This window comes from Vicia villosa, linkage group LG2 (genome assembly GCF_029867415.1).
Source record: "Vicia villosa cultivar HV-30 ecotype Madison, WI linkage group LG2, Vvil1.0, whole genome shotgun sequence".
Taxonomy (NCBI): Eukaryota; Viridiplantae; Streptophyta; class Magnoliopsida; order Fabales; family Fabaceae; genus Vicia; species Vicia villosa.
In genome coordinates this window covers 131,190,009-131,334,187 of record NC_081181.1, presented here as the reverse complement: position 1 = coordinate 131,334,187, position 144,179 = coordinate 131,190,009, and the positions used below count along the sequence as shown (strand labels likewise).

Sequence of the window (144,179 nt, the reverse complement as noted above, 5' to 3'; positions counted from 1 at the left end):
TAATAATGATTATGGCTAGAATAAGTGGAAACGTCAAGTCTAGAGGCAAAAGTGCTGCGAAGGATGTTCAGGTTCTACATGTTGCATTTAATAAAAGCACTGTAGGAAATCTAAAGATATATCTTGACAAGAAATTGAAAGATTTGCTAACTCAACAATGGCAAATATGATAAAGATAAAAGGGAGTCAAGCGTACAAATATTATATGTCTACAGTGGCCTCGATTACAAAATAAAGGTGCAATAAGTAACAAGATCGAAAACATTTAGTTGAAATCCTCAGGGAGATCCTTTTTGATCTTCAAATATTGAGTCTCCCATGAAGACATGCGAAGTTCAATTAGTGCCCGGTGTTTCTTCAATTTTTCGATTTCTGGCACTAACTTTTGTGCAGCCTCGAAATGTTTCATTCATGACTGCACCACTTCGAGCAAGTCTTGTTGATTAGACTTTTGTAGGACTGCTTGACAATTTTCAGCCTCCTTTATCTTGCCCTCGAGTACCTTGATTTCTTGTTTCCAAGAGCTGATTTTCTTCTCATAATCATCAATGGCCTTCTGATTTTCTGAATGTTTGAGCCTGAGGGCCTCACCTTGTTTCGTTGCGTCCATAGCAAAATTCCATGAAGAGTCATGAGAGGCCTTTTTCTCAGATAACTCTTTTTCGACATTTTGCCTTCGAAGGATGTTAGCTTGGAGTTGCTCGAGTAAAGAGCCCAGCAGAACAATTACCTCTGAAACTTCTGTGGAAACTTGAAGCAAATCTACTTTCTTTAGAAGTTAATTTAAGTTGTGGCTCTTAATAGGGTCCCGGTTGAGAACATCTACAAGATTGACCCCAAAGAATCTTTCTTTTATTTGTCCAAGAAGACTGGGGATATCTTCCTTGTCACTAGAGTCTGCAGTAACAGCTGTTGAGACATTAAGCTCCGGAGGCGAAGGAGTATTCACATTCATAATGGCCTTTAAGAAACTGAGAGGATCAGTTTGCTTAAGTTGTTCAAGCTCTGAAGGAGTAAGCTTTGCAGGGGCAGGCGTCGAAGTTGTCTCATGAATGGTTTTGGCGTCAAGAGTTGAAGTTCCATGAGAAACTGGTTTTTCAGGCTGAGAAATTTCTTCCATAGCATCTTTCTCCGACGCGGAATCTTCGTTGCCATGTGATTGCTGATTCACATTATCGCTGCCTGAGAATGGATGATCCTCTTCCAAATTTTTGCCTTGATGGGTAGGTGGGGATTCGTCAGTAGAGTGGCTTTCTTCGACTGGTTCATTAGGCAATATGGTAGCAATTGGCCTAACGTCTTCGAAGACTGGTGAAAGAACACGAGTTTGATTTTGAGAGGTACCTATGTTAAACAAGAGCAAAGTTATTCAAAAATAAATAAACTTTCGAAGAGTTTAGTTAACGAAAGTTAAAGTTTGACAACTACCATAAAGTTTGTCAACATCAATGGTGAGGCCAGGGTCTTTAAAACCGGAAGTAGCAGTGCCAGCATCATCCTGCAATAACAAGGTAAAGTGTCAGTACGATTATTCAGTTAAAATCACAAGATAATATGTGGGACAAACCCAAAGTACCTTGGGTGGAATATTGTCTGGACTTGAATTATGGCTTTCCACAACGAAAGCATTACTAGCAGCTTTCAAAGGAGACTCTTCAGAGGACGCTTTATCACCAGGAGAAGCAGCTTTGGAAGGACTTGCCTTTTTCCCTTTTCTCGAAGGGGTAACAGCTTTATATTTTTTCTTCTGTCCTTGTCTAGTTTGAGGAGGGGATTTATCTTCGCCATCCGAACCAGTGGTCGAAGAAGCTTTACGCTTCGAACCCGTTGGGGGTTTCGAACTCTGGCAAGTCGAAAATGAGAAAGATGAGTACTAATCACGTATTGTACAAGATTGAGAGTATGAGATAAGTATGTACCGTGGGCTTCTTATCAGTGACGAGGGAGTCACTCCCACTTGGTTTATTGCTTTTAGACGTCCCAGAGTCTTTTGGGGCAGAAGCTTCCTTAATCTTCCTCCTTCGTGCAACAGCTGTAGTTGAGACTGAAATCAGTATATCAATAAAGAAAAGATAAGTCAGTCGAAAAGATTGCCTTAATCCAAACCTTCAGGTATTGGAGTCAGGACACGAACGTGTTTAAGATCTATATGAAGATGTCCTTTGAAAGTATCCAAGGTATGCTTAGTCGGAACCACTCGTTCAGCGCGTTTTTTGGTACTCTCTTGAAGAATTTTGAGAGCATTCCCACACACGAACCAGTCTGGGAAAGGAGGACTTAGAGCCACACCAAAATCAGCACTTGGTAGTGGGGGGAATTTTGGAGGATTGAGTTTGAAAGCCACTTCATAACGTAGTTCTGGTCGAACATACGAGGGCAATTTCAACTTATTTAGTTTGGCGGAAAACTTTTCGCGCAAAGTAACTGCAGCCTCACGAACAGTCCGACTAAGATCATCAGGCCTATAGATAGTTTCAAAGAATTTTTGAAAAGCTTGGATTTCTTTAATATGAGTGGAAGTACCTTTTTGGAAGTTCTCCTGCACATCATTGAAAGCTGCAGTTAGTTCCTGAGCAAGGTTATCAGCATCAAAAATTTGAGAGCTATAATACTCTGTCCACCATTGATGAAAATCTGGTGTAGAGTAAAAAGAAGGTTCAAAAGGAATAGGAGAAAGATTGGTGACGTCAACATATTTGTCGATTTTTTGTTCACATTCCTCTTCAGTCAAATACAAAGTGTGGAAACACATATGGTTTCTTTTCTCATATAAGCACTTGGGTGTTATTTGAGTTAACCCAAATTGTCTTGAGACCAAATTCGGTTGATAGCACATGAGGATACATTGACCCTTTGATGGTCGAAGACGGTGGGAAAACAATCTTGGGGTCAGAAAGGCTTCCCAAATTTCCATAGATTCAGTTTGTTGATCCTGAGATGTTGGTGGAAATTTTCGAGTAAACCATTCAGGACCTATTGTTCTGTGTACAAATGGGGCCATAGAAGGATCGAACTGGTCACGTCGAGCAAACATCATCGAATACGCCAGGAAATGTTCATGAAGCTTTCCCATTTCTTCTTTTGGAGTTAGGTAAGCTAACCTGGTCCCCTCTATAGTTCGATTTTTGATTATGCTGTCCTCCTCATTGACATCTCCTCGAAAGGGAAGATGAGTTTCGAATGTAGCATTAAGCCACAATTGCAATAGCCAGAAAGGACCAGCGTAAAGTAAACTACCAGATTTGAAATTCTTGGTAAGGTTTGCAGCTTCACTAAGGTTTTCATAAAGAGACCCTAGAAGTAGTTGGCTGAGGTTGAGTTTTTTCCCAGCATGCAATTGATTAGCCATGCAAAGGTACCTTTTCGCAACTTGGATAGACCTTGAACAAAAGGCACATCGTGAAAGCCATAATGCTAGAAAAGCAATATGCTCTTCATCAGATACTGTCGCTTCAGTGGTAATATGATGCTTCTGGATGAATGCCGTATAAGTGACTTGCGAATCGTTAAAACCAATAGTGTCATCATCCATTTCATTGGGGTCGAAGGTTTCACCAGTTGGTCGAAGTCCTGTAATAGCGGCCACGTCGAAAAGCGTGGGGGTAACCATTCCACATGGGAGATGGTGAGAAGCATCCCAAAAATGAACCGCTGCTACTAGCATGGGTTGGTTGTATTCTAAACCCGTTCTTGACAGTTGAATCAAATCATATATTCCTAATGCTTTCCAGAAGGATCCTTTTTGTTTCTCTACCCTTTCTAGCCAGGCATAGTACAAGTCAGGATCTTTGGCTAAAGGGATTGACCTAAACACTTTTACAGAATTGGTCATATAGTTTAACCTAATTTTGTTTAAAGCTACAGGGACTGCGGTTGAAGTTTCCTCAATATTAGCAGATTTGCCTAAAGGAGAGCGACCGTCTTCATCTATCTTAACTTTGCTAACTAATGGTCTAGTCTTGTAGTAAGCAGGAAAAAACTTATTCATAGATTGGATATTTTCACTCGGTAACGGACCCATAAAGGCAAGAGTTTTTCCAGAGAGTTCAAAGGGAATGATTACCTGGGAAGCGTAAATAGCGCGTATCTCTTCAGTGTTAGGGTTTGGAACGAACTCTCGTTCCCCAGAACGTGTCGTTGATTGGAGCTTCAAAGCGGGTTGAAGAACATTTGAAGATGAAGCCATGAAGAAATTTTTTGATTAAAAGAACAAGATTCTGAAAAGAGTGAAGATGTTTAAATTTTTTGGTGAAGAAGATGAATGAAAGGCGGTATAGAGACACAAGATCAAGTATTTAAAGGTTTAACGGAAACCTTTTTAAATCTTTTGGGTAAAACCCGAGAGACACGTGGCGGCTGGTGATTTAATCCAACGGCGGTCGAATGAGTTAGCTTCACTCCTAGTATGTAGGAGTAATGATCAGGAAGTAAGGTTAAAACGTGGGAATGTAGGTTATGAGAAGACATCTTTGAAAATGACAAGACGTCTCGGAAACAGTGTTATCAGTGATTATGACGCTAGTCAGCAGTCTTGGAACTTTCAAGGATCATAAAAACGAAATCTTATAATGGCAAGAAACGCCTATTTCTGTTGATTCTCGAAACAGGCATTTATTGGGGGCAATTTGTTAGCTGAAGATTTCGTTTTATGTTGTTTATCCTTCGAAGGAGTTGAGAATCGAAGGAAAGATGGTTACTGATGGCCATCCCTTAAAAAATGGCTACTGATGGTCATGCTTCGGAAAAATAAAGACTTCTAAGTTCGATGAAGATAAGTGAACGCTGAAAGATTAATGAAAGCATATGTCTTCGGGACTTAGACAAAATTCATAGAATATGTATTCAAGTATTACTACTTAGCGTGTTTTTTAGTAGTGTTTGTTTAATACACTGCCACGCGTCGAAGATGGACTCAGGCGGGAAGATTTGAAATTCGAAGACGGTTTCGTAACCGTTCAACAACAGATGGCTTCGCTGGAAGTTCTGATGAGAAACGTGGCAGCAGATTAGTGTAGGACCGTTAAGGTCGAAACTAGTATAAATAGGAGTCTTAGTGTTAGGATTCTGTGTGTTCATTTTGTACAAATCACTCACATATTTACTCAAGTATCAAGCGTTAAGAGAAAGAGTTCGCTGAGAAAATGTACGTATGACACCACCATTTTAATACATGTGTATTATCTTTTTGTTTTTATCTTTCAGAATTACTGCATTTCGTTTATTTCTTGCCATTTAAGTTTCTGCATCTTTACTTTAACGTCATTTACTTTCGAATTACTTTCACGCTATTTACTTTCAAAGTCTTTTATATTTCTGCAGTTTAAGATTCTTTACGTTTCAATTGTCCTTTTAATTTTTATGTCATGTCACTTCGATGAAGTCATATTTATATATAACAAAGTGATTGTCGATACTATTTGTTCTGTTAATCGAACAACGCTTATTGAAGAAGACAAATAATGAATATGGTCAGAACAAACATTGATAACAATCTTCTTGACTATGTGTCCTAGGATCAATCTAGTCGATCCTGCAAGTAACCAAATCATATTTATTATAGTTTGGAAGACTAGCGGTTGTTTACCGGAAATCACCGTAAACAGGATGACACCGTAATTATTGGAGAACCTACATGTGATAATCTTTGGAGCATGAAAGTTTTGTTGAGAGGCTTTAAACTTGTTTCCGGTTTGAAAATCAACTTCCACAAAAGCAACATTTTTTGTGTTCATATTGGTGAGTGGCTTTCTATCCCGACAACTTCTTTCCTATCTTGCAAAAAAGGGTCTTTCCATTTAAATTCCTTGGTATTTGGGTTGGTGAAGGTGCTAGCAAGAAGAGAGTGTGGAAGGATGTGATTACTAATATCAAATAAATATTATCAATGTGGAAGGTTATAAATATTTCCATAGGAGGAAGGGTGACTCTTATTGGTTCGGTGTTTAATGCTATTCCAATCTTTACTCTTTCCTTCTTTAAAGCTCCGAGAAAAATTATCCAAGAGGTTAGAGGTATTCTTAGTAACTTCTTGTGGAATGGGAATATGAACAAAAGATACATTCATTGGGTGAAGTGGGAGAATGTTTGCAAACCTAAGGAGAAAGGTGGGTTAGGTATTAGAGATGTTGGTAAAATGAATAGATCTCTCCTTCTTAAATGGAAGTGGAGAATTTTGAAGGAGGATAAAGCCATTTGGAGTAGATTTCTACTCTTAAGATATCAAAATCCGAAAATTAAAGTGTTAGCCTCTTGCGGGGAAGATTTAAACCGGGACAATTCTAGTTGGTGAAGAGACATCATCCTTAATGACTTTAAAGAGGAGGATTCCATTGAAGGCTTCAAAGATTGGGTCAATTGTGATCTTAAAAAAGGCAATACTATTCTTTTTTGGCATAGTTGTTGGTTGGGCGATCAAAATCTCCGCGTTTCCTTTCAGCATTTGTTCGATCTCTCAACCAATAAAATTTGCAAGGTTAGTGATGTCATATCTTGGAACAATGGCGCTTATTCTTGGAATATTTACGTTCTCTTAGGTATTGATGGCTTGGTTCCTTTGGGTCCGAATTTCTTCTAATCTGCCTCAAACGGTATACCTTCGGTTCTTGATCTTCATTTGAGGGATTTAAAAGTGTTATTGGATGGCATTGTCCCGAACAACTTGGACCATGATGATTTCCATTGGAAACTAACTTCTAACGGTGTGTTCTCGGTTGCAAGTGTGTCTAACTTGGTGTCTAACGCTAAAGACATAGCTTGACCAATCAATATCATAAAATTGTTGGAAGTTATTTGGAAGGCTAAGATTCCGACAAAGGTCAAAATTTTCTCTTGGAGATTATTTATTAATAGAATTCCTCTAAAAGACCTTTTGGCCAATAGAGGTGTGTCTAATTTCAATTCTCTTGATTGTTTATTTTGTTCCAACCATCCGGAATCTTCGGAACACCTCTTCTTTCAATGTCAAGTGATCAATGCATTTTGATGCATATTCGTCTACGTTTATACTTATGCATTTCCATACTTTACCTTGGTTATTTTTCTATTTTAATGTGTTTTTATAAATCAGTTTATTTTTGCACTTATTTGATTTTCGTACTCTATTTTCAGCATTAGCAGTTTGCACTAAAATGATCATAACTGGAGCTCCTGGAATTGGATCGACGTGTTCTAATAATTGGCGGAAAGCTAAGAGAAAGAGCTACATCTTTGATGTTGGAGTCAAAGGCAAATTAGAAATGCATAGTTTCCACAATTTCGTTGAAGTTTCGGTCATTAGAATAATTTGTTTTTGGGTCATTACTTTATGGGTTTGGGTTATGTTTTTGACCCATTTTGAGTTAGTAGAGAAGAAAACCTTATTTTGTTTTATAAGGGTTAGCAGCCGCTAGAATACTTTAGACCTTTTTTTTGCCACAAATTTTACTTTTGCTTTAATGATTAGAATGAAGAACTAATTCCCGAAGGCAAATCCTACTGCTTATGGGTTCCATTGCTTTGAGGTTATTCTAATACTAATTTAATTTCGATTTCTGTTCAATTCTTTTCTATGAAATCATTTTCTTAATTTGATTACAATTGTTTGCTTAATTCGATTGTTGTTCATAGGATAGAATTGATTAAATTCAATTGTATGCATGTTCCTAAATTTAATTGTGTGTTATCGTTTGCTTAATTCGTTAACTCGTCATATTCTTAACAGTTTACTTAATTTGGTAAACAAGAACATAATTCGTATGATTTTGATAAGCGCTTGTCTGATTAATCTCATAATCGAATAGGATCGAAGCCGTTTAGGGATTGGTGTTATTATAACCGATGATAAGTCGGAACCCGAATCAGTAGGATTAGTCGTTTAGCTTATTTTGATAATCACTTAATTTACTTTGTTTTATAAACTGATTCTAAAACCATAAACCCCCAATTTGATTTTTAATTAGTTAATAATAATACAAGAATCCTTGCGATACGATACTCGAGTCACTTGTCGCTATCTACGGTCTTTTCATAATAACTCGTTTTTTATCCGCGCGCGACAGCGGATCATCAAGTTACGAAATCGGTTTGGGATAGAATCTACACTTGGTTGGGAAATGACTTGGAGTTTACTTTGGAAGAGTTCAAAAGATTTGGTTGCATTCAAGAAAAGGTGAAAAGCCAATACTAGAGTTAAACTAAATTCAATTTGGTTAGCTCTAATTTGGTGCATTTGGCTAATGAGAAATGCCATTATCTTTTATAATGCTTGTTTTAGCTTTGAAGCGGTTATTTCCAATATTTTGTTCTTTTCTTGGAGATGGTTGTGTAATAGCGATTCCACTTCTAGGACCAATATTTATGATTGGTACAAGCTACCATTAAACTGTTTCAACTCTATTTAAAGTTCTTGTTGTAAGGGTTGCACCCCTAGTGCGATATCTTATATCATTGCTTATTAAAAAAAACATGTTAGATAATCCAAAGTATGAAAAGTGAACCTAATCCATATTTTACTGTTTGATAAATATATGAATATAATTATTCTATATAAGTTCTCAAAATAAAATTTTAAATTTTTGGAAATATTATGTAAATTAGCCATGATTTAACCATGAAAAATTAATTAGAGATTTTATTTAAATATCTTTTAATAGTGACAAAGATTTTATGAAGCTCTATTAACATGGACGGATCCATACATTATATATTGACGTGGCTAAATATGAATGAAATTATAAATTGAATTAGATTGAAAATAAGAAATAATATTTTTTAAGGCAATGCATTTATAATAAAAATTGTCTATCAAATATGAGGGATTAACAAATATAAAAAAGGGAGAGAGAGAGAAACTTGAGATGTGGTGACAATGTTCCAAAAACTAGACTGGATTCAGTCGAACTAAGAATCGGAATGGTCATTGGTCTGATTTGATTGCTAAATAGAATAAGTTATTAAACCCGTGAGAGCTAGTCAAAATCGACCAAATGCTGGTAAAAATTGGCGAATCGACAATTTTGAAAAACCGACGGATTAAATGTTTGTTTTTTTCCGCAGTCAAAATGACGGCATTTTGATAATTTTTAAAAAAATTAAAATTAAAATGTAAGTAGACTTCATTCAAAACTTATTTGTAACAATTTTTCCTCTTTAGAATTAAATTTATTAGACATTGCACTTATATTTTATTTAGTTTATGTTGCGATTAGACTTTGTTCAAAATTTATTTTGATTTGTATTTTATACTATTTTGTTTGAGTGATTATTATGTTTAGAATTTGAATTTAATTTGGTCCAAAAAAAACATTGAATTTAAATTCGGTAGATATCATATTTTTTTAGAGATCGAGTCTTATAAATTGACCGGTTTAATAACCATATAGATTTATAGAAACTGGTTTATTTAATTGAGTTATATTAATTATTCAACTGAATTAATTGATTTAATCTGATTTAGTCATGTAATTCGACTGATAATCTAATAAGTTGATCAATTAACTAGTGACCTATTTTTTTAATAGGTTTGTCCATGTCTTTTTAATTATGATAAATTTTAAATTCTACGCGGTAGTCTGTCTTATATGTTTTCAAGGACGATCATATGTTACGATAACTTTTTTATATAATTTTTTTAATGGAAGGAATTTAAACATATTCATTGTAAGAATATTAGTTTTTTATTGAATAAATAGTTCTTCTGCAAATTTAATTGTGAATCAAGCAAGATGTGACACATGTGAGTTGATTTTTTTTCGTAATTACGTCTTCCATCTTATAGTAAGTGTCAATTTTATAATATTTTGTTTTATAAATTATTTATTTCTTTAAATATCCATTGTTTATTGTTTTTTTTAAATGAAACTCAAAATGACACCGGGGGAGAAGATTTGAAATTTTTTGAGCATATCCATGATATAGTTTCGGTGTGGTTATTCTTGTGAATGACAAATCATTGAATATATTCTTGATTCAGTCCAAATATATGGTGGTTACATAATTTACTTCATTTGACATATAAGTTATTGATAATATTGCCACCTATTTCATTAATATTTAGTATAGAATTAATAGTTTTTTAGATGAATTTTTTATTTGGAATTTGATTTATCATATTAATGGATGGATTTATAATTTAAGATGTATGAAATTTAATTAGATGATTCAGGACACTGACAATCTCATGATGTATATATCCACATTTTCTCATAAAATACATGTAATATTTTTAAATGAATTCCCTATGTTCTGAACAAATACATTTATCATCCAAAAATTAGAATAGATATTACTCCATCTCTTTTCATAAAGAATGATATATTTCATCATTTTATATTAAGAAAATTGATAAATGAAAAGTGGAAAATTATAGTTTTAAAAAAATATATTATCAAGTATTTTTTTTTGGGTAAAAAAATATATATATGAAAATTAAATTAATTGAATACTCAATATATTTAATCTTATAGTATATTAATGTAAATAATTTACACTCATCTATCTTAATTAGCACATATCAATTGAATTATTTAATATAAAATAAGTTTCAATATGTAATTAGTCATTTCAAGTATGTCACTTTTGATTTCAGTCCTCTAAATTTTTTGTTTTTGTTTTGATCCTTGTTTAAAAAAATATATTTTTTTTATCATCCCTCGTTTATTTTTATATTCAAAATTGATTTATGCAATATGTAAATATTTTATTTAATCATGATGTCATTAATACTGAAGTAACTAATATCAACTATTCTACATACTACAAGAGTCAAATTTAAATTTTGCAAGGACTAACAAAGACTAAAATCAAAATAATATACTTACAAGAACCAAAAGCCAAAAAAAAAAAAAATTAGAAACCAAAACCAATAACCATTGTTTCAATTCAAGGTATCAAACAAACAAGTTTAACTCATGGGAGAGCGAGGGAGAGAACTCGAGGGGGAAAGCAGCTGGACCGTCGTGAGGAATAAGCGAATGAGAGCAAGGGGACTGAAGCGCAGAAGGACTGATTTTCAAAAATTCTCAACAAAGAAAATAACGACATGCTACGTGAACAACCTTCCGGAAGACATCAAAGAGGCAGAAATAGCAAAATCGTTCGAAAGATGGGGGAAGATTATCGATGTATACATTGCAAAAAAGAGAAACAAACTAGGAAAAACCTTCGCTTTCGTGAGGTTCGAGGACATCAAAGATGAAGGGTGGCTCACAAACCAAATGAAGGATATATGGTTTGGATCATACAAAATATGGGTCAACATATCTAAATTCTCCAGACCTGGGAGTTACCCGAAAGACTCAGCTCGAGGCACATTATACGGAAGATTTGGAGCAAGGGATCAAAGCAGGATAGAACATATTCAGAAGAAAAATATCACTTCAAACACAAACCCGAGAATAGGGCAAAACTTGAGGCAGGCGGGAAGGACGTATGCCGCGGCAACCAAAAATCAAGAAGCTTCATTGGACCAGATTCATAGAGAGCATAAGCAGCATGGAGGTAAGCGGGTTGGACTGTGCATAAATATAAAGGAAGAAGACATGGAATGGGCCAAGAAAGGGTTCATTGGTTGTCTTAGGAATGAGGAGGATGTGAGTTCCATTAACCAAAAACTGATTAATGAAGGAATCGTCACTTTAAAAGCAATTCCAATGGGGGGAGAAAAAGTATTCATCAAAATCGACGAAGATGAAGATTTTTGTACTTTGAAGAAAGATTATGAGTCTGTTCTTAGTCAAATGTTTTCAGTGATCAGAAAATGGGAAACGAGAGATGTAGGAGGGGCAAGGTATATATGGTGTAGAATAATTGGACTCCCAATTCATGCTTGGAGAAGGAACGTTTTTTCCCTTTTGTCAAATTCATTTGGCAGATTCATAAAACCAGATCCAATGACAGAAGACCTGCGGAGACTGAACGTGGCGAGGGTCTATGTTAGGACGCCATATACAGAGCTTATAAACAAAATGGTAAATATCCAGATCAATAACGAACAATTCAGTATCAGAATAACGGAGAAGATCTGTGATTGCTCGCATAAGGAAAAGGAAAGGAACAACCCGGAATGGAACAATCAAGGTACTGAGGAGGAAGATGACGATTCCGATTACTCATTCATCCCACCGTCGTGGATGGCCTCGGAAGATGTCGAAGAAAGAGAAAGAATGGCGAACATTGATGGAGATGTCTTGAGACACACAAAAATGATTGAGGATGAGAGGCTCGAGAATAGACCAATCTCGAAAAGGTGCGAAGAGATGATACAGGCAGTAAATAATAATGAAGAGGGAGAAGAGGAAGACATAGGCGGCAATCATGAGGAAGTAGCGCAAGAACCAAACGGCAATAGCAATAAATGTCATGTATCAAGACAAAAGTCTTTTAATATGTTGGAAATGGTAAAAGAAACCATGGGACCCACTATTAATGGAGAGGCTGAGAATATGTCGTCAGATTTACAAAGGACCATGAGTAATAATCAAGCCAAAGGCCCAATTCAAGACCCTAACCCGAATGTCACAGAGACCCAGAAGGAAGATCCGGCCCAATCTTCGGACCTGAGTAAGGAATCAACAGAGAATTCTGTGGAGGCTCCGAAATCGAAGATGAACGGCGATTTTCACGAAGCAGAATCCTCAAAAAGAGGCGAGGAGAGGTTTTACCTGGTCAGGGAGCAATCAAAAGTCAATCTAGATCAAAAGGAATCAATCACAAGTAAAGACAGAAGAAGAATAAGGAGGGAGATTCTCAGAGAAAAGAAAAAGTATGGATTAAGAGGAAAAAGGAGAAGAATCGGAGCTGTTCGTGTAAGCTAAAGAAAGGAAAGCAAAATCGGGCTCGAAGGGATGATGAATTGAATTTAGTTGGAGATGAGGCAGATTTAGTTAACTGGAGATTAATTCATGGGGATGCAAGAGAAATTGCAAAGGACGTATGGGATTTAGGCAAAGACTTTGGGCTGATCCATAAGGGAGAAGAAGGAGAGTTAATCCAAGAACTGGTAGCTGGGGTTAGTAGGGGGGCGGAGGCCAACAAAGGATGACAACGTCCATACCCAAGTTAGGTGCCAAAACAAAACTTTTCTTTATGAATATCAGAATAATTAGTTACAACATCAGAGGTTTTGGGGGGATGGCAAAGAAGAAAGAAGTGCAAGCTCTAATCAGCAGGCAGAAACCTAATATCATATGCATCCAAGAAACTAAAATGGAAAGTATCAACAGAAACTTATGTTTCTCGATATGGGGTTCAAATGATTTCGATTTCACATTCAAAGCATCAGACGGAAGATCTGGGGGAATTATGGTCATTTGGAATAAGAACAAACTCTCGATCAAGAACACTCAAATTCTGGATCATGCCTTATGGTTGGAAGGAGAATGGGGGGATGATAAGATTTCGATCAACATTGGTGCGGTGTACGCTCCATGTGATAGGAGAAAAAAACTCGCTCTATGGAATGAATTAGTGTCCAAAATAAAGAGCAAGAGGGACGAGAGAACATGTTTGATGGGGGATTTCAATGCAATAAGAGATGCTACCGAAAGGAAAGGAGGAAACACAGCTGGATGTATGAACGAAATAGCAGAATTCGATAATTTCATAACGGAAGCAGAACTGATAGACATACCTATACAAGGCAGAAGGTTCACTTGGCAGAGGCCTGGAGGTATAGTTATGAGTCGATTAGACCGATTTTTATTCACAGAAAATTGGAACAGAACTTGGCCGAACTGTGCACAATGGTGCTTAGACAAAGGATTATTCGACCACTGCCCGATATTACTTTGTGATTATTCGCTTGATTGGGGGCCAAAACCGTTTCGTATGTTAAAGTGCTGGAAAGAAATGCGAGGATACCACGACTTCGTCATCAAAAGCTGGAGGGATATCAAGGTGCAAGGGTGGGGTATGTTTGTGCTAAAGGAGAAACTAAAAAGGATTAAGGAGTGTCTTAAGGAATGGCATAAGAATCACTGTCAAAATCTGGAAGATAGGATTAAAGAGGAAAAAGAAAAACTCAACAGATTGGAAATCAGAGGAGAAAGTTTTGGCTTGACTGAAGAAGAATTAAGCTCTAGGAGTGAGATCTCATCAAAACTCCATAACCTATCCAAGCTCAACTGTAGTATACAATGGCAAAGGTCTAGATCGAAATGGCTGAAGGAAGGGGACGCGAATTCTAAATATTTCCACAGTTACATTAACAAAAGAAGAAAAGATAACGAGATTCTATGCCTCGATATAAATGGAAGAAAGATCACAAAGGTGAAGGAAATCAAGGAGGCTTTATGCGATCACTTCAGTCGTCAATTTGCGGGCAGAGAGACTAGAATCATGCCGGAAAATCTACATTTCAACCATATTGAAGATGCTCATAATGAAGAATTGATAGGCGTCTTTACGGAAGAAGAAATTAGAAGGGCAGTGTGGGAATGCGATAGTGATAAAAGCCCAGGTCCGGACGGCGTCAATTTTGGTTTTGTGAAAGAATTTTGGGAGGAAATAAAACAAGACTTCGTAAGGGTGCTGACGGAGTTTCATGAACATGGCAGAATGGTTAAAGGCGCAAACAGCTCCTTTTTGGTGTTGATACCTAAGAAGAGTAATCCATCAAAAATCTCAGACTATAGGCCAATTTCGTTAATCGGGTGCATTTACAAAGTGATTTCCAAAGTCCTTGCTAATAGACTAAAGAAAGTGATTGGAGTGATCATATCAGAGTCTCAGTCAGCTTTCGTATCAAACAGACAGATTCTCGACGGCATTTTAATTGCGAATGAGATAGTGGATGAGGCTAGAAGAAAGAAGAAGGAATTAATCATGTTCAAAGTCGATTTTGAGAAGGCGTATGATTCGGTGGACTGGAATTTTCTAGATTATGTGATGACTAGAATGGGATTTCACGAAAAATGGAGGAATTGGATAGCAGAATGTATGAAAACAGTGGCGATATCCATTCTAGTAAATGGCAGCCCGACTAAGGAGTTTAGGATGCAAAGAGGACTTCGGCAAGGCGATCCCCTATCACCATTTTTATTTCTCATTGCCGCTGAAGGGTTCAGCATGTTAATGAAAAAGGCAGCGGTTAGTGACAGGTTCATTGGATATAAATTTGAGAAGGGGGAAGACAGATTCACACATTTACAATATGCTGACGATACGTTAATCGTTGGGGAAAAGGGATGGTTAAATATCCGGACGATCAAAGCGAATCTCCTGTTGTTCGAAGCAATGTCAAGATTAAAAGTAAATTTTAGCAAGAGCACGATTGTGGGGCTGAACATTCCGGATATATGGATTGAAGAGGCGGCAAGGATTTTAAATTGTAAAAGAGGTAGGTTTCGGTTCAAATATCTGGGCCTTCCTATTGGCGCGAATCCGAACAGAATTGAAACTTGGAAACCAGTCATAGAAGCAGTTAGAGGGAGGCTGTCACACTGGAGGAACAGGTACATTTCCTTTGGTGGTCGCATAGTGCTTATAAAATCAGTCCTTCACGCGCTTCCGGTTTACTTCCTCTCATTCTTCAAAGCTCCGACAGGTATCATTTCCAAATTAGAATCGATATTTAAACAGTTTTTGTGGGGAGGGTGTGAGAACACTAGAAAAATAAATTGGGTAAAGTGGGAAAAGGTCTGTCAATCTCAGGAGGAGGGGGGTTTGGGTATAAAAAATCTGAGTAAATTCAATGTGGCATTATTAGGAAAGTGGAAATGGAAAGTCAAAATGGAAAGTAACGGGTTATGGTTAAAAGCACTGAAAAATAGATACGGGGTGTTAGAAGTATTGAGAGGTGAAGCCGAAAGTAAAGCCTCGAATTGGTGGAAAATGATTTGTGAGATAGACTTAGGAGAGTGGGAAAGTTCAAACGTCTTCTCTGTTAAAAACATGTATAAAGGTCTGAGCGCTGAGGAACCGAACCAGTATTCGTTCGATTGGTCTAAGGTATGGCACAAAGCGATACCACCAAACGTCGCGTGTTTTGGTTGGAAACTATTCCATAACAGCCTAGCGACTAAGTACAACCTCTTTAGAAGACAAGTCATTGGACAAGAACCACCAACTGTATTGGGGAGTGCGGAGCGAACGAAACTATAACTCACTTGTTTTTTGAGTGTAAATATTTTTCAGGTGTTTGGCAACGGATAGGCAAGTGGCTCGGGATATCTACTGCCCTCCACAACGAAAGTAGGCTGAATTTTGCGCAATTTGAAGGACTGTCTGGAGGAGACAAGGAATTTAAGTCGAATGCCAGAGTTGTTTGGTTTGCGATAGTATGGAGCATTTGGAAAGCTAGGAACGCCAAGATTTTTTGTAACATTGAGGCTGAACCTGAAAAGGTGTTCGACGATGCTATTGATTGCTCTTGGAGATGGTTGTTGTCGAGCAATTCGGATATCCGTCTCAATTATGCACAATGGCGGTCAAATCCCAGGACATTTCTCGGCATAGGAATCCATAGGTGAGGCTGGCGCAGTCCAAGTCGCCGTAGCAGAGGGGTCTATCGTAGCAATGATGCAGTGGTTTGGGTCCGGTGGTGTTAGATCATAGCATAAGCAGAAGCAATGACTGTGAGTCAAGAGCTGGGCACAGGGCAAGACCGCGTCTCTGTGCGATGCTTCATGGGTATTGTTATTTGAATTTTCACAGGATATAGGTCTTATGAGGTGTTAGGAAGGGTGTGGATTCTGATGTTGGCTGGTTTAATATGTAAAAGGTTGGGGTTGGCTGCCAGTGAAAGTTGTTAGTTAGGATCTCTTAGCTACAAAACTGCTAGCAGGCCATCATAACTTCTGTAAATGGCATGGCTCATGCCTCATGTTTTCTATTGTTTATTAAAGGTTTTTTGCTGTTTCAAAAAAAAAAAATTAATATATGGGATCGCCTTTGAGGGCATGTAACACGGGCTACCGCACATGACTCAATTTTTTAACGATTTAATTGTTATTAAATAAGGTCTCCAAAAATATTGTTATGGTTAAATCGTACCTTGATAAGGTCTTTATAATTTTGTCATAGTTAAATCGCAACTAACTATTAGAGAAGAGAAAACTCATCTTGAATTTATCATTGAATTATGTTCGTTGAGTTAATCACAATGGAGCTTGCATGATGACTTTATATAGGAATCATGCAAGTGTGAAAGTTTGTTACACACTAGAGAAGTTAGTTAGAGATTCGAACTAACTCTCACCCTTTGCTATAGATAGAATATATCACATACACCACTACCTTATTCCTCAAGCTACATACATTATATATTTATCTTATCACAACTCCAGTATCTCACCACAAGATCATGGTTGGTAAATTGGAACCACCTTGAGCTTGCTTTTGAACACCTAAAGACCGCATGAGTGAGAGGTTTAGTGAGTGCATCTTCAATTTGAGTCGTGTCAGGAGCATGTTGGATTCTACTGCAACTCTTTCTCTAACAAGATAAATATTAAATTCAATATGTTTGATCCTTGCATGTAAAACTGGATTGTGAGCCACCATTACTGCATTGATATTGTCACATAGAAGAGTTGGCACTTGATATTGCACATGTAGTTAAGTTAATAACGACTCAAGCATAAAATCCAAGATGTGGTATGTGCTAAAGCTCGAGATTCAGTTTTTGCACTCGAGCGTGCAACAAGAGATTGTTTATTTGAACTCTATGAGATGGGGTTAGGATCAAGGTAATCATAAGAGCATGGAGTTGACCTATCATCGAGGTCAGTTGCCCAATTAGAATCACTGTATGCTCTAAATGACATGTTAGATGTAGGATCAGTTGGTTGTAAGCGAAGGCCATGATGAGTTGTACCACAGAGGTATCTTAGTATACACTTGAGAACATTCCAATATGAGTCCAGAGGATTGGCCATAAACCGACACAATTTATTAACACTAAATACAATATCTAATTGTGTCAAGGTCATGTATTATAGTGCTCCAGCTGTTGACCCATAAAGATGAGGATCAACCATGACATTTTTACCATGTTTACTTAGTTTGCATTAACTAAACATGCGAATGTTAACACCATTAGAATTTTCCATACTGACTTTAGCAAGGAGGTCTCTAATTTACTTCTATACCATGAAAGTATTTTTGGCATGCCAAGGGCCTCAAAAACTTGAGACGACTTTGATAATATATAATCAATTACATATTCAAATCAATTGATTATATAGTTCAATTAAGAATGTATATTACATTAAAATTAAAATTAACATATTTTATATACAAATGTGACACTCTTTATAACAGAATAATAAAGACGTCAGTGAGCTGGTAGACGGAGGCAGAGAAGACTCCTTATCCCCCCTCCTCCAAAATCTTCTTCGTTCACTATTATCTATCATGTGGATATTCTCTCTCTCATGCATATCCTCTCGTATATTTATCATAATTTATATAATTTTAGGGGGAAATAGTAAGAATAAGAATAATTTGATATATTGTACTGTTTTAAATTATGTTGATTTTTTAATAGAAAATAAATAACTAAAACATATTTTTATTTAAAAAAATATATTTAGTAATATTCTCTAAGAATGTGGATCTCACATACTGAGAACACGCTCCTTGTCCCTACCTCCAACTATTGTTTAGAGAAATTTTGTTAAACGAATTATAAATAATTACAATTGGGTAGGGAAGAACAACATAAGTAGAAGAGACGTTAATCTTTCAATAAAACAAAAACTATAATTGTTCTATAGTTGAAGACATAGACACGTTGGGTCAAATTTCGTTATAGTTTGTAAAAAAAATTGTTTTGATAATTGGTAGCAAATGACTCTTAATCATGGTAAGAAATTTTAATTGGGAAGGTTTGACAAAACAATAAACTTCATATTATAGAAAAGGAGGGTTAAGTCGTTGTTGGCGCAACAAAGTATTTAAAATGTGTTGCATAAGACAGAATCATTAGACATGGAGAAAATTAAATAGGTGGAGATGAAGGAGAAGAACACAAGAGCTATACACCTTATATTTCATATGTGGTGGTGTATAAAATCTTGAATCTAAAGCCTCAATAGGAAGTTTCAGAAAAATTTGATAGTTAATATATGCCCAAGATCTTAACAAATAAGTTGTTTTTCAAAACAACGTCTATACGAGTCAAAATTGCAAGAAGGACCTAATTTGCAACAACATCGCAATACCTTTGACAAACTAATCTTTATCCGGTAAGGCATGAGCTGAAGATCATTGTAAAAGGAAGTATAGCTATTCTCAGGGCCAACCCAAACAATTTGGAGGCCCTGTGCCAAATTTAAAATTTTAAAATTTAGACTTCTAATAAATAGAAGTAAATATTTTAAAGAAAAATATATCTAATAAATAAATAAAGATGTATGATAAAAAATATAAATACATTGTGCTTTTTATATTTGACATATATTCGATTGCTTTTCCAATTCTTTGATGTGGATTATTTAACAGTAACTTGAATCTACCAATGTTTATATTTTCTAATATGATGTAGCTTGCTCTTAATTTTATGTAATGGATATGTATGTAATATTAATGAAATCAAGGGTAAGATCATAATATTCTTATTCACCACAATTTTTTACATATCAAATTTTATTTGCGTATATTTGTTGCTCAAAACAATTTAACTTCAACAAAAATAAAAGTGGTTTACATTTTTTACATATTAACTAGAACACCAAAATTAAAATTTGTAAGAAAGACAATAATTTTTTTATCCAAATTTTTTTGATATAAGATAGTTTTGAAAATACTTAATCTAGAATTTTTTAAAATGTTACTTGATTAAGTTTAATTTAATAAAATTTAAATCTTAAATCCCAAAACATTGTCAAGTAAAAAAAGAAGAATTAATTATGTAAGCAAATAATTAATCTTTATTCTCAAATCACATTATGTAAACTAAATGCATATCATTTAGAAAAATACAATCTTAGGTATAAATATTTCTTAAGAGGCTCGTGAAATAGAGAACTTAGTTACTGGTTAAATATTTAGATATTGAATTAAGACAATATGTTGTTATTAGCATTTGAAATTGAGTGTGGTGTGTGACATTTATGAATATAGCTTGTACTAGTATGTACCACTTATCATTTATCAGTATAGTCTATAGATCCATATTATGTCTCACATTGGAAATTGGAAAACATTATATAAATAAACTTGTTTATAAATTTGTAGTGTAAATTAGTTGTAAGTGTAGGTAGCAATACTAGCAAAGCTTAAAACCCAAATGCAATGGTTGATATTAACTATGTATAGCCGCATAAAGTTTATTAATAATAAATAGAATAGCATAGAATAACAAATAGGATGGCATATATAATATTTTAGTTCAAGGTTTTGTGAGGCCCCTCAAAAACTGAGGCCCTGTGTTGTGACACTATTTGCACAAGCACAGGGCCGAACCTGGCTATTCTATTGTGCTTGTTATTAGTTTTACCTATGGGTGAGAATATATCATCTGGAATGATATCTCTATTGCAATTCGGTCTACCAGCCTGTTAAAGGACACAAAATGTAGAGGAAGAGTATCAGAACAAAGGTATGTAAGTAAAGGGATGACTATATCGTGGAAGGAACAAAGGTAATTCTGATTCTAAAAAGTGCACAAAAGTGTGAATTCTTAACTTTGGATGTCCTTACCACATGACGTCATAGCATAAGTGGTTCACCACATTTAAGTTAGGTAGTTTTAGAATTTTTTACTTAGGCGATGATAAAACATATGTTATAATTGGAATAAGAGAAATTGAAATTGTTGATCTCATAAAAAATTTCCTTAAGTGTTGGTGGTGATGGTGAAATCTTGTATGTTAGTCCTTGAAATATTCTTGGTGATGTGCATTGTACCTCTAAACTCTCTAATGATCAAATCAGTTATGATCATAAGTAGGGGTGGAAATAGGCTAGGCTAGGCTAGGCTTTATAAGGCCTAGGCCTGGCCTACAATAAACTTGAAAGGCCTGAGCCTGGCCTGTGGCCTATAATAGGCTCTCTTTTTTGGCCTGGCCTGGCCTTTTTAAAAGCCTGGCCTGGCCTGAAAGCCTATATAAAAGCCTATTTTTCATTATGGTTTTCAATTAATCCATATTATTTAAGAAACCTTATAAGCAGTCTTATATATGCATATTTAGGTCGGTCTATTTAGCCTTTTTTATAATATATATATATATATATATATATATATATATATATATATATATATATATATATATATATATATATATATATATATAGATATAGGCTTGCTTTTTTAGTCTTTTTTTCTAATATACATGCAAATATAGGCCTCTATTCAGCCTATTTTTAATATACATGAAAATATAGGCGGTCTATAAGGCTTCATAGGCTTTTTTAATAGCCTAAGCCTGGCCTATTTTATTAAATAGGCTTTTAAAAAAGCCTAAGCCTGGCCTTTTTGTTAAAAAAGCCTGGCCTGGCCCGACCTTATATAGGCTAGGCCATAGGCCCCTGTAGGCCGGCCTGGCCTATTCCCACCCCTAATCATAAGTATGAGGTTTAGGGTTTTATAATTACGTGTATTTGAGTCTAAGCCCTTCTTTAGACTTTATAAATATGGTTTACGGCCTGGAATCCCCAAAACCTTCTTTGAAACAACAATTTTATATGAAAAGTGTTTTGATATCCTATGGCCTTTCCATCCAACAATTGGCAGATAGTCGTCCATATATGATCCCTTGTTCTTTTAAGGTGTGTGTAACATCCCGATTTTTATTAATATTTTTATTAATTATATTATTTGGTGTTTTTAATAATTACTTATTTATTTAGTTATTATGTGATATAATAATTATTTAAGTATTTAATTATGTGAGTGTTTGTGTTGTTTGACTTAATTGAGTTATCAGAGAGATATAATTAAATGGGCCTAAGTGATAGAAACATAATGGATGGATTGATGGGTTAAGCCCAATTGACATAAGAGAGATAGTAAGAGTAGAAAGTTAGGGTTTTAGAGTTGGAGTCTCATAACTCCTTTTGGGTGAGAAATAAGAGAGAAGAGAAAGAAGGGAGGAGCACTTGAGAGAAGAAGAAAATTTATGGAGGAAGCCTCAATTTTCGCAGCAAATTTCAGCATAGAGTCACCTTGGCAAAACGGGCGTATCTCTCAATCCAACCGTTGGATCGTTGGGGTACTTGGACACAACATTCCTGACTCATAGAGGTAAGTTTTGACCGGAGCGATTTTCATTTTGAAGGTTTTAAGTTCGTCTAATAAGCCAATTTTCGAACTAGTTTTTAGGTGTGTTTCCAAATGATGTTAGAAAGAATTTTTCTTGGAGAAAAGCTTAGAGCTATGGTGAAAGAGTCCAAATTTACCAAGGTAAGGGTGGGTTTCTTTAATGATAAAGGGTTGTATGATAGTATGTTATGGTGGGTAGATTCTATACTTGATATCCATGTTCTTCTATGTGCAATTTTGGGTATTTAGTGGTTTGGTGGAATGTGATGATATAGATGTGATAAGTTGTGTGCAATTGATAATCTATGTGTATTAGATTGTTGTGTTTGTTGTGGGTAAACCATTAATAATGAGATAATGGGTTTTGTTGTAGAATTAGAAATGTTATGGTTTATGTTAGATTTTCATGAAATTGAACTCTAATCATGTTTTGATATGAATTGATGATGATAAATGACATGTACAATAGATGCTAGGAATTGGAAAATAATGGAATAGAAATATAATTGAATTGAAATTAAAATAGTATGATTATTAATTGGTTTATTGATTAATAGTTGAATTAATTTCAATAAGTCTATTTGATTGGAAAATACTTGGACTTAGATAAATTGTTCGGTTTATCGGTAAATAACGGTATCTTGAGAACTTGACTGTAATTGTGTTTTGGTTGACTATTTATGTTGAGAATGATATATTGTTATGCCAATGATTTTGTGTTGATAATTGAATTAGATGCTAATTGGAACTTGAATTGGTTTACTTGGTAAGTTGGCATATTGTGATTATTTTGTGAATTGACCGAAAATGGTAATTTTGGTTTGGATGCCTTTGTTGCAAATAATATTGTGATTGCCAATATGATTATTATTGTGCATTGTTATGTGATTAGCCTTATGGCATGAATCCCAGTGAATTATCGTTAGTTTAGTTGATTATGATGAATTGTATGTGGGATTGGGTTTGTATAATCGCCTCTATTTGTGGTTGTGTAAAATTGTTGCGGTGTGTGGTTGTTTCTGAAATTGCTGAAATTGTTCTACTGTCAATGAATCTATTGTTGAAAATTGTTCTATGTTGATGTTGGTATAGTTGCTATGTTGTTGTAATAATACGTTGTTGATATTGTGATGTTGGTGATGTGATTATGATTATGTTGTTGATACGATGATGATGTTGTAGGCCTATGGCCAGTGTTGTAGTGACGATATAGGCTTATGCCTTTTGTGATGATGATTACCTCTAATAATTGGTAATAACAGTGATATATGTGTATGCCTCGTGATGAGATTTTTGTTATGTTGTATGTGATTGTTGTGGCAAACACGACGGCCTGAAAACGGTAAATGTTTAAGTTGGCATGAAAATGGCAAAAGTGACGATGGCCTGAATGGCAAATGTTTAAGTTGGGAGTTTTACTCCAAATGGTATCACATGCATAGGCATAGTTTGAGTCGCATACCGAGTTGCATTCGATTCATTGTTATGATGTGTGGATGCATAGTTTGTGAAGTTGAATTTATTTGATATGGATTGTTGATGTGTTGTAGATATGATGAGAATGTGAATATATATGTATTAATGATATATGTGTATAAGTTGGAATATATGAACCATGTTGTTGTCGTGATGCAAATTGCTTATATTGAGAAGTGGTGAATTGTGTATGATCTTATTTTGCTATATCTATTATCATACTTTCCTTTATACTGTTTGATATCTCACCCCTTCTGATGATGTTTCCCCTACCATGGGAAATGGGCAGGTACTCAAGTATAGCTGTGGAAGTTTGTTGCTTCATCGAGTCCTGTTGGTATGTCGCTCTGATACGTAGCACTTGGGGGGTTGTTTATATTGTTGTTTCTATATTGTTAATGTTTTAGTTGTTGTTACTATAACCGTTGAAATCCAAGTTGAATAATATGAAGTACTTGTTATACTTCCAAGTTGTTTGAGTTGAATAAAGCTGATAGTTGACTGTTATTTGAAATGCTATGTATCATTGTTGAATGAAATACAAGTTGAAGTTTTAAGTTGATATGTGATACTCCAATTTGTTGTTTGGAATTCTAAATACTCTGATATTTCTTGCATTATATTTTCGGGTAGCATTGGGGTGTTACAGTGTGTATATCTCCTAGTCTGCTTTATCTCCTCAAACTTGGGATGACCTGATTTCTTGTGGGTTGTACCTTGTCCTACACTATAATAAATGCTATGAAAATGGTGCATGTGAATGATTAATGTTGAATGATGCCAATTATATTTTAAAATTAAGAATAATATGATATTCTTGGATACTCTACATGCAAATAGTTTTTCCTACAAGATTCATGAAGATAAGAATATTTTAAAGTTTAACAAGGGTTCCTTTACAATAGTAAGTGAAAAAGGGAATGGATGTAACATCTAAAATTATTGAGGAATATTGTTGCACATAATGACACATGGCTTTATGCCATCTAAGTTAGCATGAGATGTTTGAACTTTATAAAAAGGATTAGGTTGAAGGGTTTGTGCAAGTATTGTGTACTTCAAAAATAGCGTTGTGTTTGTTTTAGACTCGAGAAGTATAAAAGAAATGGAGTCCTACTTTATGGACATTATGATCCATTGGGAGCCACTAGAGAGGCCTCTATAGGTGGTTCCAATCATTTTGTGAATTTTACTAATGATTTTCACACATAATTTGGGTGTATTTCCTAAAATATAAATATAATTTTTTGCCAAGTTATAGAAATCATATGTAAATAATCAGATGGAAAAAATCAAATATTTACAGACAATTAATGAGACATACATTGATTCAGGTTTTTAAAAATTTTGTGTAGATTACAATATTTATATACATTTTTCAATTTGAAAGACACTAGAAATAATGGTGTTATGGAAAGAATGAATATGTTTTTAAATGAAGGGAAGAAGCCTCCATTTAAATACTAGGATTTTTAGGCAGAGACAATTAACATGTTATACTATTTCATCAAAAAGCCAGCATGGCATCATTGAAGAGGAAAGTTGCATAAGTGGTATTGACAAGTAACTTCATTGGTATTGACACTTTAATTTTTATTTTTGGTGTCCATTTTATGTACATATATGCATTGAAAGTCAATCTAAACTTGACCCTAAGTCAAAGATGTGGCACTTGTGTGTTATTTAGGGGATTTAAATCTCTCTCTCATAGAATGGAGGATTGAAAAACTCCCATAGTAACATATCTTCATACACAGACAATCTATTACAAGTATTAGTTTAAGAGGCTTGTTAGACTTAAATTATATTACTAGAAAGGTTGTTAGAGTTAGTTATAAGTTGTTGAGTCAGTTAGAGTTTTTTAGACTTAAATTATATTACTAGAAAGGTTGTTAGAGTTTTTTAGAACTTAACCAAATTATATATATATATATATATATATATATATATATATATATATATATATATATATATATATATATATATATATATATATATATATAGAGGGCATATCTTATGAGAATGACTTTTTTATATGAGAATGTGAGAATGAATCTGAACCATTGGATTTTAAAATAAATGGTGGAGATTATGTGTGAATTTTTTTTTTATCTCTCTTCAATCTTTTATTTTAATGATGGAGGAGAGAGAAAAAAAGATTCACACATAATCTCCACCATTTATTTTAAAATTCAATGGTTCAGATTCATTCTCACATTCTCATATAAAAAAGGCATTCTCATATGATATGCCCTCTATATATATATATATATATATATATATATAGGGGACGACTCAAGTGAGAACACTTGGATATTATGAGAAATGAGAACAATGAATTACGACCATTAAATTTTGATTTTGCTGATTTTAATCGACTGGATTGGTTTCTCTTTCTATGTTGATTTAAAATAAATATTAAGGATCCTATAAAGAGAAACCAATCTAGTCCATTAAAATCAACAAAATCAAAATTTAATGGTCGTGATTCATTGTTCTCATTTCTCATAATAACCAAGTGTTCTCACTTGAGTCGTCCCCTATATATATATATATATATATATATATATATATATATATATATATATATATATATATATATATATATATATATATATATATATATATATATATATATATATATATATATATATATATATATATCCCATTATTGTGTACCAAGTTAAACTTTGAATGAATGAAGAATGAAAATGAATCGGAGAATCAACTCATAAAAGTTAGCTAACACATTTAACATGGTATCACTCGCATTTGATCATTCTTTCCGCTAATCTATTTGCTACTTCTCATTCATCTCTTCTTGCATATTGAAGCTCCTCAATGGAAAAAATTTATGAATCGTTACCACTGTCCAAGAATCAAACCTCTTCACAGGATGTAGCTTCACTTTTTGGAAGCTTTTCTTCTTCTCCATCGTTTGGTCCCAAACTTTGTATCAAGTAGCAAGATGACAACTATCGGTTGTGGAATCAACATGTGGTAGGTGTGATCTCTAACACCCGAGGTCAAAGAGGGAGAGGAGTGGTCGCCAAATTCACATCAAAATGATAGGAATCCTGAGGTTGTGCAAGGATGGGATTACATGGTTGAAGGAAGACTTATAAGGATTGATTAGTACTATATATACCAACAAGTTGCATCTTCTTTTTGGCAACCTAAAACATAAAAAATCCATAGTTAAGCATACTTGACTTGGAGTAGTATTTGGAAGGAAAAACTTCTGGGAATTTTCCTAGAAAGTATCTGAGTGAGGACAAAGCATGTTGAAAAGACTCGTGTTGGTTTATGGGGTCAGTCGGTATTTTTGAAAGCAGTCTGGGCATTACAAATGGTATCAGAGCATGGTTCTCTCAGAAGCTGTCGAGGCCGAAGAGGGCGAGGAGTGTTCTCCGAATTCATATCGAAATGAAAGGGGTCCTAAGGCTATGCAGGGATGGGACTGCATGGCTGAAGGAAAGATTATAAGGATTGATTGGTACTACCTATACCAACAAGATGCATCTTGTTTTAGGTAGCTTAACAAATAAGAACTCCATAGTTAAACATGCCTAATAGATAAGAACTCCATAGTTAAACGTGTTTGACTTGGAGTAGTATTTGAGTGAGTGACCTTTTGGGAAGTTTTCTGGAAAGCATGTGAGTGAGAATAAATTATGCTGAAAAGACTCGTATTAGTTTGTGAGGTCTTTCAGTAATCCCGAAAATAGTCTTGGATAGTGCAAGATCAAGCTTTGGTCACATGATTGTTGTCAACAATCTCTAAAATGGTATTGCCACGCTTTTTCTCTTGTAAATGATCTTATGAGGTGTGGAATAAGGTTCAAAAGCACTTTACAAATATTATGAAAGCAAGAGTGAGACAATTGCACATTAAACTCAAAATAACCAAAACAAACCAATCACTCAAAGCAATTGCACATTCCTTGTTGCATATAGGTGATTCCATACGTGAAAAAGATCATATTGATGTTATCATATTGTTTATGATGCAAGTGTACTGTTGTCTGTAGCCTTATACAATATATGATGTTGAAGCATTGTTATATATTCAACTAGCTTAACTTGATAAGTTCATGCAATAAATTTTTGTCTCAAATGTTTTGGAAAATTTAGCTCAACATTGACCTTCTCCTAGTCATGGAAATCAAGCATGCATGGTCAATGAAGAAACTTTCATTTTAGGGGTTGTAGTCCCTGCAAAGGAAGTAGACCAAACAATGAGCCAACATACCAGCTTTGTGAAAATGATGGACATGTTGTGCTTGAACTTTGGCACATGTATGATGTATATTTTTTCTTTGCAGCAAACACACGTGGTGTTCGTAAAAATGTGCATGAAAATGACAGTCAAACCAAGGTTGAGTTGTATAATGTATTAGGTAGCTCCAACACTCCAACTGCCATGATGGTTAAAACATATCCACATGTATTGATGAATATTTCATGCCACAAGATTTGATGTCTCAAGCATGGTTATTTAGGTGCCTCACATCACCTTACTTGCTTTGATTCCATCATCAATATAAGTCTACTTATTTAGGTAATGATAGAGTTCAGATAGGCAATGGAAAAATCATCTCTATTAAGTTTATTGGTTCGTCTTGTTTTGGTTCTCATTCTACACCTAACACTAAGTTAACTAGTGGGATACCCGTGCATCCGCACGGGTACTGGTGTTGTGCGCGCATTTGTTTTTCACAACGAAATAAAAAATATATTTAACTGTAAAAAAATGCCGTGTTTAATTCCAATGAAAATTAGGTGGAAAAGCATTTTATATATATTAAATTACAATTACGTAAACATGATCGCAACTTAGGTATTGAGAACTTAGGTGTAATTTTTTGAATAAAGGGCAATTGAGTCTTTTCCAGGTACATTTCTTTTCTTATTTGATAGATGCATAGGGGCTATAAATGTCATCGGAAAAAGACAAATTTTCAAATCAACTTTTTTCTCAATATCTTTTTTTATTAGTGTTTTTCGGCTAGCATTTTGAAAGATAAGTTTGAACCACTTAGCATATTGCATCTCTTTACGATAACTATTTGAAATTGCATTTTGATTAAGGACAACTTTAGAACGTTCATTTTTTTTCATCTAATAAGATATACTGTTAGATATGCTTAGAGAGAAATGAATTCAAATAAAACTTTACGGGTTATAAAGGTTCAAAATAATCTTTCCATTAAAGGATAGTCTTTTACGGCTGTCGCACGCTCGCGAAAAATGAACAGAGTCGCCACCAATATATTTATCCCATAAGGGAAAGGAATATCAGAAAACCTGACAAAGGATGGAACAGGGTCTTGCGACCAGAGAATCAAGGTACGGGAGTCGGTTACGCAAGGGGAAGGTATTAGCACCCCTCGCGCCCATCGTACTCGATGGTATCCACCTATGTTTGTTTCTATCTAAAGGGTGTGTACTATGTCTATGTCTATATGCGAATGAATGCAAAAGAAATACGGGGAAAAGAAGGAATTATTTACAAGTGTGCTCGTTCAAGCCCCGCGACTTGATGCCTACGTATCCTTTTCAGGAATCAGAGCGCCGTAGTTCGGCTCCATAGTTTTGTTTGTTTTTGTGTTTTTAGTTGGGCGGAGTTAACGCTCGCGCTCTTGCATAAGGGGACAGCCTAGGATGCAATGGAGCGGAGATAACAGTGCCCTTAAGAGAAAGAGATGAGAGAGAGACTTTGAGCGTTTCGAGAAAATCCCTAAAGCAAGGGAAACTCGAGTTACTCTATGGTTTGTGTTTTTTAGAAGTTGGGAACTTACGCCCGAACGGAACCCTAAAGCAAGGGAGGTCCAAGCTCTCGAACGTTCCCTAAAGCAAGGGACGTTCAAGTTTCCATTCCCTTTTTATTAGTCAAAGTATTTATTAGTCATTTTTTATGAGTTTTCTTGGTGTCTTTTAAAGGGATTAAATCCAAGTATTTTTAGATGTTTTATGGTTGTAAAAAGAAAAAGAAACTAGCCTAAGTATGAAGGGAATTTCTACCTAATGTTATCATGGTTTCTACCTAAGGTTAGGATTTAAGGAAGCATGAAAATTAAAGCAAAAAGTAGAATATTGAAAATAGCATAAAAGCATGAAAAAGAACAAGTAGAAAATATAGCACAAAAGTGAATTAAAAGTACTATTATTTATATGATTTTTATGAAAGTTTTTGTGCCAAAAATTACCCAAAAAATCTAACAAAAAGGATGATTTTTATTACAATTTTATTACCTAAAAATCTAACCAAATTTTAATGGATTTTATTGTTTACCATGCTTTTATTAACTAAAATGTTAGAAAACAAACTAGTTATTAACTAAGCCTAAGGTCTAAAACCAAGCACACAGGGGGTGAAAATGGAATGGAAGTGATGAGTAGCAAGGGCGCAGGGCCCAGTCTGAGTTCAGCCCAATAGTTATTTTTGTTTCAGCTTTAGTGTAAACAGATGGGGGTGCATGGGCTTAGTGGGGTGAGCAATAGCAATTTCGTGTACATGGCCCGAGGAATTATTCAACATATTTTTCTTGTGATGCAGATTTGTTCAAGTATTCTTAATAGTAAAAATTAAAAAAAGAAATGTAGAAAGGGTTAGGGTAAAGGCTTACATGAACATTGAACTCAAGCGAATCCACCCTCTCCTCCACGAACAAATAGACGACGGCGCAGTGAATCGAGTCCTTCTCCGATCGGAGCTTCTCCGTCTTGAGCCCTCCGTCTCCGGTTCCACTTCTCTTATCTTTGCTCGCCTCGCACCTCGTTCTCACGATCTCCAATCAACTCAACACTTGCCGCAACTACCTGAGAACTCAACCTCCTCTGACGAAGACCCTGTCTACTTCTTCATACTTCTGACTCCTGATCTGATGCGCTATGGATTGCGAATCGTAATGTTGAATGATGCAGTCATGGTGTCAAAGACGTGCGTTGAAGACTCGTTGCAGTGGCGCAACGATGTTCGTTGATGTTTGCGCGTATGTTGAGGTTCGTTGAGGATGATGAAAAAGATGAAGAAGATTCAAGATCGAGAAAAGTTTGTCACGAGTTGAGTCTCTGTTATGTGATTTCTCTGATGAACGATGGAGGACTTGAAGCTTGAGGTGTGATTTTCTTGTGGTGATTGAAGGATGAAGAACTCTGGATCGATGAAGATGAAGATGAAGATGAAGATTGGAGCCAAAGTTTGTTACGCTTTGATTATCGGTGAGTTCTCTCTCCAATTTCTGTTACGCCTCTTTTGTTTCCTTCTCTTATGATCTGTGGCTTCTGAATTCGTTTTTTGTGTTCTGTTCTGGAGATTGTGGAGATGATGAAGATTGAGAGAGTGGTTGAAGACGGTGATGAGTGAAGGTTTCTGTTGAGAGGTTGGAGTGGTGATGATGATGAATGAAAGTGCAGAGAGAATTGGTGAGAGGTTGAAGAAGAGTGGATTGGAGAGAGTGTGAAATGGCGTGTGGGAGATGTATGTGGAATGTGATGATGGAGGAAGTGGCGTGGAAAGTTTTTGAATGAGATGGTGAAGAGTAGTTTATATAAGGAGAGCTGAAGATGAATTCAGTTAGAGGAGGTTGAATCGGTTAGAGGAGAGTGATTAGTAGCCCTAGGATGAGAGTTTTCTGTTATGGATTGGAGGGCTGAGATTGAATCAGTTAGATAGTTTTAATTCTGTTTTTCTGTTGGTGATGGTTAGAGATTGGGATGAAGTTTAGGTTAGATGTCATTTTTGAAATTGGAAAATGAGAGGGAAGGTTAGTTATGGCAGTTGGATTGGTTACAAATTGGTTAGGGCAGTTACAAGTTGGTTTGACCAATTAGATGCTAGTAAGAGGGAAATGTCAGTCAACAATTGATTAGTAGAAAATGTTAGGTGTTATTACTGCTATATAAAAGCTGTTAATAGATTATTAGAACAATTAGTGCTGCTATGTAGGTGGCTATGATTGATAGAAATAGTTAGTTATAAAACTGTCACTGATATTAGGTGTGGTTATGTTCTGCAGGTTATTTTGATTCAAGTGAGCATGGAGCATTCATTTTGATATCAAACCTCGAGCATAAACACGAATTGGATTGTGTACGAGCGACTGTCGAACACATAGAGGTTCTCTGCGTTTTCTTTTGGAACATGATCAGTACGCATAAAGTAAGTAGCCTTTAGGGCATTTATGCTTAGACTGAGCTTTGTGGCAGACTTAACGTTGCTTCAGACCCATTGAACTTGAATTGAACCCAAACTGCTTAAAGGATCTCTGAATATAACTCAGTGGGGATGATGGTGATGGTAGCTATAACTTAGTTTACACTCCTCTTTTAGTTTGCTATTTGAATATGAATGTGGACATGGTATGACTGGAACTGTTAGTTTGTTAAATGGTGCAACAGGCTGTTGGTAAGTTTGTGGTTTGAAATGTGTTAGTTAGGAACTGTTTTTGTGTTGCATGATTGTTAGAAATCTTTTATTGAATTTTCCAATGGATGGATGTGTGTTTATTCCTTGTACAGGTCTAGGATGTGGAGAAGTTTTATGGTATGAACATGGGTTAACCTCCTTGCTGCTGCTCAGGCGGAAGCAGCTCGTTTTGGTTTAGATGTGAATTGTTTGGCTATGCTGCAAGTTTGGTAAATCGAAATATGACTGCAAGCAGGTTGACAATTGTGTGAGTAATGCAAGGCTTTCCTTTGATGTGGAAGAAAGTGTGAGCTGTATGTTAATTCCACTGGTTTTACGCTTTGGTTCAGATGCTTGGAGTTCGGGCAGAGAAACAAGTCCATAGTCAAACTAGGATGTAGTTTTTTTTGTGTAAAATCTTTTTGGTGATGTAATATGAAAGTTTTTTTTTGTAACGGTTTATGACTTGTGCTCATTTGACTCATAGAGTAGAATAGGACTTTTTGGATATGATTGAAAGTGTAATGTGAAAGAACTTTGTAAAAGGGCATTGAATGGTATATTCTTTTTGTATGATTTTTCTGTATTGGGTATTTGACTTTTGTAATTTGAATGTGGACCTTTTTGAATATTATGTAACATGAATTGAACTTGTGTATTGAAATTTGACGTGGTTATTTTGAATTGGAATTTGATAGTTTGAATCGAACGCTTGAATGATGATCGGTATTCACATGACTTGGGCTTGAAACTTGGATGATAATGAACGTAAACGTAAAGATCTTGAATGAATGGTTGAATGAATTTGAATGGAATTGCACCAATGCCTAACAAATCTTTTTGATGAATAATCATGCACGTCTTAGTCTTGTAACTGGAATACCAAGCACTTTCGATTACTCCTCTCCTTTTTTATGCAAATCCATTTCAAGTCTTTAAGAATAAACTCAAGTCCACTCTAACTTGTATTGCAAGCAACAAGTAAAAATGATGAGAACCAAACTTCTCTGATCAAAATGAATCCACAAGTTCATCTCTCATGCCATGACTCACATCGGTATTTCAATCCATCATAACAAAAGTACATCGAAGAATCCTCGAGGAAGAAAGTATTGAAGCACATAAGGACACCTCGAGATGAAATCCAACAAATCTTTGATGAATCGACGATTGTAGACATTGTGTATAAGAACCATAGTCTTCTTGCCTCTGATGAATCTTCATGGAGGAAAACCTTGTAGCTTTAGGAGAAAGAAGTCCACCCTGAACGACATACAAAGACCCTAGCTTCCAAGATCCTTGCTCCCACACCTTTTTTATTGATTAATGATGCGTGATATGTTAGATGACCTAATGGAGGTATGCGGATGAATGCAATGCTTAAGCCAGTTAGAAATTAAAGGGTAGGACAAATTTGGGGTATGACAGCTGCCCCTATTTAATCTTCTTAAACCAGAAGGTGAGATTGGCGTTAGCCTTTCGAACGTTCAAGGTAGAAGAAGATTAAATATCAAGACCCGAAATTTGTCCTGAAGAGAGGATGGTGTAAGTGTTATCTTTATTTTTGTTTTGATATCTGCTGGGGAAAAGAGAATATTTTTCTTTTTTCTGGTGGAAAAGTTTATGGTGTGTAATGGTTGAATGGGAAAAGAAAATAATGATTTGCTGGGGATTGGGAATTGGTTTTACGGTGAGAAATTATGGATGAATGGTGGTTGCCAGGCGAGAACTGACTTCACCATTAGGGAGGATTGAAAATGATGGAAAGGATTTGCCAGGGCAGGGACTGGAATTTGAAAATGTTTGCCAGGGCGAGAACTGGACCTTGAAAAAGTTTGCCAGGGCGAGAACTGGACTTTGAAAAAGTTTGCCAGGGCGAGAACTGGACTTTGAAAAAGTTTGCCAAGGCGGGAACTGGACTTTGAAAAAGTTTGCCAAGGCGGGAATTGGACTTTGGAAAAGTTTGCCAAGGCGGGAATTGGGCTTTAAAAAAGTTTGCCAAGGCGGGAATTGGGCTTTAAAAAAGTTTGCCAAGGCGGGAATTGGACTTTGAAAAAGTTTGCCAGGGCGAGAACTGGACTTTGAAAAAGTTTGCCAGGGCGAGAACTGGACTTTGAAAAAGTTTGTCAAGGCGGGAATTGGGCTTTGAAGAGTGATTATCAGGACGGGAACTGGGTTTTGAAAGGTGACTAAAGATGCCAGGTATCGGCATCGTGGCATAAGGAGATTTGTAATGCAGTAGCAGATATCAATCGGAGTTTGTAGGGACATTTTTTTTAGGTGGGGAAGTATCGTTGTCTTGATTGGGTGCGGATTTGTATTATCTGGCTTATGCTTTGTATGCATGTTTGAATTTTTCTGTGGCGTAATGATCCGCTTTGACGGATATGCTACGCCTTTGAGGATGCAATGTTATATGCAATGAATACTATATGCAAGGTGCCAAATAAAGGCTTTGGTGAGGCGGAGGAGCATGATTGTTGGAGTCCCTCGCTTGTTGTCTTGAGCTATCAATATGAATCGGTATTGGAAACCCTACAGTACCAAAGATCTTTAGCAACCGCATTGAGGGTTGGAATGTAGCTTTGTCGGGGAGGAAGTGACTTCATTTGACCTTCCCTACACCTTGAACTGCTTGGGGATGGTGAGTTCGAGGAGATTCCCTCGATTCACCCTGTTGAGGATGAGAGATTCAAACAAGGAGACCAGGTTAGGGGAACGGAACAACTCCCATGAGAAATAAACTCATGTGGAGAGGCCAAAGTTCCAGGAGAAATAAACTTCTATGATCAGGGAGAAGGCAGTAAAACTCAGAAGATTGTGCCCCAAGCTTCGTGAGCTACGAAGGAATTTGCCCCATAGGATCTTTGGAGAGATTTGTCGAGTCTCGACGTAAATGCCCCAGATTGGTTGAACCCAAGAGAGATTCCTCGACTTGATTGCCCCAGATTGATGGAAGCTTGAATGGATGCCTCAGTTGACAGAATCTTCACACAACTTGCCCCTTGGAGTAATCAGCTTTTGAAGTGAATGGCTCATGGAATCGATCAACTTTTTCTGCAGTTGTTCATTGTTCGATCTTCCTTGATGTCAAGTCTTTATTCACAAGTAAAAGATATTTGTTTTGAAGATGATAATCTTGATGCAATGTTTATGCTAGCTTCGAAATCAAAGTTATTGAAACGATGTTGTGACATTCAGTGTTTGAATTATTTGTCATATCGATATCAACATAAATGGTAAGCAAACATCTAGGAGTCAGCTTTACGCAACTTTCTTTTGAAATAAACCCTGCTTCAATTAGGTCTTTTAAGGGTTGTAACGTGGCCTGGTTCACGGTTTTAGAAAGAAAGGATTTAAGGCTCAAAGTCTAACCTAACCCACCCATTCTTCGTGATGTTCTCCAGTCCTAAGTTCAACTTAACCTGATACGAGCGTCCATCCTTCAAGAGGAGTTTGAGATGATTGAGGGATCAATGAAGTCTTCTCGGACATGGCAGTCACTCACTTTCTTTTTGGTGCCTGATCACACGACATTGTTCCTTTGATGAGGATCTTTATGTTGTAATCCCCGTTTTTCGTTTCTGCTTTGCATTTCCTTTTTTGTTTCCCTAACTTTTGCCTGGACAAATTCTTTTGAATTTTATTTTGGAGTCCAGCGGGATGCCCTAATTTTTGCCTAAGTCACTTGTTTTCAAGTTGTTGACTTAGCGGGCTTTTCTTTCTTTTTTATTCACCTTTTTTTTTGAACAAGTCGTGTGATCCTGAATCTTTGATTTGCGGGATGTGATTGTGACTGCCTCATTCTTTGGTTGATGAGGGATTACCATTGTGGTATTGACTTTCCTCAACCTTTTGAAAGATAACCATTGTTGTATCCTTGGATGTGTACTCCTGATGAATTTTGATTGCTCGATCAGGTTAATTGAATGCTACCCTGCCCCTGGGTTAAATGTGAGGGTTTTTTGAATAGAAAAGAAACTCCTACTTCAAGGCTCAAAGGGGTTAACGAGGGTTTATCTCCCTTATATCTCCAGTGTTTGGGGATTTGAAACAATGCCTGTACATCCTCAGCGGGGTTTTATTCAAAAGCACACAATTAGAGATTTTGCGTTTTTATTATTTTTCATCATTCTCCTTTTGATATTTTTTCTTAATCAAGAGTTTGATATCGATAGACAGAAAGATATGAGTGAACACGAATGGATTGATTCGAAACTAGCATATGCAATGCATTTTTATTTTCATTAAAAACAAACAAGATTTACATGGAAGAAACATTTAACAAAACAAGGAAAATTACAATTGAAAATGCAGAAATGAATTGATGATTGCCATAGTAGAGGAGGCTTGACTCCGTCTGGACTTGTTGATCTCGAATACTTTCTGTAGTTCCTTCCGATCACTTCAGATTACTTCCAGAGAAAACTCCAACGAAATCACCAAAGAGTTGTAAATTTTTGTCTTACTTTAGGGATTCGAGCAATGCGAGTGATGCAATGCTCAAGATAAGAGTACGTCTTGCTTATCCCTCGTGCGGGAGCCCCAAGCATAGATGTTGGAGTGGTAATCACCATCAAACATGGAGGAACCTTGCATGGCCGTCAAACTTAGAAAAGCTATATGTTGTGAGGAAAGAATTTGTTGATTCTGGAGACTTTCTGAAATCTAGGCATTTATTCGAGCAAAGGAATTCCATTCACCCATATGTTTCCTTCTTGAAGGGTTATATGCCTCCCATCAATCAACTGTTGTACTTTGGCTTTGAAAGCGTTGCAGTCCTCAGTTGAGTGCCCTGTCGATCCAGCGTGATATCCACATTGCACATTAGGGTCGTACCCAGGTGGAAACGGTTGTGGTGGAGGCTTTAGAGATTTGGGAACCACCAATGAGCTTTGAACTAGATATGGAAGAAGTTTAGTGTATGTCATAGGAATCTGGTCCAAAGGAGCATTTCTTCGTTCCAAATTACTTCTAGGTTGGCGTTGATTCGGATGACCTTGTTGATGTGGAGCACATTGCTTTTGTGGCAGATACTGAACCGGTTGTTGTCGGACCATATGGGGTTGTTGATTGATAGTGGTGGCAAAGGCTTGTGGAATATATTGGCCAGGAGAAACTAGTACCATCTGATAGTTAGGAACCTGAACCTGAGGATAAGCAGGGACTTCCTCTTCTTCCATCTCGGAGATTGCGTTTGTTTCACTTTTACCTTCTTCTGTGAATTCGGAAACATTAGCAATATCCTGGATTTTACCCATCTTTAAGGCGTTTTCAATTCGTTCTCCTACGACAACCAAATTTGAAAATTCGGAGGAAGCACATCCAACCATCATGTTCAGATAGGGATCTTTCAAAGTATTCATGAACATGTCTACAAGCTCTCGTTCTAAAAGAGGAGGTTGGACTCTGGAAGCTAATTCTCTCCATCTTTGTGCATATTCTTTAAAAGACTCACCAACCTTCTGAGTTAAGCTTTGGAGTTGTAGTCTAGTAGGAGCCATGTCACTGTTGTACTTGTAATGCTTGAGAAAAGCCTCTGCTAATTCATCCCATGTGCGGACATGGGTTCGTTCAAGTCGTGTATACCATTCAAGGGATGCCCCACTTAGGCTATCCTGAAAGAAGTGCATTAGAAGCTTATCATTTTCTGCATACGGTGCCATCTTGTTGCAGAATGCCTTAATGTGACTCATCGGACAAGTGGTACCCTTGTATTTCTCAAAACTGGGGACTTTGAACTTAGCAGGAATCTTGATATCAGGCACTAGGCGCAAATCAATAGCATTTAAACCAGAAGAGCCTTGACCTTCTAAAGCCTTCAATCTTTCTTCCAGGAGATGAAATTTCCTCTCATTTTCCTCAATTGGGAACTTGAAAGCTTCGAGTTCAGAATCGTTCTCATGATGTGAATCCTCCTTATTTGGAACTTCCACGGGCACAGGTTTTGATCCTCCATTAGCAACAGTAGTCGGAGTACCATTAGCCAACTTAGCAACACTTTGTCTTAGCTCTTCTTGCCCTTGAACAACGACATGGAGAGTCTCAAAGAGTTGGGTCATCCTTTCCCCCATGGTATCCAAGTCCTTACGAAGCTCAGCCTGATTCTGTTCAAGAAGGTCCATGATCCTCTTTTGATTAATCCTCGTATGCTACAGATGTAGGGAAGTCAAGTTTGATGATGAAGCAGAAATCTGTTGAAGGGACCCCAATTAGCTTCTGATACGGAACCATGAAATGCATGATGATATGAATGCAATGTTTCATTTCCGAGGAATCCTAAAGTCTTTTCACACACTTTTCTTTTCATTTTTCTTTTAAAATCCAAGCTTTATTTTTTTATAGAATATCTTTTCTTTTCTTTTCTTTTCTTTTCTGCTTTTCTATTTCCTTTTTCTTTTTCCTTTTTTTCTTGGAAATAGACTTTAGAATTCCTCACAAATGAAGTGGATAAAACAATGATGTTATGCAATGCAAGCATGGGATCAAGGTCCATATGATCTGAGTAACCACCACACAATCCTTTGAATAACTGATGTGAAGCTTCTGTACAGGCCAAGTGTCACAGGATCAAAGGTTCGACGCCTTTATGAATACCAGAATATCAAGCACCATTGGAATGGACCAAATAAAGGTCCAACCCCAAATATGAAGAAGCAATGGTATGTAGGAGCCAAGGTTTCCTGTCCCACCCCAATCTCACGGGTATGAATTCTAGACACGGACAGGTGGTCCCTAATGGTCACTAGGGTCTACAGTTCCCATGGGGTACAAAGTGTTTGAGGCAGCAAGGGTGCCAGACACAGTGTTCCATGAAAGAACCTCGCCTAGTTGTGGTACCCCATGTTGAACTCGATCGTAGCAAGGGCCACGGGAGTCAACATGAGCATCCACGCTAATCCTATGTGTCACTGGCCTGGGTAGTGGGCCTTTTACCTCACACAAACCCCCCACCTGCAAAACAGAACAGAAGACCCCAGGGAACACAAAATATAATCCATATGCATGATGTGCAAGCAGAAACAAACATGATATGCAAGCAGAAAATAAACATGCAAACATATATACAAGATATAGACATAAAACAAATAAACACCCAATAAAATAAAACAAACAAAGGCTAGGATCGACTTGCTTAGGTAATCCCCAGCAGAGTCGCCAGCTGTCGCACGCTCGCGAAAAATGAACAGATTCGCCACCAATATATTTATCCCATAAGGGAAAGGAATATCAGAAAACCTGACAAAGGATGGAACAGGGTCTTGCGACCAGAGAATCAAGGTACGGGAGTCGGTTACGCAAGGGGAAGGTATTAGCACCCCTCGCGCCCATCGTACTCGATGGTATCCACCTATGTTTGTTTCTATCTAAAGGGTGTGTACTATGTCTATGTCTATATGCGAATGAATGCAAAAGAAATACGGGGAAAAGAAGGAATTATTTACAAGTGTGCTCGTTCAAGCCCCGCGACTTGATGCCTACGTATCCTTTTCAGGAATCAGAGCGCCGTAGTTCGGCTCCATAGTTTTGTTTGTTTTTGTGTTTTTAGTTGGGCGGAGTTAACGCTCGCGCTCTTGCATAAGGGGACAGCCTAGGATGCAATGGAGCGGAGATAACAGTGCCCTTAAGAGAAAGAGATGAGAGAGAGACTTTGAGCGTTTCGAGAAAATCCCTAAAGCAAGGGAAACTCGAGTTACTCTATGGTTTGTGTTTTTTAGAAGTTGGGAACTTACGCCCGAACGGAACCCTAAAGCAAGGGAGGTCCAAGCTCTCGAACGTTCCCTAAAGCAAGGGACGTTCAAGTTTCCATTCCCTTTTTATTAGTCAAAGTATTTATTAGTCATTTTTTATGAGTTTTCTTGGTGTCTTTTAAAGGGATTAAATCCAAGTATTTTTAGATGTTTTATGGTTGTAAAAAGAAAAAGAAACTAGCCTAAGTATGAAGGGAATTTCTACCTAATGTTATCATGGTTTCTACCTAAGGTTAGGATTTAAGGAAGCATGAAAATTAAAGCAAAAAGTAGAATATTGAAAATAGCATAAAAGCATGAAAAAGAACAAGTAGAAAATATAGCACAAAAGTGAATTAAAAGTACTATTATTTATATGATTTTTATGAAAGTTTTTGTGCCAAAAATTACCCAAAAAATCTAACAAAAAGGATGATTTTTATTACAATTTTATTACCTAAAAATCTAACCAAATTTTAATGGATTTTATTGTTTACCATGCTTTTATTAACTAAAATGTTAGAAAACAAACTAGTTATTAACTAAGCCTAAGGTCTAAAACCAAGCACACAGGGGGTGAAAATGGAATGGAAGTGATGAGTAGCAAGGGCGCAGGGCCCAGTCTGAGTTCAGCCCAATAGTTATTTTTGTTTCAGCTTTAGTGTAAACAGATGGGGGTGCATGGGCTTAGTGGGGTGAGCAATAGCAATTTCGTGTACATGGCCCGAGGAATTATTCAACATATTTTTCTTGTGATGCAGATTTGTTCAAGTATTCTTAATAGTAAAAATTAAAAAAAGAAATGTAGAAAGGGTTAGGGTAAAGGCTTACATGAACATTGAACTCAAGCGAATCCACCCTCTCCTCCACGAACAAATAGACGACGGCGCAGTGAATCGAGTCCTTCTCCGATCGGAGCTTCTCCGTCTTGAGCCCTCCGTCTCCGGTTCCACTTCTCTTATCTTTGCTCGCCTCGCACCTCGTTCTCACGATCTCCAATCAACTCAACACTTGCCGCAACTACCTGAGAACTCAACCTCCTCTGACGAAGACCCTGTCTACTTCTTCATACTTCTGACTCCTGATCTGATGCGCTATGGATTGCGAATCGTAATGTTGAATGATGCAGTCATGGTGTCAAAGACGTGCGTTGAAGACTCGTTGCAGTGGCGCAACGATGTTCGTTGATGTTTGCGCGTATGTTGAGGTTCGTTGAGGATGATGAAAAAGATGAAGAAGATTCAAGATCGAGAAAAGTTTGTCACGAGTTGAGTCTCTGTTATGTGATTTCTCTGATGAACGATGGAGGACTTGAAGCTTGAGGTGTGATTTTCTTGTGGTGATTGAAGGATGAAGAACTCTGGATCGATGAAGATGAAGATGAAGATGAAGATTGGAGCCAAAGTTTGTTACGCTTTGATTATCGGTGAGTTCTCTCTCCAATTTCTGTTACGCCTCTTTTGTTTCCTTCTCTTATGATCTGTGGCTTCTGAATTCGTTTTTTGTGTTCTGTTCTGGAGATTGTGGAGATGATGAAGATTGAGAGAGTGGTTGAAGACGGTGATGAGTGAAGGTTTCTGTTGAGAGGTTGGAGTGGTGATGATGATGAATGAAAGTGCAGAGAGAATTGGTGAGAGGTTGAAGAAGAGTGGATTGGAGAGAGTGTGAAATGGCGTGTGGGAGATGTATGTGGAATGTGATGATGGAGGAAGTGGCGTGGAAAGTTTTTGAATGAGATGGTGAAGAGTAGTTTATATAAGGAGAGCTGAAGATGAATTCAGTTAGAGGAGGTTGAATCGGTTAGAGGAGAGTGATTAGTAGCCCTAGGATGAGAGTTTTCTGTTATGGATTGGAGGGCTGAGATTGAATCAGTTAGATAGTTTTAATTCTGTTTTTCTGTTGGTGATGGTTAGAGATTGGGATGAAGTTTAGGTTAGATGTCATTTTTGAAATTGGAAAATGAGAGGGAAGGTTAGTTATGGCAGTTGGATTGGTTACAAATTGGTTAGGGCAGTTACAAGTTGGTTTGACCAATTAGATGCTAGTAAGAGGGAAATGTCAGTCAACAATTGATTAGTAGAAAATGTTAGGTGTTATTACTGCTATATAAAAGCTGTTAATAGATTATTAGAACAATTAGTGCTGCTATGTAGGTGGCTATGATTGATAGAAATAGTTAGTTATAAAACTGTCACTGATATTAGGTGTGGTTATGTTCTGCAGGTTATTTTGATTCAAGTGAGCATGGAGCATTCATTTTGATATCAAACCTCGAGCATAAACACGAATTGGATTGTGTACGAGCGACTGTCGAACACATAGAGGTTCTCTGCGTTTTCTTTTGGAACATGATCAGTACGCATAAAGTAAGTAGCCTTTAGGGCATTTATGCTTAGACTGAGCTTTGTGGCAGACTTAACGTTGCTTCAGACCCATTGAACTTGAATTGAACCCAAACTGCTTAAAGGATCTCTGAATATAACTCAGTGGGGATGATGGTGATGGTAGCTATAACTTAGTTTACACTCCTCTTTTAGTTTGCTATTTGAATATGAATGTGGACATGGTATGACTGGAACTGTTAGTTTGTTAAATGGTGCAACAGGCTGTTGGTAAGTTTGTGGTTTGAAATGTGTTAGTTAGGAACTGTTTTTGTGTTGCATGATTGTTAGAAATCTTTTATTGAATTTTCCAATGGATGGATGTGTGTTTATTCCTTGTACAGGTCTAGGATGTGGAGAAGTTTTATGGTATGAACATGGGTTAACCTCCTTGCTGCTGCTCAGGCGGAAGCAGCTCGTTTTGGTTTAGATGTGAATTGTTTGGCTATGCTGCAAGTTTGGTAAATCGAAATATGACTGCAAGCAGGTTGACAATTGTGTGAGTAATGCAAGGCTTTCCTTTGATGTGGAAGAAAGTGTGAGCTGTATGTTAATTCCACTGGTTTTACGCTTTGGTTCAGATGCTTGGAGTTCGGGCAGAGAAACAAGTCCATAGTCAAACTAGGATGTAGTTTTTTTTGTGTAAAATCTTTTTGGTGATGTAATATGAAAGTTTTTTTTTGTAACGGTTTATGACTTGTGCTCATTTGACTCATAGAGTAGAATAGGACTTTTTGGATATGATTGAAAGTGTAATGTGAAAGAACTTTGTAAAAGGGCATTGAATGGTATATTCTTTTTGTATGATTTTTCTGTATTGGGTATTTGACTTTTGTAATTTGAATGTGGACCTTTTTGAATATTATGTAACATGAATTGAACTTGTGTATTGAAATTTGACGTGGTTATTTTGAATTGGAATTTGATAGTTTGAATCGAACGCTTGAATGATGATCGGTATTCACATGACTTGGGCTTGAAACTTGGATGATAATGAACGTAAACGTAAAGATCTTGAATGAATGGTTGAATGAATTTGAATGGAATTGCACCAATGCCTAACAAATCTTTTTGATGAATAATCATGCACGTCTTAGTCTTGTAACTGGAATACCAAGCACTTTCGATTACTCCTCTCCTTTTTTATGCAAATCCATTTCAAGTCTTTAAGAATAAACTCAAGTCCACTCTAACTTGTATTGCAAGCAACAAGTAAAAATGATGAGAACCAAACTTCTCTGATCAAAATGAATCCACAAGTTCATCTCTCATGCCATGACTCACATCGGTATTTCAATCCATCATAACAAAAGTACATCGAAGAATCCTCGAGGAAGAAAGTATTGAAGCACATAAGGACACCTCGAGATGAAATCCAACAAATCTTTGATGAATCGACGATTGTAGACATTGTGTATAAGAACCATAGTCTTCTTGCCTCTGATGAATCTTCATGGAGGAAAACCTTGTAGCTTTAGGAGAAAGAAGTCCACCCTGAACGACATACAAAGACCCTAGCTTCCAAGATCCTTGCTCCCACACCTTTTTTATTGATTAATGATGCGTGATATGTTAGATGACCTAATGGAGGTATGCGGATGAATGCAATGCTTAAGCCAGTTAGAAATTAAAGGGTAGGACAAATTTGGGGTATGACAACGGCATCTCTTTTTAAAATGTAATTTTTAAAAGAAAAATATAAATTTGAAAAAAATCCTAAGTTGATGAACACCTTAAAAAATTCTATAGTTAATAAAATAGTAATAACAATAAAAATATTATATTGATAATTAAAAATATTACACAAATTTTTAGAATTAATATGCAGCTTCAAAAAACAATTACCTATATAATCTTGTTTAAAAAAAAAGAGAGATACTAAAAAGAGTTGTATGAATAGTTTTGTTGTCTTGCTCAAAGTACTACACAGAAGATAAAACGTCAACACCAAATTTACAAAAGAAATACTCTTTGGACACAATCCCATAGAAATGTTAAGAGAGAAATGAATTCAAATATATTAGATTACATAAGAGGCATGGTATTGCAGACACTTAAAATTACTGCCATTTGGATCTGAATTCATATCAAATGCACTCTCCCATTTGGATTCTTCAATCAACCTCATTAATAGGATAATCTTTGAAAAAAGATTCTTAACAGTGAAACAAAGTTTCAACATAATATAGTGAAACATTATAAAGGTTGAAAACAACCTTGTAGAATTGATTAATGGACATTAATTTGTTTTAAAGCAATTTTCTATTACACACACACACACACACACACACACACACACACACACACACACACACACACACACACACACACACACACACACACACATATATATATATATATATATATATATATATATATATATATATATATATATATAAATAATGATATAGTGGGTTCTTCTTTATAAATTTGCCTAGTAGTTCTTTAACATAAGACAAGGACGGTGGAAACACTTTTTGTAACAGTGGCTATATAAATACTGCTTTTTCTTCTACTTGAAATTGATTTAACAGGCGCGGGGATCAATGATCATAGCTAGTGTGTTAAGGTACATAAAGAGCAACTGAAGGCAAAGAGAAAACAGCTGCACATGCGGCCACAGTAGTTGAAAAGCAAAAATTGTGCAGAGTTGATGGAGACTGCTGCAATTGGAGGCTACAACATCGAGAATTGCAATCATGAAAATTCTGTTTTATCTAAAAATCAATGTTGTGTATATGCAGGGTTAGCAACAAAAATATATTGGAAAACCTTATGTATAAAGCAAATCAAATCGTTTATACATCATGATTGAATAATACTTGAAGTTTCAGCAAATGTTCACACTGTTTGAAACTAAATGTATACATGTGAGAAACTGAATGTATAAAATATTAAGGCATAGTATAATTTGTTCCAACATGTTATCCAAGACTGTATAATTTTCCATTTAGACATAAAAGGATACAAGTTTTATCAAACTGAATTATCAAGATGGAATGATTTGCCATTTAGAAAAGAACAACTTGTAAATACAAGTGTAATCAACAACAAACATGAAAAACTGCAAAATACAAGTGATTATACCAACTTATCTGAAAACAACTTATCTGAAAAGTGATTAAAACATCAAATACCAACTTATCTGAAAACAACTTATTAGAAAATACCAAACCATAAAAACAGCCAAAAAATAGAACCATAAAAGAGAACTTAAATACAAAGAAGAGTTGCTTAAAACAATATAAAGTACCTGGCTTGATGACTTCTCCTGGGTTTGACTTGACCAAGAGTTGATTTCCATCAAGATGTGTGACAGTAAATTGGAAACCACAAAGAGCCTCAGTTAAGCTCAGATTGTGATCAATATGGAGGTCATCGCGCTCCCTCTTGAACTTTGGATGCCCTTTCACTTGTAAGACAAAAACTATGTCTCCGGTGATTATGTCTGACTGCAACATCTACAATTAAATATCAATTTCAACATGACAAACAACCATCAAGAAGACTAAAATAATAATAAACTTTTGTCCCGTTTTTACAGTATTAAAAATGCAATAGTACACTAAATTATAAACCAAAATACCTAGCACGAAAAAGTTCAAATAAACTACTTACGGCTTCATCAGCTTGTCCTTCAAATACAACCTTTTGACCTTGATGCATTCCCTTTTCCACATGCACCTCCAGCACCTTAAAGAGCCAAATCATGCCTTAAAGCATACAACAATTAGATGCCAGATGTGTTCTTGAAAACCTAAAACTCAAACAAAGTTATTTTGAATTGTAAATGTTACTTTAGAGTTTTTTATTTGTCACGTTAGCATTACATCTAGAAAATATCAAGCTTACAAAGTGAAAATGCCGGTAACAGTGCTGCCTTCAAACCTTCAAATTGGGGGAAAGCAATCCTTCAAACCTCATGACAGATCTGACCAAAAAGTCACACAAAAATAATTTTGAATCCAACCACCACACCCGCCGTCAAAAAACGTGTTGCCGCTACTATAGTATACCACTATCAAGCCGCCTATTGCCGAAAACGTCATATCCACCGCCATAATTTCGTAGATCTGTGTAGAGAGTCAAAGATAGAATCAAAGATATGAGAATATAAAAACCCTCTTCATCACCACTTAGTAACAACAAAAAAAACCCCAGATCTGAAGAAGAAGATGCTCACCATATGTTCAAATAACCGCACCGTCAACGAAGCTTCCCCCTTTCACGTGAGTCAACACCACCAAACCTGAAACAACAAACACCAAATCAAAATCAAAATCAAACTTGTATGAAACTCAATAATAACAATGAAGAGGAGATGGAGAAGTAAGAAGAAGATGAAGGAGGAAGAAGAATAGGGAGAAGGAAGAAGGAGAGGGAGAAGGAAGAAAAAAGCAATCTGAGAAAAAAAGAAAGGGAACTTAACGTGAGAGCAAGAAAAAATAAAAGTGAAAAAGTGAAAATGGGTACAGATACTGTTTGGAAGAGGATATTGGGAGTAATGAAAAAGTGAAAATGGGTACAAATACTGTTTGGAAGAGAATACTTTCTTATTCGGTTCAGTTACATTAGAAAAAATAGTGTAGATAGTACATACATTGGCCAATAGAGAGACAAACAGACCAAACCATTAGTTTCAATGTAGCCAAATTCTAAATTTAGTCACAAAAAGTATTTTTTAGACACATTTTATCCCCAAAACAATTAGGTGTTATTTTTTAAGCAAAGGGCAATTTAGTATTTACCAGATACATCTGTTTTCTTATTTTATAGATGGATCGTCTCCTGTTTTCTCTCTTCAGTTTTTGGTGCTGCTCCAAATCCAATGGATAATATACATTAAAGAAATGATGAAGCAAATAAGTAGATATATATTAAGATCTAATGGATGAAATTAGTGCTGAACAGCAGAAACATAGCTGCATAGGATCCAGATCCCACTACTTCTCTCTTTAATACAACAGACATTTTTTTTCTATATTTTCTTATTTCTCATGCTTTCATTTTATACCATCCACCACCGCCACACACTTACGACAACCCATCAACATGCCGAACGAGGACGACTTCTTCTTCTTTTCTGTCTCAATTTTTTCAATGCATCAGCTTTTTTTGTATGTTCTTTTTTCACAACTTGTCTAGCCTATAACAATGGTTTTTTCTTTCACTGTTTGCCTACGAGATGAACTTAAGATTGATTACTTAGTATTGAATATTTTTGAGATTGTTTTTGAGTATTGAGTATGAAATTTTAATTCTAATTTAGAGATTGTTTTATCATGAAATAGATTTGTAATTGAGTATTGGGTATTAATCAGTAAAGTATGGAGTATTTTAGGGGTTGGTATTAATTTAGGGATTATTTGTTAGTATTGAGTGTGGACTTATAATTTCAATTTAGGAATAATTTTATTTTGAGTAGATTTGTAATTGAGTATTGAGTATTTTAGGGACTGTTTTTGGGACAATTTGTCAATTTAGGGATTTTGATTTTAATATTGAGTATAGAATTGTAATTTCATTTTAAAGATTGTTTTATTATGAACTTGTAATTCAATAGTCGTTTAGGGTCCGGTTTTAATGTAGGGTCCGGTTTTAATGTAGGGACTGTTTTTAAGTATTGAATATGAGCTTATAATTTTAATTTAGGGACTATTTTATTATGAATTGGAATTTAATTCAATGTTGGGTATTTTATGGACTTTTTTTAATTTAAGGACTCCTTTTAAGTATTGAATATGAACATGTAATTTGATATGGAGATGTAAATAAGTATTGAATATTGAATGATGGTTTTAGGAAATATTTTTCAACTTAGAAAAAGTGTTTTTAGTATTGATTATGACCTTGTAATTATAATTTAGGGAATTTAAAAAAAAAAATTGACTGAATATTTATTATTGAGTATTTAATATTTCGGTTGATTTATTATGATATGAAATTATAATTTTTGTAAATTTATTTAAAAAGTTGTGCAGCAAAGGAGTCAAGAGTAGAAATTATTTTTTAGTGGCTACCCCAAAGTTTTTACTCTAGCTTCGCCACTGCAAATCAACCCTCATCATTCCATAGACATGTCTATATCTCAGATACGTGAGGTGTATCTTCCAATGAGCAGTTACAAGAGGTATTAGCTCTCAATACAATGTCTACATCCCAAATACTTAAGGTATATCTCTTGATGAGCACGTGCCTATTATATAAACTTCCCCCACTACAAATGTTCATCCAATGCTTACTAGAGCAAAAACATGTCATTTTAAACCTAAACCTTTCTCACTGCCACTGAGCCTACTTCAGTAAGGAAGCCTTAAGGTTGGTCTTCCTTGTCAAGTTTAAGATCGGTCTTTTAATGACTTGCTTGTTAAGTTTAAGGTTGGTCTTCCACCACCCCGAGTGTGAGGGGAAGCATTACAAGGATTAGTTATAATTTGTTAGACCTCAACCAACTTCAACTAACTCTAACTCTATACATATAGTTCTTCCATTATTGTGTAACAAACTAAGCTTTGAATGAATAAAGAATGAGAATGAATCAGATTCAATTCATCAAAGCTATCTAACACTTTTAACCCAAGCCAACCCAACCAAAATTACTTTGACCTGCTTCTTATGTATATAAATCAGAGCCAAGTTCAACTTTGAACAGCTCGAGCATAATTAAATCAACATTTCTACTAAGTTCACCCTTAATTTGTAATAAAACTTTGATATCTCAAAATGTAATGTAAATCATGTGATATTTTACACAAGAAAGTTTGGACTGAACACTCTGCATCAGTTTTACACAAAGCCGCATCTAATTCTAACACACAGTTAGCATGTATCTTAATGATCACATCTAATAATACAAAATGTTAGAAAATTTAAACCCAAAATTCAGTTAATAAAAACCCCAAAAATTGTTGTCCCACGAGGGCAACTATTTGCTGTATTCTAAAGTCAATGAACAAGAACAAGTAGCTAAGGCCATGTAACATTCTACATCTTTATTTTTGTTTTAGGCCAATTAACTCTTCTTTATCAATGATTCTGTGAAGTATTCCCAACTGTGAGAGCAATGGATGAATCAAACATTGGAGGAATGGTTGGAGAACAAACATCCTTAAGCTTATTGTACCTTTCAATGTCAAAATTGTAAAGCTTGATAAGACGCTTCTGCTTCGAGCTGAAACGGGCTTCATAGAAGCCTTCAAACGACGGCTCTCTCGCGGTCCTGAGAAAGAATGTGTAACCAGCCATGAAGTACATGGATGTTAAATAAAAGCAAATTGGTTCCATTACATCCCAAGTAAGCTCCCAAAATGTGAGTCTCATGAATCCCACAGTTTGTACAATGAGGAAACCCAAACCTCCCCAGAGCTCGCGGCGAACTAAGTCGTTAGCTTTGTTGTCAATGGCCAGCTTCTTCTTCTCCATTTCTTCGTATTCTTTTCTCACCGACTCCGGTACCTTTGATCCTGGTGTAGGAAGCAGACTTCGGATTGTTTTTGCAACCTGTATCACAAAATTTTACAGAGTTTGGGTAAAACTTATCTAACTTTTTTTTCTTTCCTTTCTACTTTTGATTTTTCCTATAGCAATAAGACAGACTTACTGTAAAATTGAAACACTCAACAATTGTACCTACAGTTGTACCTATAAGGAACATATGAGAACAAAACTATTAAACTCTAAACGCAAAACCCGCCAAAACCCGCCATACCAGCCGCTTTGCGGCGCCGTTATAGTGAATTGTGGCAGAAAATCCACTATAAATCGGCCAATATATATAATTGCCGAAATTTCAAAAAATGCCACGTATATCCACCACGGCAAACCCGCAAAAACCCGCCATACCAGCCGCTTTGCGGCGCCGTTATAATGAATTATGGCAGAAAATCCACTAAATCTGCTAATATTTATAACTGCAGAAATCTAAAAAACCGCCGCGTATAGCCGCCACGGCAGATATCTAATCCTAGTTGAGCTAAACTATGAAAAAATTCTAAAATACTAAATGTCCTATTTGTGAACCCCTTGAATAACAAAAAATTTGAATGAATAATAGGCAAGGAATGAAAGTTCTTGTGAGCAATCCTTTAATGCTCTAATTTACCATCGTCCTGTAACACTTTTGTGAAACAACAAAGTTTCAATTTCCTGTGCGAAATAATCATAAAAAGATTATCAGTTTTCGGTATTATCCAATCCAAATGAATCAAAATGAACCATCTTTGATTTCACCGTTCCACCTATAACCCATAAATTACACAACCCAGCCATAACAAACACAAAAAACAAAAAACAAAAAAAACAGATGAAATGAAACCTTTTTAATAAAATAAAAAAAAAAAAACTCAGAATTGAATTAACAGAAATAAAATAGTAAAATTATCAAAATAAGAATTTACCTGCTCCGGTTGAAGAAAAACTGTATCTCCTAGAATAATCACAGCCGCAGAATCATCCAGCATCTTTGCAATCTTAACCGCTTGATCATGATCAGAGCAATACTCAGAACAGATCCTAACCAACTCAGAAACCGTTATGCAACTTTTCTCAGAACTCCTCAACCTCGCTTTCACCGACTCCATCTGCGCCACTTTCAACAACTTCTTCACATCACCGGCGCTAACACCAGCCAATTCCGGATTCTCCGGTAGCGGCTTCAAACCACCCAACCGAATACGATTCCGAGCAATGTCCATTTCTCTCAGCTTATCCACTATGTTTCTCCCATTCATCTGATTCCCACGAAGCTCTGATTTCATACCGGTTTGCTTCGGTTCAAACCCGGTCCGTTTGTGAATAAACCTCCTGAATATCCCACTGTCTCCATTCTCCGGAGAAATGTCGGAGTCGGTCGCCGCCGCTGAAGCGCCTCCACGAACGGAGGAAGAGGAAATCCGACAATTCGTGAGATTTTGCGACGAGATTTTGGTGATGTTGAAGAGACGTTGAGCAAGGGTTTTTTTGAACGCCATTGATGTAAGAAAGAAAAAAACTCTGAAAGCAGAGAATGAGAATGAGAATGAAATTGAAGAAAGTGACGGGTAACGGAAACGATATTTATAGCTCTGTAAGGATAAACATACACGCGAGAATTTCAATTTATCGGGAATGAATCTAACACGTGGCAGAATCGGGAGCGTTGGATTTGATAAAACGTTGGTGCTGACTCAATATTAATGGATAAGTCAAAAATAAAAATTAGAAAAGTGAATTTATTTAGGGTTGTTAAAATAGCGTGTAAGGAGAAGAAAGCGAGAAAATGGGAGTTGATACGGCTACGGGATGTTGCGTCTATGCAAAACGTGTCGCCACATACACCTTGAGATTACTAGGGTTTATTCGCTGCCATACATGGAAATTTTGGAATGTGCTTTTTTTAACAAAATAAATAAATAGGAATAATAATAAAGGATAAACCAAAATATAGAATATGACGTTGATTCAGCTATATACAGAGGATAATTCTTTATTATTTGCAGATACGTTGAATAAAATTGTATTATAATTTTATTTTATTTTATTATTTTTGGAATATGGTTTCAAATTTCTATTTGATGACATTTGGTAAAATTTATGTATAATATATATTAAATTTCTAGAATATTCTATCCCAGTGTTTTAAAAACTAGTTCAACGAGTCAATTAACCGATCGAATCGTAAATTGAAAAGGTATTAATCTAGATCGATTATATAACCAAGTTGACGATCACCGACACGAATCGGCAAAAAAATATGCGAATCGATTTTATTTACAAATCAAACAAGTCATGTTTACTTTCTTTTTCAAAGTTTAAACAATGCTTTTTTATTTAAAAAAAATTAAAATATTAAAAAAGTTTAAATAAAAATTTAGAATGTAATAGAAAATAAAAATAGTATAAATAAAATCTTTATATTTATTCATTAAAGTTTTTGTCTTTGTTCATGAAAAAAATTTAATAGATACAAAAATTCAATTTTGTCTAAAGTATTTGTTATTTTCTTAGGTGTCATTTATATTTAGAACTTTTTTAAAACTAAAATATCTGATTCAATCTGATTTAATACAAATATAATTTTATTATTGAGATAAAGTTATATGATTGTGTCATTGGATTTATCATGTAGATAACTGAGTCAATGTTCAAAAATTTTGTCTATCCAAAATAAAATATAATTAAAATTACTCAATTTTTTTTATGAATTTGGCCCAAATTTTATATCAAATACATTTGGTTATTTCTATTTAAAATTTATTTTAAAAGGGATATTTTATATAAAAAAAGATATTAATATCAATTTTTTATGAAATTAATTAGTTTTGTTTACTCTATTAATGTAGATTTTATTACATCACCTATCAATGACAAATCATCACCTATAATTAATTGATAATCGTAAATCAAAAAGGTAATTAATCTTAGATCGATTAAATAATCAAGTTGACGATCACCGACACAAATCGACAAAAAAATATACGAATCGATTTTTCAAATCAAACAAGCCATGTTTACTTTTTCTCTTTTTCAAAGTTTAAACAATGGTTTTTTATAAAAAAAAATTAAAAATATTACAAAACTTTAAATAAAAATTTAGAATGTAAAAAAAAATTAAAAATAGTGTAAATAAAATCTTTATATTTATTCATTAAAAATTGTCTTTATTAATGAAAAAAATTTAATAGATATGAAAACTCAATTTTGTCTAAAATATTTTTTATTTTCTTAGGTGTCATTGTATATTTAGAACTTTTTTAAAACTAAAATATTTGATTCAATCTGATTTAATACATATATAATTTTATTATTGAGATAAAATTATATGATTGTTTCATTGGATTTATCAGGTAGATTACTGAGTCAATGTTCAAAAACTGTCTTTATTTATGAAAAAAAATTAATAGATATGAAAACTCAATTTTGTCTAAAATATTTTTTATTTTCTTAGGTGTCATTGTATATTTAGAACTTTTTTAAAACTAAAATATTTGATTCAATCTGATTCAATACATATATAATTTTATTATTGAGATAAAGCTATATGATTGTGTAATTGGATTTATCATGTAGATTAGTGAGTCAATGTTCAAAAAATTTCTCTATCCAAAATAAAATATAATTAAAACGACTCACTTTTTTTGATGAATTTGGCCCAAATTTTATATCAAATACATTTGATTATTCCTATTTAAAATTTATTTTAAAAGGGATATTCTATATAAAAAAGAAATTAATATCAATTTTTTATGAAATTAATTAGTTTTGTTTACTATCATTATAGATTTTATCACCTATCAATGACAAATCATCATCTATAATTGTATAAATTTTAATTTTATTTAAGTATATATATATATATATATATATATATATATATATATATATATATATATATATATATATATATATATATATATATATATATATATATATATATATATATATATATATATTCACATTGCTATTGTACATTAATTATTAAATCAATCTTTGTATTAAAATTTCATAAGCATAATTAAAAATACTTTTATATTTTTTTTACATTTATCAATGGAAATTAACATCTAACAAAGAAACGCAAAATCATTGTAGAAAGAGTGATATGATTTATTATTTTTAAAGTTAAATTGATTTTTCTATAAATAAAAATGTAACTAATTTTATAATTTATTTTCGCATTCAAATTTATTGACCAACTCATTTTGTATAAATATATTCAAACATAACTTTTGTATATATTATAGATTATTTTATATTCAATTTATTTATTTGTGAAAACTAACTTTACAAAATTAATACATACAAAATCAATTTTCGACACCGTTCAACCAAATAGACTAGAAAAATTCCTTGATTCAACGCAATTATTTTTAGGGGACGGTAATTTGATAAAAAATTCCATGGCTCCCACTCATATCAACATAAACACAATGTATATGGTCACTTATGTTGGTAATAGTATTGAAGATTATTTTATCTTGAAATATTAAAAATTTGTGTCAAAAAAATTAAGTAAAAGTAATATTAAAAGACACTCAATCTTTTAGAGATTAATATGCAATATTATTCTTTTTTATAAACATTAGTTTAATGTAATATGACCTTCTAAATTTAAGGTGTAAAAAAGATAAATCCAAAAAAAAAAAATTCAAAATCTTTAATTTTTATGTTTTTCCTTCATAAATTTAGCCAGATTTATAAAAATTGTATGTTTGATAAAAGTGAATTTTTGATAAAAGAAAAATGAAAAGATGATCGCCTATTATTAATTTGATAAAAGTGAATTTCTGATAAAAGAAAAATGAAAAGATGATCGCCTATTATTAATATTATAACTGATGTATTTGTCTTTAAATATAGACTAAATATATTAATTATTGAATGAATCTAAAATAAATTTACATATAAAACATAATACCCCCTCCGGTCTCAATTATAAGCAAACATTTAATTTTTAGATTCATTCAACAATCAATGTATTTAGTCTAATAATAGACTAAATACATTGATTGTTGAATGAATCTAAAAATTAAATTTTTGCTTATAAATGAGACCAGAGGGAGTATGTTAGAGAGGGTGTAGCTAGCCCGATGCATAGTAGTCCAAGTTAGTAAGTTAATAGATCTTGTAATAATATGAGGTGTGAAACCCAATCAAAATGATAATTAGGTCAAACATAAAATTCACACCTCATAAAATAAACATGTCCATTTTGTTTAGCCTAATAAGAAGAAAACCTCAACATGGATACATCAGTTGAAGGGGTGATACATACACACACAAGTTATCATAAACACCATCTTAAGAAATAAGCACGTTGACATATAAAATATCTTAAAAAGAGAGGTGGCTATATTCTGACGTGTATTCGAGAATATGTTTGACACAAAGAAGTGTCTTCGCCTATTTCGAACTTCAAGCACACAAATGCAACACTTATCTTAATATAATCTCACTAAACCCTACTTATATACTTCATATTACTCTAGCATCTAAGTGTCTTTCCGAATACACCTGTGATAAATATCAAATTTATTTGATTTATAATATATTTTTTTCGTAAGGTGTTAGAGATATGTAAATATCTCTCCACTGTATAATGTATAAGTGTATACATATGGCTTAGTAGAATACTAGTAGATTGAGATGCTTCACTCTTGTAACTCGAAGTATATATAGTTACCTCAATGTTAGCGTAGAGTTTAGATTGGAAATAATGAATACAAGCTTTCTTTCATTCTCTCCATATTCTAGATTCTAATATGGTATTAGAGTCTATCGATCGGACCATGGGCCGACTACCGTTAATATCCATGCACCAAACTCAAAAGAGTGTTGGGCGTGAGGGGGTGTATTAGGAAGATACTAAAGTCCAACATTGGTTGGAGATAAAGCATTGAAAGTGTATATAAAGAGGGACACTCTTCACCTTACCAACCGGTTTTGTAAGGATGAGTTAGGTCAAACTCTAATATGGTATCAGAAGTGGTTCAGATCTAAACCACGTTTCCCTTCATCATCTCTTCCGCGCAAGAACGTTACCCTAAGCTCTTGAAGCATCAACCATGGCTACTTCCTATCTGAACACCGAGGATCAAGATTCGTCACACAATTCTCAGTCCACCTTCTTCAATCCGAGCTCCAACAACACATATGGACCGAAGCTCTCGATTCAACTCAAGGATAACAACTACCTGATGTGGAATCAACAGGTTGAAGGTGTGATACTGACTCAGAAAATGCACAAATTCGTGGTGAATCCTCAAATTTTGGTGAAATTCAAGACTGAACAAGATCGCATCCAGAACAATGTCTCAGCTGATTACGAATCTTGGATTGTTCAAGATCAAGCTTCGTTCATCTGGCTTCTCTCGACAATCTCTGAATCCGTGTTGCCTCGTGTGCTCTCTTGCAGGAACTCGTATGAAGTCTGGGACAAGATTCACAAATTTTTCAATGCTCAAATGCGAGCTAGGGTTCGTCAGCTACGAGTGGAACTCAAATCCACCAAGAAAGTTAATCACTCAATCACTGAATTCGTGCTCAAGATCAAAGCTATTGCAAATTCGTTTCTTGCGGTTGGTGATTCTATCTTAAAGCAGGATCAAATTGATTCCATCCTTAATGGATTACCAGAAGAATATAATCCGTTCGTGATGCAAATGTATGGCAGCACTGAAGTTCTCTCACTTTGTGATGTAGAAACATTGTTGTATGTGCAAGAAGCACAACTTGACAAATTTCGCCAAGAATTGGCTATGACACAGGTATCAGCTAACATGGCACACACTGGTGACTCTAATGGAAGTTTTAACCAAGCTAGGGGCAGAGGTCGCGGCTTCAGGGGTTGAGGGCGTGGCAGAGGAAGTTTCCCTCAAGGCAACAGAACTCAATGCCAGCTATGTGGTAAACCTGGGCATGTCGTGATGAACTGCTGGCACGGGTATGATGAGTCTTTCAGTCCTCACACATCTCAGACACAAGCTAGTGAATCTCAAAACAACAAAGAGTCCAAAGGTGCAGGAGCTTCTCAATCTGAATCTGCAGCAATGGTTATAACTGTGACAGCACATCAGCCAACTGCTTACACTCAAGAGTATTCCCTACCTTCTGACATTGATTCTCCGGCGTGGTTTGCTGATTCAGGTGCATCACATCATCTTACCCCTTTTGAATCTTGTTTACACAATAGTAAGCCTTATACTGGAAAATGTCAGGTTCATGTTGGCAATGGCCAAAGCCTGCATATCAAACCCATAGGGACCTCATATCTTAGAAACAAATTAGTTCTTGATGATATCTTACATGTTCCTACCATCACTAAAAACCTGTTGTCAATCTCTAAGTTTTCCAATGATAATCATGTCTTGTTTGAATTTGCCTCTAACAAATGCTATGTCAAATCCTAGGGTTCTAAGGAAGTCCTTCTTGAAAGTTTTCTGGAATCCAATGGCCTTTATTGCTTCCCCCAACCTCATGCTAAATAAAGACATGTCTGCTGTTCAATCTTTTGGTCAAAGTTTTTCTTTTATTGTTTCAAATTCTAGCAATGTAGCTTCTTCTGATGTAATGTGGCAATATAGACTTGGCCATGCCAATTTTAATACAGTCAAAAGTGTTCTCAAATTGTGTAATATACCTGTTCTTAATAAAAAGCCTCATGTGCTCTGTAAATCTTGTTGTTTAGGCAAATCTCATAGGCTACATTCTCCTTCATTTGATTCCATTTATAATAAAGCTTTTGATTTAGTGTATACTGATATATGGGGTCCCTCTCCATTTCCCTCTGTATCTGGATTTAACTACTATATAGCCTTTGTTGATGCTAAGACCGGGTACACCTGGTTGTATTTACTCAAACAAGAATCTGAGGCCTTAAATGCTTTTAAACTCTTCTCTCAATTTGTGCATACACAGTTCCACACTACCATAAAATCTGTTCAATCTGATTATGGTGGTGAGTTTAGACCTTTCACTAAGTATCTTCAGAACCTTGGCATCACACATAGATTAACCTGTCCACATACCTCACATCAGAATGGATCTGTTGAGAGAAAGCACAGGGTTATAGTTAAGATGGGCCTCACCTTGTTAGCCCATGCCAAGATTCCACTTCACTACTGGGATCATAGCTTCTTGACCAGTATTTACCTAATGAATAGGCTGCCTACAGTTGCTTTACCATATAACACATCACCTTTCCAAGCCTTATATGATAAAAGCCCTGATTACAGCTCTTTAAGAGTGTTTGGTTGCTCATGCTTTCCATTGTTGAGACCTTACAACAAACACAAACTTGAGATCAGAAGCACATAATGTGTCTACCTAGGCCCCTCTCCTCAACACAAAGATTATAAGTGTTTGAGTCCCACTGGAAGAATCTTTGTATCTAAAGATGTTATATTCAATGAGCAATGCCTTCCTTTTCCCACTTTATTTGGGGAATAGTCCAGTTCTGCTCAGAATTCTCAGGGTTCTATGCACTTGTCCTTGCCATTATCTAGTAATACCAACTCTGGCTCAGCAAGTACAACAAATGAAGGCCCCACAAATGCTGCACAAGAGATTCCTCAGACAATACAACAGCCAGAATTACATACACCCTCCACTTCTCTTGATAATAACAACATTGCCATTAATATGACTCCCTCACATAGTCAAGTTGGGCCTACATCAACTAAGGTCTTACCTAATGATCCAACTGATGTCTCTTCCCCACTTGTTCACCTACACTCACCTAATTATCAAATTGATGTCCCTTCTCCCAATACCACAACTACCTCCTCAAGTGTTCCTATTGTCTCAGGGTCAGCACAATCCCTCTCTCCTTCCTTTCATAGCTAACAACCACATAATTCCCCTCCACAAAATAATCACCCTATGCAAACTCGGGCTAAAACTGGTCACTCTAGACCTAAAGCCCTCACAGCACACATAGAGCCTACAAGTGTGAAACAAGCCCTATTGAAACCAGAATGGGTACAAGTTATGAAACTTGAATATACTGCTCTTGTAGCTAATCAAACATGGAGTCTCACCACACTTCCTCCTCATAGGCAAGCTGTAGGGTGTAAATGGGTCTTCAAGGTAAAAGAAAATCTAGATGGTAGTGTGAACAAATACAAAGCCAGGTTGGTTGCTAAAGGATTTCATCAACAACTAGGTTTTGACTATACTGAAACATTCTCTCCAGTGGTCAAGCCTACCACCATAAGAATCATTCTGAGTTTGGCTCTCACATACAAATGTGATATCCAACAAATTGATATAAATAATGCTTTTCTAAATAGCTCTCTTTAAGAGGAGGTTTACATGGTGCAACCTCCAGGATTCATCCATCAAAACAAGGATCTGGTATGCAAGCTTCATAAAGCACTTTATGGGCTTAAACAAGCCCCTAGGGCTTGGTATGACAAGCTGACTCAAGCTCTCATGAAGTTTGGATTCCTACATTCAAGGTGTGATCACTCTCTCTTTGTGTACTCCAAACAAGGTATTAATATTTATGCACTTGTCTATGTTGATGAAATTTTGATAACTGGCTCCTCCACCACCTTGATACATGATCTTATTAATAAGCTCCACAATGCTTTTGCCCTCAAAAGACTTGGTACACCAGAGTACTTCTTAGGCATTGAGTTTGTTTCTCAACAGAATGGTTCCCTTCTTCTCACTCAAAGGAAATACATTAAAGACTTACTTGATCGAGCCAAAATGCCTCAAACCAATGGTGTCCCAACTCCAATGCTCATCACATGTAAACTAAGTAAACATGGCTCCCAGGCTATGACTGATCCTCATCTATACAAATCTATTGTTGGAGCATTACAGTATGTCACACTTACAAGGCCTGACATTTCTTATAGTGTGAACAAAGCCTGCCAATTCATGTATGTCCCTCTTGTAACCCACTGGGAAGCTGTTTGTAGGATTCTTAGGTATCTCAGTGGTACCATCACTCATGGCATCTTGTTCTCACCATCTGGCCTAACTCAGAAGTTCTCCCTACGGGCCTACAGTGACTCGGACTAGACCAGTGATCCAGATGATCGCAGATCAACCTCTGGCTCATGCATTTTCTTTGGCTCTAATCTCATTGCGTGGAGTTCCAAGAAACAATCTCTGGTTGCAAGATCGAGTACAGAAGCTGAATATAGAGCTCTTGCACATACCACAGATGAACTAATTTGGATTGATTCTTTGCAGACAGAGCTCCACATTCCCTTTCATCCTCCCACCTTGCTATGTGATAATCTAAGTGTAGTACTGCTATCTCACAACCCTGTTGTTAAGTGCCAAAATGTAGTTATTTTGTGTTTGTAAATAGTGGCACTTATCGATACTTTTTGTTAATACAGTTCGAATAATACCCTATTTTGTGTATAAATACGTATACTTTGTGAATAGATGTATTTTCATATACTTTTATACTTTTTGATAGTTTTCTATTCATTTTGTAGGTATTGAGGCGTATTTGGAGCATGAGCAATAACGTGGCGGAGACACGGCTTCAAACGCGCGATTTTAAGCGGCGGAATCAATTCATTCTGCGAATAAAGCTCAAAACCAAAGAATAATAAATCACCAATTTGGTTGATATGTTGTCATTGTTAGATGGGAAATTGAATAAGCTTTCCAACGCTTCGAACCGGGCGCAAATCGGAGTTACGGTTCTCAAGTTACGCCATTTTTACTAAAAGCTGTTTTTTTCAACTCAGCGAGTTGGGCGCGATGCGCGCTCCTGCGCGCGACGCGCGCTGTACCAGATCCAGAATTGTATAAATAGGCGGAAATCAGATATTTTAGGGCATGGTTGGATATTTTAGAGCTCTAGTCCATCCAATAGCATTTTTTGAGTGGAAAGATGCTAGAAAACACATTGGAGCTGTCAAATGGATGATCCGGGGTTGAATCCTTCATCAATCGGAGCCGAAAAACCGTGAGATTTTTGGGTTTTTCTTATGTTCTTCTCTTTGTGGTTTCATTTGTGGGTTTTGTATATATATATATACTTTGATCTCATGTATATTTGTCGCCCATGGCGTTGTATAAAGTTTCTTTACAATATAAACTTGTTGTTTTTCCTAATTTTTTACATCTTGATGTTTGGGTTATGTTTGGTGGGTTGTTTTACATCTTGATGTTAGGGGTTTGTGTTGTTGTAGAGATAGACCTTACAAATCTTGATTAGGAGAGATAATCATTAGCTTCTTGATTATAGAGATAGATGAAGAGTTAATGTTCACTTTGTGTTGGTTCATAATGCTACCGGGTTGTTCGATCGGTGGAGACATCGTCGATCGAGCAATATTTTAATTTAACACGGTAAGCTACCGTATGTTTGATTGGTGAAGAAATCGTCAACTAAGCATACGATAGAACTCGTGGAGGTGTTTGGATACGAATGCCGACAACGGGCAACACGTGAATGGTTTAAGGAGTATAGTATATTGTGTGCAACTGGTCGATAAGTTTAAGTTTGTGAAGAGTAGATTATATGCAATACTTGATAGTTTCTTCTATTTGAAAAATGTATTCTTTTTGTGTTGATATTTACTTTTCCATTTCATATTTAAATTCATTCAAAACCAAACTCATAATTAAGAATCCGTCGAACGGCGATTCAGTAGCACTAATCTTTGTGGACACGATAAATTCCCGGATAAATATTTCCAAAACTTTGTTGCTTGCCGCTTTACCGCTCCAACACCTGTCCTTCATGCTCGCACAAAACATGTCGAGCTTGATATTCACTTTGTTCGAGAACGTATAGTAGCCAAGCAGCTAGTGATTCAACATGTTTCGACTTTTGCACAGATTGCAGACACTCTCACAAAGCCCCTTGGGACTACTGCGTTCAATGATCTTAGGTGCAAGCTCAAGGTGAAATCTCCTTGATCTTGAGGGGGAGGGTTAGAGATATGTAAATATCTCTCTACTGTATAATGTATAAGTGTATACATATGGCTTAGTAGAATACTAGTAATTGAGATGCTTCACTCTTGTAACTAGAAGTATATATAGTTACCTCAATGTAACAGTAGAGTTTAGATTGTAAATACTAAATAATGAATACAAGCTTTTTCCATTCTCTGCATATTCTAGATTCTAATATAAGGTACCGTAAATATTTAGAAATTAGGTTTTTAGATTAGAATAAATACTTTTATTCCTTTTCTCAATGTTTCGAACTTAGCATAAAATAATTCTAAATGATGAAGAATAAAAGATTAAAAGAGCTCAGGATAAAAAAAATTGGAAGGTTAGCGATTCTTAATGCCTCGTCTCTTGACTTGGAGAATTAGGATCAAAAAGTTGATAGAAGGAAATTCTCTAAATGGCCAATCATTGGCACAGTGAAGCAAGAACATGAAAAAATCTTAGTAAAACCTAGAAAAACTTGTTAGGCGAGGTTTTATCCTTGTATAACGATATATGGTCGCTTAAAATGACTTTATGAAGATAAATTGTTTTACTTCCTAGACGAAAAAAATGTTAATTCCCTAAATGAGTTATAGGACACTTAAGTGAAAATCCATTCACAATAAATCTATTAATAGATCAGAAGTTCAACCAATTGAAAATTATCTTGGAATTTCTACACTTCATTACTTTTAAACTCTTACAATAACATTAGCTTTAGCTCATTGCAAAAAATAGTTTAATAACCACGTGGAATCAAGGCAGGTATAACATAGGCTATGAGAGTCGGTTGTCGAGCATAAGTCGTTTACTCTAGGTTGTTAACATCACGATTTAAAATTTAAACTCTACAGATTTCATGTTTTTATGTTATCATTTCGTGTTAAATCGCAGGCAAAAATCTTTTTATATAAAATCGTATCTCGAAACAATTTTAAATGATTTAAATCACTCTAAAATAGGTGAAATCGTGTAAAATTGTTTAAAATCGTTGGATTTTACTGTTTGGCCCGATTTTACTTTTTTTATCAAACTTTAAAAAGCACGTTTTATAGTTTGCCTAAAGAAAATTTATCTCACGCTTTTTAATTTTATTCACATTCATATATTGGTTATAATATTGAAGAACATTTATCATCTAGAGATGAATTTAATCAAGTTGATTATGAATACACTAATGAAAATGATGTTGTAAAAGAATTGAACATTTAATTAAGGTGAAGATGAAGATGAAATCATTTGTTTTTTTTAACTTGAGAAACCTATGAAACTTTTGTTTTTCGGATAATCTTTTGGAGGCTTAAATAGTATGTTGATCCCCGTAAGTTAGCGTGTTTTTGTTTTTAGTCTGTAATCTAAATTCTTTTTAGGAGAGATATTTTTACTTCAAGAGTAAGTTATTAGTACTTACTCCGAATCTAGATCATTGATTTTTTTCAATCTAATGGTTAAAAGTAATAAGTAATTGTTTTCTCTCTCCACATTTAATTATTTAATATTTTTAACCATTAGATTGAGAAGAATCAGTGGTCTAAATTTCGATTAAGTGTTAATAACCTACTTTTGGAGTAGGAATATCTCTCTTCTATATATATATAAGATAAACTCTAAAATTTTACGTTACAATTTTACCTAAACAAAATGAGTCAACGTGTGTATGTATGTATGTATATATATATATATATATATATATATATATATATATATATATATATATATATATATATATATATATATATATATATATATATATATATATATATATATATATATATATATATATATATATATTATTAACATGTTTATTAGATTTAGGATGTATTTGGAAAAAGCTTTTTAAACATTTAAATGTGAAATGTTATTTGCTAAGCAAGCTAAACTCTATAAATAAATCTAATTTTAATAAGTACATTACTACTAAATTACTGAGGCGTCATTTTTCTATAAGTAATTAATATGTTAGTTGTTAACTTAGTTTTTTTTTTTTGTCGTGGATCGAACTCTGGTTTTTCAACCCATTCCCTCTTGGTGTCCCTCCACACCTAATGGCGTCGTATTGATTAAGTGAGTGAGGATTCACATTTAAACAATACCCTTGTATTGCTTTCTTATTTATTAAATAAGGTATGTATGACGATATGTGGACGAGGGTATCATTAGTAAATAGATAATATATAATAGAAAATAAATGTACACTCTAAATTATTTAACAAAATCTAATTCTAGTAAATTTGTTAATTTATCAATTTTTCTATTTGTCTGTTTTTAAAATCAAATCCCCGTCTTAAAATATACATCAAGTTCTCATGTTAAGATTAAAAAATTAGTTTTGAAATAAGAAAAATATTAATTCATTAACCCCTCATTTGAAGAATGAGCGTTTGAGAGAAGGTGAGTAAATCTCGCTTAAGAGACTCAATATGCCGCCTGATGGACTTAGAGTCTCATCATACAGACTCAACGTATAATCCCGCATGAGGGACAAATTAGTAATTAAAGAATGTCTCACTTTACCAATCTTTTATGCTGAAGGTGTGTAGTGATATATTTGAAAAGACCCATTAAAGGTGGAGAGTTTGTGACTACCTATAAAGGGTGACACCTTTCTAGTGCCCACAATGAGGCAAACTTGACTTAAGCTCTCCCTACTCGTTTCGTTTAAGGAAATGTGAGAAAAGACACATCTAGGTTAGAGAGAACTCTGAGTCAATAGACTAGAACACGTTTGAGAAATTCTTGCATAGAAACGCAACTATATTCATATTCTTATAAATAACCAATAAGGTGACAATATTTTAAATCCAAATTTTAAATTTTTTTTAATAGGAATCACGGTGTAGTGGTTATAATGAAGGGGAGAGAAAATTGTTGAACTACTTAATGCTATTATTTCTCAATTAAACCACCTCTTACAAATGTTATTTTATTTTACTTTTATTTTTTAATTAACATAAAAATGTGATTGATTATTTGTAGAAACTTACATGTCATGTTAGTTAGTGTCTAAGAATTTTTCTTATTGAAATTATCCTACACTTTATATGAAAAATGGAGTTTTTCGTGGTCAAACTCGCACATCCAAATATTTGGGGGAAAGATTTTTTGAATGTAGCTAGGATTTTAGTTATGACTAAACTTAAGTTTTTTATAGGATGAGCATTGCCTCCACTAATAAACATGTGTTCACGTCATATATTGTTTGATGTTGGACTATTAACACACATTTTCATGCCCAGAACTGGACATCCGAAGTGTGGAAATAAAATGGTTGGTGATAGCAAAATTCTGATAACAGGTGACTCATCGGATCTTAAACCAGACTCTTGATACCATGTTAAAAATGTGGTTGAGTGTAACTCAACCCTTTAAAATTGGCTCGTAGGTAAGGATTGCCCACTTATAAGCACATGTTCAGACCGTATATTATCCGATGTGGAAATCTTAACACACCTTCTCACACTCAGGATTGGACATCTGGAGCTTGGAAGTAAATGGTGGATCATCGATAGTAGAAACCTGATAGTAGGTAGCCTACTGGGTCTTAAAAGAGACTCTTGATATCATGTTAAGAAATGTGGTTGGGTCTAACTCAACCTTATAAAATCGGCTTGTAGGGTGGGAATTTTTCCTTATTTATAAAAACATGTTCAAACCATATTAAAATAATTGGTGGTTTGATAGTGGAAATCTGATATCAGGTGGTCTGCCGTATCTTAAACGAGACTTTTGATACCATCTTAAGAAATATAGTTGAACCTAATTCAACCTTACAAAACCGACTTGTAGATGAGGAGTGTCGCCACTTATAAACACATCTCCAAACCAAATATTGTCTGATGGGAATCTCTTATCGACTTCTTTATCACTTCAATGTTTATTTATATTTGCAAAAAACTATTTTATTTTATTTATAAATCATCTTAACTATATAAGTTGAATTAATTTTAGATTTAAATGCATTTTTAGTCCCCTTATTTTAATATTTTTAACGTTTTAATCCCCTTTAAAAAAATTAACTTTTTTTTTTACATTTTAAAAAAAAAATATATCGAACCCCTTCAAATTTGTCTAGGCCTTTTAACTTATGACATAAAACATAAAAAAATAACTTTTTTATCCCTTTTTTTTTGACATTTTAAAAAAAATTTTGAACCCCCTTCAAATTTGTCTAGTTGGCCTTTTAACTTATGACATAGCATTGCACATATGACACCACATCACAAAATATTTGCCACGTCACATTTAAGAAGATTAATTTCATAATATCATTTATAATTATAATTAATAAATTATAAATTGAATAGTATTTATTAATTAACTCAAGGTGCCATGTGTCATTAAATTAATGGTTAATTTTCAAAATAATTATTTTTTGAGCCGGTGGGATTCGTACCCACACTATCATGCAAAATAGTTGAGTGTCTTGCGATCTACACCTTTCAACGCTATGATATACTACCTCTATCTCTAATTATAAGATCTCTTGAGTTTTTTCTTGTCTCTTTTTATAAACCCTACCGCAATCTTCTGTGTTGTTTAGTTGCGGAGAAAGTATTTCTTATCGTCTATCTTCGCACCCATAGGAATTCCAGCGAAAGGTATTCAAGCAAATCCAATCAATTTTCACACAAACATTGTTTTTCTTTTCGCACTTACAAGTCGGGGTAGAATTTTACAACGGGTACAGGTTCAAATCTGCTTAAGTTTAGACAGCGGTTGCCAGTTATTTAGTGCAAACTGAAAGAAGCTCAGTTTTCATCATAATCTGTTCCATACTTTGTTCTAGCAAAAAAGTATACAAAATCTTAAACAGGAAATTTGTTTATAATCACTAATAACACAAAGGTATGGAAATGTTATACACATGAATAAACTCGTTGACTAATAAGTACCTTATTAGTATAATAAGAACACAGGTACATACCAGCTTCATAAAATTATTCAATAAACAAAACATGCCAAAGTTCTGCTGTCTGTTAACTAGATTATTTAATTATCTTTTGTGTAACCACTGCCATCGCTTGCCTAGTCCGTCGACTACACTGATCGGCCTGCACACTCAAACTCTCGATAATCTCCGCAAAAGTTTCTATTTTCTTCTTAATCTCGTCGATTGCAATCTTTACAGCATCCTCATTTTCAAGAGCAAAATCAGCAATTTGCGTCATGGATTCAATCTTTATTTCCAGTTGATCGATACGTACCCGAATGCTCTTCATATCTGCCAGTGCGATATAAGTACCAACCTGCATTGAACTGATTACTTCCCGTTGGCCCTTTAAGGCTGTCTCGTATTTCTTAAAGAGTGAGTTGCACCATTTTCCAACGGAGCCGATTGGAACAGATAATGCCCCGGCCAAAGCCGTTACGACAGGTGGTGCGGCGATTGCAGCTGCCACTACCGAGAAAATCAATACGGCGACAAAAGCAGCTACGAAGATAACACTTGAAACCCTTTTTAACGTCTTGAGAGATTTCAGTTTCTTATCAAGCTTTTGCTTCCTAATCAACAATTTCTTCCACATTGATGATTGTTGAGTATAAACCTTCTGAAACAAAGAATAAAACTCTTCCGTAAAAGGGTCTTCGGTTTCCTTGAAATCCTTAAGACCTTTCAATGTCTTTAAATAAGTCGACCCTTCAACCCCATTTTGAACCTCTTCGTCAAAACACGTCATTGCAGAGTTAACCGCAACAAGCTTTTCACGCGCTCGCTTCAAGCATTTCTCAAGAGCATTACAGAACTCCAATGTCTGGATACTATTATCGAAAAAATCCTCCACCAAGGAGAACAAGTCGCGGTCTTTCTGGTTCAATATATCTTGCTTGGACTTGAGAATGACTTTGACGACTTCCTGGTTCATGTCAAGAAGACTGCTAGTAACTTCACCTAGTGACTCAAGTGATATCGAACGAACATCAATCCCTTGAGCAAGAGAGTTGATCACCCTATTGGTGCGCTCTCGAATGGTAGCATCGAAGGATTGCAAGTTCGGATCATCAACACAAGCAGCTTCATAAGAGCTTAAATCAGCCGCGTAAAGAGAATGCGCGCCCATTTTAATCGGTGTTGGGACTTCGGTACTAGAACTAGCCCCCTTGCTGGACTGACCTCCCATCCCAAATTCACAGTCCCAACGGAAAGCTAAGAAGCACAAAAAAGATTAGTGAGTATTCGATGTTGCAATTACAAAGATTGATCAGAATACATTTATGTAAAAGTGAGACGAACCGTCAAATCTAAAAATCAATTATAGAGGCAAAAACTCCAAATTCTACCTAGCTAGAATAAATTCTAGAAGCAAAATCATTTCTATTAAAAAACATTCAAACATGTCAAAATCAATTCTACATGTCTATAATCAACCAAACATACATTAAACCCAATTTCAAAATTAGAAAGCTACTTGCATTCTTGCAATGGTTTTTGGTCAATTAATCACCATCAAGGTCAACCCTTCAACAAACCCAAAAAATACAAAGTTTCAAGGTATTCATATCTTTGATTGAGAAGATTATGAATATAAATAACAAAATAATAATAACAACCCAAGTTCAAAGTTTCAATTTTTAAGTATTTATAGACAAAATGGGGGTAATCCTAGAAGTTTTTATTACCTGGGTATATGTCAGAATCTCAGAACTATGTTGGTATGTTTCCTTCTTGAAGAGAAAGTAACTGCAAAAATTGAAGTTAGGGGAATATGAGTTAATAGAGATCTATGGCTAATAATAGAAGCATTGACTTGAGTGAGAAGATGAAGAAATATATGATGACATCAGAGAAGAACAGAGATTGAGGAAATTGCTCGGAAAGTGAGTTAAGAATGAAAGTAGAGAGCTTACTAGTTTATGTTTTGGGTTGAGATTTGAGGTTGTCTCAAATCATGTTTGCTCTAAATTCAACATTCGCAATCGAAAAGGTAAACATGTTCTTTATGGTTGTTTGTTTTTTTGTTTTCATTTTTCTTCTTTGTTTTGTTTCTTCAATAAAAAATTTACTTTGACCCTCCAAAGCCATAATAATTGTCTAATAAATAATCAATTTAATTATTAAACTATTGAGATTTATTTATAGTTAGTACTTACTATGAACGTGTTATTTTATCTAACTATTAAGGCCTTTTGAATGACTAAATAAGTATAACAATTAGTCGGTCTCCTAACTCCCTTAACTTAATATTTTGTTATTTTGCTTAATTTCTTAACTAAAAAAATTACAAATTAGCTCTTTAACCCTATTTTGGTTTTTATTCAATTTTTTTCGTTAATTTTTAGCAAAAAAAAAATATTAAATTATGGTGATGTTGATGTATAACCAGATTTAAAATTCAAATATGATTAAGTATTTGTACGATGAAGTAGAATTTTCATTTAAATAAATACAGTAAAGATAGTCCCAATAAAACTACATTAAATAAAAACTTTACTTTATATAAATAGTGAACCACATTTGAACATTAAATTTTATTGTACATCCATAATACTAAAACTTAATATTTTTTATTTGAAATTTACGGAATCAGCTAAATGAAATAATAAAAATGAAGTTAAAGAGATAAACATGTAATGTTTCTAAATTAAAAAACTAAAGTGAAAAATTAAATTAAATTAAAATCTTTTAAGTCGAAGTAATAGCTAAAGATATTTTAATTGATTTTTGGAATAATCTCCCTCTTATATGTAACAATTGGATAGAATGGTTATTATCTAAATATAAATTCTCTTTTACGGCCACTTATGCAAAATTTGAAAAAACGGGTTTTTCACACTATTCTAATCCAATTTATTATTTAGGCTATTAGCTTCTAAAAGAAACTTCCAAAGTAATCAAGCATCATTTCATTTTCAACAATTCTAATTTTGCTTTTCTCTTACCTCTTATTCTCATTTCAGTATTATATCTTAATATGAAGAAAAAATCAAACGATTTCCTTTTCTCCTTTATTATTTTTCTCCATTTCCTTTCTTAGTGTAAAGATTTACTCAAGTCCTTCTTTAACATTTCCATTCTCCACTGATCTTCTTCCTTTGCTTTTTCATATTCCACCATTTCTTTTTCATTTTTCTTTCGTACGAAAATTAGAATTGTCGATGAACGATAGATGTGGATGGCAACAATGGATTTGAACTTCTGATACAGTGGAGGAGAGGTTGACATGCAAAGTTGACACTTTAACGATCTAATCAGCGTGACAGTAGGATGAAGTGAATGAGATTTAAATTCGAATTATAGGAGAAATGGCACCTTCTCCCTTTATGTATTAAGGCAGTTATAATAGTTCGCTAATCTATCGGCATCAGATGTGGGAATTCGTCAAATTGATCTTTGGTTTGAGATTATCTACTTCCTTCCCCAAGATATTGCACACGTCTCTTGCTAGACTCAGTGGGACATTTTCCTTCTGGGTTGTCGCTATTGGGCCCTATGGGCGCCCTTGCTCTGAAAGGTGGGGGATTTGTCATGCTCCTCTTCTTTTTTCGGTCATTGCTCAATTTATGTGAAAAGTCGCGATGTGACATAAATTCATGGGAAACTTGCGCCTTAAGTGTGCCCCGTACCTTAGATGTTTGTTCACTTGCTTCATCATAATGACCTTTGGAGACTAGAATACTTGAGTGTTGTCATACCCTAATTTTGACCCCCCCTGAGATGTCACATCTCCAGACATTTCATCAACTCAAGACAAGTACCCAGAGCAGTCATTTGTTTGTCTAGTACTCAATCGAGGGTGTGCAAGAACAAAGAAGCTCAGGTAAAGGATCAATCAATAAGAAAATGACCTCTAATACAATCATGGGACTCAAATGATTCATTTATCCACCTATGTTGATTAGACACCAGTCATCAGGGCTCAGGTTTGCTCAGGACACCAGACTAAGGTTTTGAGCCCATCAAGGACTAAAATCAGGGACCGCATTTGGGAAACCCTAAAAAGCTCCAGGACATCACTCAAAGATTTCAATCACCTTCAAATGATCCCTATGACAATATCCATTGGGCATTGTACCTCAATTCAAGATCTACAGTCATCAATTTCATCTAGTCTATAATTAGGGTTTTAGACCTAATTCACCTGGACAGTTGACTTTTAATCAGGACATGGATCCACAACTCAAAACATGGCTCAAAAACTTATATTACCTCAATATAATCCATTCATACCATTCATTTGAGGAGGAGAGCTTGATTCATCACAAAAGTCCAAGATTTCACTTCATTTGGAAAAAGTCAACTATATAAGACCACCTTTGACTTTTAGGGTTTTGGGTCAAACCATGACTTTTTAGGATCAATATCATCAATATGTGATTTTTGAAGTCATTTGACCAAAGAAAATCAATAAAATCCATCAAAGATCAAGAAGTTAACAAAAAGTCAAACTAGTGCATTTTGACCTAGTTCATGGATCTCAAAATTTCACCTACACAACTCAAAAAACTTCCAACATGAAAGTTGTAGATCTCACAAAATAAAACAACTTCTCACATTGGAACTTTTTTCAAGAGATCAATCATTTAAGAGATATGAGCTTTGGAAGTTATAGGTCATAAAAACTTAGAAAAATTCTAAGTGTTTTTTAACCTAGTTTTCTTCAAACTTTAGGCCTATTTTACACAATTTTCCCAAATGATTTTGAAGAAACTCCAAACTAATGAATTGAATTACATGTTAAGGGCTTTCCAAATTGTTCTCAACCTTCTCCAAATTCATTTTGAGCTAGGAGTTATGATTGTTCAAAGTTGGGCTCATGAAGTAAAATTATAGGTCATGTTCAATTTTGGAACTTTGCAAATTTGTGCAAATGGCTTGTTGAAAGAGTATTGTGGTGTACTTTTCGTTTATATCGTATCCACAGGGATTATTGCGATATCACCGCCGTTCTATAGCCTATTTTGTCTTGAGTTAATGTTACTTTAGTTTTAGGTTTGCAAAAGATCATTCAATTCTTTTAGTAGCAAAGAGTAAATTAATGAAAGTTCTAAGTTAAAGAAAATGTATCAAGATTCGATTTCATCGACCTAAATTTGTATGTTTCCTTATAAATAGATGCTTATGAACTTGCTAACGATCAATATAATTACGTATCGACACCTATATCGTCCGTGTCCGCAACGATATAGTTAGATTTACCGTATTGTTTAACCGACGATTTCTCCACGTTTAAACAATACAAATAACGTTTTAAGAACCGATACTTAGTAAACATCAAACTCTAAATCCATGTCTGCAACTTATAGTTTGAAAGATGATTAGTTAGGTCTAGATACAAACATTGATGTCTCAAACATTTATACCAAAGGAAAAGCTTTAATAAACAAACTAAACCATCTATATTGATCATCACTTGTTCATACACATATATTCACAAGAAAAACATACAAAAGGCTAGGAAGATTACATCTTAACTTGATACAAAAGTGGTTTAGCTATCCATGAGAATGGTAGCTTGCACAAGAAGGTAAGGATGAAGATCAACAAGCATCAAATGGCGATTAATCGACGATCAAGGCTTCCAATCTTCAACTCTATATTTGCTACAGTGTATATTGCTCTTGTTTCTCTCTAAAATATCTCCCACCACCTCAAAAGTGATCTGGCCCATAAACAAATAAACAAAGTTTCGCAGACCGCGCTTAGCGCGGTGCAGCCCGCTAAGCGCGCTATCACTAATTGCTTAAACCGCCCAACCGCGCTAAGCGGGCTCCAGACCTCGCTTAGCGCGGAACTCTCTGCCAGAACTTCCTTCTTTTCTTCAAAAGCGCGCTTAGCGGGCTCAACCTCGCTTAGCGCGCTACCTCTTTTCAGCAATCCTTGGCTTTGGTCTTGGAACATCTTCAAAATGCGTTTTCCATGGTCCCAGCTTCCAATTATCTATAAAAACTACAAAATCCAACATAGATTGCAAAGATAAGAACTATTCAACAATAATATAAATATAAGAATAAATATATACCAAATGACAATAAAATACTACTTATTAACCACAAAAAGACTTGAGAGTTACCAAAAATTACCTAAGATATTTACACAAATTGGTAACTAACAACTCTCCCCAACTAAACCTTTGTTTGTCCTCAAACGAAAACAAACACAAAAACAATCAACAAGCAAAACCAAGAGAGCACAAGCGGAGACAAGAACGAATGGGTGGTTCAAATTCCATAAGCACACAAGCAACATCTCACCCTTGCTCAAATAATACCATGCTTGAGATACTAATACTAAATACACAATTGATGTAAACAGCTCCTAAAACAAAATAAGTTCAAAATTGAATCACAACCTACACACTTCTCTAGTAAGAGACAAAATTGAGGACCTAACACTCACACAACAATGTCGCCAACATCCAGAATTAATTATGCAATCATCTACACAACATTTATATAAAAAGCGTAAAAGCAAGAATCACAAAGACTTAAGGGTTGAAACTTGGGTTGGTTAACAAGGAAGTGTCATTTCTCAAGGCCATTGAAACAAAAGGGGTCAATTCCTAAGAGAGCATTCAAATCATGATTATATCCACACATCCTTATCAACCGATCACACAATTTTATTGCTCAAGAGTTCATCTTTTTATTTTAAAAGAACTAGCTATATACAAAGCTCTTCTCTTTTCTTTTTTCTTTTTTTTTTCTTTTTCTTTTTCTCTTTTTTTTTTTCTTTTTCTCTCTTGAGCAATTATTTATTTTCTTCTACACACCAATACAACCAAGATCAAAATTTTATTCTCCCCAACTTGAATATTACCACCACATAATCACGAATGCTCCCTATTCTAAGGCGAAAAGGAATCAATCCTAACCACATTTCATGGTACTTTTCAAGGTTCAAAGAAAGTCATCAAGATTCAAATCAAAAATCGGCAATTATAAGGCATGACATGATACCGATTGAATCTTGGCAAAATGGCTCAAAGTGGTTAGCAAATACTCACACACTCACCGGGTAGGTTATATTAGGAAGAGAAGTTATACTCGTAATGCGAAACAAAATGCTTTGATCACTTTCATGCTTTACACAATTAAAATAAAAAACGCAAGATTAAACATAATAAACACGAGTTAAACGCACATTGTTGGTAACCACAAAATAATATATATATGTACAATGGAAAGGCTCCTCACACTAGTTTTAGAACTAAAATGATTCATTATTGAACTATATTTGTTAAAGAAAATATGACATCTCAATTGTACAATTACAAGCATCTCATTCATGGTATATTTAAAGGAACGGTAGAAATGTACCTTGCACGTACTAATTTCACACTATATCATCACCGCCCCAATTGGTTGTAAAAGCTTGCTTCATCAAAGGAAGCACTTTCACAAGAACAACAACAAAAATTTAAAAAAAACACAATTGCATATGTATATAGAAATAAAAGCAATTAAACTAAAAACTTAATAAATTAAAAACAAACACCAACAGGTGTCAAAATATCCAAAAAGGCATAGCAATGCCTAAGGTTCAAAATACCTCATCCTATAAAAGGACGGAACAAAAACTACAAAGCTTAAGTCAAAAATAAAAAAAAACTAGCACTAAACATACTAACTAAACATACTAAGTATCAACTAAAAAGAACTACTCATCCTCATCATCATCTTCCACATTCTCATTCTCGCCACCATCTCCCTCCTCCTCAGGAAATGGACTGACCTCAGGCCAATTAGCATAATCCACCAAATCTTGGCGAGAACTCCACGGATGAGCCACATGGGGCTCCATCATCTGCAACCTCAGCTGAGACATAGCGTCATGCATAAACATGAATGCTCTCTGATGTGCCATATGAAATGCCAAGTTCTCCTCTCTATCAGGATCACTACGGCGGCGAGCAGGGCGAGCAGCAGCAACAGGAACAGCAGTTAACCTGGACAAACAATAACGCTCAATAAAAGTATCATCAATAAAAGTGTCAATGGACATAAGCCCCTCAGAAGGAATCTGCACTCTAGCTTTCCTGCACAGATTCATGATCAAACCCGGGAATATCAACTTGCAGGGAGCACGATCACCATGGCGAGTTCCACTCAAAGCAACCCTCTTCAGCTCATTCGCAATAATGCGAGTAATATCAATCGGCTCATGCTCAATCATACGAGCAACCAAAGCAGCAGACTCAGCAGGTAAAGAAGAAGTGTGACTCCTAGGCCTCAAATTATGAAGGACCACAGACATGAGAATCTGAGCATTAGTAGACAACGACTTCCTAGAGAATTTCTGGGGCTGTAGTGAAGGATTAAGATCATAAGACTGCCCAGCCGAACACAAGACCTCCCTCAAATGCTCCCAATCGAAATTACCCCTTGCTAATTGCACATGATACCCACACAGCTCACCATCCTCAAAGGGTAATTGAGTTCCAAGAAACTCACGGATAGCCTGACGAGAAAAATCAATTTCCTTACCACGAACCCAAGTTTTGAACTCAAAGGGAACACCTTCAACCGGAAATTCTTCATTTGGAACGGCATTAGCATAGAACTCTCTTACAATCTCCAAATGAAACTTAGGTGCAGGCTCACAAAGTCTAAGCCAACCATACTCCTCAATGGTGTGATGACACCACCCATAGGTTCCCTCAGGATTGATCCTCACAATTCTCTCTGGCCACCATGTCCTAACCTCTAACTTCTTGTACCTCTCCTCTTGGACATGACTCTTGAACCGGTTTTGATTAAACGGAATAGCCCTAGGTGCTTGAGAAGAACTGCCACCTTCGGTTCCGGTCTTTCGCTTCTTAGAGCCTAAGAATTTCGGTCCCATCTGAAATAATTACAGAAATGGCAACACAGAACCAACATGTTAACATAAAAATAACAAAAATAAACAGCTACAATCAGAATCAAAGCAATAGAACACTCCCCCTGCATCAAACAAAAACAGGCAGAAGAGGGAATTTTTCTGAAATCCCCAGACCGCGCTAAGCGCGCCTACCGCGCTAAGCGGGCTCTGCGATTTGCAGAAAAATTCCCTGCGAACCAGGGTTGCAACCAAACATTTCCAGCACCCAAATTCTATTCTAAACATGTACAAGGCACTGGAAATCAGATTATATCACTAAGTTTTCAAAACACAAACCCTAACCACAAAATTTCTATTCCTAATCTACAATTAAACCCTAAGATATAAAACAAGCATAACGAAATAGAAAAGGAAATGGAGAAGAAGCTGCTTACCTTGGTGATGATGAAGATGAAGAAAAAGCAAAGACTAAAATGGAGAAGCAAAGAGAAAGCAAGCTTAGAAGAGCAAAAATGGGGAAAATGAGGCACAAAGACCTCAAAACCCTATTTTCCCTTCAGAAAACGCGCTGGGCCGGGTCAAAGTCACAGGGCCCAAAATCAAAAATATTTTTTTTTTTTTTTTTCTGAAAACCAACCCGCGCTAAGCGGGGTATGAAGCGCGCTAAGCGCGCAAGTCTCTGGAACGAAGGGTTCCAAAATTTCAAAAGCGCGCTAAGCGGGCTAGGAGCGCGCTAAGCGCCCTTGACAGAACACAGAAAAATTTTTCTTTCTACCAGCATGTGAAACTTTACCGGTAGACTGATTTTGGCTCGACCAGAACGCAAAAAACATAAACGGTAAAAAACACATAAAACAAGCTGAATATATACAAATTGGGGTGCCTCCCAATAAGCGCTTTGTTTAACGTCGGTCAGCTCGACGGTCAAAGGCAATCAAGGATCACCAAACGATAAAACACAAGTTTCACGATTAAAATCACATCCTCGATAAACCTTCAACCTCTGACCATTAACTACCCATTCTTGCTTTGATTTTTGGTCCTCTATCACAATAGCCCCATGGCTTCTAATCTCTTTGACCAAAAACGGTCCGGACCATTTAGACTTCAACTTTCCCGGAAAAAGTCTTAACCGGGAATTGAAAAGTAAAACTAATTGCCCTACCTTAAAGTCCTTCATTCTAACCTTACTATCATGATAGAATTTGGTCTTTTCCTTGTAAATCGAATTAGACTTATAGGCATGCAATCTCATCTCTTCCAACTCATTAAGTTGGATTTTTCTTCTCTCTCCACACAACTTGTGGTCAAAATTCAAAAGCTTCAAGGCCCAATATGCCTTATGTTCTAATTCTACGGGAAGGTGGCAACTTTTACCATACACCATTTGGAATGGTGTAAGACCGATCGGTGCTTTAAAAGCGGTCCGATACGCCCACAAGGTTTCATCAAGCTTCATTGACCAATCCTTCCTAGAACTAGACACAGTTTTCTCAAGAATTCTCTTAATCTCTCGATTGGTCCTCTCAACTTGCCCATTAGTTTGTGGATGATATGGAGTAGCTACCTTGTGCTTTACTCCATATTGCTCCAACACTTTTTCAAGCGGAGCATTACAGAAATGAGATCCACCATCACTAATTAATACTCTTGGCGAGCCAAACCGCGAAAATATATTTTTCTTCAAAAACTTTATCACGGTCTTACCATCTGCTTTGGGTGAAGCAATCGCTTCCACCCACTTAGACACGTAATCCACAGCTACCAAGATGTATTCATTTGACATTGAGGAAGGGAATGGTCCAACAAAGTCAATACCCCAACAATCAAATACCTCAACTTCTACAATACTTTGGAGGGGCATTTCCTCTCTTTTCCCTATTCCACCAGTTCTTTGACAACTGTCGCATGAGGCAACATGGTGGTAAGCATCTTTGAACAAAGTAGGCCACCAAAATCCCGATTGAAGGACTTTCGTGGCCGTACGCAAACCATTAAAATGACCACCATAAGGCGAATTGTGGCAATGCCACAAAATGCTTTTTGTCTCCTCATCCGCGACACATCTTCTCAAGAGATTGTCACTACTCAACTTAAACAAGTGAGGATCGTCCCAAACATAAAAATTAGCATCGTTTAAAAACTTTTTTCTTTGATTCCAAGTTAGATCCTCCGGTATCCAGCCAGATGCTTTGTGATTAGCCATATCTGCGAACCAGGGTCTAACTTCTTGTACCATGTACAGTTTTTCATCGGGGAATTCTTCCCTCACTTCTTTTTCTTTGTTTGTCACCTCGGTATTCACTAACCGAGACAAATGATCCGCAATCAAATTTTCTGTACCTTTCTTATCTTTCACTTCAAGATCAAACTCTTGAAGCAAAAGAATCCACCGAATAAGCCTCTGTTTTGAATCAGGCTTGGTGAGAAGATATTTGATTGCGGCATGATCAGTATAACACACCACTTTAGAACCAATGAGGTAAGAGCGAAACTTTTCCAATGCAAATACAATTGCGAGCAATTCTTTTTCGGTAGTGGCATAGTTAACCTGTGCCTCATTTAAAACTTTGCTCGCATAATGTATAGCATGGAATTGTTTGTTCTTCCTTTGGCCTAAGACCGCACCAACCGCATAGTCACTCGCATCGCACATGAGTTCAAACTCAAGCGACCAATTAGGAGCGACAATTATGGGTGTGGTGGTCAAATTTGCTTTAAGTTCTAGGAAAGCTTTTAGACATGATTCATCAAAATTAAATTCCATACCTTTGTTGAGCAAATTACTCAAAGGCTTTGCGACCTTGGAGAAATCCTTGATGAATCTTCTATAGAACCCAGCATGTCCCAAGAAGCTCCTTATGCCTTTCACATTCACCGGAGGGGGAAGCTTTTCAATAACTTCAATTTTTGCCGGATCGACCTCAAGCCCCTTTGAAGAAACCTTGTGGCCAAGAACAATCCCATCCGTCACCATGAAAGTGCATTTCTCCCAGTTGAGAACCAAATTTGTCTCAATGCATCTCTCCATCACCACATCAAGGTTCTTCAAGCACAAGTCAAATGATGACCCGTACACAGAAAAATCATCCATGAACACCTCAATGCTTTTTTCGATCAAATCTGAGAAAATAGCTTGCATGCACCTTTGAAATGTTGCAGGAGCATTACATAGTCCAAATGGCATTCTTCGGTATGCAAAAACACCAAAAGGACATGTAAAAGCAGTTTTCTCGTGGTCCGCCGGATTCACTGATATTTGATTGTATCCCGAATAACCATCCAAGAAACAATAGAAATTTCTTCCGGCTAACCTCTCTAACATTTGATCCATAAAAGGTAATGGAAAGTGATCTTTTCTTGTTGCTTGGTTCAACCTCCTATAATCAATACACATTCGCCACCCGGTCACCGCTCTCGAAGGAATCAACTCGTTCTTCTCATTTCTCACAACTGTCAATCCACCCTTCTTAGGAACCACGTGCACCGGGCTCACCCATTCGCTATCGGAGATGGGATAAATCATCCCCGCCTCTAATAACTTCACAACCTCTTTTCTAACAACTTCTTTCATGGTTGGATTCAATCGCCTTTGAGGTTGTGCCACGGGCCGAAAATCATCTTCTAACATAATCTTATGCATACAATAGGCCGGACTAATACCCTTCAAGTCGGATAAAACCCATCCTATTGCTTCTTGATTATTTGTCAACACTTCCTTCAATCGATGCTCTTCCTTGTTAGACAAACCACTATTAATGATAACCGGCTTCGTAGAATTGTCACCGAGAAACACGTATTTCAAGTGAGATGGTAACACATTCAACTCCACCTTTTGCTCTTCAACTTTAGGTTCATCCTTCAACTCTTCAATTTGAGTTTCAAATGGATTCATCTCCTCACAAGCCTCTAAATTTCTCAAGCAATCTTCAATTTCCTTCTCTTGATCTTTGGTGAGAACTTCGAGAGCTTCCATTAAAGTCTTCTCAAGAGGATTCGACAAGTGCATTTGATTCTCCACTTTCATAATAGCCCTTTCGGTAGCATCGATTCTAAAACAATCATCCTCATCATTAGGATGCTTGATGGCTTCAAAGAGATCAAGACATAATTCTTCATCTTGGTACCTTAATTTCATTAAGCCATCATCAATATCGATCATCATTCGGGCCGTCTTCATAAAAGGCCTTCCTAAGATCAATGGAATCTCAGGATCTTCTTCCATGTCTATGACAATAAAATCAACAGGATACCAAAATTTGTCAACCTTGACAAGCAAGTCTTCCGCAACTCCATGAGGATGAGCTGTGGATTTATCTGCTAATGATAACGTCATTCTTGTCGGCTTCAAATCATTGATTCCTAATCTTCTCACCATAGACAATGGGATCAAATTAATGCTAGAACCGGTATCTACCAAACCTTTGCCTATGTGAACATTTCCAATAGACACCGGTAAGGTTACCCGCCCAGGATCATTTGATTTTATCGGAGTAGTGCGTTGAATTAACGCATTACAACAAGAGCTCACCGTTACTACCTCCGGATCCAAGAATCTTCTCTTCTTAGTGATTATGTCTTTGATGAATTTTGCATACATCGGCATTTGCTCTAATGCTTCGGAAAAAGGGACATTGATTTGCAACTTGCTAAAAATGTCCAAGAACCGAGCATAGTGCTTTGCATCTTCTTTCTTTGACGGACCGGGAGGGTAAGGTAATTTCTTCACTTGTATAGAATCATCCACCTTCTTCTTTCCCTTTTCACTCACACTCAATTTTTTTCTCTCTTTTTCTACAACTTTCTCAAGAGTTTCTTTTTCCACTAATTCTTTCTCTTTCTCATTTTCAACTAAATCACCCTCAACATTTTTTTCTACTTCAATCACCCTATCTTTTTCTTTCTCAACAATTTCCTCCTCAACTATTTCTCCTACACCCATATCAATTTTTCTACCGCTACGAGTTAGAATTGACTTACAATGCTCACGAGGATTTTCTTGTGTAGTAGCCGGAAAAGGACCTTTGTTTTGATCGGCAAGTTGCTTTGACAATTGCCCGACTTGAGTTTCAAGGTTCTTAATTGCGGCATCCGTACTCTTTTGGCTTGCAATTTGCAATTGCATGAATTGGCTAAGAGTGTCCTCGATAGAAAGCTTTGTTTGTTGAGGTTGTTGATTGTAACCGCCTTGATAAGGATTTTGACGATTCGATGGGCCCGCTTCCGGCCTCCATCCTTGTTGATAACCTTGATTACCTCTTTGTTGGTAACCTTGGTTATTGTTGTAAGGTTGTTGTTGTCTTCCACCATATCCTTGATTAGGATTAGACACATAATTCACCTCTTCACCCGGTGGAGGACAAAAACCTGTTTGATGGTCACCCCTACACAATTCACAACACATCACATGTTGATTTTTAGAAGGGCTCCCATTTATCTCTTTGATTTGTTGAGGGAGTTTTGACATTTGTTGAGTGAGCAATTCTACTTGTTGTGTCAATAACTTGTTTTGAGCAAGTATTGCATCACTAGTATTCAATTCAAGAACTCCCGGTTTTCTTTGCAATGCACTACGGTTGTGTTGCCCTTGATGATCGTTTAAAGCCATTCTATCAATGATAGCAATCGCTTCTGCAGCAGTTTTTGACATCAACGAACCACCCGCGGTAGCATCTAAAAGAGTTTTTGGTTGAGGTTGGAGTCCATTTCTAAAGATATGGATTTGAGACAATTCATCAAACCCATGACCTTTGCACTTTCTAACCATGGACTTGAACCTCTCCCATGCTTCATTGAGAGATTCATTCGACCCTTGAGAGAACACCGCAATAGAAGTTTTCGCTTCCATGAACCTATTGTGAGGAAAGAACCGATCCAAGAACTTCTCTTCTAACTCATTCCAATTTGTCATGACATTATTAGGTTGATCAAGGTACCATTCCTTAGCTTTTCCAATTAAGGAATGAGGAAAAAGTCTCCTGAACACCTGTTCTTCTTGGTCTTCCGGAGCACCAATTGTTCCGGCGATCTCGTAGAACTTTGTTAGATGAGTAAATGGATCCTCGTGATCTGCCCCTGTGAACGGATTTTGGTATAATAATTGAAGTAACCCCGTCTTCATCTCGGAGTTTCTTCCATTGGCCTGATCACGAGCAAATTGTGCATTGAGTCGAGGGCTATTAACACAAGGCCCTCGAGCTGGAACATTAGGGATCTCTCCTGCCATTTCTTCCTCAACTAAGTTTTCAACCGGAGTTGAAGAAGAAGATGCCTCTTGTTGCTGTCTTCTTTCCCTAGCTAGTTGTCTCCTCCTACGAGTTTTGCTATTCTCTCTACGAGCAGTCCTCTCAATCTCAGGATCAAAAAGGAGTTGATCTGCAGGTACACGTCCTCGCATAAACTGTAATCTGAAAAACTAACCAAGCAAATTAACAAACACAAGGAAAATAAATTTAGAAACAAGATATTAATTATAAGACTCAATACAAAACAAACTATTGCAATGCTTGCAATATCTAAACAACAATCCCCGGCAACGGCGCCATTTTGTTGAAAGAGTATTGTGGTGTACTTTTCGTTTATATCGTATCCACAGGGATTATTGCGATATCACCGCCGTTCTATAGCCTATTTTGTCTTGAGTTAATGTTACTTTAGTTTTAGGTTTGCAAAAGATCATTCAATTCTTTTAGTAGCAAAGAGTAAATTAATGAAAGTTCTAAGTTAAAGAAAATGTATCAAGATTCGATTTCATCGACCTAAATTTGTATGTTTCCTTATAAATAGATGCTTATGAACTTGCTAACGATCAATATAATTACGTATCGACACCTATATCGTCCGTGTCCGCAACGATATAGTTAGATTTACCGTATTGTTTAACCGACGATTTCTCCACCGTTTAAACAATACAAATAACGTTTTAAGAACCGATACTTAGTAAACATCAAACTCTAAATCCATGTCTGCAACTTATAGTTTGAAAGATGATTAGTTAGGTCTAGATACAAACATTGATGTCTCAAACATTTATACCAAAGGAAAAGCTTTAATAAACAAACTAAACCATCTATATTGATCATCACTTGTTCATACACATATATTCACAAGAAAAACATACAAAAGGCTAGGAAGATTACATCTTAACTTGATACAAAAGTGGTTTAGCTATCCATGAGAATGGTAGCTTGCACAAGAAGGTAAGGATGAAGATCAACAAGCATCAAATGGCGATTAATCGACGATCAAGGCTTCCAATCTTCAACTCTATATTTGCTACAGTGTATATTGCTCTTGTTTCTCTCTAAAATATCTCCCACCACCTCAAAAGTGATCTGGCCCATAAACAAATAAACAAAGTTTCGCAGACCGCGCTTAGCGCGGTGCAGCCCGCTAAGCGCGCTATCACTAATTGCTTAAACCGCCCAACCGCGCTAAGCGGGCTCCAGACCTCGCTTAGCGCGGAACTCTCTGCCAGAACTTCCTTCTTTTCTTCAAAAGCGCGCTTAGCGGGCTCAACCTCGCTTAGCGCGCTACCTCTTTTCAGCAATCCTTGGCTTTGGTCTTGGAACATCTTCAAAATGCGTTTTCCATGGTCCCAGCTTCCAATTATCTATAAAAACTACAAAATCCAACATAGATTGCAAAGATAAGAACTATTCAACAATAATATAAATATAAGAATAAATATATACCAAATGACAATAAAATACTACTTATTAACCACAAAAAGACTTGAGAGTTACCAAAAATTACCTAAGATATTTACACAAATTGGTAACTAACATGGCTCTACCAATTGATGCTACATGACCCATAACATATCAGTAGAGATGCCATACATTCATTTTCACCATGGCATAAGGATTAAAGAATATTCCCAAAACAATAACATGTTATTATGTAATGATTACATTTGGGAAATTTATGGCCAAGTGGTGAATCATCAAAGGCATCTCTTCCCAACCAATTAGAACTCTCCTCTGCATCAGAAATGTTCCCCAAGATCACAAGAGATCAATGGATAGGGAGCTAGCCCGAGTTTGCCATCATTACATTTGCAAGATTCCTTGAATTTCTTCATGGCCAAGAAACCAAAACTACCTCACTAAGCAAGCTCACTCTCTTCAATCTGTACAGAGATCTTTGCATATAAATACAAGTTCCCTCCTCAGTATTAGACACACCAAAGCAACTCCAATTCTTTCTTTCTCCTTCTCTCCCTCATGCTTATGGTTTTCAAAATTTCTTTGGCAAGAAGAATCGAATTCTTCAAACCAGAGCTCTTCTTTTGAAAATAAGCCTTCTAACATCTCAAGGAGGTTTATTAGAAGTGGTCCAAGTACCTGGAACACTTCTGTAAGTGCAAGAACACCATTTTCACTTTCAATTTGGAGAAAAGTCAGTTGGAGGTCTGTAGATCAATTCAGAGGGTGTCAAACAAGTCTAAGCATTCAGACTCATCCCTTAGGGTGTAGTGAAGCTATCCAGATGGTCGCAGCTCATCTGTAAGTGCATAATCACTAACCTCCATGTTCACTTGAAGCTCAAATAGAAGGAGTTGAGCAGAGCATTTCAGAAGCTTTCAAAGTAATTCAAGTGCCCAGATAGCATCACTAAGTCACCAGGAAGCTTTTGTGATCATTCATCCATAGCTAGAAGCTCTCCACCATAGCCATCAACCTCCATTTTCAAAGGTATTTTTTTCAAACTCTAACACTCTTATTTAAGTACTCTTTGCAATATATCTCGATACCAATTCATTCAGCATCATCAGAGGATTAAAAACCCTCTATCATCATTCATTTATTCTTCAGCATCATCATTTAATTTTAATCGCCAATAATTTTCCTTAGCAGAGTCTAGGTCCACATCTGTCTATCCTCAGTCAGAGTCAGCCTTAATCTTGGGCTTTAAAAAAGAAGTCTAAAACACTTAATTAAAACCCCTGGAAAGGGCCAGCCTCCAATAAGTCTTTAAAAGTCCAAAACCCCTGGAAAGGGTTAGCTTCCAAAAATTCAACTTTCAAAAGATAATTCTTCAGCTAAGTCAAAACCCCTGGAAAGAGTTAGCCTCCAAAATCACTCCTTTAAATCCAAATTCCCTGGAAAGGGTTAGCTTTCACAAATCATTTCTTCAAGTCCAGATTCCCTAGAAAGGGTCAGCTTCCACCATCTTTCATTTAAAACTTCAAAACTCCCCAGTTGAGCCCCACCTAAGTCAGTCTCAGTCAATAAAAACCAATTCCCCGGTAGGGTCTACTTTAGGTCAATCACTCAAACAAATTTCCCAATATAGTCAATCTTCAAACCTGGGTTTTTCATTCATCAATCCTTGCTTAACAAAAGCACAATCCCCAGTAGGATCAACCTTTAGTCTCTAAACAATAAAGTAATCCTCAATAGAGTAATCCCCTCAGAGTCAAAAGATCCCACACTGGTAGATCTTTCCCCATTTAAAAGTCAGCCTCAACCTTGGGCTTTGTACTAGGCAGATACTCCCTTTAGAGTCAAAACCCTCCTCATAGGTATTCCCCTTGAGAGTCAGCCACAACCTTGGGCTTTGTACAAGGCAGATAATAGAGTCTCCGCAGTGAGTCCTTCCCCCATCAAGTAGCCACAACCTTGGGCTTTGTACAAGGCACACCAAATAGAGTCATCCATACTCAGTTTCCTCAGCAGTCAGCCACAACCTTGGGCTTAGTAAAAGGCAGAAAATATTGTCTTCCCTAGCTAGAGTCAGCCACAACCTTGGGCTTCATACAAGGCACAAAGTAGAGTCACCCTAGGTAGAGTCAGCCTCAATTCTGGGCTTTGTACAGAACACAAAATTTCTTAGTTTAAGTTAATTCCCAGTAGAGTCATCTCTCAGAGTCAACAAAAACCTTTAAAAAAGCCTCAAGCTTGGGCCTCATACAAGCCAGCTAAAATCAAATCTTTCATAAAGTAGATAGACATAGCTTATCTCTATAGAGAGATATTTCTCCTATCTCACCACATTCAAACAAACAAACAAACATTTAAATTTTTAATTTTAAACATTCTCCCATTTAGGATTTTGAAAGACATGCTCTGGCACGTATTCCCAGGCATGTGTAACTTTCCCTAATTTGGTTGAGAATCTTTCTTTCATTCAAGAGACATTTGACTGGTATACTTGCACATACACAAGTAAGGTCCCTCTCTTAATGAAACAATTTCAGCTTTTCTGTCACTTTAAATGTTTGTGGTGGAATAGTAGAAATACCTCTCTGTAAAGACGACTTCATGTCTCTTTACTGTAAACAGAGATTTAATCCAAGCTTCAACCTTGAGCTTCAAGCAAGGCACCTAAAAACAATTAATTTCCCTAATTAGTTCTCCAAACTACAAAAAGCTCTGACTTCCATTAGGGATATGTAGGCATGAGGTTCACAAGGAATCTCAGCGAGCTAATCAAAAACCAAAAATAGTCAGTCTGTCTGTCTTTCATTTAATTCAATTCAATTTTTCCTCCTAACACAAAGGAGAAACTTTCTCAATCAATAAGCAGCAAACACAAACACATAGACACAGAGAAGGTTCCCATAGAGTACTACGGATATGTAGGGTGCTTAAAACCTTCCCTGTGTATAACCGACCTTCCGGACTCCAGAATTTCTAGTCTAAGTGAATCCCCACACTTAGCAAACTCCTAGGGTTTATTTGAGATCTTTTTCCCCTTCCTCTTCGTAGGATAATTAAAAAGTTCGTGTGCTATCGTAGGAAGAACTGAAATAAAATTCATCCCAAAAGCAGGCGCTTCTCTCCTTCCAAATTTCGTGTGAAGGGTCTAGCGTGCCGTCCTCCCAAGTGAAACGGGGAGGTAAAAAAACGACACCACAAGTGTCTTTTTGATGAAATCTAGATCGTTCACAGTGCTTACTTCCTTTACTTAATTAAAATATCACACGATCCTTAGGAATGGCTATAAGGCTTCCTTGATTACTACCTTTTTATTCTTTTGACAACACACTATTTTCTTGACTAATGGAGGTGGTACCCACCATGCATCGAAAAGCGATGGAAGATACTTCAGATGCATGGGTAGATTCTAAAATTTTAGTGACTAATTTTATTTTTCGCTCGCGAAGGTAACCTCGAAAGGGCTTTCCTTAAATTAGGTCCCTCCTCTAACTAGGCATACTGATCCTACAAGAAGATTAAAAAAAGATATGTGGTGAATATGGCGGGTGCGTCATCCCTTTTTACGATGGCATATTTTTTATTTTGGGTCTCTGATTTCCTTTTAACGATTTCAGGGTTAAGGTTATGAACCATCTGATGATTGCTCATTCGCAGTTGACAGTACTATAAAACGTGCAAACAAAAACGTAATGTTTACAACGTATTCATATACACCGCAGTGATAGGTTAAAATTTTTACACCCAGTGAGTTACTGGATTTATAAACAGTAATTTAATGACGGTTATTTTTAAACACCATAGTAAAAAATGATTTGTAGCACGCTTCGATTCCTAGCTACTACATTTTTTCCATTTTTTAGAGTATATTAAGCGTGTGTCACCTATCTCCATTATTTAAAAAATAAATTGTAAAGTTAACAATGGTTAATACACCAACCGTTGTTAGAGGACTTAAGTTTCCACAACGATTTCTTTGTCCAATCGAGATTAAAGGGTTTACTAATAAATTAAAAACAAAACTTATTTCGTATTTCTTTCATGAGATGCCCTAGGTGAACAAGTGAGCTAGAGACGACATAGGTGACGTAATCTTTACCCTCTTCGTATCCATTCATTTGGAGCTCAAATCTTCACCCTCTTCGTTCATTTGTTTCTTCAGCTTCCCAGTATGGTACTCTTCAACATCTTCATTCGCTTTTTATTGGTTTATGTTGTATATGCTCAAATCTTCACCCTCTTTGTTCATTTGAATCTTCAACTTCGAAGTACGGTAGTCTTCAACATCTTCATTCCTTATGTGCATAAGATTCTGCAACTTCGAAGTACAGTATTCTTCAACATCTTCATTCCTTTTTTCTTTGTATATATGCTCAAGTCAGTATGAGAGTACATTTTTCATAGGCTTTAGGTTTAGATTTGCTTTAGGTTTAGATTTGCTTTAGGTTTAGATTTTGATGTATCATTCATATTATCATATGTGTATAAAATTCAGAAGTTGTTATGGATCGTAGTTGAATGAAAGTTGGTAGATTAGGTCTGATTTATAAGAAATGAGTTCTTAAATTCCTTGAATACGCTGATAAACATATCCCCGATAATAATGGTATCTTTTATTGTCCTTGTATTGTTTGCGCGAATATCAGTAAGGGTACAAAGAAATAAATATTCCAGCACCTTTATTGTGATGGTATATGTCAAAATTATATAATATGGATGTGGCATGGTGAGGTGGATAAAGAGGAAAGTCAGGCGCCACAATGTCAAAGAGTGAATGAAGATGAATATATGCATGATCAACTAGAGGATATGTTCCGTGATATTGGGGAATCTTCTTTTAAGAATGCTCATATTTTTGATACCTTATGTAGTGATAAAGACATCCCTTTATATAAGGGATGCACAAATTTTACACGATTGTCGATGATGTTAAAGTTATTTAATCTGAAAAGGCAAAAAATGGATGGTCGGATAAAAGTTTCACGAAATTACTTGAATTGCTAAAGCAAATGTTACCAGAAGATAACAAATTGTCGGATTGTTACTATGAGGCCAAGAAGATATTGTGTCCAATGGGTCTGGAGTATATCAAAATACATGTTTGCCCTAATGATTGCATATTATACAGTAAAGAGTATAAAGATTTGTATCAATGTCTGAAATATGGTGTGTCACATTACAAGCTGAAGGCCAACGATAGTGATGACAATGACTATGACAATGTTAGTAGGAAGCATCCTCCTACTAAAGTGTTATGAAAGGAAGGATTCCTATCAAGAGCGGGGAAGGAAGTTCTAATTAAGTTGGTTGCTCAAGCTATCCCCGACTATATCATGAGTTGCTTCAAAATTCTAGATGGTGTGTGCAAAGAGATTGGAAGGATGTTTGTTAGGTTCTGGTAGGGAGCGAAACACAGAGATTGAAAGGTGCATTGAATGAGTTGCGAGAATATGGTAAAGGCTAAAGGAGTGGGAGGTTTTAGATTTAGGGGAATTGCTGACTTTAATATGAGTTTGTTGGAGAAGCATTTTTGGAGACTTCAAAAAGATGACAATTCTCTATTAAGAAGGGTGTGGAAACGTATTTTCTGAATTGTTATATTCAGGAAGTCAATGTTGGTTATGCCCCGAGTTACACGTGGAGAAGTGTTAGTGCCAAAGAGATGGTAACGAATGGCACAAGGTGGAGGATTGAAGATGGGTCGAAAGTGAGAATTTGGGATGATAATTTGGATTGCGAACAATATTGGGGTTTGAAATTATTAGTTCGGTCATAGGAGTGGAAAGAGATTCTAGAGTGTACGAATTGATTGATCATGATAATTTGTATAGTTGCAAAAGAATACTCTGGAGAGATGTTTCGATCTGACGGAGGTTAAACATGTTATTAGCATTCCCCTATCTTTTAGGCAGTCAGAAGACACATTGATTTGGCAAAGAGAAACAAATAGAGAATACTACATTAAGTTAGCTTATCATTTTATCAAAAAACATAGAGATGCTAGGAAAGATGGTCCCTCGAACCAGATCCAATGTCTATTTTGGAAGAAGATTTGGAAGGTTCCCATTTATGGGAGAATTCAAAACTTCATTTGGAGGCTTTGTGAGGATATTCTTCCAACCAAGGGTAACTTGCTTAAGAAAGGTTGTTGTATAAAAACCTTGTGTCCCTTTTGCCATTTGGCCCCTGAAACTGTTAATCATCTATTTATGTATTGCTCTTTTGCAAAAGTGGTGTGGTTTGCTTTTTCTTCTTGTACGAGATTGCCAGAAAATTTGGATTTGATTGATTGGTTGGATGCTTGCCTGGACAGTAAAGAGACTTATTCGGCACAATTGATTTGCATGACTCTTTGGAAGATTTGGCACGCGAGAAACATAAAGGTTTTTTAAAAAAAAAGAATGAGGTTTATCAAGAAGAACTGCACAGGAGGCGGAGGATAATGTGTCTGAATTCATTCTGGCCAGTCCAATGAGGATTAGCAGGAAAAGGAACATTACTGATGTCAGGATCCATAGTTTTCCTAAGATGTCCATTATGTTTTTGTGGATGCAGGTTGCTTCTCTAATGGTTACGTGGTGTTGGGGGTGTGTCATCAAGAATAAGCACAACAAGGTGGTTTTATCTGCGAGCAAAAAGGTGGAGAGCGATGTCGTTTCGGTTGTGGCAGAAACACCGTCGCTTAGATGGGGGATTCAGTTAGCAGAACACATTAAGCTGACCAAAATTGTGGCTCACTCAGATGCATTGTCTATGGTAGATTGCATGAATGATATCATCTCGTGCGTAGTCATTAATTCTATTATTAAGGACTGTCAGTTGCTCGTACAGGCTTTTCCCGTTTCAGCAGTTTTGTTTGTTGGTAGAAATCCGTAATGTTGTAGGATCCAAAACTTGATTGGGCTATATTCTCATTTCAGTTGCTTAATGAAATGGTTTAATTATAAAAGAAAATTTTAATATGTCCGAATTACACTTGCATATAAAATTTTATTTCACACTAACAAGTAAATTTTATTGTAAATCATACTAATACGTAAATTTTACTGTAAATTTTCAATAATATAGAGGGTTCTTTTCGAGTTTTCATAGATTGTCTAATCTAATTTTTTTTATGTATAAAATAATATAGGCAAAATACCTTTTTTGGTCCCTTATGTTAACCTCGGGGTTCATTTTGGTCTCTTAACTTCAAAAAATGTCATTTTGGTCCCTTAACTCTTCAAAAGGTGTCATTTTAGCCTTTTTGTCATATTAGCGACGAAAATAGCGACCGATTTTTGAGTTTTTCCGTCGCTAATGTGACAAAAAGGACTAAAATGACACTTTTTGAAGAGTTAAGGGACTAATGTGATACTTTTTGAAGTTAAGGGACCAAAATGAACCCCAAGATTAACATAAGAGACCAAAAAGGGTATTTTTCCAATAATATATTATGAATTCATATTGTGGTTAATATTCAAATAGCTAATGTAGATTATTTTAAAAGTTTTGTTTTGACCGGATAATACATATACTAGTAGAAGAAAAAAACATTCTTCAACTCCTTACGTGATTCTTCATATTCCCGAAAACTTTAAACATCACTAAGAACAGAAACATATAACAGCAACAAAAATAGATGATTTATCACAAATTCAACTAAAAATACAAGCCATCTTTAAAGAAAATTGAAGACCATGTTCCCTTAAATCAGGTACTTGTAATAAAGATATCCTATTGCAAAAATTCAAGCCAAATCTCACTTATTCGAACTCGCGATATCTTATTTATAAATTCATTTAAAATAGCAGCATTATTTTGTGGTAATAAATTATAAAAAAAATTATCACTCTAATTTTGCCTATAAGCAATATAATTAGTTAAAGCAAACAAAGGAGCACTCTTTTCAAAGTTAAAACCAACAAGACAATCTTGTGCATCCTTAACCAATTTTTCAGCAAACTCCTTTGATTTTTCCAATCCCAAAAGCTTAGGATATGTAACCTTATCAGCAACCAAATCCTTCCCTGCAGTTTTCCCCAATTCCTCAGAAGATTTTGTCACATCAAGAATATCATCAACAACCTGAAACAACAAACCAATACACCTGGCAAATTTTCTCAAAATTTCAATTTCATCTTCACTTCCACCACCAACTATTGCTCCCATAACAACCGAAGCTTCGAGTAAAGCCGCGGTTTTACGCAGATGAATAAACTCGAGTCTCTCCAAATCGACATTCGATAAACCTTCCGATTCTAAATCGACAATTTGTCCAGCAACAAGTCCTTCTTTTCCAACTGATTTCGCCAGCTCAGCAATTGCTCTAACAACTTTCTCAGGTGGGACCCCTTTGGTTGAAACGGCCACGTGCTCAAAAGCCAGCGAAAGCAGCGCGTCTCCAGCAAGGACTGCCACGTCCTCGCCGTAGACTTTGTGGCTCGTTGGCTTTCCACGTCTTAGATCGTCGTTGTCCATGCACGGTAAGTCGTCATGGATCAACGACATAGTGTGGATCATTTCCACAGCACATGCTGATGGGATAGATGTTTCTGCTTTGCCGCCTACGAGCTCGCAGGCGGCAATACAGAGAATTGGACGTACACGTTTTCCTCCCGCGAGGAGAGAGTATCTCATTGCTTCATGAATCTTCACCGGTTCTTGAAGTACAATTGATTCATCCAATGCTTTGTTAACAATATTAGCTTTTTCTAGCATGTAGACATTGAAATCGAAATTCGATTCCGTTTTTTCGATTTTTTTGTCTGCACTAGTTTGAACGGCAGAGATTTTGTTAGAGGAAAAAGAAGAAACCAAATTTCTTCTTCTTTGTTGATTGGTGATTGAGGAAATGGGAATAGCTAGAAATGGAATGAGAGTTTGGTGTTTGGTTGTGATTGTCTGCCTGAACATGGAATTGGGAGTAACCCATGTATTAACAATGATTGAACTCATTATTGGTGATTGATTTTTCTAGTGGCTATGTTCTTGCTCACCTAGTTATATTAATATATAGTTTCAACAAGGTTTTTGTCTTATGCTTTGTCAAATTGATTATATTAATACACGTAGATTTAGCTACTATAGGATTAAAAAAATTATTAAAATGGTTAGAGCTTGAATGAGAAAATATGAAAATAAGGTAATTTACTAATAAATATAATAAATTATTAATGTGATAAGAAGGAAAATTTTTAAAAATATTAAATAAATGTTTAAAAATGAGAAGTGTACATGAATCATTAACCTTTCCAAAATTGATTAAATTAAAATCCAAAAAAATAAAAAAAATTGTTTTGCATTAAAATGAAAATGAAACACACATATTCAATTTATTTATCAACAATTGAATTTTCCATTTTAAAATGAATACTAGTTGATTTTAAAATAATTATTTTACATTAAAAAATATAATCACATATGCATCCAAATAAAATAAATTCCATTAGATTTTGGAAATTAGTAACATTAAATTTCGTCAAATTTAATACAAAAACGCGACGAACCGTGATGGATAAGGGTTGTGAGACGTTCTAAAGTAGTCATTGTGTTAAGAGTTTGATCATGTGTTATGTTTCACGTTATTGATGTATTTATAATTAGAGAGGTTTGTAACCGAGTCTTCCTAAAATATAACAATCACTTTAAATATAAATAACTGATTTCTTTAAAGAAAGTATAATTAAGTCTCACGACTTTCCATGTTTGTTGATCCAATATATGCTTTACATACGGTTGTTCGTCAAAGACGGAACCATTAGAAATATAGATGACGTATCGGCAAAAGAGATACTAGAACAAAATAAAGGCGGCTTGATAGGTGGTAATCTCTTTCAATTATACAACTATAAAATTTAGTAAAAATTTAATTTTTATTTTAAATAACTCATAATATTATCTCTACAAAAAATATATATAATATAGAAATTTACTTTTACATATTTCAAAATAATAAAATATTCTGTCAAATTTATCCTAATCAAAATTCTCAAGTTTTCAGAGTTAGTATACTTTTTATTATATTTTTTTTATCAATTTTGTTTTAGAATTAATTTTATACAAGCTCTAAAAATAGTAGTATCTATATAACTATATTGAAAATAAAAAATTAAAAAGCCGTTTTCGGTATAACAATAAATATGAAAAGATGATCAATTTTATTTATATTTTATTGCAGAAAATGAATCAAAATTTATATATACTTTATAATTGAATGAATATTAGTTTGGTAAATATTATATACTAAATTATAGTATTCTCTAGTGATTATGTTTGGTTAATATAATTTGACATGACTCATTTTATTATGGTGTTGTTTAAAAACTAATATATTTTGTACTATAAAGTATCGGGTATCTTTCTATATACTTGCGATACTATTATTACTTTTTAAATGAAGAAATTAAAAGATTAAGGTGAAGGTGATAAGGTCAAGATGTGCCAAACTGCCAATACGTAAATGACAAACATAGAATTTGAAATTAATTGAGTTTTTAAGAAAAGAGAATCTGTATATGTTTGGTACGGTTCATCTAAACCACTAAACAAAAACCATGAACCGGGACGATCTTTCTAAATTATTAAGTGTCCTTGTTTGATGAAATATTTATAAAAACAAAAAGTTAGAATTCATCGATTTAATTGATTAAATTGAGAATCGGTCAGATCAGATTTGATGATATCTACATTTTAATTTGGTTAAATTGATTAAGGTTAAGTCGAATGATGAAATATTTAAAAAAAACAAGTTAGAATTGATCGATTTAATCGGTTAATTGAGAATCGGCCAAATCAAATTTAATCATATATACATCTTAATTTAATTAAATTGATCAAGACTAAGTCAACCAATTTTTATTTTTATTTTTATTTTATTTTTTAAATATCATTTTTTATATTTATTTTGTGATTTCGTATAAATAAGTTTTTTTTTTTTAATAAGCAATTGATTATAAGATATCGCACTAGGGGTGCAACCCTTACAACAAGGAAACACTAAAGAGTGTTGGTACAAAATAATGGTAATTTATACCAATCATAAAAAGTAATCCTACTTGGAGCTTCCCTATTGCTAACCCATCTCCAAGAAAAAAAAATTATATTAGATATCACCTCATCAAAGCTAAAAGTAGCATTGTCAAAAATAATGGTGTTTCTCATGTACCACAAACACCATATTAAAGCCATCCAAATTGAATTTAGTTTAGCTTTAATGTTGATGTTTTTCACCTTTTCTTGAATACACCCAAAGCTCTTGAACTCCTCTATAGAAAGATTAACATCATTACCCAACCAAATAAAAATTCTATTCCAAACCGCGTTTGAGACATGGCATTGATAGAAAAGATGATCCAAAGATTCCGGATGGTTAGTGCAAAAAGGACAATCAATGGAAGTGAAACTAGACACACCTCTATTGGCTAGTTGAACTTTGAGCGGTAATCTATTGATGAGAAATCTCCAAGAAAAAATCTTGATCTTTGCCGGGATGGTTGTCTTCCAAATAACATCCAACAACTTGATGGTGGGAATTGGCCAAGCTAGATCCTTTGCACTAGATACAAAATGTGAAACACTAGACACCGTGAAATCTCCGGTAGAGGTTAGGTTCCAATGGAATTCATCCGTTGCCGAAATGCCCGGCTCCACTCCTTCAAGAAGCATCTTTAAATCCCTTAGTTCTTCATCAAAAACCGAGCCCATACCTAGTAATGTGGAAATGGAAGAATTCGGGGCCGGGGAAATCAACATATCCCTTCCAAAGATAGCTTCCAAGTTCCAAGAAAATACACCATTGTTCCAATTAATAAGGTCACCCACCGCGCATAACTTGTTATTTGTGCGATCAAACAAATGCGGAAAAGAAACGCGGAGAGTTTGATCACCCAACCAACGACTATGCCAAAAAAGAATGTTGTTACCTTTCTTGAATTCACATTTTACCCAATCGGTGAAACCGTCTACCAAATCCTCCTCTTTGAAATCATTAAGAATAAGGTCTCTCCACCATTTAGAATCATCCCGGTTTAAAACTTCCTTGCAAGCAGCTAACACTTTAAGTTTCGGATTATGATATCTCAAAAGTAAAAATCTACTCCACATTGCCTTGTCTTCCTTTAAGATTCTCCACTTTCATTTTAGAAGAAGAGATTTGTTCATTTCGCCCACATCTCTTATACCCAACCCTCCTTTCTCTTTGGATTTGCAAACATTCTCCCACTTTACCCAATGGATGCATTTTGTCTTTACATTTCCACACCACAAAAAATTGCTAAGAAGGCTTCTTATCTCTTGAATAATTTTACTCGGAGCTTTATAGAAAGAAAGAGTAAAAATAGGAATAGCATTAAGAACGGATCCTATAAGGGTCACCCTCCCACCAATAGATATGTTTCTTCCCTTCCACTTTGACAATCTTGATTTAATGTTGTCAACTACCTCTTTCCACACCCTTTTCTTATTAGCTCCTTTTCCCACCCAAACACCAAGAAATTTAAACGGGAAGCTTCCTTTTTTGCAATATAGAAACATTGTGGCCGACTTGAAGAACCACTCTCCTATGTGAGTTCCAAAGAGGTTGCTCTTGTAGAAATTGATTTTCAATCCGGAAACAAATTCAAAACCTCTCAACAACACTTTCAAGCTCCATATATTATCATAAGTGGGCTCTCCTAGAATGATGGTATCATCCGCAAATTGAAGAATGTCCACAAAATCATTTTCTCCATATTTGAACGGTTTAAAATCTCCCACCTCCACCGAATTCTTAGTTAAGGCGGTTAAACCTTCCATGGCTAGAACGAATAAGAAAGGTGACTTCGTATAAATAAGTTGATCGAACTAATTGAACCTTGAGTTCAATGTTTTAGTCATTCAAAGGATTTATAACTAACTAGAGAAATGCTAAGGTCAGTTGCTTTAACATTCTCTATTTACACTCTCTTATTAATTGGGCCACGTCATACTATTAATTAAACTGGGAACTTGGTTACCGCCACTCTAAATTAAATACTTTATAGGGTTAAATAAGTTTTTAGTCCCTATAAATATGGCAACTTTCAATTTTAGCCCCTGTAAAAATTTTCTTCAAACAATGATCCTTGCAATATTTTCCGTCCCTATTTTTAGTCCCTCCCGTTAAATTTCATTAACAGAGGCTTACGTGGCACGCCACGTGTAACGCCACGTCAATTAAAGTCAATATTAATTAAAAATAGATAGATTGTGGGGGTTTTAAACCCCCTTTAAATAACTTAAAAAACCAAAAAAAATTAGGAGCAATTAATCAAACTGTTAGTAGGAGAGTGTAAATAGGGTAACACACTAACACTATTACAATTGTATACAAATTATGGGAATGGTATAATTGGCAAGTTAGAAATCCATACCAAAGCATTGTATTATCTTTAGCATTGAAAGCCTAACATAAGTATGAATTTGACTGAGAAAAAAATGGAATTAATGGTTAAAAGAAAGAAAAAAATTGATCCATATTCATATGAAGAGAATAAACTAACCGATTTCAAATCTTAAATTTCTCATATTTTCCAGTCACCAAATGGTTGAGGGAGAGAGTCTTGGTGGTGAATATTGAATCTTATTTTGTAAGATTAATGATTGAAAGCAATTTTGAATTTGAGGGATTGAACAACATGGAGAGCAATTGAGAGTGATTATGTAATCTTGAATTTTTACATGGTTTATTCATCTTAATCGTAAAAAGCTCTCTGTAAAATAAAAAGAATGGGTTATCATGAATTTGTAGGTTTGATAATGTGAAGAATGAGGGTAATAAATATTTCCCTACCAACAGTTTGATTAATTGCTCTTGAAAATTTCTAGTTTTTTAAGTTATTTAAGGGGGTTTAAAACCACCGCAATCTATCTATTTTTAATTAGTATTGACTTTAATTGACGTGGCGTTACACGTGGCGTGCCACGTAAGCCTCTGTTACTGAAATTTAACGGGAGGGACGGAAAATATTGCGAGGACTATTGTTTGAAGAACTTTTTTGCAGGGACTAAAATTGAAAGTTACCATATTTATAGGGACTAAAAACTTATTTAACCCTACTTTATAAATTAATAATTTTTTATTATTGGTATCTCAAGCGGCATTTTTTTCTCGCGCCAAATAATTACGTCTTACTCTTAGTGTATTTATTACAACTATAAAAAATGTATCTTCCTATCTCAATCTCATAAATAGAAAGCAATTTTGTCCATTTGTGAATGAAGGCTACACACCATTACTTCTACTGTTCAAGTCATATATCACATTTGGGTGTCTTTAAAGAGTAAACGTGTTCTTCATTTTGCAAGGTATGATTTATATGTTGTGTAGTACTTTTTTTCTCAATAGAATAAACATGTTCTTTTACTTTCTTAAATTGATATCATGTACTTTTTTTCCTATAAAAACATTCAAACTGTTATTGACTTATATTATTCTAAAATATTTTTTTATTGATTTTTATGTTTGTTCAGTGTGTATCGAACAATTGTCACTTTTTTAAATATTTATATATATGTATATTAGGAATTAATGGAATTCATTGGTGAAATTGAAGAGCCGGTTATTAGTGAGAATGCCAACAATGATTCATATGCTAGTGATTTAGAGGCTAATAATTTTCAAGAACCTTGCTTGGAAATGGAATTTGAGTCACAAGAAAATGCTTATTCTTTTTATATTCAGTATGCTAAATGTGTTGGATTTGGTGTTTCCACCAAAAGTAGTCGTCGTTCAAAGATTTTTAAATAATTTATTGATGTCAAATATGCTTGCACAAGATATGGAAATAAACGAGAGTCGACATCCCAAAATCCACGGCCTTGTTTGAAGGTGGATTGTAAGGCTGGCTTGCATATTAAAAGAAGATGTGATGGAAAGTGGGTTATCCATGGCTTCATTAAAGATCACAATCATGAACTTTTCCCAACATATGCACATTATTTTCCTTGTCATAGAAGCATCAATAAAACCAAAAGCAATGTATTGATACTTTGCAACATGTTGGAGTGAGAACAAATAAAATTTATGCCACAATGGCCAAACAACACGGAGGATATGAAAAAGTTGGTTGTTTGGAGAAAGATGTTAGAAATCATTTGGATAAGGAACGTCGTCTGAATTTAGAATCAGGAGATGCAAATGCAATGTTGGAGTGTTTTATGCTTATGCAAGAAGAAAATCCAAGATTTTTTTATGCATTTGATTTGGATGATGATGGTCGTGTAAAAAATGTATTTTGGGTGGATGCAAATGGTAGAGATGACTATCAAGAATTTGGAGATGTGATTTCATTTGATACCACATATATCACAAACAAATATAAAATGCCATTTGCTCCATTCATTGGTGTGAATAATCACTTTCAATCAAGACTCCTTGGTTGTGCATTACTAGCAAATGAGTCATCTGAGAGTTTCATATGGTTGATGAAAATATGGCTTAGGGCAATGGGCGGCAAACCTCCAAATGCAATAATAACCGATCAAGATAGAGCAATGAAAGTGGCCATTGAAGAGGTATTTCCAAACACTCGACATCGGTTTTGTTTGTGGCATATACTTAGAAAGGTGCCCGAGAAGTTAAGCCATGTAATGAGAAAAAATGAAGATTTCACCCGTGATTTTAACGCATGCATTTACAAGTCTCGGTCAATACAACAATTTGAAGATAAATGGAAAGAAATGGTATAGAAATTTCAACTGTCAGAGGATGGGTGGATTCGATCTTTGTATGGAGAACGTGTACATTGGGTTCCTGTTTACATGAAAGATACATTTTTTGGTGGCTTGTCAACGACTCAAAGATCAGAGAGCATTAACTCTTTTTTCGACAAATATGTCAACAAGAAAACTACATTAAAGGAGTTTGTTGAAAAATATAAGGTTGCTTTGCAAGATAGAGAAGAGGCAAAAAATGCATGTTGATTTTAATACATGGCATAAACAACCTGTTCTTAAAACTCCATCACCTTTTGAGAAGCAAATGTCAATGATTTATACACATGAAATTTTCAAAAAGTTTCAAGTAGAAGTTACAGGGTTATCTGGATGCCATCTTTTGAAAAAGAGTGAACATGGTGTGCACACCTCTTTTACAATATTTGACTTTCAAAAGAATGAAGAATTTGTTGTAGAGTGGGATGCATTGAAAGAGGACATTTCTTGTGTATGTCGTTTATTTAAGTATAATGGATATCTTTGTAGCATTCATTAATGGCCCTCCAATCTAATGGTATATTTGTTTTCCCATCACAATATATATTAAGAAGATGGACAAAGGATATTAGAAGTCGGTATCATAAAGGTAAAGTTAATAGAGATGTTTGTTCTAATAAGGAGAGATATGATCGTCTATATCAAAAGACATTCCAATTGTTGGAGGAAGAATCATTAACTAATGAGAGTTACAACTTTGCAAGTTATGCACTAGAAGAGACCTTAAAAGAGTGTGCAATCATTAATCAGTCCTTGAAAACTGGGCAAAAGAATATTGAGAAGAACAGTTTACTTGACAAGAAATTGCTTGATCCTCCGGTGTCAAAAACAAAAGGGGCTCCGAGAAGAATGAAGAGCGGCATTGAGAGAGGTCGGAAGAGAACATCTAATGGAAGAGTGAAAAAGGTTGGAGTTTATTATTTCATCAAATTTTCTCACAAATATTATTATTTAACTCTAAGCCTAATGATTGTGATTTTTACCATGTGATTATATGAAAATGAAGGTTGCTGTTGTTGAAAAAGAAACAATAATTCTTAATGAAGAAGTAGTGGCTACATCAACAACAATGGTATAAGATTTTATATTAACTATATGATTTGATATTTTATTTGTAACTATACTGGAAGAACTCTACTAATTATCTCTCATTTTTTTCTCATATATAGGCAAACCAATCAAGTTTAAGGAATTGAAGTATCAACCAGAATTTTTTACTCAAAATTTTTATTTTATTCAGCAAATGTATTTCTTTTTGTTTTATTTAACAGAATACTCAGCTGATATTTGCTTTTGTTGTGTTAAGAATTAGACTAAAAGTATTGTTATGGCTTGGTTACATGGGAACATGAGTGAGACAAATATGGTTTGAATATGTGGTGGAACAAATATGGTTAAAGTTCATGGAAGAAGTGAAATAAAATAGAACAGTCTCTGGTTCAGTTTTTTATTTAAGCAAAGTGTTTAAATTTTGTCTTATATGAAAAAAATATGGTGACTTTATTATGCAGGAAAAGAATAGTCTCTGGTTCAATTTTTTATTTATTATGCAGGAAAAGAATAGTCTTTGGTTCAATTTTTTATTTAAGCCAAGTGTTTAAATTTTGTCTTATATGAAAAAAATATGGTGAATTTATTATGTAGAATTATGCCGGAAAAGAAGTTTTTTTTTTTTTTGACTAAAAAGATATTCATTCATTCAAATTGAAATGCCGGAAAAGAAGTTAAAATAATAAAGTATGTGTTTTGTGATAATTCAACCGGTTAATCCGGTAAACAAGTAAACACTTTTAAAAATAAGATAACGTGACAGTTTGTATTGGAGAGTGTTTAAAGGAGAGTGAAAAAGCAACTGACGGTAGCATTTCTCTAACTATAAATATAGTTTGTATTTTAATTTTGAAATAGCATTTTTTTTACAATTTAGTAGAAAAAAATTAAAATATTTAATAATTATCTTGGTGCATCAAAAATTTATTTTTTAAATATTAAGAGTTTAACTTTATTTATAACATTAAGAAAAGAAATTCAAATATCATTTAAAATATGAATATTTTACCCAAAAGAAAACTATTTAAAAGGGATGTAAATATTTTAATAATTTTGTTAAATTTTTATTAAAAAATGGTTCGAAAAGGATATACTAATTTGACTGACACTATCTAATTTGTTAAATTAGATTAAAATTTTCAAATTCAAATAATAATTTAGTCAAAAAAATTGAATGGTTAAATTATGAGATATCTCAATCCATCCCTTATTCTTTTAGACATTCGACGAAATTTCAATTATGCCTCCTATTTTCAGAGATATACATCAGGAAATACTTTTTTTTGTCAAAATTTGATTTTTTTTTCCTCGAAGGTATATCTACGGAAGTAGTTTAAAATTGTAAATGTTAAAAAAAATTCATAATAATTCAGTTAAGAAAATGTTCCGGTTATACACCTCTGGACTAAATTGAGAAATTTTCATAATAACTTAGTTAAGAAAAACGCGCATTGGCTTGAGTCTTGAGAGTATGTTCATCTCAAGGTCCTGAGTTCGAATCCAGCTAAGTGCTAACAATTCTTGTTGGGGCAGTTCATCCAGAACTTTGCTCTGGCTTTAAACGGGACTCTTGCTAGTGGACGATAGAATTGGTTCTCTTGGATTAATCGATCACAAAGTCGGATATCAAAATTTCAAAAACAAACGCGCAGGATGCGTGAGAAGTCCAAGGGATAAAATAAGAGATTTCCTAAATTATTTCGCTCTTGTGATATTCAATGAAATAAAATGTCTATTTTTTTAGGGGTTGGTAATTAATAAGACTTGATTGATGTGAGTTTAGTCTTGTTCTTCCTGTTTTGACTTTTGAGGAGTAGATGATTTATTTTACATCGAGTTTGTTTTGGTTAGCTTTTAGGGCATGTAGTAGCTGCCCAAATTTATAGTGTTGACAACTTTGGATTTATGTTGGATATCTATAAATTATTAACGTTATATTATTTAGAGTCTGCTTGTTTTAGTTTTTTTTTTAAATAATTTTTATAGTGTAATATAATTTTATGTAAAAGAATTTTATAAAAAAAAAATTTATAAAAATTTCAAATGAAAACTTGGTTTGAATAGTTATTTTTAAAATGTTATTTTAGGTATTTTAACTTTTTATTGAAAGTTTTTTAGATATCAAAATTTTAAAAAATCACTTAATTTTGAAGTTATTTCAAATCAATCTTCATAATTTTTTTTTTTTTGAAATACCACTTTTTGAAAACACCTCTTTGTAATGGTTTCGAAAATGCATCTCTGAATGATAGTTTGAGATTTTCAGGGGTGATTTTCACCACCACCAGAATTACCCATGAATTTCAACTATCTTATTCATTGTAAGATTTAAAGGTATATGAACCAATATTGTGAGGGACCGGTGCTGAAATGCCAATTTTAGTTGTCGACCAAATTATAGGTCGAAATGGTCCAAGGAAGCTCTCTGGTCGAAGGACCTTCAACATGGCAAAAATACAGTCGAAGTTTCATAGGTGTTTTGTAGGGGTGTTCGCGGTGCGGTTTGGGCGGTTTTGACGTAAAAAATCTTCCGAACCGCAAGAGAAAAAGTGTGCGGTTCGGTTTGGTTTAGTTGGCTTTTAGAAATAAAACCAAACCAAACAAACTAATGCGGTTTGGATTAGTTCGGTTGGTTCATTTTTTTATAAAAATTTATTGAGCCATACATACACATATAGATGACAGTATAATTTTGTATTTAGTCATTTATGCGTTATCAAATAACAACAAAATTCATCATATTTGGATAACATTTTTCCATTTAATATACAAAAATAATATTAGATAAAAGTGGAATAAAAAACATAAAATGGTAGCATAAAATAATATCAAAAACATTATAATGAAATCAAAAAAAGAAGAGATGAAATATTAGAGAAGATGAAAAGGAAAGAGCTGAAGAGATGAGAAGTTAGATAAAAAGAGGAACATTAAAAACGTAATTGGAAGAGAGAATAGTAGAATAAAAATAATAAGATGAAAAAGAAAGAACTTAAGAGATGAAAGACTAGAAAATAATAGGTGATATGTACTTGGAAAAGAAGATGAGAAGAAGACGCAATATCGCTAGGACATATTTGATAAGACCTAAACTGAAACCTTAAGTGTGAGGAAGAGAGAATCATTTGTAATCGTAAGGTTAAGGCATAATAGGTTTGAGTTTGTGATGGATATAAGTTAATTGGAGTTTGGGGGGTTGTAACATGTTGTGAAAAACGATACCAATAACAAAGTATAATAGGGAATTAGGGAAGATAAGAAGAACATAAGAATTGGTTATAACTGCTATTCTTTCACTTTCTCTTAAAACAAGATTACAAGTTTACAAGAATAACAAATAACCTCTCTCACCCTAAATCAGGATTTGCAGCTTAGCAATGATGAGAGACTAGTATGCTATTTATAATAAAACCTAACATACTAACTAATGGGTTTTTTTTTCCACAAGGCCCATTACACAAGCCAACTTAATAAACAAGCTAACTTAACAAATTAGGGTTTAAACACTAAACCTAATTTAACATGCTAACAACCCTAGCATCTTCGACACAAGCATGTGAACAACCTTCGACTTCATGCTTAATCCTGTCAAACCAAGAAGCTACCCTTCGACCATACTAGAGTTCGATCCAATATCTCACAAATCTCCACCTTGGATCTAACTCTACAACATCAAGGGAACAAACTAGTTTTCTTCATGCAGCTTTATCAACTGCATACAGTGGAAAAACTTGCAACTCGGCAATGTCTTGGTGATCATATCAGCAGCATTGTCTTCAGTCGAAACCTTCAACACTTGGACTTCTCCACGCTCGATTACTCCTCTGACGAAATGCAGCCTCACATCAATGTGCTTAGTTCGCTCATGATAGGCTGAATTCTTCGACAGGTGTATTGCACTTTGACTATCACATTTAACAGTAATACCTCGGCCTTGAAGTTTCAGCTCCTTCGCAAAACCTTCAAGCCACAATGCTTCTTTCACAGCTTCAGGTAGGGCAATATACTCTGCTTCAGTGGTTGATAGAGCAACAACCTTCTGAAGTGTTGCTTTCCAACTAATTGCAGTGTCAAACATAGTGAAAACATATCTAGAAATAGATTTTCTGGAATCCATACAACCTGCATAATCAGAGTCGACATAACCTTCAATTGATGCTTTACTATCTTCACCCAAGGCTCCACCATAAATTAGGACTCTGTTCAGAGACCCATTTATGTACCTTAAAATCCACTTTAATGCTTGCTAGTGAGCCTTTCTAGGATTCGCCATGTACCTGCTTACAAGGCTTACTGCATATGCTATGTCGGGTCTAGTACAGACCATAGCATACATCAAAGAACCAACTATATTAGCATATGAGATGTTATTCATATAGGCTCTTTCGACATCAGTACTGGGACACTGATCAATACTCAGCTTGAATTGAGGGTTTGTTGGAGTCACAACTGGCTTCGAATTCGACATACCAAACTTTTCGAGAATCTTCCGTAGATATGCTTCTTGAGATAAGCATAACTTCGACTTCTTTCTATCTCTTCAAATGTCAATTCCAAGAATCCTGGAAGCAGCTCCCAGATCCTTCATATCGAACTCCTTATTGAGTTCAGCCTTCACCCTCGTCACATCTTCAACATTGTTGCTTGCTATGAGAATATCATCCACATAAAGCAACAAAATAACAAATGAATTACCAAGTCGAAATCTGAAGTAAACGCAGTGGTCGAACTGACTTTTAATGAAACTTATGCGTGCCATGAACTTGTCGAATCTCCTATTCCACTGTCGAGGAGATTGTTTCAGCCATACAAAGATCTCTTTAACTTGCACACTTAATCTTCCTTCCCCTTTTCGACATACCCTTCAGGTTGCCTCATCACGATCGTTTCATCTAGATCACCATACAAGAACGCAGTCTTCACATCCATCTGTTCCAGTTCAAGATCGAACTGTGCTACCATGGCAAGTAACATTCGAATGGACCTATGCTTCACAACAGGAGACAACACATCATTGAAGTCGACACCTTCTTTCTGAGTGAAACCCCTTGCAACTAACCTTGCCTTGTATCTTTTCGACGTCACTCCTTCAATTCCTTCCTTAACTTTGAAAATCCATTTACAGCTGACTAACCTTGCCCCAACAGGTTTCTTGATCAATTCCCAAGTATGATTATCATGAAGAGATTTCATCTCATCATCCATGGCCTTCAGCCATTCAGTCTTATTTTGACTCCTCATAACTTCCTTGTAGTCTCTAGGTTCTTCGTCTAGAACCTCACTTGCAGAGATTAAGGCATAAGCTATAAGATCTGCATACCCAAGCCTCTGAGGTGCCTTTATGACTCTTCTCGACCTATCTCTCGACAATAGGTAGTCATCGTCAGTTTCCTCAACTTCCTCAGCATCTTCTGCTTCTTCTTCGACTTCATCAGGGATATGCAATTCAGCATCAACATGCTCCACCTCAACAGGAATCTCTACCTGTTCCAGCTCTTCGTCAGATGTTTCTGTACTTCGACCAACATCATCAGTTTTCTTAAAAGCCATTTCAGCTTCATTGAAAACTACATCTCGACTAGTGATACACCTCCTGTGACCTGGCTCTAGGCACCATAGCCTATAAGCTTTGACTCCTTCTGGGTATCCCATGAACATGCATTTCAGAGCTCTAGGTTCGACCTTGTCTTGCCTAATGTGAGCATAGGCTACGCAGCCAAATACTCTCAGTTTGTCGAGATCTGGTGGATGTCCCGACCAAACTTCTTCAGGTGTCTTCATATCTAACGCTGTCGAAGGACATTTGTTTATCATATATGTTGCTGTCGAAACAGCCTCAGCCCAGAACACCTTCGTTAACCCCGCACTAGTCAACATGCATTTGACTCTCTCCAAAATAGTTCGATTAAACCTTTCAGCCAAACCATTTTGCTGTGGAGTACCTGCATTAGTTTTATGCCTTGCAATACCAGAGGCAGCACAAAAACTGTCGAATGCCTCATTGCAAAATTCAAGGCCATTGTCGGTTCTCAACCTCTTGACCTTTCTGCCAGTCTGATTTTCAACCAGAGTCTTCCAACTTTTGAAATTCTCAAAAGTTTCATCCTTAGTCTTCTGGATGAATACCCATAATTTTATGGAATAATCATCTACTATGGATAGAAAATACCTTGCTCCTGAATGTGATGGACACCTTGCAGGCCCCCAAAGATCAGCATGGATGTAATCAAGGGATCCATGTGTTCTTTGTTTTCCTTTGTTGAACTTCACTCTGCAAGATTTTCCAAGTACACAGGGTTCACAAAACTTCATCTTTTCGACTTTGTCTCCACCAAGCAGATTTTGTTTCCCTTAATTCGACCAAACCCCTTTCACTGACATGGCCCAATCTCATGTGCCAGATTTCTGTTTTCGACAAAGGTTTCGTGGATGCAACATTTGTTGAACCACTTACAACTTCAGCCTCAAGGGTATATAAGCCTTGTTTCTTCACGCCTCTTAAAACTTCCTTCGAACCCTTCATGACTCTTAGGATACTTTTCTCTCCTTGGAAAACATATCCTTTCTTGTCGAATTCACCAAGAGAAAGCAGATTTCTCTTCAAATCAGGAACATACCTGACTTCAGTCAACAACCTTATTAACTTATCATGGAGCTTGAATCTCACAGATCCAACACCTGCAATCTTGCAAGCCTTGTTGTTTCCCAGCAATACTGATCCACCATCTTGATCACATAATTCCTCGAACAAGTCTTTGTTTGGAGTCATGTGCCAAGTGCAACCTGAATCCATAATCCACTCCTTCTTAGAGTCACTGCTTGAAACCACAAGAACATCAAATGATTTGAAATCATCTTGAACAATGGCAGCGTTGCCATTATCCTTACCTCCATGATATTTCAGGCGTTCAGGGCACACCTTTCTTGTGTGACCCTCCTTCTTACAATGGTAACATCGAATTCCAGATGCTTCGCCATAGTAAGACTTCGACTGGCTTTTGCCTTTCTTCTTGTCGAACTTACCATCCTTTCATAAGAGTTTTCCTTTAACGGCCAAACCTTCGCCAACAGTCGAAGGTTTATGCTCCTTTCGTTCATTCAAGTCCTTAGAGTACAAGGCTGATTGAACTTCTTCAAACGTCAGGGACTCCCTTCCATACAAGAGAGTTTCTTTGAAGTGAGCATGTGATCGAGGCAAAGAACACAATAGTAACAGCGCTTGATCTTCATCATCGATCTTCACATCAATATTTTCAAGATCAAGAATCAGCTTGTTGAACATATCCAACTGCTCAGCCAATACTTTGTCTTCAATCATCTTGAATGAATACAAAGCTTGCTTCAGGTAGAGTCGATTTAACAGCGATTTGGTCATATACAAACTTTCAAGTTTCACCCATAACCCTGATGCCGTCGTCTCCTTTGATACCTGCCGGAGAACCTTATCACCAAGGCTCAACAAAATTGCGTTGTGTGCTTTCTCGATCATATTCGTCTTCTCTGATGCCGTCAATTCTGCATTCATGGCTGCCTCTCCCTTCAACGCTTCCAAACAACCCTGCTGAACCAGTAGGGCTTTCATCTTCAAGCGCCACAGACCGAAATCATTCACTCCGGTGAACTTTTCAATCTCATACTTTGTTGAAGGCATCTTCTCCATGCTCACCGCACCAATTTGTTGTGAAAAACGATACCAATAACAAAGTATAATAGGGAATTAGGGAAGATAAGAAGAACACAAGAATTGGTTATAAATGCTATTCTTTCACTTTCTCTTAAAACAAGATTACAAGTTTACAAGAATAACAAATAGCCTATCTCACCCTAAATCAGGATGTGCAGCTTAGCAATGATGAGAGACTAGTATGCTATTTATAATAAAACCTAACATACTAACTAATGGGTTTTTTTTTCCACAAGGCCCATTACACAAGCCAACTTAATAAACAAGCTAACTTAACAAATTAGGGTTTAAACACTAAACCTAATTTAACATGCTAACAACCCTAGCATCTTCGACACAAGCATGTGAACAACCTTCGACTTCATGCTTAATCCTGTCAAACCAAGAAGCTACCCTTCGACCATACTAGAGTTCGATCCAATATCTCACATAACATAATATGTTTTGGTTCGGTATGGTTTGTAAAATACAAACCGCAAATCGAACCGAACCGCACAGTTTGTTAAAAAATGGCCCAAACACATCCGAAACAAATGCATTTTGTTGCGGTTTCGATTTGGTTTGGTTCGATTTTGCGGTTTTCTATTGGGCCGGTTTGGTTTTGAACTCCCCTAGTGTTTTGTACTTGGAAGGAAAAACTTAAGAGAAACTTAGTTGTTTGATAATCAAAATTGGTCGAAGTCGAAGCTAGTGGATAAGATCATATAGTTTCTTCTAAAAACACGTGGAAGTCCAATAGACGAATGTTGCATGACATGGACACGTGGTAGCCTATGCTTAGTCGACCGCTAGGGCATTTACTAGTTAGGATATCTATATAAGCAGCGTTGTTTGTAGTTTTAGAGGTCCGCATTTTTACGTTGTTTAAGAAAAAATCTAAATCTCTGTGTCAAAAAGTGAGAAACGAGTGTTACCTCTGAGAATGTATGTATGCATACCATTTCTTTTTCATGCAATATGTTTACTTTACTTTAAAAGTATGTTACTTTAAGTTTCTGCATTTTCTTCGAGTTGTTTTCTTGAATTCCAAGTTACTTTGTTCAACATTGTATCCCTTTGCTTATTAAATATAAGCAAAATTATAATGAAACACATTTTAGCATAATAAAGTCATAGGATTCAGTAGTCGATTCTGCAAAGTAGCCTTTAATAAGAGACTAGCGGTTGTTTGCCAAAATCCAAGGTGAACAAATTGGCACACCTGGTGGATCCTTTGTGTTAATGTTGTTAATTGACCAAAAAATTATTGTTTTCGGTAACTATGAAAACATCCGTGGTGTTTTAATTATGAATGATAATGAGAAGTGGTAGACAATTAACCAAAATGTCTAATACAAATACAAACACTTCTGCACCTCAGAACAATAGTTCCACTACAAGAAAATTGGCAAGTTGCGACAGCTAATTTTGGCAAGTTACGGCGGTTTGAACCGCCACAAATTACTGGTCGCAACAGTTGTTGTTCTGTCGTCAAAATGTGTGTCGTCAGGCTCTACTGCGACGGTTGCTAAAACCGCCATACCAAGTGTCGTTATTATTTGCGACGGGTAACAAACTGCCTTAATCAATTATTTGCGACAATTTCAAACCGTCGTGCATTTTTTTATGTGTATTGATTTAAATGCCTACTACGACGGTTTCCAACCGTCGTTATTTACTTTACATTATTTTTAAAACAAATTACGGAGGTTTGTAACCCCCGCTAAATATATTAGTCTAACAAAAAAAACTACAAATGCGGAATAGCTTATAAAAAAAGGCCAAAATCATGCCACTGAAAATCTATTATAATTTAAACATTACTAATAGTAACAACAATTATTATTGCAATTACATCCCTTTAACAACCTGAGTATTACTCCTATTACAACAAGTATTATTGATAATATATGAAAATAGAAAAGAAAATGCCATACATTAGTTCAGTAAATTCGTATCTACGACCAACTTCCTAGTGTAATAAAACAACCTAAAATAAATAACACATACAGAACTTTCATATGGTACTGAGTGAGGTTGAAGTTTCATCTTTAACTACCTCCTCTTCACCACAACAAGTCCATGCCAAGTTCACAGCCAAGTCTTCTACCCCAACAAGCAAAGACAAAGCACTAATCCTTCAAAAGTTCAAGCCAAACCAAACCAAGTCAAGTTTATCTCTAATCAGTTATATCTTTGATGTAAAAATTCAAAGGAACAAAGGATAGAGAACTAATATGGTGGTTGGCACTAACATAAAAATATAATGTTGGCTATAATTTACCTGTAGAATCCTGCAATTGATAATGCATCAATGTTTGACTCAGTCCGTCCAATCATCATAACATCTACATCCCCTCAATTCTTTAACACCGACATCAAAACGAGGACTAAGAACACCACACTTGTTCCATCTTCCATTCAACTCCACGACAATTTTACTAGCTCGATGATCATTAGAATGGAGAGCTACTAAGCACTCCATACGAGCTCAGCTCCGTGGCAGTAGATTTCTTGATCTCTATAACTCTTTTTCAATCATTCAATAAAGCATCCTCTTATTATTCCTCATTCTATTCTTTATATTATTCTCACTATTTTCAATATATCTTGTATTTATTATAGCATGAAGTCGCACAAATTACTTTAGTGACAAATAAGCTTCTAGATATCTCACAATAAATTCTTAATTCTAACATCAATATATCATACTTTAACTATCAATACAAGTGCAGTACATAGTTCACAAGAGAGATCCACCCAATACATTCATTTCAGCGAGTCTACTACCATTATCAATGGTTAACAGGTACATACAAAAGTTTATTTCCAAATCGTAAATGATTAACTATAGAAGCTGCACATTCCTTATTCTCTGGTGAACTCAACAAGAATTTCAACAAGAATTATTATATATTCTCACTGTAGCCCTTATTTCATAAGTTCTTTCTCTTTCTCTACTCTAGCTAACTATATATTCTCACTGTAACCCTTATTTCATAAGTTCTTTCTCTTTCTCTACTCTATCACTTCTATTGTTAACAGTTGCTACGAGATATAAGGTTTACGCTAAAAATTATTAACAATTTTAACATTGCCCATTTAAAAAAAAAAAACATCTAGCTGCTAATACCTAGCAAAGTGCAACATCAAATCTAGAATAGTTTAAAAAATATACATACTTGTATTAAAGTTGTGGTGACATCATCCTCTGTGAATTTTAAGAATTCAACTGCCCAATCATCAACATGTCCAAACACAGCTTTTTGCCTTTCAGCTTCAAGCAAAATAGAATCGCGATACAAGAATCTTTGCCAGATTTTCTGAACATTCGCTAGCTTCAAATTGATTTCTGTTTCATTGAACCCCTGCAAATCACAAACCATTCATACAATCTTCTTTCCTAAGATGACAACTATATGCGAAGGCTATGGATTTCTATTGTATTATCAACTATGTAATATAAAAGGAAAGGGAGGGGGAAGGGAGGAATGAGTACCCGAAGAATCTTTATCATGTTGGGAATTTCTTCTTCTGATATTCGAACGGCAAAGCTATCATAGTTGAGTACATTTTCGTATGGTAAGAAAATCCCATCCTACAGAACAAAGAAACAAAACAGAAAAAAGTATACAGTTACCATCAATGATAATTTCAGTTCAGTCATTTAGTAACAGATTATCAACATGAGGAAGATAGTAAACACATCGGGTCGAATGTATTTCATAGCATCAAGTATTGTCATGCCTAACAAAAAAGAAGCACAACATTGTCAAAATAAAACCATTTTTTAGTACTGGAATGAATGAGAACATAAAACATTTAAGATAAAGAGAAAATTCTTGATTAAAAGTGAAGTTTAATTACCTTGTTTTCTTATATGTTAGAGATGTAACAGATGAAACAATCTTTGTAGTCTTGTGCAGAACACTTCATCAGCACTCATCATTTGCTGAATTGATATTGAACATTCCACCACCTGAACAAGTTCATGTTACCAAATTAAGTCACAAGAACATCATAATTCAACAAAATAATTAAGTGCACTTTAACACAAATTGAAATCGAAACCTGGAAATTGAAATACCTTCAAATTGTAATCGAAACATGGAATTTGAAATCAAAACATGGAAACTGAAATCGAAACCGAAATATGTAGTGAGTAGTAAATTGAAATTGAAATCGAAATTGATATTCAAACCGAAATTGAAACAAGGAAATATAGTGCATGCCAAATTGAAACCAAAACCTAAGGAACAATAAATTGAAATGGAAATTAGAAATGCAGTGAGCGGAAAATCAAAATAAATATCAAAACGAGGGTGAGATGTGACAGATAACTAATTGCTTGTGAAAGATCTATCCAAAAAGACCAGATCCTGAAACAGTTTTCTCCATTTGACATTAGGGTTTCTTCACTGCCATAACCATGGCATTGAATAATAAGAAACATCAACTTATCACACAGCAGCAACTAATGTAAAATGAAGCACCCACACAACCTGATAGAAGGAATTGTACATCAATAATAGCTAAAACATTAGGAACATAACTTAGATGCCATCATGCCATATAAACATCACTACATGCAATATTCAAGACCTGATAACTTGTCCCAATTATATTTTCATCATATTGGGTACTGCTGAAACAGAATAATCAATAATAGCAATTTTAAGGTAACAAAGAAGCTGATGTATCAATAGATTATTGGGAAGAGGAGTTCAGAAAAAATTTCAGGCCCTTTTGGAAGCAACCAAGAGTAAACATCACTAGATGCTACTGAGGAACTAGGAGATCCGCACTTGTGAGCACTAGAAATATTGCTACTCACCTCTAAGTAGCATATTGTCAATAAGATTGTTGAAGAACATAACCCCAAATGGATTTGTGTCCTCCATATAACCTACCTGTTATAGCTCATGCACAAGGAATTAATTAAGAAGCTAATTTGAATTATAAATATAAATAAGTCATGTGAATTTCGAAATACTTACAAGGTAGAATCCTAGTCTATGAAATTGCAAATCTATATAAGTGAATTTCCATCAAATTCAAATAGCGATGGCAGTTGCTTACCAAATAGCATTGATAATGATCAACTGCTACATCACCATTTTCATCATTATTTATCTTTCCTAAAAAATTGTCAATACAAATTGGCAATTGTATTGTAATTATTATCATTCATTTTTCGACATTAAGCTAAGTTACATAATGAAATAATTAGTAAAATTAACCTATTGTATGACTGAATACTCCCAGTTGCTTAAACCTTTACCATCTTCAAATACTGCTCCTTCAATCTATTTAAAAAAAATGAGCAACTCATTAACAGAAACCAAAAAAATACAAATACAAATTAATGGCTCTATTTTCCAATTTAGCATTACTACTTATATATGCATTGCAAAAGTGAATGTTTCTATATTCAATTCTTTGTGAACTAGTGATTAGATAGCATGTAATATAGGCTCTAAAGCTGAAAAATCTTTTGTTAATTTAATTTATTATGATTCATAAATAAGTAATCTACATAAGTGAAGATATAGGACATAAACTACTCTGTACCTCAATGTATGTGTGTTCATCTCTTAAGCTGAATTTTTTCCTTTATGAAAGAACTACCTTGATCAAGAAAAAGTATTTGCAATTTCAGGGGAATCCAAGACAAGGTGGAATCAGGATAAATTAAAAAATACTAAAGTAATAGACCAAAGTAGTTTTCTACTGGAAATCTATAAAGGTTTATAGGTAGCTGTCAATAGAATAAATACTAGTCATTTTCAACTAACCATTATCTTTTGACGACCGGGGAAGTTAAACTTAGCATGATGAAGGGCCTCTTTCGAATGGTGGTTATTGTTGTCCTTAAAAAGGGATAAGAAAACGCCCTGTCCAATAGAAACCCTGGCGCAAACTCCTTCTGGTTTTATAAAAACACCCAGCGTACCAGTTTGGATCTTAACATCTCCATTACATGAAAGTTAGATATCTAGAACAAGCAAACCCATAACATAATAAAAAATTAAATCCCAAAAAAACTAAATTTACATATATGTAGAACAAAAGATAGTTTAACCAAGTTTACCTTGAAACTACGGATACTGCGAGATCGATAGAGTGATAGCCTAAAAACGAAATCCACAAAACCTAGAAAAAAACTAGTTTAACAAAAAATCAAAGCTTGTTTCCTCATCAATCCATACAATGAAAGGAACAACATTGAAATAATCGAAATTAATAGAAGAAATACATAGATGGTAGAAAGATTAAGTCGATACATTAGAACTACAGATTTTGCGAGAACGACACATTGATAGTGAGAGAGTCACATTTGAGGAGCGCTTTTCCTTTGATTCGTTCTCTAACTCTTCCTTTGAGATATTTGGAAAATGAGAGGTTCGGAAAGTGGGAGGGAAATAATCGTCTCTTCGATTTTAGGGTTTGAGATGATATGATTTTTTTCTCCTGGTTGATTTTATGGAAAAGAAGGGAGAGGTTGGTTGGTTCATTCTCATCAATCTAATCATCCGTCAATCTTTCATCTCCTCGCTTCACTGAGTCGAATAAGAATACAAAAACAAGAGTGAGAACTGAGAAGAAAGAAAAAAATAGAAAAATAAAAGAATGAAGTGAAATAAAAAATGAGTGGGAACACAAATGGCTGTGTTACTAGACTTAATAGAAAAATTGCAACAGTTGCCCCTAAGAGTCGTAACAAGTGTTGCAATCAAGAAAAAAGGGCAGTTATTCGACAACTGTCGCAATTCATGTGTCGTAAATCTCATTTTTTCTTGTACAAATGTGGATGTTGTACCAACGAGCACAATGTCACAAAACTCGGCGATTTTGTCTCTAGTCAGGACAACAACCACCCCTAATTCGACGGCAACACTTGCATCGTCACCAGTAAATCTAGGACGGTTACCTTTAAATCTTGAAAAGCCGTTATTTCAAGGTAGAACGATACCACCCCCTGGTTTTTACCCTTATGGTATGCCTCTGTCGATGATGGCAGGGTTACAATCTAACACATCAACTTACTCTGATAATATGATGGTCACTGGCATTTCCTCAAATCCAGGTAATCGACCAACGGGAGAAGGTTACATCCCCTAATCATCACCCTAACTAAATATGACGTTTATGTTGTCGATCATGCAACAAATGGACGAAAGTAATCATGAAATGGGGAATTCCTTAACACAGCAAATTGGGACTATCTTCACTCCCATGATCAATAATATCAATCAAAGTTACAAGATGTTGGCTGGTCAAATGGCTAGAATAGCCGATTTCTTTGGCACCCCACAAATTCAAAACAAGACCGATGCTGCAAGTCTAGAACATGAGGCTTGGCAAAATGCCAGAGAATAGGGTTACGCCAGATAACCAACGACAGATCCCAAATAGGGACAGAGAAGGGCGTATGGAGCATCACATCCCAAGGATGGTGCAACGTAACCAAGACGCACACCAAGTCCTTAGAAATGTCCAACAATACCAATATGGGGGTTATCACAACATATCCAACATAGTCAAACAAATTTTGACTCAAAATGGCCTTAATATAGGGCTTCATAGGCCAAACTTTGTATCCCCATTGTCGGAGTATGTTGGATAGACAGAATTACCTAGGGGTTGGAAAGTCCCAAAGTATACCACTGGCGAAACATGCGAATCAATGGTCGAGCATGTTGCAAGGTTTCAGACCGAAGTAGGTGACATATCAAATAACGAAAATCTAAAAATGAAATATTTCCCAAACTCTTTGATGAAGAATGCCTTCACGTGGTTCACCACTTTGCCTCCACAATCCCTACAATCATGTAATCAATTAGAAAGATTATTCCATGAACAATTCTATATGGGCCAGTCGAAGATCAACCTTAAGGAATTAGCAAATGTAAGACGAAAGGTCGCTGAGTCAATTAATGATTACTTGAATAGGTTTGAATTGATGAAAGCAAGATGCTTTACACAGGTCCCTCAACATGAGTTAGTCGAGATGGCTGCTGGAGATTTAGATTATTCCATTAGGAAGAAACTAGACACCCAGTACCTTAGGGATATGGCACAATTGGCGGACAGAGTCCGCCGGGTCGAATGTTTGAGGGCTGAAAAGACCATAATAAATAAGTATCATAGAAAAGAAAAAGTTGCCTATGTAGCAACTGATGAGTTTGATTCTGATGTCGAAAGTGTTTATGAGGAAAGTAAGGCCAATGTTGCAGAATTAAAGTCGGGGCCTCCTTACATTTGTAAATTGCTCAAACCATCAAATGGAAAAAATCCCGTAAAGAACCACAAAAATGAAAAGTTTGTTAATAGAACGTATACGTTTGACATAACTAAATGCGACGAGATATTCGACCTATTAGAAACCGACGGGAAAATCATAGTGCCCCCAGGACTAAAAAATCCTCCACTAGAACAAGAAAAGAAAATAGGGTTTTGTAAATTTCATAATTTTTTAGGTCATAAAACATCTCAATGTGTGCTTTTCTGGGATTTGGTGCAAAAAGCTCTAATGGAAGGCAGGCTCCAGTTTAGCGAAAAGCCAAAATTGTCCATTCAAGTCGATGTCGACCCGATGCTAGTGGGAGAAGCAAATTATGCTGAGCCTCTGGAGATTATGATGGTCGAGACTACTGAAGGTCTTGGTGAAGGCGGAGCAGGAATGGAGAACCTTGTTGTGGAGAACACGGTCTTAAGATCTGTGTACCCTCGGACTGGCGAAGGACTATTGAAGTTTTTGGAGAGATGTTAGAAGAACAACTCTCAAGTTGGCCTCTGTCCAAGGTGTGATGTTATGTTCAATGTGGAAGCTGCTTAGAGAGTCAAGTATGATCCTCAACGAGGGAAATCTCATCAGTTCATAATTGAGAAAGGAAATAATAACCGTCGTAGTGATGAGTATAGGAAGCACTTTGAGAAGCCTCGACGGAGAATCTTTCGCCCCAATCAGATGCTCCTCAAGGAAAGTGGATCCAGCCTATCAGCCACCAGGGTGGAAAACGTCTGAAATGGAAAATACTGAACTCAGAACCACGTACTGAGATTCTTTTATTCTCTCGACATATTGATAGAATATTCAAATCGGTTTTTTTCTTACTTTTGAACCGTGATGAGACTGTCATTGAAGATCCATTTTAATCCCTTACAAAAAAGTCCAAATCAGTCCCTGAGAAAAAAATCCCTATTTAATCCCTTAAAAAATTTAACTGAGTCATGTTAGTCACTCTTTTAATATATTTTTCAAACGATTTTTTCCTATTTTTAAACCGTGACTGGACTCCTGTTTTACGACTATTGATTTGAAATTATTTGTGAAGAGATTGTAGATAAATCATCTTGATACCACGATATTATTTTTTGTTTGGTTTATTATCGGACTTATGGGTGGGTAATTACGGTTTTTCTTGTTATGTATTCTTGTGTATTAAGTGTTATTATTGTCTTAGTTGTTAATGATCTTTTAGAAAGGTTTAGTTCTGCTACCGGGGTGATTTAGGCTAATTTCTTACTTTTGTAAAATACTTGTGGTGAAAATAATACACATAGTATGTTGGAAGAAAATTGGTTTATACCATATTTCTTAGGTTTTGATGATAACAAAGTAGTTAATGAACAATTAGATATACTAACATATGTTCAAGTGTGCAGGATCATTAGTCAAAGAATTTATGAGGCTCTGACTCTGATTTGATCATATGAAGAGAAGTTTGAGACTCATATTATGAAAGATCAGAATTTGATGACTCAAATTCTGAATGATAAGATTCTGATGTATGACAACTAGGTAACTCAACTTCTGATGGAAACACAGACTCTGAAGACCATGTGCAAGGAACTTAACCTCTAAACCGTACTCAATTTTTGAAAGCAGGGCTATCTTGTCAAGTCCAGTTACGGTTTAAAAATAGGAAAAAATCGTTTTAAAAAAATACTAATAGAGGGACTAACATGGCTTAGTTAAATTTTGTAAGAGATTAAATATGAACTTTTTTTTCTTAGGAACTAATTTGGACTCTCTCTTTTTTTTTGTGAAGGACTAAAATGAGTCTTCATTGACAGTCCAGCCACGGTTCAAAAGTAAGAAAAAAACAGGTTTGAAAAAATAATAGTAGAGAGACTAACATGGCTCGTTTAGATTTTGTAAGGGATTTAATAAAAACTTTTTTTTCCAGGGACTAATCTGACCTCTACAGTTTTTGTGAGAGACTAAAATGGATATTCACTCTAGTTATATATTCTCAAGATTTTAGTTTATTATCGGAAATTCTCATATAATGTAACTTTTTTAGTTTTAAAATTATTTTATAAATTAAAATTATATTATCCTTGTATTTTATCAATTTTATTATTATTAAAATTGTTTTGTTATAATAGTCTACGTTGATTTATATTGTAAGTTTTTTAAAAGTCATCAAAGTTTTGTGATTCTATTTGCAAGAATACATGTCACATTCTTTTTTGAGGTTAGTTATGATTTATTCTTGAATCTCTTATAATTTATTATACAATTGCATTTAAGGAGAAATTTGTTTATAAAATTATCTACTCCTTTAAAAATTATAAAATATGCAATTATATAAATATTACTAATTTTTATAATATTCTGAAATTAAAACTCTATATTTATTTTTATAAATTATTTTTTGTTATATACTCAAATAAATAAAATTTAATCTTATTTTTGAGAATATAGCAAGTGAATGCTCCTCGGTCGACCCTCTCCCAATTGTTGCGCCGACACTTATAAGTATATTTGAAATATTATTAATGTGAGAGTTTTATTCTAGATAATAACGCTTATTTTGTATAATTGTAATATCACATATCATGGATATAATTATACAAATTTTCCTATTTTGAATAAAATATAATCAATCTTAATTTGCATGATTGTAACTCACATATCGTGGATACAATTGTACAAATTTTGTTTACTAAAATAATTAAAATTATTTTAATTTTAATTATAATAAATATTATATTTATAATAGTTATACCCTATCAGGTTTGTTATTATTAAGACAATTTATTTTGTTCAATGTACTTGTGATTTATGATTATATAAATTATAGTTCGAATATCCTATCGATATTAGAATTTTGGTGACATAATATTTGTACTTTTTTGTTATATTTATTTTTAAAGACATCTAATATCTTAATTGTATGAAATCCAATAATTTATTTTAAATATGTTTTCATTAAAATGGATTTCAATTCTCTATGTATTATGTAAGTGATGGACATACCTTATCGGCGTAACGTTACTTGACATGATCATTGTGTGATGGAGAAAATAGTTGGATATTTGTTTGAATATTTTTCAAATTTTTTATTTTATTATTCAACTATTATCCTCTTTCAAGTGGGAGAATTTAGCATGTCAATTGTATAGAAATGAAAAATAAATATTATTTATATAATATTATTTTATAGAGACTTATATTGAGGATATTATAGTCTTATGTTATTAATAAAAATTTATGATTATTTGTGTTATATCCTCAATAATGGTTGTGTAACATGTTTCTCAAATGTGTGTGATTATAATTGTATCATTTGAGTTTGAGTGAGTTAATAAAATATTGTATATAATTCTATATTTAGAATTATAGGGATTTGATTCACTCAAATGATGTTAAACTTCTTTTTATATGGCCATCGTACTCTTTCATATGAAATTATTTAAATTATGATATATTCTATTTATGTGCAAAATATATGGTTGAGTTTGTAAAGCTCTAATGATTATACAACCACTTCTCTATATAGTTTTGCACTAAAACTAAATCAAATTAGTATCTCATTGTTTAAATATAATCAAAGTATTTAATATTAGTCGACTCTCATAAATCCTTATCATATTTATAAATATTGAATTAGTGGAAGTGCATATGTACACAATTATATAATATGATATTATCTTTTTTCTTGCGCGCACTATAAAGTATGACATACTACAAGAATATTTGCAGATTGCGACGGTTATTTTGGCAGACTACGACGGTTAAAACCGCCACAATTTGCTATCTACGACGGTTGTTGTACTGTCGCAGAAACGTGTGTCCCCAAGCTGTTTCGCGACGGTTGCCAAAACCGTCGCATCAATCTTTCATGACGGGCTGAAATTGACATAAAGTGGAAATTGCGACGGTTCGATACCGTCGTGAATATCCTTTTGAAATTTCTTTTCATTGTTGATTGCGACGGTATAAAACCGTCGTGAATGTGATATCCTAACAGTTTAAACCGTCGTAATTTAATTTATAAAGTTTAGGTATAATTTATTTGGTAACGGTTTAAAACGCCACTTATTATTTAATTTTTACATTTGACAACAGTTTAAGCCATTATTAATTTTTATCTATTGTATTATTTGTCTATAATATATTCTTTTATTTAAATAATTATCTTACCAATTAAAAGTTATGTATTTAACCAAATAACACATTTATCCAGTATATTAAAAGAATTTAAATAATAATAAAATATTATAAGTATGTAAAATTATTCATTAAAAAATACAAGTGTATATCCAAGCCAACTAATGATTCACCTTTATAAAATTTACACTTTGTATCTCTAAAATAAACTAACACGTTACTAATGAAATATTATACCCAGACCAGTTAATAATTCCACCTGGATGAATCCAATCATGTATTATTTTCATTATCATTTTCACGAGCAGGGGTTGGTACCAGATTCAATTTCCGAACTTTGACAGAGTGGCGGAAACCTAAAATATAACGAGACATTTAAAAAGAATTAGAGTGTAAGTAGTTAACATTTCTATGACAAACCTTCATGTTTTAAGATAATCTTTTATGATATAAAGAAAATGAAAAAGAAAAAAAGTGGAATGATAAAGAACAAAACTAAAACACATAACTTAGACAGAATTATCAAGTCAATGTTAATATCATGAACAAGAATAGCTATTTTTTCAAATCATGAATATAAACTTAATATGAATGGTAACAATATAAAAACAGTATGATGATAGTATGAAACAAGTGGCATTGAAAATAAAAACAATTCCAAATATCTAATCATAGTTTTAACAATTCCAAATGATTAATATTTACTTAAGGTGAAATAAAATATGAAATGCAGTCTATTTTTATTATATAATTATTAAGGATTAAAAGAACATGCTCATGTCACATTTAGTCTTGAAGCAACCTATTTTAAAGTTCTCACTGGATTGTAATTTAAAGTAATTTCCATCGCATAGTGTATTGTACATGTACTTTTTATATATTAATTTAAAAGTTCTCAGTGTGGATTATGATTTAAAGTTAAGAAATATTCACAAATTCTTAATAATATATAGAGAAAAAACACAAAAGGTAGTTATGCTTTCTTAGTACAAAAAGTTTAGCATGGTTTTCTCAGCAATATCATATATCTCTATTATGAAGATGTATTTGTCATATTTCTTCATAAACAATTTTCAATATTAGGTGTGATGGTATATTAGTATTTACATTTTTAATGAGCCTTTAGCATACCTGGATTTTGAAAAAACCATCTTCATCAGCGTGTACAGTTCAATATAGTTCAATATGGATATACGAGGAATTTCTGCAAAAAAAAAAATTTACTTGTCAACCTTAGTTATAAGTCAGCTCCTGTAATTGAAAATCATATAATGTTTTATAATTTAATTATACAAAAGAGTTCGAATTTAGTTATACGTTATCTCTCTGTCAACACCACCTCCTCCTACTGTGATTGCTAAAGCAAGTAGAACCCACGCGGCTATGTCGTTGAATGTGGCTGCTACCATCTCAGTTTGAGTTTGAGTTCGGCAAGGATGTGCACTGAAATAAAAAATGTTGTTATTGATAGTGCGACTCCCTCGAAAGACAAGGAATTGACCGAATCAGACTTTGTCTGCGTCGTCGATGATTTTTTGTCAAGCATACATGATGAGAATATGTGGTGCAGGTAGTTTGTGTTTCTTCCCAAATGTCAATGGACCTAGCAGAATTCCACCCTGCAAATACATGCAAATAAAAAAAATCATCTACCAATATAATTAAACTAACTATTTAACAATGTATATGGTGAGATACGTACTATGTATTTTCAATTAATTACATGTTTAGTAATTTAAGACAATAAATCTGGATACAATCATGTTTGGAGTTAAAAGCTCCAAATCAGCTTCTGTCAATGCATTTCTTTGTTGGCATGCCAAGATCAAAGGTCCCAAAGAGTCGCATTAACATAATAGATAAGTTGAATACAAAAATTAAGAAAAAATAACAAACATTGAAGTGCTTTAAAATAATATTAAATACCCATTTGATGCCTGCTAACCCAAGACTTCTTTCATCATCCAATAAACGTGAAAAAAGCATCAAATCAGTTTGATTCTTCTGAGACGAGGAATTTTGTGAAAGTCCAACTTGATCATTAACCTTTATAAAAACCCATTAGAGACAAAGTGTGGTTTAATGAATAATAATGGATAAAAAATAGCTCATATTGAACTTATAGACTACAAATAGAAACAAAATCTCAATTTCACAACAATTTGAACTTTGATTGAAACATAATCTCAATATCACAACAATTTGAATTCTTATTTCTATTACAATGCAACATTATAAGTTGTTCTATTAGAAGTGCATTTATCCATAATTATTAAAAAAATGCTTCATTATCATCATCAATCCACAATTATCCACGAAGCATTTATCAAAATACTAATAACCATTGCAGATTAATTATTTAGAAAGAGTTGCAGTATAGCATATTCAGGATCATAATTAGTGAGGATATATCTTTCAAATAACACCAATTCTGAGTTCTTTTCCACCTGAGTGCTGAATCAATGTAGTTACCAATTCAGAATCAATACAGGATCATAATTAGAGCAATTAACAAAAGTAAAAGACACCTTTCAACACTCACGGTATTTTTTATCAGCAACCACTCAAGACTAGTTCTTCAAACACTAACATGTTGCATCAAAATCGACGAATTGAAATTTATACGCTAAATCAAAATCAAAACGGTGAATCAAATATTAGCAAATTATTTATACCAGGAATAAGTGATTATTCTGTGGAAGATTCTTCTCTCTTGCAAAATCAAGGTTCTTGGGTTCTTCGATTCTATTGTTGTACGTGTTCATCATGGCTGATTATCATCACCATGAAGCTTTTCTTGTCAAAACCCTCTCAACATTTTCACTGCAATAACCATTACTCGAATCAACTTGATTTTGAAATCCTACCATCAATTATAAGCTGAAGCATTAATCAACATGATGAGAGTAACCCAATTTTGACTTTAAAAAAAAATTATATGCATATTCAATTACAAGCAAAAGTAAATTCAATCTAAAATACCCAAACAATATGAATTCATAAAAATCATTTTAGATTCAACTTCCTTACAACTAAAATCAATTTCACCAAAATCAAATAGAATCATAACCTAAATAAAATTAGAATTCATGAAGTGGAGAGAACGAGGAACCTGCCAAAAACCGAAATGAGGGTTAGGATGTCGTGAGCCTTAGGCTCCTCTTCCTAAGGCTTTTCGCCGTAGATGATGTGAACTGCGGGAGCAGAAGAAGATGAAGAATCGGATTCGACGGAACCCAACATGGTGATGATAATCAGAGGAAGAAGTGCGAAGATGATAAGGTTCTATTGTTGTACGAGGTTAGAGGTGCGAAAATGAGAATTGATTTATAGGAATGATTTGCAGGAATGAGGTTACAGGAATGATTTGAGAGACGATGAGAAAGATCGCAGCGCCTTTAGGGTTCACTTTTAATAAAAATAAAAATAAAAAATTGGTTGGGTAATATTTTTAAGGGAAAGACGTACTTTCCAGTATTTTATAAATTAGTCTAAATTGTTAACCATTTGAGTTAGCTATATTTTAAATGAGTTTATTTTTAAATTTTGAAAATGTTTTTGTGCCACTAACTTTAGTTTTAGAAAGAGGTTGTTAATTGTTATAGTTATCTGAATGATTTTTTTATTCAATTAATTTATTAGTCTTGAAGTTAAAAAAATTGTTATAAGCTAATTATTAAAAATTAGATAATTTTTAATTACAAATAGTATTAAAGGGTACTTTAAATTAAAAAATTATTGCAATTATATTTTTTAAACTAAAAGGTATTAAATCGTATTTTTAACATGTGGTGGTTAGAAAACACAAGTGGGAGAGAGAAAATACATCCGCGACGAGTGTTTTACCATCGCGAAAGGAGTCTAAAGGCGGTTAATGTTACCGTCGTGATATAGCTTTTGGTGATTATGAAAGGTTAAGGGGCGCGACGGGTGTTTTACCGTCGCGAAAGGAGTATTAAGGCGGTTAATTTTACTGTCGTGACAAATTTTAGGGACGGTTGGTGTCAACTGTCGTAATCACTGTCTCTATATGCCTATTACGACAGTTATCAAGTAACTGTCGTAATTTTTGTGTCGTAAAACACTAATTTTATGACTTCAAAATACATAATTACTCTAAGAAGTCTTTTTCTACTATACCGATATATATATATATATATATATATATATATATATATATATATATATATATATATATATATATATATATATATATATATATATATTATTCTCTTAATCTCAGAAGTATCATAATATTATGTTTATGTCACTCTTGTTGGAAAATGCACAATAATTCTTTATCATGCAATAATATTGTGTTATGATTAAATGTAATTACTTTCGTAATAGGGATGCCTATATGTAATTACTATTATTAGACATGTGAATATTCTATGACCTTTAATTTGAAAACTCATTAGTAAAATCACTGACCACAAACTTATACACATGAGTAAGTCTTTGATATTTTGGGTTAATGAGAGTTTATCAATATCATTTTCAAATGTTCAGTCCATTCTTTAATAAAATATTACTTTTAATTTAAATATGTTACTATAAGTTCATCATTCTATATATAAGTTGTGAGTTTTAACTTGTATGATTTGTCTTCTCTATCAGATACAATATTTGCAACGTTGAAATTTACTTCTCTTTCGATTGATTAGTGATTTGACTATTATTGATATTCTAACACTAAAATTAATATTTTTAATAATTAATTATTGCATCTAAGTGGGATATTGTTAGATTAATTATTTAATTAGTTAAATATATATTTAAAAAATTAATTATTAATTAATTTTGTTATGGTCAATATTATTAAACACTAATTATTGATGAATTATTTGATTGAGTTTTGTGCCTGAATGAACTGTGATGGATTGAACCATTCAGCTTAGTCCAATGAGAGGTCTCTGCCATCAACCGTTTAGCTATTTAAGTGCTGCCCCGTTAAACAATTAACATATTCTGAAATCCTAAACGGCAATGAGGGTAGTAATCCTCTCATATCACTTTTTTGACGGCACTCTCTCAAATCCTACAAGGTACACCATTGTAATTATTCTTGACTACTCTATAATAATAATAAGCTATAATTTATATATATTATATTTTATTAAATCCTTCAATTAAGTCATTATTTTGTGGTGTCTCGTTCGAGTTAAGAATTCAAGCCATCTTTGACTAAAGTTAATTGAACATTGGTGTTTTATGATAAAATATTCTTGTTAATAATGACATAAATAATGGGGAAACCTATCAAAGCTGATCCCAACGCGTTTATTTGTGTTGAGGTTGATCTAAATGAGCTTGTTATTGGTAAAGTCTGGCTTAAAAGGTAATTTATAAGGTTGAGAATGATGATATGCATATTATTTGTCCATCTTGCGACAAAAATGGACACCATAATAGAAAATCTCCATTCAAAATTATTCGGCTAGTGAATGATAGGACAACCAAAAGAATTATGGTGGGGCAATTAATGATCCAGTCAAGGTGACTACATATTTAGAGGGGTATTATGGTTACTGTTCTGGTATGGGCCGAGCAGGCCCAACCCTTGTTACCAGCCGAGCAGGCCCAATTCCCTTGGGCCCAAATACTGGACAACGGATAAGGGCTGCCCTTCGCGAAGACTCTGGCCGAGCAGGCCCAAACCTTTGGGCCCACTTACTGGATAACCGTCAAAGAGTTATCCACGCACGAAGACCACGCGTCACGCAGCGAGGGATTCGGTCAACCACCTCCGAACCCTACGCTATGATCATCCGGAACGTGAGTCTCCTGCTGACTCAGCCCTAGCATGGGACGTTCTGGCAGTTCCCTAGCACGTGGGCCTCCAGTTGGATTTGGCCCAATTAGGGAACCTTGGCCCAGCGCTGGGGGTTATAAATACCCTCTTTCACTAGAGGGCCAGGTATTCTATTCTTAACTCTAAACCTCATTCTCTGATAGCTAATGACTTAAGCATCGGAGAACCTTGCAGGTACCCCCCCCATCTTGTTCTTCAAGCCAGATATTGCGCCTTGACGATTCTCCTGATCAGGTACGATCAGTGGCGCCGTCTATGGGAACCTTGCTCCCCCTTCTTTAACAAAGATCAAAGCATAACCTTTCACCATCGTCATGGCCAACAACAACATACCTAGTCCTGATCCCTTCGTCCTGGAACAACTGATTGAAGATTCCAGCCGCGAACTGACGAATCGCCGTCGGCAAGAACGTGCTTTTGCCGGACAGAGGCAACAGATTCAGCACATTCAACATGTGCACGACCTTCAACAAGTCCAGAACGTCGAACAAACCCATCCTGAAGGACAAGTTCAAAACGGGGAAGACGGGCAGACCCAGCCCCAGACTGAACCAGACCAGCTCCAAGTGGTGAATGAAACTGATACCCGAGACGGGCAACCCGCTTCCTCGTTCACCCACACCTCTGGCAGACGAAGAAGCCGTAGCCCAGACGAGGAGGAACATATCAACATTCCCGAGGGCGCTGATCCAACCGCCATCCTCCTACTCAAGGAGCTGCAGAAAACCAACCGCCTCATCCGCCTACAGGGCGACCGCATCCACGACCTGGAAAGGAAGCGACGATATCGCTCCCCCCAACGGAGACGCCATCGGTCACGTTCCTATTCCTCTTCGCGGTCTCCTCCGAGGAGAAATCGCAAGCGCAGTCCATCTAGGTCTCGCTCCCCCTCGAGAAGAAACCGGCGCCAGCGGTCTTATTCCCGCTCTCCATCTCGAAAGAATCGGAGACCTGAAACCACTGAAGCCAAGAGTCTCTCACCCGAGCAGGAGCACCGAGGCCCCTCCAAAGCCGTGCAGAAAGTCCGCGAGCATTCTCCAAAAGACAACCGCAAAATCTCGGGCAAAGCACGCACTAAATCCCAGCGGGGCAGACATTCAAACTCCCCTGAGCCTAGCGATGAAGAAGATTTCCGCAGTCCCTTGTCCGAGCAAATCCGGCGTGTTCGTCTCCCCCGGGGGATGGAAAAACCACCAGCCTTGGACCACTATGACGGGACCACCGACCCCGATGACCACATAAGGAGCATCGAAGCTGTCATGGACTACCATGTGGTACGAGGATCCATCAAATGCCGCATCTTTCCGACCACGCTAAGGAAAGGCGCGATGAACTGGTACAGGAATCTGCCCCCTAACTCCATCCACTCCTGGACTGAACTGAAGGATCTTTTCCTAAGCCACTTCACCGTGTCTCGTCGGCAACCGAAATCAGAAGCGAATCTTGAGGCAGTAATCCAAGGTACCAACGAATCTTTGAGAGACTACCTCGACAGGTTCAACAAAGAAGCTGTCCAAGTGCAGACCGCGGACTACATGAAGAGGTACCTACTCGAACGAGGGCTCCTCCCCGGGAGCGACTTCAAAAAGGCCATCAAGATTGAGGAAGTCCACTCCATGAATGCCCTCCTTCGTAAGGCTCAGGCCTTCATCAGATATGAGGAAGCAGAAGCTGCTACCACGAGAGCGTCACGGGACAACGACGCCGCTCGCAGTTCAAACCATGAGCCCTCAACTTCGAGGCGCGAGCACGAGAGAAGGAAAGACGACAGGTCTCTCGACATCAAAGAACGCCGGGGACCTTCTGGTCGTTTCAACGAATATACCCCGCTGAACGCCTCACGGGAAAGGATCCTAGCCGAATGCCAAAACACTGACTTCAAAAAGTCGAACATCAGACCCCCGAAGTCAAACCCCGCGAGGCCAGGAACCGACAAGTCCAAGTACTGCAAATACCACAGGAGCCATGGACACATGACCGAGGATTGCATTCACCTCAAGGACGCTATTGAAACACTGATCAAGGAAGGTCGACTTTCAAAATACACACAGAAAGGGGAACCTTCCCGAAGGGACGACCACAGAAACTCTGACGAAGGGAATTCGCCGGACAACAGGCCCCTACAAGTAGCCCTGTCAGTGACCCGACCTGAAGAGTGAGAATAAATACACACAACCTATTCCAACACAATCATCAAGGACAATTGCTTGGATCACAAGAAACAGCTACAGAACTACGGTTCTTCATAATACACAAACTCTTCGATCAGATACTACTCTAAAGCAACCATCTATATGATGATTGTTTGGATCACAAGAAACACACACAGTGAAAACACAGAGAGTATAATGATCTTTACGCTTAATAACTCTGCCTCTGAAAGTAGGATTTGCAGTCGTTTTATAGTCAACAAGCATAAAGACTTGGGCCATGGGCCTTCCACATATAGATTAGGGTTAACCACTTTAACCTAATTTCCACAACCTCAGGATGTTTACGAAAGCTGTAATTCGAGATATTTTAGTACAAAATCTACAGCACACAATATATAGTTTCCTAAAGGAGGTCTGCACTTGGTAGCTCAGGGATTCCATGCTTCACGGTAGAAACTTTATTAATTACAAGGTTCCTTGGGAGATGATATATAGTATCCACATGCTTGGTTCTGATGAGATGGGTAGATTTCTTTGACATGTTAGTACCCCTAAGATTGTCACAATGCAATGTCATGACATCCTAAGTGACATTGTATTCAGACATCATTAGTTTTTCACCTTTATTTTTTACAAAGAAGGTTTTGACTATCCCTTATTCCTCGTATCCATTTCTAGCTTTCCTTTCATACCAAGTTCTAGATGTTTGATATGGTCTTCTCCTCTTTACACTGTTTATTTTTCTTCCTGAGATCTTTGTATTTGATATTGAACTTGGATGCTCAATCTCATCACTTAGCTCGAGGAGATATGGCTTAGCTTTTAACGAGTTTCTTTGTTGATAGATCATCCTTCTGGTGAGAGCTTGAGCTTCAGGACATGTGGACTTCAAGTGATCTGTCCTGCCACATTGATAACATCTCTTATATGGGGTATATGCGCTCCTTTCTTGATGTTTTCTTTTATGTTGCATCTTTTAATTATGCATTGTATTCTCCATCAAGTAAGTCTTATTTCTTACTTTTAAATTTTTGTTGTGAGATGAGTTCAACAACTTTCCTTCCAGAACATCAATGTTTGAGTAAAGGTTTATGTTTTCTTCTTGAAGGAGAGTGTATGCATTTCTATCCTCCAACATTCTTGCATACAGTCTCTCATTTCTTTGATAGTTTTCAGAGAGAATAGTAGCAAGTTCTCTGGCCGTGAGATCGCTGGCGAATGTGTCTTTATCTGATTCATTCATATCTCCAGCTACATTTTTTACTGATCTTTCTTGATGATTTTCCTCAATCTCTTCCTTGGTCATAAAGTCTTTAGAGGAACAATTTGAGAGACTAGGTTCCCATAAGTAACAATTTTCTTTAGACCTAGAGCCCTTCATGACTTCCTTATGTTCTTCATTTATGACGATACATTCCTTCTGAGTGAATTTGACATTGAAGCCTTGGTCACACAGTTGACTGATGCTGATTAGATTCATAGTTAGTCCTTTTACAAGAAGAACATTATTCAGATTGGGACCTTCAGGATATTACAGTGTTTCAATCCCTTGGATTTCTCCTTTTTCTCCATCCCCAAACGTTACATAGTTAGAGGCATGAGGAGTGACATCTACCAACAGATTCTTTGTACATGTCATGTGTTTTGAGCAGTCGCTATCAAAGTACCAGTCTTCTTTTGATGACACCCGCACGGGAGTGTGAGCCATTAAGGCAGTACCTTTAGGTACCCATTGTTGTTTCTTGACAGAGGTGTTCTGCTTAGGTTCCTTTTGGAGTAACTGATTAGGATAGCCATACAGTCTGAAGCAAAACGGTTTTATGTGGCCAACTTTTCCACAGTAGTGACATATCCATTTATTAAATTTCCTCCTAGTATGATTTGGCCTTTTGTTCTTATGATGTTGTGTCATAGGTCTTGACATCCGAATTGGTATGTGGACTTCAGGTTTTGGACTCTTGAGTCCTAAGATGGATTCTGATCTTCCCACAAATCCTATTCCAGACATGTCTCCTGATCTCTGTCCTATTTGCAGTATTTCTTCCAGGGAGTCAGTTCCAGAATTCAACATTCTGACAGATTTTGACATTTGATCCATCTAGGAGTTTAGCATGCTGATTTCACCATTGAGTAACTCTATGGTTGCAAAATGTTCTTTCTTTTCAGTTTCCAATTCCTTTATGAGCATCTTTTGCTTCTCCACTTGTTTACATACTTCAGTGCTTTTGACATATAGCTCTTTGTAGAAAGTTGCAAGCTCATCAAAGGTCAGTTCATCTTCACTAGAATCGTCATCAGATTCACAAGCACTCGTTAGTGCTTTGATATATTGTGTAGTCTTTTCTTTATTCTTGTTCATAGTACCAGAATTTTATTGTCCCTAGATCTCACCCAGATGTAAACAGGCAGGGTGCCTGCTCTGATGCCAATTGAAAATTCTAGTAACACACGCTCGATGTCTTACTGGATGTTATGACATCCACAATCACACAACATAGATAATTATAACAGACCAGCATAAAAACAATAAAGAACACGCAAAATTGTTTACCCAGTTCGGTTCAAACAACCTACTCTGGGGGCTACCAAGCCAGGGAGGGAATCCAATATAAGCAGAATTAATTCGGAGTTAAACTCCCCCGTTTACAACTCCTCACTTAAAACTACCCAATGCAATTCCAACCTATTCCTAGACCTGAGTATCTCCACTCACTCCCCCTCAATCACAGCAGTGATTAGAAATAAACATAAACAATTACAGAGAGAAGACACTCTTCAAAAACACACCTTGATCTGCTTAAAAGCTTCAATCAAGAGACACACACTCGTGCTTAAAAGCTTATAGTGAGAATAAATACACACAACCTATTCCAACGCAATCATCAAGGACAATTGCTTGGATCACAAGAAACAGCTACAAAACTACGGTTCTTCACAATACACAAACTCTTCGATCAGATACTACTCCAAAGCAACCATCTATATGATAATTGTTTGGATCACAAGAAACACACACAGTGAAAACACATAGAGTATAATGATCTTTACGCTTAATAACTCTGCCTCTAAAAGTAGGATTTGCAGTCGTTTTATAGTCAGCAAGCAGAAAGACTTGGGCCATGGGCCTTCCACACATAAATTAGGGTTAACCACTTTAACCTAATTTCCACAACCTCAGGGTGTTTACGAAAGCTGTAATTCGAGATATTTTAGCACAAAATCTACAGCACACAATATATAGTTTCCTAAATAGCGTCCTGAGATAAATAAGGAAACCTCACAACTAAAAATAACAGCTACTGCTGACAGACAAAGATGCCATGACATCGAGCATGACATCCTGTGAGTATTTGTGCTAACTCAAACATACAATCATGCATAATTCCACATGCATTCAATCAGGAGAGTTTTGCCACAAAATACAGCCAATTTAAAACATCTACAAATTGTCTTAGTCAACTTTTGTATCTTATTTCATTGTAAATTGATTATCCAAGTGTAAAAGCATACAAACGCTTTTTAGAAAAACTAGGGTTAAAATCTAGGGTTAAGTATGTTTTTGGTCCATATAAATATCTCAAATTTCATTTTTAGCACCTAAGAAAAATCACATATTTTGATCCCTATAAAATTATTATGCATGTAGTTTTAGTCCCTACTGTTAAATCGATGTATATTTTTGAATGATTATTGTACAAACATGTTTAGAACGTTATAAAGAGTTTCTCGAAAAAAAAGAAACTCAAAATTTGATTTTTAAGTCGAGATTTGCATTACTTTTATCATTATCTTTTAAATTTTAAAAAATTCATATTTAATTCTTCTCATTATAAAAAATTATATAATTTGGTAAAGAATATTTTCTTTATTTAATATGTTTAAAGAGTGTTTTGAGACACTTGTTAGCAAGACCAAAAACTAAAAGTCAGCAAAACCTTTTAATTAATATGAATTAAAAAGGTAAAAGTTATTTTTTAGTCTAACCAAACATAATCTTATTTCGAATAATTCATATTTTAAAAAAATTATTGTTTCTTAATTATGAAAATATTATAATAATATACTAAACAAAAATGTAATAAAAAACATATAATTATAAAAATCACACCCACATCTTAAATATTAATAATAGCAATAACAATAATATCACGATAACATAATGCAATATCGATTTCATTCAAATTCTTGAGAAAATGTTAACTCATCAAAAAAATTACTCACCAAAAAAATCTAACGAATAAATCACAATATTTATTAATATTTTATAAAATCTTGATTAATATTTAAAAATCTAAATCTGATATATCCATTAATTAAGGTGATTGTAACAAAATAAAATATACTAGAGAAAATAAAGATAATATTTTGGTTAGAGATTATAGTATATATATTGGAGAAGGGAGCGGTAGAAAGGAATTTCGTGACTCAATAGAAAATAGAGTTAGCCCCATTGGTTTGGTTTTTAGAGAAGACCGCACAGCTCAGGTTCGTTTCTTTCACGCTAATCTTATTCCCTCAGATTTCTCGATCCCTTTCTAGGGTTTCTGATTCTCTTTTTTTTGTTTCAACAACTTCAACCTAATTCTTAGTTTATTTTCATCTTTCATTCCGTCGTTTCGACCGTGGATTTACTTTTTGCCTGTTAGATCGTGGTGCCCTATTGTTGAATCGGTGCCCTATTATTCATAATCTTATTGTTGTCTATGATTTTAGTTTCTATGGATTGTTTGATATGATCTTTGGTAGAGTAGGGTTAAGTTAAACGTGTAAAGTAGATGTTTTTTTGATGTTAGGTTTTTGAATATTTGTGGCTTCAAAGATAATTGATGTTTGAATTTGAATGCATAAGCTATGAATGAAGCAGTTTTAATCATTATAATGAATTTGGTTGAGATTAGGGCAACATCTGGTTTTAACAGGGGAGATAGCTTTTTTTGTGTTTTTATTGTATGGAAGTTGTGAATTTTTTTTTTCTGTGAAGAGTTCTAATGCTGGAGTTGATGTGGTTGTTGTAGGAATATGATTAAACTATTTAAAGTAAAGGAAAAACAAAGAGAACTTGCAGAGAATACCAGTAATGGAGTTCCTGTTAAGAAGCAAAGTGCTGGCGAGCTGCGTCTTCACAAAGGTTTTCTTCTTATTAAATTCTTTCTTTTTTTGGTGTTTTTCATCATGTTGAATTTGTGTGGCACTTTCCCCTACCCTACCCCACCCTACCCACAGAAGAATATTTGAAAAGGGTAACTGAGAGGGAAAGGGGGAAAATAAAGGTTAATCTGTGGATGCCAGAGCAAGGATTTCGTGGGGGCTTGATTGTTTGGGCATTAGGGTGTGGTTGGAGAGGATGGGGGTAAGAATCAAAGTCGTTGTTTAATTTGACTACAGAAGATAAGTTTATGGGTTCACTGCTTTGTGAACTATCATTAACTTCATTCAGTTTCTTTGAATCAAGTTACACCTGTCAACTTAGTATTGTCAAAGGCATGGTGGGTTTTTGACTAAACACCATATATGGTAATGGAGTGGCGTCTTTCACATTTTGGCCTCTGGTGGACGCTATCTTTATGGCATGCATGACAGTTCTGGGAGCCATGGAGGAAATAGAGGCTAAGTCACCTTGGAAAATAGACATCGATGGACGTTGGTTACTTATTTTAAATTATATTGTCCGGGAAAAAAAAGACCAGTGACATGTTAAACCTAAATCCCTTCCCCTACTCACGTGCATGTTGTTTCTGTCTATTCTCTTTCGCATGCCTTTGCTCTTACCTCAAATGCTCAGACTCACCTGTTTCCACATGTCTACCATCTCTAGCAAACAAATCATTCATCAGCTAACAGCAGCTCTTTGATGATTGGCCGATTCTATTCACTTTACCCTTTTTCTTCAATTTAATATTTTACGAGTCTTGAATCTTGATCACTGTCTATGTTTCTCTTTGTCCTTCTCATCTTTGTCCTATTTATGTATATTTATTCTTTGTCACTCTCCTCTGTCTAGTTTATTGCTCTTGAAGGTTATTAGTTCTTTCTATTGTGTTAAATTCTGCAGGTTTTTGTGTGTACTTCTCGTGTGTGTATACTTTTATTAAAACCTCCATGTTTCTGCTATAGGCTGCAATCTTATCTGCCATGAACCACCATCACCAATTAATAGCATTGCATCAGATGGGTAAATGTTTCGAAAGCAGATATAACTTGTTTTATTATAATTTTGGACAAGGCACAAAGAGAAATGAGTTAGAGATAAGAGGGAACAAGTGAGATTTTGGTAGTAAGAATCTGGGAGATGAATTAGTTTAGGGTTGAATAACTTATTTTGAAAATCTGCAGTAAGTTCCGCACCTACTTTGTAGATGATAGGGACCAGATAGGTTTTGTTGTTGAAGGATTTTAAATTCGAAACAATGTATTCTCATGGCAAACTAAAATTGGAGAAGCAAATAATGATTCGTTGTCTGAATTTCTTCTATTCCGGTGGCCTTGAACTGTGAATGGTCTTTTGCTTGGAGTATAGCTTAGTTGTTGAGTGAATTAAATTTGGGGGTGGGGAAACTATGTTATTGCTTTTTTTGTTTCTTGGGTGGTTGTGTGTTTCCCTTCCCAGTATTCTTAAAGAATTTTATCTCGAGAATATGGAATTTATTCTCAATAACTTTCTCTGCATTTTATTAGTGATTTTTATGGTCGGGAACTTCTTTTCTGGATGAACTAGAAATTCATCTGACTGACCATTAGCCAGCTTGATATATTAATATCTACATACTTTGCTGCAGACATGTGAACTGCTGTCTTGTTAAGAGTTTTAAGTTCACTAGTTGGAATATGATATGGTTTCTAAAGCTGGAGTATTTTTAGTTACTGCTCTGAGACATTTCTTGTCTTTTTTAAACCTTTATTTGAACTATATTTTCCGCCAATTTATTGTTATAAAAGTTTTTTCTGTGGATGTTACAAATTTCAGATATCAGTGAGCTGAATCTACCAAAATCTTGCACCATGCAATTCCCCAATGGCAAAGATGACCTCATGAACTTCGAAGTTTTAATTCGACCTGATGATGGATATTACCTGTAAGGAAGTTTCCATGTGTGTTCGTTATTTTCTACTTGTAGCTTAACTTACTCTTGTTTAAGGCATTGATGTCCCTATGCTGTCTTCATCTTATGTTTCTTTGTTTGTTTTGATTTTATCTTTAAATGCTAAATTAAATGTATAATCTAGTAGGATCTTTATTCTATACCCTCACCGAAGAACCAGAGGAAATCTCATTAATTACCACTTTGTTGTATTTTTTGTTACAGAGGCGGCACTTTTTTGTTTTCCTTCCATGTGTCACCCATCTATCCACATGAAGCACCCAAGGTGAAGTGCAAGACAAAGGTAGGATGGACTTTTCATTATTTTAAACTATGGTTCATGCTTTTGGGTTTCTTAGGCCTTGCTTTCATATTCTGTTTCAATGTAGTGAATTTATTTGTACCTGCATATTATATTTGCAGGTCTACCATCCAAATATTGACTTGGAAGGGAATGTGTGTCTCAATATCTTAAGAGAAGACTGGAAACCTGTCCTGAATATAAATACTGTTATCTATGGCCTGTATCATCTCTTTACGGTATGGCTCTGCTTTTTTACTTATCAGGGGTTTTTGGTATTTGAAATTTTTATCCAATCTAATCTTGTAATTGTATGCAGGAGCCGAATTACGAGGATCCCCTGAATCATGATGCAGCTGCTGTGTTGAGAGATAACCCAAAGATATTTGAGTCTAATGTGAGGAGGGCAATGTCTGGTGGGTATGTGGGTCAAACCTTTTTCCCCCGCTGTATGTAAAGCATGCTCGACAAATTCCAAGCCCCGTTTGAAATATATTATCAATGCTTTGATGGCCCCTGGTTTGTAAAATTTATTTATGAAAATTGCATTTTACTTTCGTCAGTATGTTATTTTTCTTGGTGGAGCATCAGGTTCCTTAGACCACCAAACGCATCTAAAAGCCAAACAAGTGGAGGAATGTTAAATGTATCTTTTGTGCAATGTTGACGTACTATTCTAAACAATCAAAAATGGGTTCAGCGGTCAATATTTGTGTTTTGTCTCTTTGCATTTTATTTTGATTTTTGCATATTCCTTTCATTCCCAAATCTAAAGCATGCTCTCGGAATGCCAATAAATGCTTTCAATCTTTTTGAGAACCAATAAGCAGAAACACAAGAGATATGTATATCAATGACTTGGTTTCTGATTTCGTAATGAGACGTGACCATACAAAACACAAAACGAATATTCTGTTAGCTGTTTAAAGTGTATTCTCGTTGTCCACACCCTTGAAAATTAGTTAACGATAGTTAAAACTTTGCGGTTTGAGATTTCTTTAAAATGAGTACATCTTTAAAATGAGTACATTTAGCAAGAGGCTACTAAACAATGAATTTTCATTGAGATTATGTTGTTGGGGTTAATCCAAAATACAGATTTACCACTTAATTAGTTATCACAAATTCAGTTTTATCACTTAATGTGTGTATATTACTGTGGGATTAAATCACAAATTCAATTTTATCACTTAATGTGCATATTTTTGTGATTGTGCTGACTTCACTTAGTGGAATAAGCATGAATAAGACTTGGTTGTAATTTGTATATTACATGCACAATCAACAAAAAGCTATTTGATGCAGCTGTATGTCCAACTGACCATAAAACCTATTCAACTAACCATAAAATTCATCACTGAAGTTGTATGTTCAACTAACCATAACACCTGTTCAACTAACATAACATTCATCTCGGAAGTTATCGCATGTCTTCATATTTTCTCCATGTAACAAATTGTAAACCTCTTCTCTCTTTGAAATGTTTTGTGTCTCTAATTATACATATATGCTTTACACAACTTGTCCATCCAAGGAGAAATGTTGCAAAACCTCTTTCAAAAGGGGTTGTAGGGAGTGCTTAGTAGCAATTTTATTGTAAATCAAGTTCAAAATGACAATTTAGAGAGAGAAAGCCCACCTTCTCTCTAGTTTTTCATCCCCATTCTTTTTGCTTTATCATGCCATCAGAATCTATTAGTTATTCTCCATGCAATTTTCTCCAAAGCTCTTTGGCCACTTGTCCACCATGCATAGTCGTTTGTTTTCTTCCCATGCATGCCTTTTTCCTACATACTCAGTCCTCCTCTTCTTTAGTTCTTTTGTGTTCTCATTCTTATGGGTAAATGAATGTTTCAACTTGCTTTTTCCCCTCGCGCATCTATTTCTCTCTCCATTTTCTCTGTCATGTCATTCTGTTTTTTCTTTCGAGTTAGCATTTACTTGAGATTGTGACTTGTGAGTGTATCTACTTGCTCTCTTTACTCTCTTTTTTTTTTCTTTTTCATTTTTGCTTGTTTGTATTCGTGTTCTTTTATCTTTCCATTACTTTTCCTCCTGTTTTACATACCTATTTTTTTTGTTCGATGTGTCTGATCCTTTTGGCGTGGATCAAGCAAAAGAGGTGAATTATATCTCCTTTGATAAGCTTCGTGGGAGATTCTATGAGTTTGGTGAAGTGGTGGAAGTTTTTCAAGTGGGCTCTCACTTTGGTTTTGTGCGTTTTAGGAATGTTAAGAATATTCAGAAGCTCCAAATGCAGGCTTCGTGGTAGCTTCTATGAGTTTGGTGAAGTGGTGGAAGTTTTTCAAGTGGGCTCCCACTTTAGTTTTGTGCGTTTTAGGAATGTTAAAAATATTCGAAGCTCCAAATGCAGTTTAATGGGGTTTGGTTTGATAATTTAAGTTAAAATCTCTTCTCCAACCTTATTTAGGTTTCGGGGAAAGTAAATAATCAACCTCTCAATAAAATAATAACAACAGTCGGGCGGATATGGTTCCACGCGGTTTCAATTTTTTAAATCGGACCGAAATAGTGTTTTGGGCCAGTTAAACCAACAAAATCTTGTAAATCCAACTTATTTCAGTTTTTTGACTTCGATTATCGCGGATTGGGCCGGTTTTTCGGTTCCTATCCAGCCCTACAAATATATAAATAAAAAAGATTCAATATTAGGGATTAGGATGTTGACGATGGTTCCACATTACTATGATCATTTAGTGAATAATAAAATTTTGGTAAGGTTATGTATACACCTTGTTTCTTTTTTAATGATTTAAGCATAAACATTTTTAATTAAGAAATTAATTTTTTTTTATAACAACACCCACATTCATCGTACTTTAAATAGGACTATTTAATTTTTTTTATAATATTTCATATTTTACAGTTATTCAAACAATTCTTCTATAATTTTCAAATATTCATCTAACTCATCAAAATATCTAAAATGGATTCCACTAAATGTAAATCCCACTATATATTATATAAAATGTAATTAAAAAATTTATTCAAATATACCAAAATACATTATAAAGACACACTTTCAAAATAAATAAGATTAAAAAAAATATATATTAAATAAAACAATAACACAAATAATTCATTAAAATTACATTAAAAAAATGCATAAATGCAAAAATACATCACTAAAACGAAATATAAGAAAAAGATAAATTTAAGATAATTTTTAATTGTTGTTATTCTCATTCCTAAAATGTTATCATATGTGTTATATCCAGTCTCGTGGAAGACGCCGATGAATTTGTTTATCATGAACATCAAATCTTTTATGTAAAAACTCTTGAAAATCAATATTAGAATCATCCGACAATGTTTTCGTACCATTGCCTAAATGATCATAATAAAAATCAAAGTTTCCACCATACGTTGAGCATCTTCAACAATCATGTTGTGTAATATGATACATGTATCCATTATACGCTGGAGTGCATCTAAGTGCCAAAATTGAGTCGAGTTACGTATGATTGCAAACTGGGATTGGAGAACCTCAAATGCACTTTCAATATTCAGCCACACACAAAAGAACTTACCCCAAAGTGTAGCTCATTCTAAAACATTACAAGAATATTATATGCAGAGGACTATAGTCAGGGCCGTTTTTTAGGACGTGCAAGACATGAGCTTAACACGTAGGATCCAAACTTTGTTACAGTTAAATTGTGGCTAAAAAGGACCTCATAAATATGTATCACGGAAAATCGTGGTTAAATAGAGACTCTTTGTTTTACCATGGTTAAACTCAGGTTAACCTCTATAGAACCTCCAAAAACTTGAGACGACACTTGCTATAATAGTTAAACCTCTCAATTTTCTTCGTCAATTTTGGTATTACTATTATAACACTGACACTGTTTACAATTAAGTTATTTGAGCAGTTTAATTACAATCTAATACATTTGAATCATGACCTAGTGATCTTGCCGATTTGTTTACCAGCTCGATTGTATTACAAATAGTAAAATTATAATATTAAGTAAGATTGACTAATATCAACAAAGAAACATGTGATTGATGAATATGATAAGAACTTAACAATCTCAGATTCTAAAAGAGAGCAAACCCAATCGACATCTTGAAGCCTAGTCTCATTGTTGATTTTGTCCAAATTAACACGTCTTTTTCCAATCTTTTCTTCAAGTTTCTAACTTTATTTATGGATAAATCTGTAACTAAAACTTAAAAAACATTTATTAAAAATTGTATTCAAAATAAACAAATGTCTGTGAATTAAGAAGTAATGTGATCAAAATTGTGAAATGTTAACAAATAAACAAACTTCTGAAACCCTAAACCCCTAAAACGACGATACGAGATTTGCTACATTCACATCGGGAGAGGTATCACACTTTTGGATCAATCTCGTTCGTTGGATTCATCTCACGGTCTAAATCTTGACATAAGTCTAACTATTTATTTCTTAAAAAAAAAAACCAAAAATACATAGTACGAGTATATAAAGAAAAGATACCCATTCTACGAGTATTTAAAGAAAAAAACCAAAAACCATACTACTACTGCATGACTAATGTTAAGTTTAAACCGAGAACCACTAATTAAACTAGAAGAAACTCATATCATCTCAATTAAATTAAATGCTCTTAAACCAAACACTTGGGCTCGAGTGGTAAACAAGCTCGCATAAAGCAACCCTTTCCCCTAAGAACTAGCAACATTTCAATCCATCATTTACTTTCTCTTTTCAATTAAGATACTCATTTTTGTGTTGGGATAAGAAATAAAAAAAATCAAATTAACTTGAATAAGTTATTTTTTGACAAATTATTAAAAAAAATTATAATTAATTCAATTTATTTTTATTTTAATAGTTGCTTATAAATAATTTAAATATAATTTTACATAATTATAATTTATTTATTTATAATTATTTTTAAATTGAACTTAATATTAATTTAACTATTCTAATTAAAATACATAACAATATTAATTATTAAAATTGTATAAGAATTATTTCTTTGTTTTGACACATGTCGAAAAAGTTAGCCAAGTGTCCTAAAAAAATTGAGTTTATTCTTTGTTTCGAGATATTTTGAATCGGTGCCTGATATTCATATGACACTCATACAACATGTGTCAGATAGTTTAGACAAATTTTCTTTAAAAAAAATTGTTTTTCTTTTTGTCAACACACTTTATACATTTTTTAGACAAATCTTACGCACAATTAAAAAGGTTAAACATATATTAAAGCAATGTTATCAATGAAAAATTAAAGACATTAATTTTGGTAAGAATTTTTTTAATTTTTTAATATAAGATGAATAAATGAAACTCAAATACTATGACATATATATTGCTGTCGGTGTCTTAAATTTTGGACATATCAGTGTCGGAATGTCTGTGTTCGTGTCGAAGTCTGTGCTTCATAGATTTCATGTTAATTTCCTCATCAAGATAATCACGAAAGAAGATAATGTCTACATCTTAATGGTAAAGATGTCAATTATATGATGGAATAGCAGGGAAAAGGATACAAACGGAGGTCATATTAACTACATGGATAGTTATATGTTTGGGTGAAAACCCAGACAACTAAACGAGTCCTGTACATATAAACCTTTGTTGGAGAGAGAATCTTGTCCTATTTTGGTGGAGCACCAAGAGGGTTATGCTGAGTCGTCTGGATGTGTGCCAGGTGTAGGTACAGATAGTATGCTGAAGCAATCTGGTGCGGTGGGTCCCAACGAGGTTTTGACCAAGTCTGGTGGGAAGGGTAGAGGACACGTGGCGAGTAAGAAGAGGAGGGAGGTGCGGAAACAAGTTACTGATACCTTGGGCAAATTTGATTTGGCAATTAAAGGGCTTGGGTTGGTTAAAAGGAAGGCCCATTTTGTGGGTGATGCACCTTGGACTGCTGATAATTACACTACGTTGGGGATGGATTTTGCGCAAACTTTTTGTGTGACCCACTCTAAGTGTAAGTTTGGGATTGCAAATTCGTTTCAGATTGGGGAACGTTCAGAAGGACAAAACCTAGATATTTCCAAATCCTTCTACGAGCCTCTGCGTAGAAAGGATGTCCAAACTCGAAGGCCGCCTCTTTCTGCTATGTCTGGTTCGTTGGGAAGGAGTGGAGCGCAGGAAGATGATGTTTCTTCTGAAGCTATTTCAGACTCGTGTCTGGTGAAGGTCAATGAAAGATTGAAAAAGACTTTTTTAGAAGATGTGGCGGTGAAGCTGCGGTCTAAGGCGACAACGTTTGAAATTATTGGGAATGAGCAAGATGGGGTTTATGTGGAGGCAATTAAGGAGTTGGAATCAAGGGATGGCATTTCTCTTTCTCAGCGGGTAGTACCTTCATCTGTTTCCTTATGAATGTTGTCTCTTATAATTTGCGGGTTTGTGGTTCTTTATTGAAGCGAAAGCGTTTCAATCAATTAATTAAGAAGGAAAAATTCGAGCTTTGTCTTGTCCAAGAACCAAAGTTACAGAAGTTTGATGAAAAGCTGGTTTATGAGTTATGGGGATGGTTCGGATGTGGAGTGGTGTTTCAAAGCCTCAAATGGTAGATCGGGAGGTATGATTACTCTTTGGTGCCATGGTTTGTTTGACTTGAATTTCAGTTTTGTGGGGGAAGGGTTTCTCCGTTTGAATGTTTTTCGGAAGGGGGTGAATATTTATGTTATCAATGTGTATGCGGCTTGCTGTTTTCAGAAGAAGAGGAGGTTTTGGAGTGATTTGTTGAATTTCAATGAGAGGTTCCCGGAGGGGGAATGGTTTGTGGGAGGGAATATTAATGCGGTTAAAGCGGAGGAAGAGATACGGGGCTATTCGAGGGTAGTTAAATTTAGAGAGATGGAGGAATTTAACGGTTTCATTAATAGTATGAAGGTTGTGGATGTGGGGGCAGTTGGAAGGATTTTCTCGTGGTATAGTCTTGATGGGGCGGCAAGTAGTCATCTAGACCGTTTTTTATTTTCTGAAGGCTTGTTGGAACTTTGGAAAGTTTAAAACCAAGGTATTGGGAGTATGGAGCTTTTGGATCACTGTCCTATTTGGTTTAAGGGGAACGATCGAAATTGGGGTCCAAAGCCTTTTAAATTTTTTATTTCGTGGACTAAACATGCTGATATTTATTCCTTTGCTCAAGTTAATTGCCTTGCTTCTCCTAGAGGTAACAAATCTATCTACTCTTTCAAAGAAAAATTGAAGTATCTTCGTGGTAAACTTCGGGTGTGGAATGTGAAGGTTTTTGGTTTCTTGAATCTTCAAGAAGAGGAGGCTTTTAAAAATTTGAATGCTTTGGATTTTGTTATGGTGGGTGATGATCCGGTGGACATTGAAGCTTTGGCCATTAATCGTTCTTTGGCTTCTAAAAGAGTGTGGGAGGTGGCGCAACGTAAGGAGAGTTTTCTTCGCTAAAAGGCGAGAGCTCTTTGGTTAAATGAAGATGATTCCAATTCTCGTTTCTTTCATAAGGCCGCTAAAATTTGAAATAGAAGGAACTCGTTTATTGGCTTGAATTGTGTTGATGGTTGGATGGATGACGTGGGGTTGGTTAAGGAAGAAGTTCATAGCCATTTTGTAAGAAGATTTTCCAAAACTTCCTTTTGGAGGCCGATTTTAGAAGGAGTTGTTTTTTCCAATTTATCTTTGGAGGATTCTTTGAATCTTGAGGTTCCATTTTCAGAGGAGGAAGTGAGGGATGTCTTATGGAATTCCGATGGGGCTAAGAGTTCAGGGCCGGATGGCTTTAATATGGGCTTTTACAAGGTTTGTTGGCTGTTTTAAAAAAAATGATATTATGGATTGTATTAATGAGTTTTTTGAGTTTGTTACCCCCTAAAGCAGTCACGTCTTCTTTTCTTGCATTAATTCCAAAGGTGGAGAATCCTAGTAGTTTGGATGATTTTAGACTAATTTTTCTTATCGGTAGTTTGTACCGTATTTTGGCAAATTTGCTTGCTCATAGATTGAAGAAGGTGATTGGGAAGTTAGTATCGAATTGTCAATCAGCTTTCGTGTCAAGAAGGAATATGTTAGACGGAGTGTTGGTTGTAAATGAGATTTTGGATATAGCGAAAAGACATAATAAGGAGTGTATGATGGTGAAAGTTGACTTTGAGAAGGCGTATGATTGTGTTGCGTGAGACTATTTGAGATTTTTGTTAAGAAGAACGGGGTTTGGAGCTAGATAGATGAAATGGATGGAAGCTTTAGTTTTTAATAGCTCTATGTCGATTATTGTTAATGGTAGTCCGACTAGAGATTTCATTGTTTCTAAGGGTCTTCGTCAAGGGGATCCACTTTCTCCTTTTCTTTTTTTCTTAGTTGCGGAGGGGTTGTCGGCTTTGATGACGAAAGCTTCGAGTTTGGGTGATTATGTTGGGTTCAAAGTAGGCCGTGATTTGCATTTTGAGATCCTTCAATTTGCGGACGATACACTCTTAATTGGTGATGGATCGAGGAATAATTTTTGGAGTATTAAGGCCATCCTTAGGGGCTTTGAGTTGGTTTCCGGTCTCCGTGTGAATTTGTCAGAGAGTCGGTTGGTGGGGGTTAATTTGGACCCACATTTGGTTCAATCGGCTTCGTCTTTTCTTAATTGTGTGGTGGGTTCTTCTTCTTTTTCTTTCCTTGGAATTCCAGTTGGTGTTAATCATAGAAGACGGGAGATGTGGAGACCGGTTGTTTCTAAGTTACGAAGAAGATTGGATTCTTGGAGATTTAGACAATTATCGATTGGTGGTAGATTGGTACTTTTAAATTCGGTTTTGTCTAGTATCCCTTTATATCTTTTTTCTTTTTCTAAAGCTCCTAAATTAATTATTAAGGAGATTATCAAAATTCAAAGGTGTTTTCTTTGGGGTGGTTCGGAAGTGGAGAAGAAGGTGAATTAGATTGGTTGGAATACGGTTTGTCGTCCGAAGAATGAGAGGGTTTAAGGGTGAAGCATTGTGGGATGTTCAATGTTGCATTGCTTAGTAAGTGGTGGTGGAGGATCTTGAATGAAAAAAACCTTTTATGGAC

The 144,179-nt window shown here is 35.2% G+C and overlaps 9 protein-coding genes, 5 long non-coding RNA genes and 1 pseudogene across 24 annotated transcripts; 8 read left to right on the top strand and 7 right to left on the bottom strand.

The window, feature by feature from the left end:
* The first annotated feature begins 30,221 nt into the window (after positions 1-30,221).
* On the top strand, positions 30,222-32,642 carry LOC131652135 (uncharacterized). Of its 2 annotated transcripts, XR_009298596.1 has the most exons (3): positions 30,243-30,880; positions 31,678-32,066; positions 32,180-32,642. It is a non-coding gene; the product is annotated as an uncharacterized LOC131652135 (long non-coding RNA). The 2 variants fall into 2 exon arrangements; XR_009298595.1 differs by having other exon boundaries at positions 30,222-30,880; positions 31,678-32,642.
* A 7,921-nt stretch (positions 32,643-40,563) lies between these two features.
* LOC131652133 (uncharacterized) lies at positions 40,564-42,984 on the top strand. Of its 2 annotated transcripts, XR_009298591.1 has the most exons (3): positions 40,585-41,222; positions 42,020-42,408; positions 42,522-42,984. It is a non-coding gene; the product is annotated as an uncharacterized LOC131652133 (long non-coding RNA). The 2 variants fall into 2 exon arrangements; XR_009298590.1 differs by having other exon boundaries at positions 40,564-41,222; positions 42,020-42,984.
* A 127-nt stretch (positions 42,985-43,111) lies between these two features.
* Positions 43,112-46,600, bottom strand: LOC131652134 (uncharacterized). 3 transcript variants are annotated; one of them, XR_009298593.1, is made up of 5 exons: positions 46,361-46,600; positions 46,030-46,250; positions 45,796-45,934; positions 45,431-45,638; positions 43,112-44,894 (listed from the first exon to the last, which is right to left on the bottom strand). It is a non-coding gene; the product is annotated as an uncharacterized LOC131652134 (long non-coding RNA). The 3 variants fall into 3 exon arrangements; XR_009298592.1 differs by having other exon boundaries at positions 43,112-44,853; XR_009298594.1 differs by having other exon boundaries at positions 43,112-44,853; positions 45,431-45,629.
* A 2,361-nt stretch (positions 46,601-48,961) lies between these two features.
* LOC131652132 (calcium uniporter protein 2, mitochondrial-like) lies at positions 48,962-51,346 on the bottom strand. The gene is made up of 2 exons (XM_058921910.1): positions 50,574-51,346; positions 48,962-49,677 (listed from the first exon to the last, which is right to left on the bottom strand). The coding sequence occupies exons 1-2, from the start codon at positions 51,144-51,146 to the stop codon at positions 49,204-49,206; spliced, it is 1,047 nt and encodes a 348-aa protein (XP_058777893.1). The 5' UTR covers positions 51,147-51,346; the 3' UTR covers positions 48,962-49,203.
* Positions 51,347-58,533: 7,187 nt separating this feature from the next.
* Positions 58,534-58,953, top strand: LOC131650020 (uncharacterized mitochondrial protein AtMg00820-like). Its single transcript, XM_058919763.1, has one exon. The coding sequence runs from the start codon at positions 58,534-58,536 to the stop codon at positions 58,951-58,953; it is 420 nt and encodes a 139-aa protein (XP_058775746.1).
* A 7,427-nt stretch (positions 58,954-66,380) lies between these two features.
* LOC131646811 (UPF0496 protein At2g18630-like) lies at positions 66,381-68,573 on the bottom strand (annotated as a pseudogene).
* Positions 68,574-90,795: 22,222 nt separating this feature from the next.
* Positions 90,796-91,932, bottom strand: LOC131646810 (heterodimeric geranylgeranyl pyrophosphate synthase large subunit 1, chloroplastic-like). Its single transcript, XM_058916768.1, has one exon. The coding sequence runs from the start codon at positions 91,930-91,932 to the stop codon at positions 90,829-90,831; it is 1,104 nt and encodes a 367-aa protein (XP_058772751.1). The 3' UTR covers positions 90,796-90,828.
* Positions 91,933-93,972: 2,040 nt separating this feature from the next.
* LOC131650019 (uncharacterized) lies at positions 93,973-95,079 on the bottom strand. The gene has a single exon (XM_058919762.1). It carries the CDS (start codon positions 95,077-95,079, stop codon positions 93,973-93,975), a length of 1,107 nt encoding a protein of 368 aa, XP_058775745.1.
* Positions 95,080-98,001: 2,922 nt separating this feature from the next.
* On the top strand, positions 98,002-100,028 carry LOC131646809 (protein FAR-RED IMPAIRED RESPONSE 1-like). The gene has a single exon (XM_058916767.1). The coding sequence runs from the start codon at positions 98,026-98,028 to the stop codon at positions 98,680-98,682; it is 657 nt and encodes a 218-aa protein (XP_058772750.1). The 5' UTR covers positions 98,002-98,025; the 3' UTR covers positions 98,683-100,028.
* Positions 100,029-109,174: 9,146 nt separating this feature from the next.
* On the bottom strand, positions 109,175-114,049 carry LOC131652131 (uncharacterized). Of its 6 annotated transcripts, XR_009298588.1 has the most exons (7): positions 113,704-114,049; positions 113,511-113,572; positions 113,215-113,414; positions 112,991-113,047; positions 111,507-112,725; positions 110,919-111,398; positions 109,175-110,787 (listed from the first exon to the last, which is right to left on the bottom strand). It is a non-coding gene; the product is annotated as an uncharacterized LOC131652131 (long non-coding RNA). The 6 variants fall into 6 exon arrangements; XR_009298586.1 differs by having other exon boundaries at positions 109,175-109,557; positions 109,704-110,787; positions 113,215-114,049; XR_009298587.1 differs by having other exon boundaries at positions 109,175-109,948; positions 110,602-110,787; positions 113,215-114,049.
* Positions 114,050-115,106: 1,057 nt separating this feature from the next.
* Positions 115,107-116,192, top strand: LOC131650018 (uncharacterized). Its single transcript, XM_058919761.1, has one exon. It carries the CDS (start codon positions 115,107-115,109, stop codon positions 116,190-116,192), a length of 1,086 nt encoding a protein of 361 aa, XP_058775744.1.
* A 5,053-nt stretch (positions 116,193-121,245) lies between these two features.
* LOC131646808 (uncharacterized) lies at positions 121,246-123,221 on the bottom strand. Its single transcript, XR_009297636.1, has 3 exons — positions 122,935-123,221; positions 122,498-122,645; positions 121,246-121,868 (listed from the first exon to the last, which is right to left on the bottom strand). It is a non-coding gene; the product is annotated as an uncharacterized LOC131646808 (long non-coding RNA).
* A 2,730-nt stretch (positions 123,222-125,951) lies between these two features.
* On the top strand, positions 125,952-128,651 carry LOC131650017 (uncharacterized). Its single transcript, XM_058919760.1, has 3 exons — positions 125,952-126,911; positions 127,023-127,579; positions 128,636-128,651. The coding sequence occupies exons 1-3, from the start codon at positions 125,952-125,954 to the stop codon at positions 128,649-128,651; spliced, it is 1,533 nt and encodes a 510-aa protein (XP_058775743.1).
* Positions 128,652-132,149: 3,498 nt separating this feature from the next.
* On the top strand, positions 132,150-135,877 carry LOC131652130 (NEDD8-conjugating enzyme Ubc12). Of its 2 annotated transcripts, none has more exons than XM_058921908.1 (6): positions 132,150-132,275; positions 132,806-132,918; positions 134,755-134,863; positions 135,095-135,173; positions 135,293-135,409; positions 135,490-135,877. In XM_058921908.1, exons 2-6 carry the CDS (start codon positions 132,810-132,812, stop codon positions 135,625-135,627), a joined length of 552 nt encoding a protein of 183 aa, XP_058777891.1. In that variant the 5' UTR covers positions 132,150-132,275; positions 132,806-132,809; the 3' UTR covers positions 135,628-135,877. The 2 variants fall into 2 exon arrangements, with proteins under 2 accessions (XP_058777891.1, XP_058777892.1); XM_058921909.1 differs by lacking the exon at positions 132,150-132,275 and adding an exon at positions 132,308-132,461.
* Positions 135,878-141,669: 5,792 nt separating this feature from the next.
* LOC131650016 (uncharacterized) lies at positions 141,670-143,299 on the top strand. Its single transcript, XM_058919759.1, has 5 exons — positions 141,670-141,726; positions 141,864-142,097; positions 142,215-142,531; positions 142,649-142,922; positions 143,033-143,299. The coding sequence occupies exons 1-5, from the start codon at positions 141,670-141,672 to the stop codon at positions 143,297-143,299; spliced, it is 1,149 nt and encodes a 382-aa protein (XP_058775742.1).
* Positions 143,300-144,179: the final 880 nt, after the last annotated feature.

Bases quoted from the DNA above. Each gene is read 5' to 3' on its own strand.
- LOC131652132 (XM_058921910.1), bottom strand. From the start codon at position 51,146: ATGGCGTTCAAAAAAACCCTTGCTCAACGTCTCTTCAACATCACCAAA. The intron at 49,678-50,573 runs GTAAATTCTTAT...TTTGTGATACAG, and splicing joins TTTTTCTTCAACCGGAGCAG to GTTGCAAAAACAATCCGAAG.
- LOC131650020 (XM_058919763.1), top strand. From the start codon at position 58,534: ATGCAAACTCGGGCTAAAACTGGTCACTCTAGACCTAAAGCCCTCACA.
- LOC131646810 (XM_058916768.1), bottom strand. From the start codon at position 91,932: ATGAGTTCAATCATTGTTAATACATGGGTTACTCCCAATTCCATGTTC.
- LOC131650019 (XM_058919762.1), bottom strand. From the start codon at position 95,079: ATGTGGAGTAGATTTTTACTTTTGAGATATCATAATCCGAAACTTAAA.
- LOC131646809 (XM_058916767.1), top strand. From the start codon at position 98,026: ATGGCCAAACAACACGGAGGATATGAAAAAGTTGGTTGTTTGGAGAAA.
- LOC131650018 (XM_058919761.1), top strand. From the start codon at position 115,107: ATGGTCGAGCATGTTGCAAGGTTTCAGACCGAAGTAGGTGACATATCA.
- LOC131650017 (XM_058919760.1), top strand. From the start codon at position 125,952: ATGGCCAACAACAACATACCTAGTCCTGATCCCTTCGTCCTGGAACAA. The intron at 126,912-127,022 runs GTACGAGGATCC...ACTGAACTGAAG, and splicing joins CTGTCATGGACTACCATGTG to GATCTTTTCCTAAGCCACTT.
- LOC131652130 (XM_058921908.1), top strand. From the start codon at position 132,810: ATGATTAAACTATTTAAAGTAAAGGAAAAACAAAGAGAACTTGCAGAG. The intron at 132,919-134,754 runs GTTTTCTTCTTA...TACAAATTTCAG, and splicing joins CGAGCTGCGTCTTCACAAAG to ATATCAGTGAGCTGAATCTA. The intron at 135,174-135,292 runs GTAGGATGGACT...TTATATTTGCAG, and splicing joins AGGTGAAGTGCAAGACAAAG to GTCTACCATCCAAATATTGA.
- LOC131650016 (XM_058919759.1), top strand. From the start codon at position 141,670: ATGGGGATGGTTCGGATGTGGAGTGGTGTTTCAAAGCCTCAAATGGTA. The intron at 142,098-142,214 runs GCAAGTAGTCAT...ATTTGGTTTAAG, and splicing joins GGTATAGTCTTGATGGGGCG to GGGAACGATCGAAATTGGGG. The intron at 142,923-143,032 runs GTTTGTTGGCTG...TTAATTCCAAAG, and splicing joins TTAATATGGGCTTTTACAAG to GTGGAGAATCCTAGTAGTTT.